Here is a 144,179-nt window from a genome sequence, read left to right on the forward strand (position 1 = left end):
GCCCGTGTAGACTAGCCCTCAGTTAACTTGGCTGATATCTATAAAAAGTACTACAGATATTTTTCTTGTTCTCCACTTAAAATTGCTTTGTTAGATGTGTTCAGAGTGAAAGTGGACAGATAGACTCCATTTCTACTGAGACTTGGGGGTGGACTTTCTTTTCATAAAATAAAACATGCAGACAAAGACGGTCTTACAATGAGACATGTAGCCTGAGAACATAACAGACACAATAGATTTTTGCAGACTTATCCACAGGTACCAAACCAAGGCAAACATGTATTATTTAATGACAGGTTTCAGAGTAACAGCCGTGTTAGTCTGTATTCGCAAAAAGAAAAGGAATACTTGTGGCACCTTAGAGACTAACCAATTTATTTGAGCATGAGCTTTCATGAGTTACAGCTCACTTCATCGGATGCATGCCGTGGACACACATAGCTGGAGTAGTGTATTCACATAGCTGGAGTAGTGTAACTTAGGTCGACTTACCCTAGTAGTGAGGACATGCCCTTAATGGACACCACGGCATGCATCCGATGAAGTGAGCTGTAACTCACGAAAGCTCATGCTTAAATAAATTGGTTAGTCTCTAAGGTGCCACAAGTCCTCCTTTTCTTTTTATGTATTATTTAATGCCTTGTAAAAGAAGCAGAATGCTTTTAGCAACATTAAATGCTGCAGTAGTAATTGAGTCTCTGCCATGTGATTTAGTACAGGATGCCAAATTTCATTACATCTCTCCTTGCTGCCATTAAACTCTGTAAATTAATCTCTCACTTGACAGTTAATTCCAGCTACTCCCAAATGCTCCCTCCAAAAGATCTCCAGAACCATTGAATCTATAAGGACATTACATTAATATGAACATACAGCAACATTACATCTAAAGAGATATCAGTCACTGCTCCACGTACTCCTAAGTTAATAGTTATTAAAACACCTACACAGAAACACTAGGACCCAGATCCACAAAGGTACTTAGCCACCTTGACAATCACTGGAATCTTTAACCTTCCCTGCTGGCATGATGGAGGGTTGGTGGGGCCAAATTTGAGTGAGTGGTGTTGCAACCTGGTGCTTGGGCTCCCTCCCTTTTGGAGTCCTTCCATTGCCCCCGTGTACAGGGTTAGGCAGCAGCTGAGTGGGGGTTTGTGGATTGCAGTAGCACCTAAATATAGGGTTTAGGCACCTTAGTATCTCTTGTCATGCAGTGGGTGTCGATTTAGCAGGTCTAGTGAAGACTTGCTAAATTGATGGCAGAGCGCTCTCCAGTCGACCTGAGTAGTCCACCTCTCCGAGAAGAGTAAGGGAAGTCGACCGGAGAGCATCTCCTCTTGACGCAGCGCAGTGAAGACACCCGGGTAAGTAGACCTAAGCTATGTTGACTCCAGCTATGTTATTCACATAGCTGGAGTAGTGTAACTTAGGTCGACTTACCCTAGTAGTGAGGACACGCCCTTAATGGTATTGAAGCACCTAATTTGCACTGAAATTAATGGGAGTTAGGTTCCTAAATACCATTGAGGATCTGGGTCTTAGTCTTACAAGTACCCACCAGCCTTTTTAACAAAATCTTATATACCAAACTCAGCAAACCACAGCGAGAAAGCAGATCCTTTCCATCCCTTACTGTATCCAGGAACTTACTACCTTCAACGGTCTCCAAAAATCCCTATCAAATTAATGGCTTTTGCAACATACTGAAAGTCATCAAATCTGGGCTATTTCAGTGCATGTTCCATAATCCCAGGGCCCTTACAGAGAGCCTCCTCTTAAGGAGGTTTCAGCTCAAATGCTCTAATTACCCCTGCTGTGGCAGTATATCATGGGGGCGGGAAGGTGATCACTCAAATAGGTAGATTCCAAACTTCATAGGTCACATGCCCTTATGAAGGTGTTGATTATTCCCACAGCCTATGCATGTGTACCTCTCTGATCACCTATCCCCAAGCACTGGTCGTCTAAACCTGCTCTGCATGAATATTTGAACAAACCAAGGTTCCAGTACATGCTGTATATACTCCGAACAGTGATTAGGTGGGTTTTTAAAGCTTTTTACCCATCCTTATCCCCTTCTCATGAAATCTCCAAATGAGATTCATTTCTCAGGCTCTTTGTATGCTATACTTTTTTCTTCCCATGCACATTATTCTTTCAGTTTGCACATAATCCTTCCACCCATGTTTGAAATTTATTATTATTTTGGTCTTACCAACATGGTTTTGCGAAGAGGGTTTGCTAGTTGACTGTTGCAGCAGAGCCAGGTGGTGGTAGCCAAAATTACTGTCTGTCTCTTACAAAGACAGAACTATTATTTAGTTTGTCTTTTTTAATTTTTTTGGCCAGAGTGGTGAATTTTAAAAGACTAACTGTAATATGGCTAATGGAAAATTTCCCCTAAGTCATATGTGCACTGATGTGATATAGCAAATATCAAGTTCCCTGTATAAGTGTTTACAGGGTGTACTTCAGTGGTGCCCATCTTTAGTGTTTTTTAAAAAAAAGTATTTCATGTTAAGAAGTCTGAATTTCAGTATATTTCATTTGGGGAGAGCTGATATTTAAAAGAAAAATCAGATCTCTCAAATGACCCACAGTTATCAAGTTATGCATATACTGTAGTTAATTTCTGTGGTTACACGAGTTACCGTATTTTCCCCCACTTCTTCCCTCCTGTTAGTTGTGGTTTCACATTTAATTAAAAAATCTTCAGAGCAAGGACTATGTCTTCCTGTGACTTTGTCCAGAACTTAGCATGATAGGGTCTCAGTTCTGATTGGGGTGCAACAACAATACTACTAATAAATATATTAATAGGACCATGTGTTGGGGTATTTGTGCTGTGTGCTAACTGGCCATACCTTTGACATGCCCATTATCTCCCTCTCTTCTCTTGTAGAGATCAATCACACAGGTCACAATAATGGGGAGAACTGCGATGCACAATTCCCTTGGTGGTCACTCAAATATTTGATCATCAATGTAGCAGGAACACACAGCATTAATGTAGGCTTTTGACTCTAATCATGACTGGGCCTCTGCTGTATATTTAAAGTTAATGTAACATTTATACAAACAAAAATAGTCCAGTTGCAAGAGTCCCTGCCTTCCACGTGTATGGATCTAAGCATGGTAGTGCTGCGTCTGCTTCAGTGGAACTGTGTTAAAATTTTGTCTATGGGATGATGCCACCTATTGGATATTCTTAGAATTAATAAGCTGAAGCAATTCAAAGAAAAATAATTCTGATATGCATGAGGAGTTCTAATAAATCTGGCCATGTTTACCTCTATTTAATATAAACCAGTTGCTAGAAGAAAGTGTCTGTTGGGACACTCTGAATTTCGGCTACCAAAATGAAAGGATATTGCTAGAAAAAGCAGTTGGAAAAAGAGATCCCTTGGATCCTTTGCCATACAACTGGAAAGAGAAAATGAAGAACAGAAAAAAAGAAAATGAGAACTACAGGCAGGGCTTAAAATAAGAAGTTTTCACTTCGAGGCACTTTAAACTAATCTCTTGAATTGCCCTTAGCAACCTAAACTGAAATGTTAAAAGGTTTCTGCTTTGGAAAATGTACCTTGAGATTCTCCAAGAGCACACTGTTAAAAATGAAATGCCCTTTCAATGGCTTTTCCAGCAGTGAAACACCTTCTATGTTCGATTTGATTTTGGTGAAACTTTAGAAGGAGCAATATAACTACTTGATCATATGGCAAAAACTGAAAATACCACTTTATTTTTTACTTTGATTAAATGTATTCTAGTAATATTTACACACAAAAAACCAGCACAATAACAGTTATGTAATATTTGTGTCATAACACTATGAAGACTTACAAACTTTGGAATTCTGGCATAGAAACACTTCATCAGAATCATAAGTGTAGAGCTGGAACAGAATGGTGACAATTAAAAAAAAAATCCACTAAGGGCCAGGGGTTTGATCCTGCTCCCATTGAGAGTCAATAGCAAAACTCCCATTGACTTTAATGGCACCGGATCAAGCCCTGAATCCTAGACACCTTCCTAACAAATAGTCCCCCTGGCCTGAACAGGACAGCTCATGTGAGTACAGTGAGCAGGATTTGGTCCTTGATCAGTTCAGAGTAACAGGGAAATCATACAGTATAGAAAAGCAGGCAGGATCTTTCCAGATTTTATTTTAAAAATATAAAATATTCAGCACTTCAAAAACTTAATAGTGCCTCTTCATTTGCAAAGGAAACTACTCATTACTTGGGGAATATTTACTAAACATATACAAACAATGGTTCTCCCTCAGCTGCAGTAATTATCATTCTACTTTCTTGTCCCTGAATTAATGTCTACAACATCTGGCAACAGACATCATTTTGTTTATTTTTAACAACCCACTTCCAGATTATTGGACTAAATTTGGACCTGAAGAAAGCAGGTGCAGCTCCAACATGTGTTAACTTGCACCGATTGATCTGTTGAGCTTAAAAGCTAACACTGTATAGAAGGGAAAACAATAAAACACTAACTACTGGTGAGGTTATACAATCATTTTACATTTGCATTGCCATAAATTTAATATAACAATGACAAGTGAATGAGAAACTTTGAATTAGTGATATCTACAGTGATACAAAACTTGAGGGGATTAATCAAAACCTCAAACTGGAAGTCAATTTATCACATCTCTTGCACTGAGAGAACAATCAACTATTTTAAACGTTGTGGAACAGATAGTGTAAAGTAGAGTAGCTTCATGGACTTCAAAGAGACTCTCTTACTCAATTCCAGGTTTCAGAGTAGCAGCCGTTAGTCTGTATTCGCAAAAAGAAAAGGAGGACTAGTGGCACCTTAGAGACTAACACATTTATTTGAGCATAAGATGAAGTGAGCTGTAGCATAAATAAATAAATTGGTTAGTCTCTAAGGTGCCACTAGTACTCCTTTTCTTTTTACTCAATTCCAGTGATGCTATCCTAGTTTATCTCCACTGAAAATCCTGCCGGGTTCTAAATACACCTTTGCTTTGCTAATACTCCTCCAGAAACTTGAAAAAGTAAACTGGCTTGTCTGTTCATAGTTCAAGGTAGACTTTTTTGCATGTTTAACTTTTGTAGCATGCCAGCAATTACAAGACTTTTAGACCCTATTTGCTCTCAGGACACTGATGAAAGTAATATTTAGTTTTATATGTACTGAAGCTGTGAGAAGCAATTAACTTTAATGAGACTTCTTTTTCTTTTAATTTGAGACTGATTAACATTAGCATGATTACTATGAACTGCATGCAGATGTGTTGCACTGTTCTTGCCATTATGTCAACAGTCCTTAAGATTGGTCATATCGGATTTCAAACTCATTCTATCTCTTGGCATATTCTGTATGAAATCTCCTTCATTTGCAACATTTGAAATATGTGCTCCTTCCCGCTCAGTGTCTGAAATATGTTCTCAATTGTTGCTCTATCTGGGCCACCACTCTTAAATGTTTGATTTACATCCTCGACCTCAGCTTGCCGACAACGGGTTTATTAACACAAAATTCTGCCCACCATGATGGTCTCTCCAGCACCTTGCTGCCTTGAAGGACTATTGTCCACAGATTTTTATATAGCTGCAAAAGAAGAAGAATGTAGATTAACATAAGCAGAAAATCATTTAAATTTCACAAAAGTTTAAACAATTTAAATAAAACCAACTGAAATGGAATTGCAATTGCAACTGTATTTCTAGGAATACAGAACAAGCACAAGGAATAAGCACAAAATAAAGTGCATAATTATGTGAAAGCAAGAACAAAACAAATCTGAGATCAGATCTTCAGCTGGGGTAAACTGGACTAACAGTTTGACTTAGCTGAGTGAGGCTGATTTGTGCCACCTAAGGAGCTGGCCTTTTAACGTTCTAACTGCTATGAAACAATCACAAAGCAAAAGAAAAACAGTGAAAACACAGCTCATAGAGGAAAGATTAAATGAAGCCGTTTCATTCTGTTCATGCCTCTGAAAGTTATAGCTGAAAATACTCTGTTTTTACCCTTCTTTCTATATGTTTTTGGCAAGTTACAGAATTTTTCTCCCAGATGTGAACACTTCTGTTTGAGCATCAGAAATTCCTCTCCCATCAGCACATTGTTAATTCATCAGTCTTTCCCAACTTGTTATTTTATACAGCCCAGTTAAAAGCATTAAATGGGAAGTAAATTCTGCAAAAGGCCACTTTAATAGTGTAGATCTGTTGAGCGCTGGTCAGGTTATGTTTTTGGCTATTTGGAAATATTTGACAGTTTCACAATTAATTTAAACTTTTTAATACCATCCTAAAAAAATGGGAGGAGGTGAGGGAGACCAGATCCTCACCTGGTGTCAATCACCATAGCTGCAATGACTTCCATGGTGCGACACCGATTTACACCAGCTGAGGCTTTGGCCCTACATGTTTTAAATAAAAATTTCAAAGAATCTCCAAAATAATTTAATACATTTGAACTTTGATTTTTCTGGACTATGGTTAGCTGAGACACTTGGGTCCATAAAAAAGTTGGTTTGACTTCCAGCATACAAAATGTTCGATTTAGTACTGAAAAGCTAACAAAAACTTTATACACTTAGGCTGAGATTTTCAAAACTGCCTTGGATGGGAACTGGGCATCCAAGTCTTCCAACTTTACTCTTGAATCATTCAGTCCTAAAGCTGCACAGTAAGTTCTAAAGCCTCTTTCCTGCATAGTTTAAGAACTGCAGATTCCTGACCCCACCAACCCCACCTTAACAGAACCTTGATTATCCAAATGAAATTCATTTCCCTGTTACACTCAGATGATCTGGCCTGTACAGTCCTGCAATTTGTACTGTATTTTTTCCATTGCCTTTCTACTCTTCATTCTCTTTATTTTTACCTCTGAAATACAAGCTGTCTGTAATTTATTAACCAGTTAAATCCACTCTCTGTTCAGAATACACATTCTTACTGTCATCAATTTCTTCTGCTTCTTATTGGATATTTTAACATTCACATTTACAGTCATTTGGATACCTTTCTTTCTAATTTTCTGCTTTCAGTTATTTTGTCTTTGGATTCTCTGACTCATAGCTGTGGCCCTAATCTTATTTTAAGAACCATAATTTCCCTTTCCCGCTCTGTAGGTGGTTCATGTTTTAGTCATTTTTTAAAATTATTCCCTCTAAACCACTTCCTCAGAAACATTAATTGGATGTTCAGATTCTGTAGGAAACTTAGCAGGCAATTGGGAGCCTAGGACTGTGACTGTCCATGGGATTTAGGCTTCTAACTGCATAAGGGCCAGATTTTTAAAGGTATTTAGGTGCCTAGAGATGCAGGTAGGCACTTAGTGGGATTTTCACAAAGGGATTTCACTCCTATAGGAGTTAGGCACTGAGGTACTTTTGAAAATTCCATTTTGAATGTGGGACTTAGGCTCCTAAGTCACAGAGACACTTTTGAAAATTTTACCCCTAAACTTTAATAAAGGCAAGAATCTGTATAACTCCACCAAGTACCCTAAACTTATGAGCCACCCAGACAAGTGGCTTTACTTTAAGGACCTGTATGAAAATGAGACCACTGATTTATATGCCCAAATAGGAATTTAAGTACCTAAAAGCAGACATGCAAGTGTGAAATTCTGACCATGCAATTGCTGACACTTAGCCACAGGGTGAGTTTAGCCCTTTCCCCCCATGAATAACCCTCCCATTGATGGGGAGTCCCATTCTTCGGAGGCCACACCCCAAAACCACCACATCTAGAAGAGTCTAACAAAGTCACAGGTAGACTGTGTTCAGTGCCATGAAAATGACCACCTCCTCCTTCTTTCTCCTAATTCTCATGTGTCTGACCCTCTTTGGTAATGACTCCCCTGCAATTGAATAAGTGAATTAGAAGCTGCTGCTTTCATTTTGGGTAGCTGCAACAGCTTGATTAGGAAGAAGGTGGCTCTTTCATTTAGATAATTAATTTTTATGTTCTTGATAGTTCAAACAGTAAACAAGGAAGTGGAACAAAAACTGTGTTCAGCATTTTGATGATGTGTCTAAAATCACATTTTAATTGGTGTCTGCACAAGATAAAGCTGAAAATGCAACTTAGGGTTCCTGGAATGGAGACATCTATTGGAATAACAGGGCAGATGAGTGATCTTTAGTCTCTTTTGTAGAAGGAATGAAATACTTTTTAAAGGAGCTTTGCTACCACATGATACAGGGCTAGATTTTGCCCGGCCCTTACCCAAGTACACAATACGGGTGATAAAGGGAACGATGTCAATATAGCACAGCATGGATCAGACCCAATATTCAAAGAACATTCTTATACCCTAGCATGGCCTGCATACAGGCCAGGCAGAATTGCCATGTGTCTGCTTATGAGCGCAGAGATTGTTCCATTCGTGCTCCCAGGAAGGGGAACACTGGGGCAAGCAGCACCTCATGAAGGGGTGGGTATTGTAGTAGGTGCTCTCTGCTGCATACTAGAGAACTAAGGGGGGCATTCTGAATACTTTTCACTGTTCCTTCAGGGAAAGTGCAGCTCTGCACGACCCTGTTCTGTGAGCTGTGCCTATCAAGTGTATTCACTGTAGCTCTCTGAAAACAGTACATATTGTTTTGTTCAGCCTCAGATGTAAGAGGCTAGTAAGATCCACTAAGAGGAATTTTTAGAACAGAAATCGTACAAGAATCATCCAGCTGTACAGAAAGACACTTTCCAAAGCCCTTCGCTCTTAACTGGACTGAGGAAGAAACTGACATGCATAAAGAGAAGAACAGACTGCCTCTAGGGATACCTGCAAATGAGCAGCACTTCCAGGACCCACGGCACAATGGTATTGCTTAGGTGGTGCTAGAACTGACTGAATGGCACTACGATGAAGGCAGACACTGAAATGCTCTGGCCAAGATTTTCAAATGTGATTTTGGGTGCCCAACCTGAGACACGTTGAAGAGGCCTGATTTTCAGAAAGTGATGAGAATCTATCCCCTTCAAAATCAGGGCCTCTGAAAGGTGCCCCAAGTTGGGTACCCAAACCCCCCAGTCACTTTTGAAAATCTTGACCTATTTTTTTAAACCGAATTGGTTTGAGGCTCCGTTAGTTAATGTTTGTAAAATACTTTGAGATCCTCCCATTAATGGTGTAAAGCACAGTGGTGGTGGTGTTATTATTTCTGGTCTATAAGTGTACCCTGTTACTTTTCAAGCTAAGGGCTGTCTCAATCCAGCCTAGAGAAAGGTGGGGTGAGTTGTGCATCTCTGCCATTTATACAACACACCAATTTCGGCAGCATGTCGTGTATGTGTAGCTACACGCTGCAGTTTAAACGGCTGCAGCCACACTGCGGTGGGTAGCTACATGTGTCAGTGAAAGGCTCTGGCAGGGAGGAGGCGGCAGGGAAAGGATCAGCGTTTTCTCTGCTGCCTCCCCCGCTGCCAGAGACTTTCCCTGCTGGAGTCTTTCCCTCTGGCAGGGAAGGGCTCCAGTGTCAGGGAGTTGCTGGGGCCTTTTCCTGCAGAGGGAAAAGGCTCTGGCACTGGGATGCAGCAAGACTCCACGCTGAGAGTCATGGCATGAGTGAGCAGACAGCATGTAGTCTATGTACTCCGGGTACATTCCTACACCCTTCCGGCATACTTTTACTTGCTTACTCCATGTCTCACGGTCTACACTACTATTAATCTCTGTGCTAGGAGGGCTCTGCATGTACATACACTACACACTGCTGAAAGAATCCTGCAGTGTAGACACACCCTTAGGGAGCAGCCTGCATTGTGTCTCTGTTTTTTGATTCTTGTGTGTTAAGGTTCTGGATTTTAAGAAATAAAGTAGTGGTAAATCTTTTTGGAAGGTTGCAATGTAATTTCTCTGTTTGTAGGCCATGACCATAACACTTCTTAATTGGAACAAGTTTTAATTCCACTTTGCTCTCATATTAGACATTTTCATTAAAAATCAGGAAAAGAGGGTAAATTACATTAACAGATGACACTAAAATGAGGGTGTTGTGAGCACCAATAAGATCAGAGGAATCATTCCTAGAAAAGTTAGAAATATAGGCAAGGAATAAAAACACAAGATTCCAACTGGTAAAATGAAAGCCATTACATCTGATGAGACAATAATTTGAAACAGCAACAGAACTAAACAAAAACAACGACCTAGGATGAAAACCTAGCCCAATTACAATCAATGGGAGTTTTGCTATTGACTTCAAAGGGGCCAGAATTTCACCTTTAGGGTGATACTGGATGGCAAATTAGACTATGCTGGGCAAAGTGATAAAGAAGTAAAAAAGACCAGACCACCTTTGGGGTCTATGTGCATAGGCAGAGCATCACGGAACAAGAAGATAGTAACAGAGAACCCGACTCAATGAGTTTGGGAATCAGAAGGGCTGGCAAAGTTAGAAGGATGTTGGAGGCCCTCCAAATATTTAAATATCTAGAAAAGAGATCTTTCACTGTGGAATTATGGGATGTACAGTAGCTTCTTCAATCCAGGGTATGTACAGATTTCTACCAAAGCAATACATTCTGAACAGTAGCATGTGACTTCCCCATATACTGGAGCATATCCTCAGCTAGTGCAAATTGTCATAGCTCCATTGAAGTCAATGCACCAGCTGAGGGTCTGCCCTTTTCTTCTAGCTGTAAAGCTTCTTAATTTAAAATATTAGTCCGGTTACATAAATGCCTTTTTAATTATTAGCTTTACAAACACAGGAAGGTTTCTCTTTACCTCTCCATCAGCTCTGCCAATAGGTGAGTTCAGAATGAAGTCAGGAGGTGCAATGACATCCACCAAGGCAACTGCATCATCTTTCAACTGTTTAAAAACAAAGAGCATAAATTTGGCAGCTCTTCTAGATTTCTATGGTTACCTACGGACAACAAAGCAGTGCTTCAAGAAACCAGCCAATGGTAACTTAAGTTGTTACACTTTTAAAGATCCACTATCAACACACTGTCTATTCACACTATTTTTGTCTCTCTTCCAGAGCAATAAGAAAAAAAAGACCCAACTCTATTTTAGAAGTTTTCCATGCTTTCCTTAAAAGCATTAAGTTTTATTTTCACCTAGGCAGTACTGTGTATGTTCATACAAACTGATCAACACACAACTCATTCATTAACATACAATTTCCAGATTCTTCTTTACAATTCATATCTTGCCTGGTCAAAATGTGTGCTACTTGAAAAGCTATGTGTTGAGAAAAAAATAACACAGACAATATTTATGAGCTGAGATGATAATGAAATAAATAGAACGGCACTGCTGCTCTCAAGTGTTTTATTGGCCTCCCATTTCATCCAATAAACACAGTACTTCAAATGACAAATGAAATCCAGAGCATCATCTTCCAAAAATTTCCCCTCAAAATATGAAATATTACTTTCTCTGAGCCCTTGTAGAATACTCAGGCTTTGACCCAATGCTACTAACCTTCCCCTTTTTAAACAGGGTATTCAACTGCAAATAGGATAGCATCCTGGTAATCTCTTGAAGTGCAGAGTAAGTGGTATGTCTTTCTTCTGTTACTAGCATGTTGTGTTGCTGTCCATCCACACCAAAATGATATTAGAGACTTACCTTGGAACAAAGCTCCAGAATAGCATGCTGTATGAATCGACCAGGCTGTTCACCTGAAGCATATCCACCTGCAAATATATTTACAATGAAATTAAATGGTGAAGCTAAGATTATGTTGCTATATTCCTTTTACCAATGGCATGGTTTTATAAATCTGTTTGGTATTTATGAAGATGAAACTTGTGAGAGTTGTGATGACTCTCTCACTCAAGAGATAGACTTTAAAAATTCGCTTCCTCAGGCACCTGGAGCCTTTTACATGTGTAAATCACAAGGCTTTTCTACGGCCCCAGGGTGTGTGAATTAGAGCATGCACTAGCGTGCTGCACTGTAACTACCCCATGTGGATGCTGTGGGCATGAACTAAAAGGTACCTAGTTCACAGTAACATAGTCCTGTTTGAAAGAGAACTATGTTAAGGCGAACTAAGTTCCTTTTAGTTTGCACCAGCAAATGTCCACATGGGACAGTTACAGCACAGCATGCTAGTGTGCACTACAGTTCACTCCCCCAGAGTCTGAACTGCAGGGCCGGGTAGACAAAGTATGGCTATATATCATCCCTACCCCCGGGGCTGGATCTCACAGAGGTGTATAAGTTCGCTACAGCCCTTGTGCTAACAGAGCTGAGGCTTTTAGCTTAGCTAATAGAGTCTGACTCTCTTAGATCCAGAGCTGAATCCCTGCTTCTGACAGCCTACCCAGTAATGCTGCATTACACAGGCAATAACTAAATGTTCTATCATATACTCCAGTCAAGATTCACTTTCTCCCTGCCAAAGTGCAATGTACTATATAGACAAAATGAAGGTTACAATTAGGGCTGTTTAAAAAGTGATCCACACTGAAGATAGATATGATCTCACCTTGGTAGAGCACGGCCATGTGTTTACTTAAAGACCACAGTCCATACAGAGCACTAAGATGCTTTAGGACAGGCTGGAGTGTAGATGGTGTGTCGGGATCATGAGTGTATTCGTGATACCTTTGTAAGACTGTTTGCTCGATAAAAGCGATGGCTAATGAACGACAGTAGTATACCTTAAGAAATAGAAAAGGATTAAATAACATGTTGACAAACAAAACACACAAGGGCCAGATCCTCAGCTGCTATAAAATGGCATAGCAACATTGAAGTTAATGGAGTTATGCCGATTTACACCAGTTGACAATCCAGCTCAAGTTTTAACAAATAAACAAGACTCTCTGGGAAGTGTGTGCCTAAGGAAGTGCTTTCAAAATGTGCATTTCAAATGTCTGTTTGGCTAGGGACAATTAGGTTTTTCAGAAACGCAGTGGACATATCTACTGCAACTGGAAATAAGGTTCCTAATTCTCCACCACCTCCCAACTCGTACAGTCACTTGTACCCCTGTCAAATGGCAGGGCAAAACTGATGTATAATATGCTACCGTTCTGATCTGGAAGCATTTCATACCCACTTTGTACAGGTGTAAATGACTAAGGTGGAACACAGTTGAGAATCAGGTCCAAGATCTTGTTAATGCCCATTGAGCCCGAACAGAAAATGCTATAGAAATTAATATGAATGATACCAGTAGGGTTCTATGGAAATGATTATAAAATCTATAGTACTGAATAGAGACTGCTCTCCTTTCAATAAATGTTTTTAAACAATCTTATGGGATTCTGTAGCAGGGATAGAATTTTCTACTAAATTAGAGGAAAAGGAAGGGTCTGATCCTATAAACACTATTGGACATAATGCTTACTAGACCCCATTGACTCTAATGTTGTTTGAAAGAATGACACAACTAACCCTTTGCTCTTACCTTATTAGCAAGGTAAAAAAAAAAAATCACTACCTCTTACAATATTTTTAATACACAGGATAAAAATATAGGGTCTGAGTATTTGCATAGGAAGATTTGGTAGTCTTTACATATCCACTTGAACTGGAATACCATTTAAATTTAAAAGAGGATGTTATATGAATGAATATGTATATGAGAGTGAATCCAGAGCTGAATAGGAAGCTGTTTGTGTTATAACAGTTTGTTACACTGCTCTCAATTGTTTCATACAGGCATTAATTTTGTATTAATCAACTTGTTGGGTTTGTTCTATGTTCAGTAAATCACAGTTGGTTGGGTTTCTTTTAAATCACTGCAAAAGACGGGATATTTAATAAACCAAAGACCTCTTCCAAATAATTCCACTTTCTTTGTATAGTTCTTTGATGGCACCCTTGATCAGTGTCACAACCAGAGATAAGCTTGAACCACAAAAACCACATCTGAACACCCATAAACTTTGGGAGGGCAGAGAGATTTTTTTCACCCTCAATGGCTGGACCTGAATTTAGATCAGAATTTCATGATTAGACCAATTCTCTAGTCGCAATCAAATGTCTCTCACAGTATCCCTGTTGGAGCCCTGAGAATGAGTTCCCTCCTCCCCCCACTTCTTCCTATTTTATAAACCCAGTCTTGTAGTCCTGCATTTTCCCCATTAACCTTGTGGCTGAGAACAAATGAACAGGACTCCCTTCTGAGCCTGTTAATCCTGTTCAACCAGAATGAGACATCACAGATGAGTGATACAAAGCATTCCCTCCCCTGCTACCCTGGGATGTCTTCAGTGAACTCTCAACTCATAACAGCCCAGGTATAGGCCAGGAATCTGTCCCAGATCTCCTGCAGCATGACTGAACACTACATCATTTCTCTGCCAAGGGGTTGACAGAAAAGTGCTTCTTCATGCCTGATGTTTTAAAATCAATTCTGCAAAGGTCTCCAAAGCTCCAGCATGCTAATAATTTTCAGATGTATTTAATGCACATTATTTACAAGAAGAAAAGGAGTACTTGTGGCACCTTAGAGACTAACCAATTTATTTGAGCATAAGCTTTCGTGAGCTACAGCTCACTTCATCGGATGCATACTGTAGCTCACGAAAGCTTATGCTCAAATAAATTGGTTAGTCTCTAAGATGCCACAAGTACTCCTTTTCTTTTTGCAAATACAGACTAACACGGCTGTTACTCTGAAACCTGTCATTATTTATGAGAAAAATCCTCCCCTGTGCTGCACAAGCATTGTAGGAAGGGAAGAGGGCCTAATGAATATAAGGAAGAAGTAGGGCAGGGCACCTCTATATTGCTCAGCTTCTTAACACACTTGGCTATGCACAACATTCCCAAAGGGGCGTAGTCATTGGGTAATGGGCCGTACCAGATGCAATTGTAGTTGTATTTATGCTGCTGTCAGTAGTAAGTGCCAGCCAGGGGACATGTTGTTGCTCTGATACTGACCCAGCAAAGTAGACATTTCTCTCTTATTCTAAGCTATTGCTCTGATGAAGGCTCTGATGGTGGTTACTTTTACCATAGCTTTTGCAAAGTCCAAACCAGCAGAGCTATCCTGGGTGGTGGATGCCTGGGTGAAGCCAGGTCTTCTCTACTTGGATACAGAGTTGAGTGTTTCTTGTTGCAAGTTTTCAATGTACTTTGCAGGTAAGGTTGGTAAGATTGGCCACCTTCAGAGCAGCAGATCCCCCTCAGGAGTGACAAATGCCAAGAATTCTGTGCTTTGGGTTCCAGCCAGTTTTGCTCACTGAGGATAGAGATGGATGGGGAAGTGCTGCAAGCTGTGATTTGGAGCCATGCCCTCCTTGGCTGTTAAAATCTTGTTAGGGGACAGTGGATCCACTCGTAGTATGACTGTCAATGTTTCCTTTTCAGTTTCCAGTACTGTCAATCTGGTATCTTTCATGAGGGCCCTGCATTTGAATTATAGACGTTAGAGACGGAAAAGACCTATTAGGTCATCTAGTCTATCTACCTGCCAGAGCAGGATTCTTTCCTACAGTATGTATTTGGCCACAAGTGCAGCATGATAAGCAGATGTAGATGTACTAATTAGGAATGGTAGTGGATTTAACAGTAGTAGATATAATGTTCAAAAGAGGAGTTTAAAATTAAGATTAATTTGAATTTATTACACAACTATGTCTGCACGGTTCTGAAGGAAACTATTTTCTGAAATATTTTACTGATCATAATTGTCCTCCTTTAATACTGTTTAATACAACGCACATGAATGGGAATGCATTTTTATTAGTTACTATGATTTGCTGCTTTATGAATGACAGAAGGATACAGCAAACAAGATCTGGCAAACCTGGAGGAAAATAGACAGTAAATAAGGTAGGACTCTGAATAAAGTGTTACCTGGCTGTTGTTTCTTGCTTCAAAATCACTACTCCCAGACCGTTTCTCATGGCTCAATTTAAGGACACTTTCTTGGAGCAAGTAACAAACCAGCCATTTATATGCAGCTAACGGAACTGCAAGACAGAAGAAATTTTCCATGTGGGAAAGAGAGGAAAACTGAAATATTGCATGTTGATGCTCCCATTGCTAGTAATCACAAACAGAATCAACTTTATTCTAAACTCACGTTATGTGGGATGGACACTGGATTCCTATAGGAGGCTTACATAAATCAATAAAAATCTCCTGCAGCCATCACATCACAAATATTCAACCAAACAGTGTTGGGCAGTGTTATTCCCTGGACAAGAACCTCTGAGGGCCACCTAAGCACTGCAGCAAATGATTCTCCTTTCTCTGAGCTGACACTTAACCAAGGCACCAGCATGGTCTTAGGGGACACTGTGTTGCTGGAGATGCTGGGGTAGATTCTCCCTTGTGGACAAGTTCTGCTAATTGCAGAGCACAGGGAAGGTTTCAGGGAGTCAGCTGTGACCCCCATTCCTCTGCAACCTGACCCTAGCATAAGGAGCTGCTCTAACTTATCCCTCTGAGGTAAGGTCCCTGAATGACTTATGAGAGTGGAGGGCAGGCATAGCAAAGCTCCACTCTGCCATGACCCTTCCCCTCCAGCATCCTGGAGATGGGTGTGGGCAGCTTTCACAGGAGGAGCTATGCCACCTCCACCAGCTTGTGACCACTGGAGAGTTTCCCTTTGCTAGGGGAATGCTCTGCTGGTAACCCACTGCCACAAAACTGCAACTTTGAAGTGCCTGACTGGGGCAAAAAGAATCCTGACCATTTTCTTTGAAATAAGAATAAACAAGGTCTTGGCCACATGCATTCATTAAATGTCCCATGACACTTTTCACAAGAATGGGTTGTTTCCTGTAACAGAGTCAAATTCTCAGTTTATTATTTATATTCTGCCTCCCTACAGGTTCAATCACGTAAGGTATTTTCTCTTCCTCTTCTAAAGATCAATCCTGAAAGGTACTGTGTATCTCCTTGCATTGAGGATAGCCAACAACTTGTGGGTTGAGCCCTCAAACGTTGTGGAGTGATGGTACATGCCATTAAACTGTTGCCATGTTCCACCCAGATGTGGCTGCATTTAAGTGACAAGTGAAGTAACCACTGCATATCAGATTGTTAAATTTTTTAAGCACTCTGGGATTATTAGGGAAGCAGGTATTACAGAGTACATATGGGCATGTTTAGTGTTGAGAAAAAGAAGGCCGAGGGGGCACTTTATAACCGTCTTCAAATATATTAAGGACTATTATTAAGAGGATGGTGATCAATTGTTCTCCATGTCCAGTGAAGGAAGGTAGGACAAGTAGTAATTGGCTTAATCTGTAGCAAGGGAGATTTAGGTTAGATATCAGGAAACACTTTCTAACTATAAGGATAGTTAAGTACTGGAATAAATTACCAAGGGACATAGTGGAATCCCTGTCATTGGAGGCTTTTAAGAACAGGTTAGAAATACACCTGTTAGGAATGGTGTAGGTACACTTGGTCCTCAGTATGTACACTTGGTACTACTTGGTGTAGGTACACCACCTCAGTATGGTGGGGGGCTGACTAGATAACCTCTCAAGGTCCCTTCCAGCTTCACATCTCTATGATTCTTGGCTAAATCCTGGTGGCCTAAATCCTAGTCAGAGACTTAGTCCAGTGCTATTAAATTACTTCTAATAGAAAATTAATACAGATGAACAGATTTAGTGGGTTTTTTTTCAACTGTGATTTGGCTGCTTCAGTAGGTATTAACTGAGGAGACAAAAATGTGCTTAGTTATTAGTTTGTGCTGTCCAGCATGTCACAAGCTTGAGATTTACCACAAAGACAAAGCAAACATTTATTTCAGCAAGTCTTTCTTCTAAGCCTTTGCATTTTGAAGCTAATCAGATGTTAAGTTTTTGTCATAACTATTGAGGCATTATCTCACTTGGAGCTCTGCATCATTACCGAGACTTCAGTAATCCCAGGATTTGTTCATTCAATTAGCTGAGCCCTGAAGCAGTTATTTGGATTCCAGGAAATAACCAGATTGCCTGTTAATGACATCTATAAATTAAGGTTAAATTTCTACCCACAATAAGTTCTGAGTTTCATAGACTGACTTTTGTCTTAAATCCTCATATAGATCTAATTCCCTCTAATTTCCCCCTAGGAGCCACTCTGGGTAAATAGCAGCAATAAAATCGTGGGAATGGCATGTACTGTCTTTCTTAATTTGATTATAGCAGAGAAAACTAAGACAACTGCTGAAGTTTTTTTCTCACTGTTTCTCCATTTTTTCCAACCAAACTAAAGACGATTACTACATCGTGACATACTTTGTCTGAGCCTATTGTACTATTCAAAATGTTGCCCTGCTCTACACTGTTCTAACTCACACGCATTTTCCTTATAAAGCTATTTCAAGGCCCCAACCTAATTACATCAAATGGAGATCTGGCCCACATAAGAGTCTCTGGCCATGTCTACGCTACACAGTTTTGTCAACAAAAGTCAGGTTTCATAGACAAAACAGCGGAGGTGTACACACAACAATGTTCCTCCAACCGATTTAACTCTCCTGCTACGCCAACAGAATAAAACCACCTCAACGAGAGACAGAGCTTTTTGCGACAAAGTTACAGTGACACGGTGTCAGTGTAGACACTGCACTTGTTTATGTTACCCTCAGTGGGCTCTGGGAGGTGTCCCACAATGCCCATCATGACCACTCTGGTGAGCAGTTTCTACTCTGCAAAGGTACTCAGGCATGCACTCCTCCCACTTTAAAGCCCTGAGTATGTTTGAAATTCCACTTCTTGTTTGCTCGGAGTGGACAGCCCACATCGCATCTTCCCATGCCGGCTTTCCACAGCAAACAGGCTCCCGTGTGGAGTACAATGGAAGTTGCTGGATCTGTTGGGTCTGTGGGGAGAGGAGGATGTGCAGTTGTAGCACCAATCCAGCCATAGGAATGTTGACACCTATGAGCAGACTGCTTGTGGCATGGATGAAAAGGGGCAAAAAAGGGACATGTAGCAGAGCCGTGCGGAGATAAGGCAGGCGTACCAGAAGGCACAGGAGGCCAACCGTTGCTCTGGTGTGGCACCAAAAACACGCTGCTTCTACAAGGAGCTGCACACCATCCTCAGCAGTGACCCCACCTTCCCTGCCAAGAGCCCCATGGATACTTCGGGGGGACTGGAGGCAGCAGCCAGTGGGTCAGCCCTGAGGAGGTTGAGTTGAAGGAGAATGTGGGGCAGGCGACAGGCTCGTCTGGTGGCGTGGCGAGCCAGGATCTCTGACTCCGGAGTGGTCTAGCCTGTTCCAGCAGTCTGGCTCTGGTATGCCTGAAGCAGGAGATGGGAGCTCTGGTGAGTACTCATTTTACTTTGATAGTGCATGGTTGCATAAGGTAGAGGTGTCTTTTAATTTGCTACATGGTGCATGTGGGAGAAGGGATTGAAATTAACAACACTAGGTACTGTTTGCGTCTGCTTCACATTTTCCTGTGCAGCCACGCAGTGGAGGTCTTGCAAAACAGTTTGTTAATGCACACGGGGATCTCCTGGGAATCCTCCATAGAGATAAAACGGTTACCCACCTTCTTGTAACTGTCGTTCTTCAAGATGTGTTGTTCACATCCATTCCAATCAGGTGTGTGCGCGTGCCGTGTGCACAGTCGTTGGAAACTTTTTCCCTTAGCAGCTCCCATCAGGTTGGCTGGGGAGGCCCCTGGGGTGGCGCCTTCATGGTGCTCAATATATGACCCTGCCGACCCAACCCCTCCTTCAGTTCTTTCTTACCATATGTGGCGGCCGTTGGAACTGTCTCACTTGCCTTGCAAGTACTCCCTTAGCTTAGTTATCTAGCTCTCTTTTTTTCAGAATACTGTTACTAGGTGCTTGCAGTGATCCCTTGGGTCAAACCCTCGGGTCAAGCTCACCATGATTAGCGCTCTGGCCATGCTTGCCAAGGAAAAGTGAGAAAGAGGTATGTAACTTTTATGCGTTTATGATTCAAGACTATGAGTCAAATCACAATACTGACTCTGTGTACTGTTTCTTTTGTTTCTGCAGATGTGCTCTTGAGGGCCAGCTCCTACACACTGTCAGATAAGGAGGTGAATGAGGAAAAGTAAGGGCAGCTCTCATTTTGTAGTCCTTGTGTTGTAGGGCAGGATTGAGCTCTGCACAGAGTTGAAGGAAGGTGGCTTTATGCACATGAAAGTTCTGCAGCCACTGCTCCTCATCCCATATCTGCATCACAATCTGATCCCACCACTCAGTGCTTGTTTCCCGTAGCAACAGTCCACCGTGTGCAGCTGTTCCGTGAATACCAACATCAATCTTGAATTGTTTCTTTCCATGGCACACAACAGCTCATGAAATACTGCAGGATCAGCAGTTCATAACACTTATCACTAGACTGGTGAGCAGTGCAGGATCCATGCTTTCAGGCAGAGATGGCAGGTGCAAAGTTTACAGGGGCAGTTGAAAAATGTCCTGAAATGCAGCTGGAAGACCTTGGAATTTTGGGATGGAGAAAACTCCCAGAACTCTTAGCAGGAGAAGGTGATGACTTGCATAGTGGGATAGCTACCCACAGTGCACTGCTCTCTCTGTCAGTGCTAGAACACCAACTGTGGACGCACTCTGCTGACACAAGGAGCATTGTATGAACATGCACAGGCGATGTAATTATAACAGTTTATGATAATCGATGTAACTTAAGTCGACTTAACTCTGTGGTGTAGACATGGCCTCTCCTAAAAACAATACAATAGTGGAGGACAACTACCAACAAATACAACTTTAGAGGAACAATAACAACATTTTACTTGAAGAATACATGCAAGCCAATATTGCATGAAACCATTCTGTCTAGCAATTTCATGCTAGAATTCAATTTGCACATTTTGTGCCAATGAGACATATTAAGAAATGAAAATTTGGTCCCTAGTAAATTGCAGTGTGCATCACACAACATAAATAAATAGTAAAATGCAATTTGATGGAGAATATATTATAAGAAGTGATGGTTGACCTGAAAAAAGCACTGGATCAGGTAAGAATTCAAATGTTCAGCTGTCAGCTTTTCAGATCTAGAGTTGGACGAATAATACAGAAAACTTTGTACATTTTTATAGGATCTTTACATTTTTGAAAAATACCAACTCTATAAGTTGGCTGAAAAATAGCAAATATTTTTGCCAAAAAAAAATCATCAAAAATTTGAAAATTTTAAACCAGCTCTGTCTGATTCCTTTTGCTGTCTAGAAAGCAGGCTGAAACGACATAGCACTTCTCACGGCGACCCAGGTTACAAGTAGCTCAAGAATAGCACCTGTTTTTAGTGTGTCTGTTTTGGAATGAAACCAAAAGATGAAGAGCTGTGCAAAAGTAGGAATAAAAACACCCAACAGATCAAGTTAATTCACATTTTAATCTGAATTAGTTTACCCATTCTAGTTCTCTTGCAGTCAAGGCTCTACACATATCATAATAAATACCAGAGGAAAAACATTGCTTATTAGGGATCATAGAATCATAGGATTAGAAGGGACCACAAGGGCCATCTAGTCTAACCCCCTACCACGATGCAGGATGTTGTGTCTAAAAGGATGTGCCGTAATTTGAGCTCCCTTGAATACTGTGAGTTTGGAAGCATCACTCAGTCTCTAATGCTTATAGATAAGCTGTCTGCTTACAAAAGATGGTGGAAAAATACAGAGCGGACAAAGAGAGAGAAGAAAAATCAGCTGGCTGGGTGGAAGGGACAGAGTGAAAATAACTATTTGTATCGAGAAAATAGAAAATGGCTACCTGAGGAGTCCATGCAGTCTTCAACACTAGAGGCTGTGAATTTCTGGCCAAGAATAAGACTGTAGTCTTCCAAAAAATTTACTGTTCCAAGAGGGGATGCAATAGGAGCTTTATCTGGAATACCAATGATGAATTGATTAGTTACAAAGTCGGTGTCAGACTATTTTGAGGTAAAACACTATCCTAGGGTTAGGTTTACTCTTTCTTGATAGGCCAGGTGCAGAAATGCCAAAATATTTAGCTTATTACTGCCTAGTGGGGATTCAGCCGAATAAGGAGAGGTGAATAAGTGCTGAGGAGCTGACCTGGCTGGTTGCAAGCTCCCAGTGGAGTGGATATTGTAGATTCAATACCCATGAATGGGTTTTCCACACCTGGAAGATCTTGGCCAGAATCTTTGCCAGCAATTTGTCCCGTGATCTTTTATCCAGAAAACAACAAAAGGCTATAATAATAATTATTCAGTTCGGCTCAACATTCTGCAACTTGTACTCTCAGTGCCTAGCACCAGAGTTCATTTGGAATGAATGACACGGATTCAGATGCTATTTAATGCGTATAAGGGTGGTCGGAGATAGATAGCCTTTATATTATTTTTCAAGGACCACAGAGCCCCCCTCTCTGTGCAGAAAGCTTCCAATGACTTCCAGTGGACTTGGGAGTTTGAATCCCTAGCAGATACAGCACCAAGCCCTACATTACTTTTTATCATGTTAATTTTTCAAAACCTACTTACAACATGGAATACAACTAGTTACAACGAGGTCCAGATACTGTGGAGATTGATGCAATAGAAATATATAGAGAGAGATCAAGACACTTGTTTATGAAGGTACCTAGCATGTTATTTATGATCTACAAATAATGATTAAATAAATTCTGTCAGTATGAAATGATCTCCTAATCTTGTTACCAAATCACCACTAAATCTAAAACAAGATATAGTATGACATGCTAACCTTGGTGTTTAGCATTCACCCAGCTCAGTAAGTAGTTGCTGGTTTGCTGAAGCAGAACGTTATTGTCTCCTTCATATGTGCAGTTTGGGTCATTGTCATTTCGAATATCACCTAGACGATTCACTTTTAAAAGAAAAAAGTCACAAATTTTAATTCATAATGTAACTCAATCATTAGAAACATGGGTCAAAAGAACTTGGAAACAATTATGATTAAAAAAATCTGTGATTAAAAAAAATAAGAAATTGGAATCAGTTTCCAATACAATATAATTATTCTTATCAACAGATGACGCTGAAAAGTTACCCTTTGTTTACAAAACTAAATACATGGGAGCAAATTTTCAGAAGCATGACATCCATTTTATGAGGGCAATCTGCATGTGCAAAATCTGCATCTGTATTTCTCCTCCTTCATAGGAATTGCAAGGGCAGTCTGGATAGTTGTAACTGCCTGATGGCCAGTGCAAATATTCCACTTCGCACCTGAAATTCATTTTGTGGGTGCAGATTTTGCATCTGCAAATTGGATCTGTGTGACACTGTACCTCAAAGTAGCACCCTGGAACCCCCATCTTCACCACTGTGATATGATTATGATATGTTTTGTACAAAGAATGCCTTGTGAGCTATCATTTAAGAAGTTTTGATCTGTTGAACATTAACATCCTGTTGAATTGTATGTGCTATCATTATATGTGACGTTACGAAGTACTGCTCTGTATGTGTTACTGAAATATGTTGTGAAGTGGATTGCACAGCTAGCCTTTCAGTAGCAACAAAGGAGCAACTATCACTGGCCAGATAGGCGTTGATGGCCCATCAAGAAGAATCCACTCTTCCAGAGGCTTCTCGGAGAGGGCACGTATGCAATGAGGGCTACCTAACCCCCACCTCACAGCAAGTATCTTTCTAGCAGCTGGAAGAAAGTATAAAAGAGGAACAGTGACATCATCACTTGGCCTCTCTCCTCCCGCATCTCAACACCTGGGAGAGCATCTGGAAGACAAAGAGTTTGAACCAGGGAGATTGGTCCCAGGCTGGGAAGGGAATCTAGCCTGTGTATTAAGGACTGTGAGCTGCCTGTAACACCTATTAGGGTGAGAAGAGCTATTTGATTCAGATCTTGCTTTGGCCATGTCTACACTTACAAACTTACAGTGGCACAGCGGTACTGGTATAGCTGTGTGGCTGAAAGAGCACTTGTGTAGCTGCGTTATGCTGACAGGAGAGAGCTCTCCCGTCGACATAATAAAGCCAGCTCAATGAGCGGCGGCAGCTACGTTGGCAGGAGAGGGTCTCCTGCTGACACAGTGCTGTGCACATGAGCACTTATGCCAGCAACACATATGTCGCTCAAGGGGATATTTTTTTCACACCTCTGAGCGACAAAAGTTTTGCCAACATAAGTGCTAGCGTAGACATGGCCATAGTCTGTTAAAGTTAGAATTTAGACTGCGTTTCTATTTTTATTTCCTATGTAACCAACTTTGATCTCTGTCTGCTACTTATAATCGTTTAATATTTATCATTCTGTAGTTAATAAAACTGTTTTATATTTTATTTAAAACTGTGTGGTTTTGATTAAAGTGCCTGGGAAATCTCAGCAACGGTTTGAAAGGACTGTTGCACGTCCCTTTGTTGGCCTGACAAACTAATTAATGAGCTTGCACTATCCAATGGAGTCTTGAGCAGTGAAAGATGGTATATTTCTGGGGTGCAAGGCTGGGGTGATTGCTGGGTGTGAGTCTCCACATGCTGATGGCTGAGTGATAATAGCACCTGGAGGGGTTGGCGGTTTGTCACTGGCATAGCATTGTGAGAGACCGCCCAGGCTGGAGGGTTAAGGGGGCATAGCGGTCCGACCGCTCCAGGTTGTACCCTGGGGACACCATCACAATATGTAAAAAGGAAGATGGGGCCAAAGCTCTTTTGAAAACTTACTGCCACTGATACATACACCTGTACCCAACAAAAACTGTGACAGAAATGTGTGCAAACAATTTTTGACTTTATCTATTCAGGAATTTGTAACTTACTGGCCAGGTAACCATGTCCTCCACAAGCTTCTCGACATTCCTGTGCCGCTTGCTGGGCAGTCCAGGAGGCCAGTGGTTTACCACCAGTAGACAAGGCATGAATCTCACGTCCAATTTCAGCCTTTGTAAAAAAAAAAAAAAGGTCATGGTAAATAATGTTTTTTAAACAAAACAAGTACAAGAATACACACAAAAAGCTATGGGTGAAATTCATCCATGCGACTGCCAAAGTCTTGACCAAGACCAGGGATTGAACCAAATACTAAAAACATGAATACCTCTTGAACAAAAAAGAGCCAGGCTCTCTAGCTGTGAGCTGTATACAGACCCACATCCTCTATGGACTGGTCACAAAAGGAGACACACTAACCGGGGTGCAAGGCCTACACCATTTAACTTGGCTTGCACAAAGCCTGAGGGTTTAAGTGAGAATGAAGTGATAAACAGTCACTGTGCAGACCTTGACACAGGGGTGAATTCCACCTTAAGTTATTACAAAAATAATTCTACTTACAAAAAGACTATAAAAAACTATATAGTGCACTTATGCTGGTCAGAGTCAGGCTCTGTAAAGTGCAGAGAGATCAAAATATTTCCTTGACAGAGATTGCCAAGAAATTCATTGTACTGCTCATTTAACCCACATTTCATAAATGTTAATATTTTACGTTATTTTCAAATGTATTAACTTGAACTGCAAACTTGAGCCTGACTCTGAAAATATATTGTTCTGGCTTATTACAGAAACTCTCTGACATGTATCTCATGCAGTGTCAACTTCAGTTGACCAAAACTGAATCTTCATTAAGGCAATGCAGAGAGGCAAGGGGGATGAGGTAATATCTTTTATTGGACCAACTTCTGTTGGTGAAAGAGACAAGCTTTTAATCTTACACAGAGCTCTTCTTCAGGTCTGGGGAAGGTATTCTATGTATCACAACTAAATACCAGGTGGAATAGATTATTTAGTATAAGTAGTGCATATTGCAAGAGCCCATTGAAGGTGCAGTGACCAGTAATTACTTAGGCCTCTATTCAAGAAGAAACATCTCTGTTTAGGAAAGAACTCGAACGTATGCTTAAATCCCATTGAAGTCATCAGAACATAAACCCATGATCAAAGTTACCTGCTTTCCTGGCCTTTAACACTAATGTTTCTCACCACTCGTCCCCTCATTTCTGAGCCACTTGTGTATACAGGTCCTTGGTTTAACAATTGGAAGTTTACTGCATTGAAAACCCGAGTTGCAATTAAAAGGATATGTATAAACATTTCACCTGTCTTGGACTCTTATCCTTCATCAGAAGACCTATGTGAAATTCTATGAAGTTCATGAACAAAGACTTGGAGAAATGGTCTAAGGCATATGTAGCTGCCAGATAGGGAAGCAGGCGCCATTGCTGGAATGAAAATTAAATCTGTGTGAGGGAAGGTTGATATATACATATTATTAGGGGCTTTTCCAAGGATACTCAGAACCCCTGTGGTATATTTTTTCAGTTTCTAGAAAACTACCATATTTCAACTTCAATCTTCTAATTATTAAGAATTAATATAGTTATAATACATTAATATTAATATAATTCTATATTATCCAAATATAGACTATATTGTTTGCGTTTATGTTCAATTAGTAATTAGAGGTGGATGGGAAACAATTTTCCGGTCCCACAAAAATCTGAGACTTCAAAAAAAAAATTCCCATCCCAAGTGAGGACAAATCAACTTTTCATAAACCAAAAATCCCCACCCCCCAAAAAGAAGAATTTGGGTCAACTGAAACATTTAAATAATTTTGAAATGTTTTGATTCTGTTTTTGTTTTTTTCCTACCACAAGTAGTTTAAATTTCAAAATGAAAAGTCATTTTGTACCAGAAGGTGGAGTTTTTCATTTCAAAAATAATTCTGACAATTTAAAAACTTCTTTGGATTGAGAAATTTGTTGAAATCAACCCTCTCCAGTGAACAGTTATGGTTTTGACAAATTGGCATTTTTCAATGAAAAATGTTTCATTGAAAAATTCCCAACCAGCTATTTTTGTAATGGCCCTTTAAATCAGTAAAGTAAATAAACCTTCTTCACAGGAATGCTCATGGTGAAACCATCCAAGTTCGTGGTTCCTATTAATTTTTGATAAACATCAGATTAAACCAGCACACTGGTTCAATGAAATTCTTTGGGGGCAGAGATCATCTTTTTATCCTGTGTTTGTACAGTTTCTGACGTGGGCTACAGCAATACAAATAATTATTTCTATATTTTCAAAGGTTAATAAAGAGAAAAGGCTAAAGTAATGCACACAAACATGATAACGAACTGTGCATTGACAAAACCAATGGTAAGGTGGAGGGTATTCTTCTTATTGTTTTCTTTAATACCCACAATGTTGTAGGCAATGTTTACACACAAACACCCTACCCCTAAGAGCTTTCAATTGATGATGACAAGCCAAATCAAAAGATGAGAAAGAGAAATATAATCAAAAGAGGTACAGTTGTTATATAAGTTATGCACTTCTTGGTTTGTTAAATAATTTACACTTCAATGGTATCTGACTGCCCCTAATTTATTTATGATTAGTTTGCCTGTTTCTTGACGGCCGCAAGGAAGAAGTGGGTCTTGAGGATAATATAGAGTACAGCCCTTATGGGTCAGTTGAAGGAAGGTGCTCCATGGATAGGGAACAGCATGGAAGTAGGTGCAACACGGGTTGTGGGAGATGTGGAAAAGAGGGTAGTCAGGGCGAGCATCACCAAGGGACTATGGAAGAAACAAAATGTGAGACAAAAGCAAATAAACAGAGAGGGGCAGAGCTGTGAGGACCTTGAAGGTCAGGATAAGAAATCTTGAATTTGATGCAGTGGAGAAGTAGAAGTCAGGAGAAGGATTCAGCAGATGGGGTTACATGTTCAGAACAATAGATGAGGAAGATGATCTTAGCAGCTACATTTGGAATAGACTGGAAGATGATGTCGATGTAGGGCAGACCAACCCAAAAGAAAGCATGATGAAAGTTGATATGAAACCAGAGTTTCTGAAAAGTAACAAGTTCCCTCCCACCAATGTCAGAAAAGTGCTTCTAAGAGCTCAATAATATATTTGGGTTTCAGTATTCCAGGGTCTGATTCTTATTTACACAAAGCCGATTTACACCTCTCTGGCAGTGAGAGGTGGGTGCTTTAAAGCCTCTTTACATTGCCAGATTGATGTAAAGGGGCCTAAGGGCTTGTCTACACTTACAGTGCTGCAACAGCTAGTGCTTAGTGAAGATTCAACCTGTGCTGACGGAAGAGATTCTCCAGTTGGCCTAGGTACTCCATCTCCCCGAGCGGCAGTAGCTATCTTTGTGGGAGAAGCCCTCCCAATGACATAGTGCTGTCTACAGTGGGGGTTACGTCAGTATAACTATGTGGTCAGGGGTGTGGCTAGAGAAGTTGGTAGTATAAACCAAGTCTTACTGAGAATCAAGCCTTCAGAACTCTATAGGGCCAGACATTCAGCTAGTGTAAACTAGTGTAACTTCATTGCTTTCAATGCAGCTATGCTGATTTACTTAAGCTGAGGATCTGGCTTTATATTTTAATACATTGCCTAGATTTGAATGAAATGCCGTATTGTAGATTTAGTTAGTACCTGCATTTGGTATTCCAGGACTGGTATTTCTTCTTCATCTGTTGGTCCAAACTGACGGCGTGTGGCTGAGAAGCGAATGGCTATTGATAAGGCAAGCTTTAAATTAACCACAGACATGCCTATGATCATAACTCTACCACTGGACAAAGCCCCAAGAGATGCGCCAAAACGCTGCTTGAGATCCTGAGGGAATAAAAGACACACTAAATGGGCAGGTTCAGCCATTCCATAGCTTCATAATTGCACTGCCTGCAACATCAGAATCGTGGTAGTTATGCCAAATGCTATACTTTCAAAGGCTCACTCAAGGAGTTAGCACCCATTGACTTTAATGGCCAATGCATTACTAAAACCCCATTCAGATCTGAAAATAGAAGGGAGCAGTTAATAGGTTTGAAAAAAAAATACAAACAATTCCTTCATAGCATATTTGATAGACTGGATTCATTGCACATACAGTTCATCGCATACCTTAAATGAGCTGACGTATACCCCCTCAGCTGTGACATCTCCAGTCCTGTTCAAAACGTTTTCTTTAGGTATCTTGACATTGTGAAACATAGCAAACCTGTTCAAGTAAATAACTATATTAATAATAAAATAGGAAGATGCTTCACGACATAGCTTGGGTATATGCCCCAACAGATGGCCATGATGCATTAACGGCTGGCTGCATGAAGATTTCATGCACAACAGTGAACTGAAAACAATATCACACCACTTTAGAGTCAGATTCAGCCACAGAGAGGAGGATGCCTGCGAGAATACAGGTCTCCACATAAAAAAGTTCTATGAAACGCAAGCTGGGTACGTTTTCTGTTACTCTTTTTATTTCTTATGTTAAATTTGTTTTGGTTTTTCGAAATAAGTATGACGCCTCCAGGAAAGACCCTCACTGACTGCACCTGTATTTTTTTTCTGCTGAGTTATTTGACCAGCCAACATTTAAAATATCATGTCCTGTGATTATCTTTAAAAGAAAGAGATTTTGCAGAAAGAAGAGCAATGAGAGGAAGGACTGTCTTCTGGTTAAGACACTAGACATGGACTTATGCAAGCTATTTCACTCTGTGTCTCTATATACAAATGGGGACAATGAAACCTTTGTCTATCTTGTCTATTTTGAGTCAGATTCTTACACTCATATTCAGGTCAAATCATGTGTAACTCCACAAATAATACCATTGAACTGAATGCCTCATTCGTGATGTAAAATACTGCTTAATATAAATAAGGAAATCAGAATCTGGTTCTGAGTTTGTAAATTCTTTGGGGCAGGGACTGTCTATTACTATGTGTTTGTACAATCCCTAGCACAACAGGGCCCTGAATTTGATCAAATATCCAACATCAACAAGAACAATATAGAATCAACACAGTGAAAGGGAACTGGAAAAAGGCATTATTGTACAGGACCTCCAGCTATGATTTTTGCTCGCTGATACGATGTAGCATCTTAAAAAGAAATTAATATTGATAGAAGCTACATAAACAGGACACATCTTTTTCAGAAAATCATGTACTAGTCATTTTCAGTCAATTAGACAATAAGGGCTGGCATAGTATCATAACAGCAGCTCCATTTCTGAATATCTCAGCATCTAATATTGCTTGAAAATCTGTATTAATAATCAAAGCAAATTCCTCATACTTGCCAATACAGGCAAATATATTTAATAGCACGCGAGAGAGCCAGGTCTTTTACATCAATAAATTATACAAGCTTTACAATGCTACATGTACTTTAAAAATATGAGTAATTTCCAAGGAAACATATCTGCATATTGTATTTATTCTGCCTCAGAGATACAGGGCATTTTTTGACTGAGCAATATATACTCATACAAATGGCTGAAATGTGCAGACTAACTGAGCATCAGATTCTTGAATCCTTACTCTGCATATAGACTCACTGATTTTGGTGGGACTACTTACAGAGTAAGGTACTACATGGTGAGAGTGAGGGTGGTGGAGTCAAGTACAATATTTACAGAAATCCATCTTGGACAATGGTTTTGGATCCTCTACAAAAAATGTGGGTTTTTTTAAAGATAAAAGATCTTTTGGTTTATATGCAACCCTCTGCTTTCCCCACCCCTGAAATAAACCCATCAAAGCTAAAATAAATCCCCAACAGCCTGTCCCCGCCTAATATTTGATAGTGACAAAATGTACAGGCTAGGTACAACCACAGCATGCCTGTGATACTAGGGTCTCCTCTTGTAAACACTTACTGGGGGGATGTAATGCTTATTACTACTGCGAGCTGTCCTACTGAAGTGAATGACAATACCCCCAGTAGTAATTTCGGTGGAGAAGACTGTAACCTACCTCATGGACCCACACAGGTTCTTAATACCCCTTACGTCCCTATATGAGCTACCTGCATTCCTTGTGCGAGCACAAGAAGGAGGGCAAGTCCTAGAGGCTAACAGCTAGTTTCCACCCACAGAGGTGAGCAGGGACTTGGCAAAACATAAGTGAAACCATCTGAGATAGCTGAGCCAATCTCAGGGATGGACTCATCCAGTCCAGCTTCTTTCTCTCTAAAAAAAAAAAAATGGGGGACAGGGTGAGCAAAAGACCTATCACAGTCATGGCTGTTGATTCTAGAAGGAAGCTCCACCCCTGCTTAAGAGTTGCTTCTGACATCATTACCTGTGGAGAGGTAGGAGCAGGCCTATAGGCAGCAGTTGCTACCTGGAGAAAGATGCCTCAGGCAGCAAGTGATTTAAAAAGTGATGGTCAATAAACTAGTATCTCAAACCATGCTTTGAAGCCAAGGACAATTCCATTGCTTGCATCACTTCTCCATTCATAAATCTGATATACTCTGCTAAATTTCACTACTAGGGAACTTTCTATTAGTTCAATCTTAATTGGAAGCCTGATATGCATTCAGTCACATGACCCTTTTAAAATCCAGCCTCAATATTAAAAGTTTAGTAAACAGAACCAATCTGATTTGTGTAAAATTAGCATATGGGTACAATTCTGCAAATACCTATGCATGCTAATAACTTTACTTATGTGAGTAGCTCTGTTTATTTCAGTATGACTATACACTTGTGTAAAGTTACTCATTTAAACATTCTGAGCCTTTAATACTCAATTTCAAGTCCAGCGAGTCTCTTTTATAACACCATACTGAAGATGTATAGCTATTTATATGAGAATATAAATTACCCAAATATTCTCACCTACTAATTCTAAGAAGCAAAAAAAGAAATAACAAAATAAGTTGCGTGTTGCTGTAGTGAGTGCTCTTAACGGACCAGCTACAAAAGCAAAACGCCAGACATACAGAGTATTGTTTCATTGTTTCTATACTGCATAAAAGATTATCCAGAATGACCTTGATGGAAAAAAAATCCATACCAGCACATTTCTTATAACTAGTGAACCAGAAAATTAAATTACATTCGCTTAACAGTAACTGATCTTCTCGGTATTATACTTTATGGGTTACATATTTACTGCTTTTTCCTCAGCTAATATCTAAATAAATACATATAGCAAATGGTAAAACCGTTAAAAAGCTTGAATAAGTGAGCAGAAAGATAATTTACAAATCCACTGACAACTACCGTGACTGAAGAAGTGAGATTTATTGTTTATGAAGACTAATGATGAAAATAAAAGCAGACGCATCTAGGACTCTGGATTTGGATGGGCTTATGAAACTACAGCCAGTTCTCCAAGAACTGTTATGCTTTTAAAATCTTATTTTTTTTATAGTTAACCATACAAACCAATTGGAAGGTGATGTTGGAACATATTAAAAATAAATAAGATTTCATAAAGTTATAGATCACATTTTGAATGGCTATTCTCTCAGAAAACATAATAAACAGACACAGATCATATCTGTCAACAAGTTTAGGGGAAAATCCATTTAAATGAATGGAAGAGCACACAAGAACCTACGCAATGGGCAAGGTACATGTAGTGGTGACATTGGAATCCACCTTTCCTGTGGCCTCCAGAGCAGTTAGTGTGATCAGGGCTCGACTCATTTTGTGTTCTGACAGATGGCTCTTCTCTGTAAATATACATTATTGGGATAATTCCATCGGGGTCTGCCTCTGGTTATGTGTTCTTCGTCATGGATAAGTTGACAAGTTCACAGATTTTAAGACCAGAAGGGACCACTAGATCGAGTCTGACCTCCTGTATAACACAACAGGCCATCAAATTTTACCCCATTAACTGCCGTAGTGAGCCCAACTTGTGTTTGGCTAATGCAAATCTTCCATAAAGGCATCCCATCTTGATTTAGACTTCCACCCGCACTATTAAAAAATTGTGCCTTACTTCTTGTGTTAAACATTGGACTGCATCCCAACAAAATAATGAATATACTGCTCTCCAAACTTATTTCACCCATCACCATTCAGCAGCCATTATCATTGCATTGCATTCCCACTTGAGAAGGGCAGTCTCATCCCCACAATAGCCTCTATGTCAGGGATCTAGTGTCCCAGTGCTGCTGCATTGCTAATCAGTGTCCCACATACAATATTTTACAAATAATATACACAGGAAATGTTATAAATCTAGTACTCTGAGGTTTTCCACCATTCACCTGCATTCATCACTGATGCATAACTGGGCTACACGTATTCCTGCCTGGATCAGTTAGGCAGGGTGAAGTCACAATCCCACAGCAGCCTCTCTGTCAGGTCTGTGGCCAGTGGTGCGGAGAATATTTCAAGCAAAATTAATCTCTCTTCCCTTAAATCATGCTACAATCATTAATCTGGAGCTCAGTAACATGGATAAAAGTGAGCAGCTGGAAAAGCAGCACGCTCCCTTTGCCAGTACTAAAGTAATAAACTGTTACCTGCAGTGCAGATGGCAAGACTGTGCTTTTAGGGAATTTCAAACCCACTCAGATCTCTTTTGATGGCCAGCTTCTGTTTTTGACTATCTTGAGAATTTTGAAGTGGCAATTCCTTTAATCCTCCTAGCCAGATGTAGCCGGCATGGGGATGGGATTGGAAGATTGGGGATCAGTGATCGTTACAGGGCACAATGATCAAGTAACGTTAGAGGCAGAGTAGACCAAGGGCAGAACAGGGGGCATAGAGGGATGATGAAAGCCTGCAGAAGACAGAAAGACCAGTCACACATTTTTGGAATCTGGAAGCTCACAAAGGGATGAGGTTGAAGAGGGTGCCGGGAAGGGTGCCGGGAAGCTGGGGAAAAGTTTTTAAAGAAGCATTTTAGGCCATATTGCCACAGTCAAAAGTAGAAGCTTGCATCTCTAACAGTAACACACAGTAGCTATGTTAATACACCCACCTCATTTTATAGTAGCTATAACTGTGCCAGGCATTTCATGGAAGAGACAGAAAGACACAGACCCCCACCTCACTGTGCTTACATTAAGGCCCAATCCTGCAATGAGCTCTGTGTGGGTGGACCCTTGCGTCTGCAGAGAGCCACACTGGTTCTGGTGAGACTCTGTGCAGAAAGAGGCTGTGGGAAGCTTATTGCAGGGCAGGGGGCTTAATTTTAGATGTTCCAAAATGAGCGGGAGCGACAAATTGCAGAGACAATCTAGACAAGGGCTACGATCACAGCTTAGGCTGTGCACTCCAGGAAGGTTCTGTTTAAGATTTTTGTTATTTTTTAAGTATAAAATAAGAATTGAGAGAGAAGATGGAGAACATTAATAATTCACATTGCACAGCAACTAGTTCGACTTAAACGGAGACTTTAAAATATACAGGGCACACGCTGTGTGTGATTCAGGGTTATTAGGAGAACGGCAGCTTTGGCACTGCCCGACTTGGGTGTGTTCAAATTTGTAAAACTTCATGTAGACTGTTTTTAAGTTGTTTAACACGTTAAGATATTTCAGTCTGTTTGCTTTACTACTGTTATTACTGTGAGCAGCCAGTCAGAGTCAGTGCAAACTCACGTTGTTTCACAAGACATCAGAGATTTAGATTTTGAGCTTTTTGGTCTGTGTTTGTGCAGTGCCTCGCACAGTAGGGTCTTAGTTCGTGACTGGGGCTCCCAGGTGCTACTGCAATACAACTAATAAATAAATAATAATGGATTTAAAAGGGGCCTACGAAGGATGTGAGCTTGCGTGACAGCTGCCATCTTGGCCGACACACTGGGGGTTGAATGGGCGACTTCCAAAACTAAAAGCATCAGCTACTACAACTTAAATGGAAGAGCAAAGTCTTCCTAGCTGGGGGTATAACAGATTCACAGAGGGGAGCTGTAATATATACAGAACGGGCAAAAAGCAAGAAATGGTGACCTACCCTCCTTTGATAAAAGAAAAGGAGGACTTGTGGCACCTTAGAGACTAACACATTTATTTGAGCATAAGCTTTCATGAGCTACAGCTCACTTCATCGGATGCTGTCAAGTGAGCTGTAGCCCACGAAAGCTTATGCTCAAATAAATTGGTTAGTCTCTAAGGTGCCACAAGTCCTCCTTTTCTTTTTGCGAATACAGACTAACACGGCTGCTACTCTGAAACCTCCTTTGATAGGTTTTTTTTTTTTTTTTATATATTGGGGAGTATCAGGAACATTGTGTCTGCCCTGCCACAATTTTTCTAGAGAACCTCCAGAATATCTCAGAGCATGTCGTATATGGTGAGAGCTCACACCTCAGTGAAGTAGATGCTGACTCATTAACACACTGTATTTTTCCAAAGTTTTAGTCTGTCATTGAAATGAAATAGGTGTTAATAAAACCCTCCTCCCAAAAAAACCCAACCAAACCCATATGTTTCGGAAAGGGTACTAAACATAGTTTGCCCTTGGTTATAGCTGAACCTGCACTGGGTTCAGTCACAATCATTTGCTGACATACATTTTCAGGAATCGGCAATTTTGCTACTGTAGAAAAAGCCATAGAGCCTTCCAAGCAGACAAAATCTCAATTTCTAAGGTGAAAAACCAGCAGAAAAAAAAAGAAATACATGCTGTCCTACTACCCCCACCCCCAAATTCTCTCCTCCCAAACTCCTCCTTTTACACCTTTCTTATATATTACAGAGAAGCAAAAAAAGGTCACAAGCTATGACAATTGGGGAATCTGTCTGTACAATTTATGAATTCTGTTTATCTTGACCTAGCTGCAAACTCCATTTTGAAGCTGCAGCCTTTTGCCTTCTCTATGGTCTGTTAGCCTCCCTGTTGGGTTGAAATTCTAAAGGCTGGTGACAAAAGAACAACAAAAGGTAACGGACTTAAAATGTTTGCCCACTGAAATGTAATAGCTCTGACAGGCTCCCAACTGCAGAATAGACAACAGACTGGCTCCCAACTGCAGAATTAGTCTAGCAGGGGAGAGGTTGCCTTGGCCACAAAGTCACTTGGCAGAGGTTTTTGCTCAGATAGGAAAGTTGGCAAGAACATCTCCTGACAAAGAGGGTTAAGAATTATAGACAGGAGTTGACCTATCTGAGGTGTTTGGCCATTTTGTCTCTGGTTGTGGAGGAGAGAGAAACAACCCAGCATGTAGGGGTTGCATGAGGCAAGAGACCCCCAAGCACAGGGTGAGTTAGCGAGGGGTTTAGGATGTTACATTCTATATGCTCTGAGCTCTCCTGTGATTTATACAGTAAGTAAACAAGAAATAATGTGTCACACTTGTGAAACGTGTCTCTGTGTTAAATGCTTCACAATCAACACAGAGTTAAACTGTAACCCAGGAGCTGAACACCTTTGGGGTGGAGTTCTGAGAGAGGTGTGTGCAAGTATGGGAGAGTATGAAGGGCCACCATTGTGCCCACAGGTTAGGCCGCTGGAGCAGTTCTCAGAAGGGAATGCCAGACAGAAAGTCTGCAGCCCAACAGTGTACCTAGGGCCCCCAGGATGGTGGCAGTTTCTGAACTCTGTTCAGACCCTGGCAGCTTAAAGCATTCAGGGACCCAGAAGTTTGGATTCTCCCCATAGCAGTCTGGTGGGGGACCAGAAAGGAGGCACCTGACTAGATCTATATCACAAGCCCAGTTATTATTTTTTGAACCATCTCCATTTACAGAATGCAGCAAAGCAACACACACTCAGTGCTAGTAACAGGCGGATACTTTTATGCTACTCCAAACATTAAGGCATGACTGAGGCTCTGAAGCAATTACACCCTCTGGTGGCTACATTATGTTACTGAATGAGAAAGATGAATAACTTGGGAGGAAAGAATGTAAAGCCTGCAATGTGCAGAATGTGGTTTTTTTAAATACTGCACAGCAATTTGTATGCACTAAATGTTGTGTAAATGGTAGACAAGAAAAGAGATTAAAAAAATAGGTCCTGATTTTTATTTTTTTTTTAAATGGGTGCCTAAAGTTAGGCTCCTAGGGAGAGGTTTTCAAAAACCATGTGCCCTTAGATCGTGAGGTGTTCATGTACTACAGGGATGGGGGGGGGGGTCTATAAGAGTTTGTTAGATAGACAGACAGAGTAGTCCATTCAATGACTTTCAATGGGACTTCTGCTCCAAAAGCCCTTGGGTGTTTTTGAAAACCCAACCCCTGATAAAAACATCAAGGTCTACTTTACCAGGAAACCAAACCTCGGCCAAGCAACCCAATCGATTCATAGTTTTCAAAACCAGAAGGGACCATTATGTACCTAGTCTGACCTCCTTAACACAGGCCATAAAATTTCACCCTGTAATTTCTGCAATTTCTCCCCGCACACCAGTCCTTAATAGGTAACTAAATATGAATGAGTATTTAGGAGCCTAAATTTAGGCACTTGTTTTTAAAAATCTTGACATTAGCCCCTTCTATTCCAGTAGCAAAACTCAAGAACAGAATGTAAAATTGCTTCATCACTTTCCTTATGGGCCTGCTTCTGGTCTTGCTTCCGACAGTCTTACATCAGTGTAACTCCACTGAATTCCATGGAGGATTTACAGAAATGGGATCAGAATCAGGCCTTGTGTGTGCATTCTTATAGCTGGCAACATCTATTAAACATAGTAAAGTTTTAAGTAACTGCATATTAGGGGTGAAACTTGCCCCATTCTCATCTCCACACACAATGGAAACTACAGCATACAAGAACTTCCCTTAAGTAGTCTTTTGCCTTCTAAGAAGCATATTGTGGAATATAACTATTGTCCTGAGTAGGAGGTGATGTACCACCCTAAGGGGAGTCAGGGAGGGTGTATGCCTCAGGGAGGACTCTCTCCTTATGAAGCCTGGTATGCGGGGACTGCACCATATGTACCCGCATCACTGAGAATACTATAGCCTGCCTGCTCTGCAAGCTGGTATTATGTTGGATCATATTAAAGAAGTTCTGTATTAAAATCACAAATGAGTTTGATTCCCCAGAGTTTAAATTCCAGGGTATTACTAATTAAGAGGTCTCTTGGTTTTTGGTACTGTTTCTCTCCCTCTATGTGTGAAACTTGCAAGCTGCTAATTGTGTTAGTACATTCCAAGACAGAGTCTGTTCTCAAAGCAATTCACAAGAGAGAGAGAGACTCAAAGCAATACTCTAACAACAGAAACAGCACCCAGAGACTCCCCACCCTTTTGTTGTATTAACCATTGTGATTAAAATAGAGATAGAGGATGTATGTGGATGGATGCTTGGTGTGGATAATAACTGAATGATCAGGGAGGTGCCAGCCTAAGAATCCAGTGTCCATCGGCTGAAGAAGGCGTCAAGTGGAAATAACCAGAGGACCCTCCCCCCCCGGAGGGCAGACTGGAATCCACCCAACAGCCTCAAGGATGGGAGAACCAAAGAACAAGATAACATCTTGGAGCCGTCAGGAATGTGCTATCTGCTGATTGATTCAGCAACAGCATGATGAAGCAATTCCCATAGACTGGCATAGGAAGAAATTCCTATAAAAATAGACTCTAAAAAGTGAGAACTTTGGGGTCTGATTCTGCAAACCAACTTCCAGGAGCATCAGATGAGCATCTGACAAGGCCCTGCTCCCTCTTCATGTCCAGGCCACCTGGCCAGTGACTTGGCATGAGCAACTCTAAGGCTGGTAACTATGATAACAACCTTGCAGAACCTGTGTGTGTGTATGTTTGTATGAATGAATGAATGTGAGAATAAATTTGAGATTGAATGGAATGTTATAACTATAACTAACTGCTTACTATGATTCTTTCTGTATTTACAATAAATGTGGTATTTTGCCTTTTCCCTTTAATAAGATCCTGCTGGTTTTTATTTTATTGGTACAACATTTTGGTGGAGAATTGCGAAAGGGGGAATATTGGTAAAAAACCTCAGTTATTGTAAATATTGGTGTGCACACCGCCAGCTCTAGTGAGCTAGGCATTTCTATTAGGTTAACCAGACCTGCTGGCCTCCGAGAAGGTAGCAGGAAAAACAGATTAAACCAGACCTGCTGGCCTCCGAGAAGGTAGCAGGGGACCTGCTGGCCTCCGAGAAGGTAGCAGGAAAAACAGATTAAACCAGACCTGCTGGCCTCCGAGAAGGTAGCAGGTGACCTGCTGGCCTCCGAGAAGGTAGTAGGGAAAACAGATTAAACCAGACCTGCTGGCCTCCGAGAAGGTAGCAGGGGACCTGCTGGCCTCCGAGAAGGTAGCAGGGAAGAACAGGCTAACCGGACCTGCTGGCCTCCGAGAAGGTAGCAGGGAGAAACAGGTTAACCAGACCTGCTGGCCTCCGAGAAGGTAGCAGGGAGAAATAGGTTAACTGGACCTGCTGGCCTCTGGGAGGGTAGCAGGGGACCTGCTGGCCTCCGGGAAGGCAGCAGGGGAAAAACGCATAGATTAAGCTATGATTTCAGAATCTAGGCTGTGTCACTTGCTAAGTAATACCAGCAGTGACAAAGAGATTGAAATATCCATGTTAAGATGTTTAAAAGAAAACAGGGTAAGCCAGTACTAGAGGGAGGAATGGAGTCAGAAGGAACTCCAACCTCACCTTTTGTTAAAGAAATTACACCTTTTAAACAAATCCTTCAAAAATTTGGGCACAGTCCTTGGACTAAACAAGGCCTAGCTGATGTCTGCACTATTTCGGACCTAGAGGATAGATTGGCTCAGTATATCCTCATATACAAACCTTCTAGTGCTGCCAAAAGAGATGCAGCAGCAATTTGGTTGTTGTGGGAGGCATGTAAGGATTCTTCCCTCCGCTTGTCTTCATGTAAAGAGGAAAAGGCACAAATGGAAAAGGGAGCAGACAATTGGAAGGTGCTGGCTACAAATATCCAAAGCCAGCTGAAAATAGTGAAAGAGGCACTCCAGGAATACAAAAAGAGTGAAAAAGTTAACTCTGCAGAGGCTGGAGGGACGCAGGTAAAGGGGGAGAAGGCCCTATGTACGGCACCCCCAGGCATAATTACAAAGAGAAAAGAGAGTAAAAAAAAAAAAAAAAAAGTTAACTCTGCAGAGGCTGGAGGGAATTAAGCAGTTAAACTTTGTATTTCACCTAAACAACTTTTAACCGAAAATGTTAAAAAGGAAAAGTGTTAGAGCATTCTTGGTTTCTTTGCAGCCATTCTGAAAGAAAAATGGGCCCTTTTCCGAAGGAATGTCTGTAAATTAGCCAGGCAAAAATAAACTGATTAAAATCATTTGACTGGACAATTTAGTCAAATTTGCTAAAAGAACATAAGAGGGTTCTATTGGAACTTAACTGCCTCAAATGTATAAAGGGAATGTAAGATGTAAAAAACAGAGCAGTGTGGAAGGGATGTTAAGGAAAAGAAAATGTGTATGTATCTGTCTGTGTGTGTGTAAATATGTAAAGTTCTAAGGACCAGTTAGTTTTGTTTTTGTTAATGCCACTAAAAATCCATTTGACTCTTTAATTCAAAGTTGCAAAACTGACAGACCTTTTTGCTAGACACAGGTAATTAGTGTTGTTTGGCTTTGGGATTTGGCATTTAACCCTTAAAAGGTAACTCAATGCTTTACAAAATTTAAAATGTTTTTAAGTTGTGGCTGCAGCAGGGCAGTCAAAATCAGGAGAATATAAAAAAAAAAATTTGGATTCTTTTTGTTTGTTTTTTGTTTGTTTGTTTTTGTAACAAAATAGCAGATGAGAGTTGTAGTAAAAAAAAAAAAATTAAAAAAGACAGTGCCTCTCTGAAGCAACAGCAGGGGTGACGTGCACAAAACAAAAAGGAGCAATGTTAGAAACACTGAGTCTTAAAATGGCTCTGAGTAATCAGACTGTCACTTTGATAAAGGTACATGAAGACTCTGTAAGCAAAAAAAAAAGAAATAGTGACACCTTATGTAAAAATGGATCTGGATAATGTTATAGAAGTTAAACTATGGAAGGAATGTGCATTTGCCCCAGAACATGTGCAGGGTATATTGTAGAAGGGGCAAAAGAAATGCAAACATACCATGCTACTTAATTAAAATGCTATTAGGGCTCCAAAGGGAGCCACAATAGGTTGGGTTTTCTTTTTCAGATTGCTGTGTGTTTTGGAAGCAGAAGTTAAAAGTAATCAAAACTCTGGTGAAAGTTGATTGTGTCCCTTTTAAGATAGAGTCTCTGAGCTGCTGATGGCTTTAAATCCAAAAGCAGGAAGTTTCTGTGAAAATGCAAATTACCTAAATGATAAAGGAAGGAAAGAACTAGCAGCACAAAGGAGCTGCAGATAAAGGACATACCTGGTCAGCAAACAAATTGTCTAAATAAAAGGCATGGGATAACAAGATAATTTTAATAAATGTAATGATAATAAGTATCCCTGTAACAACGTATAGTGTGTATGATTTTTGGAAAAATCCTTTAAGGTCGTATGGTAATGATGCTTCTCAGTTATTACCTGTAAATAAAACTTAAAGCTTAACACAGCAGGAAAAACATTATAAACTTGGTCTGCTGTATAAGAAGGAAAACTCAGGGATTTAATGACTAAACAGTGGGATAATTTCCCCATAACCCTTAAAAGATAAAAGCCTTTGAAACCTGGCCTGCCTATAGAACAAAAACAGGAAAATATGGGGGCAATTTCTCTGTTTTGCCTGCAATCAGCAAGGGTATTTGTAAAAGAAATATTTTAAGCAATAATCTGCCACCCCAAAAGGGGTAGAAACATGTTCTTTTTGTCTTTCAGAAAATCAGGAAAAGCTGCCAGCTGAAAAGCAACCCAATACCACGAATCTACTGTCACAATAGAAATTGTGTTCTGTGTTCTATGTTTTGTCTTGTTTTGTGTTGTTGCTAGCACTGTTGTGTGTTTAAAAAAAAAAATACTGAAGACCTGCAGGAACTTAAAAATAAATTAAGCTTTCTGTCCCAGCTACAGGACAGCCTGATACAAAAACAAGTACATGCCAAAGTAGACTTGGTCCAAATTGGTCTGGGTAACCTAAAAGGCCAATGGAATCTTTAGTAATGGCTTAATACTACCACATGGCTTATCCATAAGAAAAAAAAAATATTAGAAATAGGAAACTACACAGGCATAGCTATGGGATGCACTGAAATGCAGATACTTGCACTAGCTACTTTGGAACACAAAATGTTCTGGGTCATATTGGGAAATATTAAGGGTTTGATGCATTTGTTAAAAAAGAAAGAGATAATTGTTTGACACTTATCAATATGAATGGATGCAATATGTTTCCAGTATTGTAAACCAGACTTGTTAATGGGAGAAATTGTTGTCAAAATTGCACACCAACAGTCCCTGGAGGCAAAGGTATTGAAGGTTAACCCACTCCCCATATTACACATGGGATCCTTTTGGCTACCCTGGACCTTGAGCCAGTGGGCTGGGGAGGGAGGGAAGCTATTGGACACTAGAGGTTGTACCGAATGGACTCCTCAAAAGTGGGTGTGCCTCACCTTGCCTGTTGCCCCAGAACCTTGTAGTAAAGATACATCACTAGGATCATGTATGTGGCATGAATTGGAATCACAAACTCAAATTGCCTCACAGTACTTTCTCTTGAATAGGCTACATAGAAAGTGACACTGACGATTATAAATCTTAGTGTCAAAAGGGGGATTATGTTGGATCATATTAAAGAAGTTCTGTATTAAAATCACAAATGAGTTTGATTCCCCAGAGTTTAAATTCCAGGGTATTACTAATTAAGAGGTCTCTTGGTTTTTGGTACTGTTTCTCTCCCTCTATGTGTGAAACTTGCAAGCTGCTAATTGTGTTAGTACATTCCAAGACAGAGTCTGTTCTCAAAGCAATTCACAAGAGAGAGAGAGAGACTCAAAGCAATACTCTAACAACAGAAACAGCACCCAGAGACTCCCCACCCTTTTGTTGTATTAACCATTGTGATTAAAATAGAGATAGAGGATGTATGTGGATGGATGCTTGGTGTGGATAATAACTGAATGATCAGGGAGGTGCCAGCCTAAGAATCCAGTGTCCATCGGCTGAAGAAGGCGTCAAGTGGAAATAACCAGAGGACCCTCCCCCCCCGGAGGGCAGACTGGAATCCACCCAACAGCCTCAAGGATGGGAGAACCAAAGAACAAGATAACATCTTGGAGCCGTCAGGAATGTGCTATCTGCTGATTGATTCAGCAACAGCATGATGAAGCAATTCCCATAGACTGGCATAGGAAGAAATTCCTATAAAAATAGACTCTAAAAAGTGAGAACTTTGGGGTCTGATTCTGCAAACCAACTTCCAGGAGCATCAGATGAGCATCTGACAAGGCCCTGCTCCCTCTTCATGTCCAGGCCACCTGGCCAGTGACTTGGCATGAGCAACTCTAAGGCTGGTAACTATGATAACAACCTTGCAGAACCTGTGTGTGTGTGTGTGTATGTTTGTATGAATGAATGAATGTGAGAATAAATTTGAGATTGAATGGAATGTTATAACTATAACTAACTGCTTACTATGATTCTTTCTGTATTTACAATAAATGTGGTATTTTGCCTTTTCCCTTTAATAAGATCCTGCTGGTTTTTATTTTATTGGTACAACAATAGGAAGGCCAGGTCACATCCTCCCCACTCCCTTTGGGGCTTCATGTGCTTCTGGGAAGCAGTTCATCCAGTCCCCTGACTACCCAGGCTGCATTTGTAACAGACCTTTGTGCTAGCTCTGCAAGATGTGTGTGGGCGGGCAGTGGGAAGGATCGGTTCTTGTGAACCCTCATCTCCGATCCCCACACATCCAAATAAAGACAGCCATTACTGATGTGACATGATTTATTCAATTTACAACATTTGGGAGGGTTAGGAATAAATTTACCCTTGTTGCTACCTGGGATGCACACTACAACCCCCGGCAGCAGAGGGGCAGCTTAATCTCCTGGGGACGGTCAGCATTCGCCTTCCTTTGTGGTTTCCACAACTGGAAAGCAATTTTAATTTTTGGTTGAAGCACCAAAGAAACCCATATTCCAGAGGCTGCTCAGCAGATGTAGTGAATCTGCTACCCTGGCCATACCTATTCCCTCAGCTGGATTCTGTGTAGAACCAGCGGCTTCCAGGACTCTAGCAGACTTTGATGTGCTGGTGCCTTACTCTACTATGACCTCCATCCCAGCAGCTTTTCTGCCACTGTGGGTTATGCTGTCAGAAAATGAATGAAATGAAATGAATTTTCAGTTATTTTGTGTTTGAAGGATGTGCTGCCTATCCAGGACGAACTGAATTAGGGGAATATAAAGCAACCAGCTGGAAGAAGCCAGCCTGAATCTAATCAGAGCCCCTGGGGAGAGGGCTGTGGGATCACCTCACCAGGGGAAAGGGTTTGGGCCTGAAGGGCCAACAGAAATGGTATAAAAACTTCATAAATCAGACGCTCCGGGAGGGGAATTGTATTTTATACCTCTGGACTGTGGGTTTTTTTTGGAGGAGCCCTGAAAGAACGAGAAATCGAGGCAGGGTGCCTCAGAGCCCCAAGGAGACACTCGGGAGGCAGCCAACCCCATTACACTCTCCCATTTGTCTGTCTATATCCACCTGTTGTCTCGTTTTATATTTAAGCTTTTCGGGGCAGGGACTGTCTCTTTGTTCTGTGTTTGTACAGCACCTAGCACAATGGAGTTCTAGTCCATCAGTCTGGCTCCTAGAAACTGCCATAATATAAATAACTAATAAAAAATAACTTATACCCATTAGCCTGAGAGAGGGGGGGTTAGGGAAAGCAAATTGAAAGAGTGGTTAGAATATCCACAATTATTTTAAATTAGCAGATGTCCTAACCAAGGTAGGGGACTGTCTCATGACATTTACAAAGCATGGTGTGTGCTATTTCTTTCTTCTAATGTACTGCATGGGCTTCCAATCTAAATGTACTGTATGCATTTTATCTCAAAGTACTGATTACTGCCCATACACTTGAAAATAAACTGTGTAATGAAAAAATGTCTACAGGGCCACAGGATTTTAGAATACAAATATCTATAAAATAATCTACTGTTTCAGCAGTGATGCACACACATCATGGACACACACACGCCAGATTAAATGCTTTCTGTGTTTGTGGATCTGTACTTAAAAACTATTCTGCAGTTCAAATATAAATTTCAGTGTCACTGCATAAATGCGAAGCTGAATTACTCCATTCAGTTTATTTAGACACATACAACAATGCCACCTGCTGGACGGCAGCTTGTGGTACATACGCAACTATGCATTACATTTCAAAAAACAAGTGGAATCATTAGAAAAAAGTATTGTGGAAAGAAAGAAGGAAAACAAGAAAGAGCTCAAAATAACTGACTTCATGTTGTTATTAGAGGGAAATCTACCTGAATTTCCTATTGTATTTCTTCTCCCTGCACCCTGTATTTCTTCAAATGGTCTGCCTTATGGGACTTTCCTGGAGGGCAATGATGCCTGGAGAGAGTCTATTAATGAAGCTGTGAGTACTGGAAAACAGGCTCGGAGAAAATGGAATCATTCATCCATAGCTGCTTAAAATTTCAGATTTTTTTCTCTGAAAAGTTAGCTTGGTTGTCCCAATTTTCGGGCTGTGGCCTCATTCTCTCAAGTAACTTAAAATGAAATATTATTGGTGGTGGGATATTTGCCTGCTTTGTTTTGGACTGATGTGCTGATGTTTCTCATCTTTATTCTCTTGTTTTTAATGCATCTGACTCTCACTTCATTTTATATGGTTAGTTTTGTCCTTGCTTCAGGACCAGATTAACTCTCCTATAGACCCAGGGCTATTAGATTTTGTGAGGCCCCTGTATACAAGTCTTTTTCCTAATTTAAAACAAGATGATCACAATTATGGCATCGAGGCTATTAACGCTATACTAAGCTTGCCTTTTAATTAACATAAACCCATTCTGTGGTTACATTTGCATCTTAAAACATGGAGAATTCAAAATAGCCTACTTCTTACCTTAGAAGAGTTGTTATATTAGTTTCTTTCTGGGAGGGAGTTTGCGTGCAGGAGTGGGCTCCAGGCTGGGGCACAGTATTGGGGTGCAGGAGAAGGTGAGGGGTGCGGGAGTTTGGGTGCAGGAGGAGATTCTGAGGTGTAGGCTCTGGCTGGGAGGCACTTACCACAGGTGGCTCCAGGCTGGCAGTGCAGCAGGACTCAGGCAGGCTGCCTGCTTGCCATAGCCCCACACTGCCCCTGGAAGCAGCTGGCTGCTGGCATGTCTCTGTGTGCCCCTGGGGGTAGGGGGACAGGGTGTTTCTGTGAGCTGCCCACGCCTGCAAGCACTGTCTCCACAGCTTCCATTGGCCGGTTCCTGGCCAATGGGAGCTGCAGGGATGGTGCTGGGGGCGGGGGCAGCGCATGGAACTCCCCCTCCCCTTAGGGCTGCAGAGATGTGCCAGCAGCCGGCTGCTTTCAGGAGCTGCGTGTGGCCATGGCATGCAGGCAGCCTGCCTGAGCCCTGCTGTTCCGCTGGACTTTTAGCGGCCCGGAGAGCACGATCGACTGGCAAAGGCTCCAGGACTGACCAGTGAATTGCAATTGGTGGGCTGGAGACCACTGAATTGTATATAATTATGAATTTATTTTTGCGTGGCCCCCTTAGCCCGAGGCCCTGGGCTACAGCCCCTAAAGTCCCTGCATTAATCCTGCTCTGCCTTGCTTTGGTCGGAGTTAAAATGCCACTGCCACCAGTGGTCTGAGACTACGTAGTCACTTATTTCACACTGAAATAAACATTTTCATATCTAAATGTTATTATGGATAGTCTCTCTAAGGTCTGAAACCTAGATTTCAGCATTACTCTAGTCCTCCTCCACCAAAGGTGCATGCTGTTGTTTCTGAGTGCTCAGTGTGACTGTGTCCACCAATGCGTGTGTTCCTAGTTCTCCCCCCTCAACAGTGTCTACCGCTGAGCCATTAACTCATATCTACTTCAAGCCCAGGAGTGTGCTTTGCTGAATATACATGCTTGGGCTTGTTTTGATTAAGTTTGCTGTGGAAAATCCACATTCTACTTCTGTAGAGCAAGCGGATAATGAGAAAAATATCAGAAGAGCAAAGGAAGGTATCCAAAAAAGTAGGTGAGCTGGTGGCTAAAGGGTGTGTTAAATTGTACGTGCAACACTAGTTGTGGATTTTTTGGTATTTAATTGTAACTTTAGGGGTTAATCACGCCTTTCCCTATTAATTCAATACCTGTGTAAAGTGACACAGCAGATTGCCATAATGGGCCAACTGTTTTCTTTAATCACTAGGCCACTAAGGGAAGGAAAAGCATGAAAACAATGTGAATGGTGTTTTGCTGTAGCCTGGTGAATCTGGCATCCATCCATCTGCTCAATGGAAGCTTCAGCATGTAGATCTGATTTTTCTCATCTTCTGTCCCTAACAATCCAGAAATGTTCATCCCTTCAGATTTGCCATCCCTAAGAATAAGTTTTTTGATATATGGGCCAAGATGGTCTTTCATTACTGCAAGTCTCTTTCTAGCTGTTGTAAATAATGATTAAGATTGTAAGGAAATACAAGGAGCCCACAATTTTTCTGGTTGTCATCCGCACTTAACTCGGATTACATCAGCCTTGGCTCAGTTTCTACAATATGTTCTTTTTGTGTGATGTTGTGTGATAGGGAGTATTGACTCTTTGGACTATATGGAAAGAAATCTATTTGGCCAACAGTCCCCTGCATCAAGCTGATGTTTGGAAGAAAATTTTACCACCTTACCCTCTAATATAGGGGAGTTTATCTAGGAATCAGAGAGGCTAAACAAGATGGTGAATTTGACTGGGAGGCTTGGTTAACCCTATATATTGGCTAACTATAGACTTGCTCACCTTCCTTAGGTGTGCCCTGGGGGCTCAGAAACCAGAAAGACAGTTAAGTAAGGATTCTTGCCCAGAGAGCTGGGGAACATAATTTGCGATTACATGTGACTATTTGTTTCGTTCATTGTAATTGTTGCTGGGTAAGTACAGTGTATATTAATATTATTATTAGAACACTTGGATGTTCACAGAGTATGAATGGTGCTATGTACAAAACAAATCTACTTCTGTAGAAGCTAGAGAATGGAAAAGCAATGGTGGGTATTAAAATAGAGAATACTGAAGGATCTTCAGTTTATATTTTGTAAATAACAAAATATCTTTACAGTAAGTACGTGCCTCAACAGAAACATGGAACAGATTTAGCACTTTTGCACCATTTATTTATAAGTAGCAATATAAGTATAGTGATTTTCTTCATTCAAATGTTATTGACTTACCCATTATCCAAACCATTCTGCCCAAGTTTCTTTCCTATGTCACCCACCATCACCCCTGGCATAGGAAGCAGCGTTTTTGTATCTCGAATCTATGTGCAAATTAAATGAAACATTATTTTAGTCCTGAGAAAACTAAAGCTCTTGATGGAATCCTTTCAAACAGTGAAAAGTACTCCCAATCTATTTTGTTATTAGCATTTTAAAAAAAAACCCTCACTATTTTTCAAAATACAGATAAATAGAATCCAGTCTTGGATATAGTTTCTGCTTAACACACTCTTTCGTCCAGGATACTATAAATTCAATAATGAAAGTGACTTGGAAATCTTTCACTTTCTTTGATAACATGCCACTAATTACACTGTCATGCTCCAAATGTGCATCTATATAGAAGAATCTTCTAATCACAATTAGCATGAAAACCTTCTTTTGGTCTATGTGGACAGGAACAGGAATCAACAAAACTGACTAACTTTATGTACTAATTGTGTCCTGCCTTTCCCAGAGATATATGACGTGTTTCATCTGGTCAGCAACCCAGTTCGTTTAAATACGTGTAGCTTTGCCACTGCTTCTGCAAGTTTTCTACTGAAAATGGCTCTAATCCTGCAAGCTGATCTCTGGGGCTGGAACCCTGCTTCCATGCAGATTGGCTTGTAGGATCAGAACAAATACTGATACCCGAAAGAGAAGGCTTGAAAAATTGGCTCACCCATTTCAAGGAGGAAACTTTCCCATGAGAACGTGATCAATTTCTGCAAAGTCCATGCTTTCATTTAAAAATAAAATTTGGTAGCCCTTAAGATTACATAGATAACTCTCCAAATGTGCCCAGCATGTGAACTAATGCAGAGCCCATAGGATTAGACCATTCATTTGTATTTAGTTTGTTTTTGCAAACAACCTTCTTTACACATTAGGGTTTTTATGTTTACTGATTTTTAAAAAAAATTTCTTCATGTTTAATGCCCAGAAGTTCCTTTACATTGACTTTTCTATGACTAAGCCCCAGGAGGTCTCCCTCTCCCTGCTACAAGTATCATCTCTTCCTGGTTTAGGCTTGCCCTTCTCTCTTCCCTCTGTTGTGGTCACACAAGGACCAAAGGGCACTACTAACTACAGCAGGCTTGCGCTACAAGATGACATCCATGACCAGCCAGTAGGGAAGGTCATCCCACAGTGGATGTTGCAAGACAATGTTTTCTAAAAATATCATGTTTCACAAATATGTCAAAGAACTGTTTTCAATCAGTGCTTACATTCCAAATGCAAGGGTAACCCACTGGTCAGTGTGTGCTAGGCAACCCTTTCTGTGCCCAAATCACAGACAACGTGAGTCTGTTACAGCCCCTGATTCTTTAGCGCGAGTTATAGAAAACTCGCTCTCTGAGCTTTTAGGTCCCTGGTTCAATCCCACTGTCGTCCAAGATGACATAAGCAGCTGGAATTTCAGCAGTTTGTAGCATCCTGCATACACATTTCAGTTGACATTATATGCTCAGGTTCTACCTTGCCATAAACTAGCAGTGGCCTGGCACAGTCTAGTAGTATGTCACAGTTGGAAAGCCAGTGTTTGTCTTTCATTTCACTTGCAATACATGCTGCCACTTGAAACGTCACAACTCACTCCATAAATTCCATTTTTTGCTTCATACATGTAATGTTCAAAAAACAATTGAAAAAAAAATCTATCCCCACTTCATTCATCCCAGAAATCTGATATTTCAAAAAAATGATGCTAGAATTAATTACCATGTTTTTGGCCCCTTTGGGAGATCCACAGAAGTCAATGCAGGTGCAGTGTGCAAGTGATGAGGATCCTCATTAGAAAACAGGACCTGATCTAATGGTCACTGAAAACAATGGAAGTGTTTCTACTGTTTGGCTTTGGACATGCATGACATCCAACATATACCCTCACTTATTCTCATTGTATTTATTATTATATATCTGTCCAGTTTGTGTTAGGCGCTTTCCAAACACTTAGGGACATTTTTTGCTCTGAAGAGCTCCTGATCTAAAGTATTTCACACTTTGTAGGCTCTTTCAAACTGCATGTGTGATGCAATAATATGGAGATTCATTTCTACTTTCTAGTTATAGCAATTTGCTACTATTAATTCGACTGTATTCTTGCCTCAAAAGCACAGTGATCAAATAAATACTGAAGTTTGGTAGAAAATGTTAAAGACATTTTTACAGAAATTGCTTAATGGACATAATACAGTGACATGAAAAAAACATAAAGTAGTACTCTTTTCTCACCTGCACAACAAAGGAATGTAATCCGTGGCACTGCCCATCAGGAGTGTACAGCTGGGCGTAGACGACAGCATGAGTGGCATTTTTCCCCATGTTGCCAACCCAAAACTTGGCAGCTTCAAAATCAGGAGTGTTGATGATAAATTTCTACAAACAGTCAAAAAGGGGGAAGTCTTAAATCATACAAATCAATGTACATCCATCACTTCTTTTTGTTTGCTGCCACTGTAACATTTTGAAAATTGCCAGCATTTCATACTGTACTTCGATCCAACATGCTCACAACAATGAAAGTGAATTTGACAGGAATCTATTGGGCTGAGCTTTATTCTAGAACATGTGTCTAGGGAAAAGTCAGGGCAGAACAAGAGTGCGACTGTCAACCTGAGGCCTAAAATTCAGCCTCTCAACTTTCTTATAACATGAGGAGGGGAGGGAGTGCCATGGAGACACACAATGGTCTCTGGGTTTGTTTTTTTTTGTGAATGCAAAACGCTCCTGACATTTGGGCATAATCAGGCATCTTGATATCAGGCCCTATTCTGCAATGTGCTCCTCACCCCATAGACCTCATTTGCTTCAATGGGACTTTATATGTGAGGACAAGTCTTCCGTCACTGAGCTGATTGCAGGAGAGGAACATGAGGTGTTATATTGCCTAACTGACTTAAACAGAGAAAAATATATCTGCAATCATTTGCTTTCACCAATATGGAGGCCCAGTGAAGGGCAAGCTGGAATTTTTGCCTAGTTAATGGCATATACTGTGCTTATGTTTTCAATCCCTAATTCCCATTGCTTAATATTTTAGAGCCACTTTATGACATACAAGATATGTCTACAGTGAAATCACTGAGTGTGATTGCAGCTTGTATAGACATATGCACAGAAATAAGATGGATTTTATCTGAGACTGTACAACTTGCTGGACAGCTTCTGAGCAGCCTCCCTGGAGGGCTGCCACGGAGCCAGCTGCTTCGGGAGCTGGAAGCAGAAATTAAAAAAAAAAAAAAAAAGTTTTGGTTCTTCCAACACAGAATTTTTCTGAAAATGTCCCTCCCAGGGAAAATTTCACGTATCTGACATTTTGTTCCAATTCAGAATTAATCTTTTTTAAAAGCAAAATTTTTTTGTGGGATGGAAATTCCAGTTTCCACGCATCTTTATTACTACTAAAAAGTGCTAGATATGAGCAAAGTATTAATTATTGTTAATCATAGAATCATTTTGGCCTGATATCTTTATAACAGATGTGATACTCTGTATCTTGGGGGAACTCCCGGACCCCCATGTTCATCCTTGTAACATGATTGTGTGGTATCCAATGCAAAGTTTGTCATGTCGGGTCTTTTCGGAAGGCTCATGATGCACTGAGCATTGCTATTATAGTAATGTTCTAGGTTATAATTTCATGTATATAGTTATGAGGCTGAAAATGCGTCCTCATGGCTTAAAATAAGGCCAGGCAAAACTCTCCAGGAACAGAGGGGCAGTTCACAGCTCATCAGGGCACGTATGGGACAAACTCAGCCCAGCCTCACAGGAACAAAGGACACTGGCCCATGCAGCAACAAAGGATTGGCTGGGCTCTTGACTGAGTCACCCCTCTTCCCTTGGTAAGTTTGGGACTACGATGAGGTAATGCTCACCTGACCCTGAAGTGGGTGGGGGGGGCAAAGTCAAGAGGAAAGAAAGAACATGATAAAAGGAAGAGACGTTTGCCACCTACATCTACAGACACCACCACCAAGTGACTGAAGTGCTGATCAAAGGGGAGAGCCTGGCTGAAGGGCAACCAGCCAGCCTGTGGTGAGAAGCATCTAAGTTTGTAAGGGCACTGAAAGTGTTAAGACCAGCTTAGAATGCGTTTTGCTTTTATTTCATTTGACCAAATCAGACTTGTTGTGCTTTGACTTATAATCACTTAAAATCTATCTTTTGCAGTTAATAAATTTGTTTATTCTACCTTAAGCAGTGCATTTGGTTTGAAATGTGTCAGAGACTCCCCTTGGGATAACAAGCCTGGTACATATCAATTTCTTTTCATACAAGCTTGCAGCGTCCAGTGGGCATAACTGGACATTGCAAGACAGAGGTTCCTAGTGTTGTGTCTGGGACTGGAGATATTGCCATTCGGTTGCACAATCCAAGCAGTGGCTGGTCAAAAGTGCTCACTCATATGCTGGGAGCAGCTTACATGCTAGAGGCTGTGCGTGAACAGCCCAGGAGTGGGGGTTCTCACAGTGGAGCAGGATAAGGCTGGCTCCCAGAGTCGAGGATTGGAGTGACCTAGCAGATCACTGGTTCAGATAATGCCAGAGGAACGTCACAACAGAATGTAAACAATAAAGTACCAAATGTCACTTCTGTAGGTTACAGACTGACCTGTGTGCTGGGGTCGTATCTGGCAGTTGTCCGTATGCCCTTGGTATTGCTGCCATGGCTGACTTCAGTCAGAGCAAAACATCCAAAAATCTAAACCGTGAATCAGGAGGTGCAAATCAACTCAATGTTAACACGGTAACTCAAACATTTTAAAAGTCAAGAGTGTTACTCAATATGGTATTGCTGTAAAAATTAGAGTTAATAAAAATCCAGCTGCTTAGTAGGAGGTTGCATTGGGCCAAATTCATCCCTTTTGTAAGCCAGCACAATTCCTGCAATAGGGTGGCAGTGCTTTTCCACTGAGCCATCTTTCTGGCAGGTGTTGTAATCCTGCAGGGAGCTGCTAACTCATACTGGCAGGTGTAGATTATTAATTACACCCATCATATAATAAAAGTGGGACTGCCTCTTTGAGTAGAAGGAACTGTTGCCTACAAGACAGGAATGGTGGGTCAGTCTCTCTGTAGGGAAGTCATAGGAACAGCCAGTGCTTAATTTATGCCAGGGCTGAGCGTCGGCATCTTTAGGCTTGGCAGTTCATAGCCCTGGCACTTCTGAGCTTCCTGCGTCAGTTATGAATATGAAAAATTGCTTGACCCTCAGCACCTTATTGATTGAGCCCTGGTATCTCTTTCATTACAAATTAAGCACTGGGGACAGCTAGTTTGGAAAAAGATTAGGCTGTCTATGTTTTATTGAAAAATTGTCAATAATGCAAACACTTGGAAGGGGTAAACTCAGACTAAATCCAGAGTGGGTAAATTCTTTTCTTAGCAAGGTGCGAAGTCCACCGGCTCGCAATTCTACTGCATTCAATGAATTGCATTCCCTTACACTAGGGCTATATTTGGCCTGTTATCTTTATTCTTGCGCATCCTAAAAAGGCAGGGTAGTACAATTGGATTGGGGTGTGATTGGAAAGCAAGCCCGCACCGCACTCAGTCCACAGCAGCGGCTTGGCTACTGTCCCACGAAGCTGGGCCCAGCTTCCTGCTCCAAGCATTGGGACCTGGTGTGTGGAGTCAAAGAACCACTCAGGTTTGACCCAGCTGCCCCTCCAGCATGATGGAGGGGTCCCTGGGCCAAATTTCACTGCAACCCTGTGTGCCAGGTCACAACACCACTCAGTTTGAGAGCCCTTTCGAAAAGGTGGAAAGATTAAACTGAAACCTAAGGCAAAACTACTGCAACAGATACAAAGCGCTAAGCTCTATTTGATGCTAAGGGTCTTTAATTGTGTCACTAATTGGATTCATATTGGTTTAACAGTGAGCCCATCTACATAATCAACTACTTGCTACATAACATGAGCTGATCAATAAATAAGCATTTTTTTAAAAAAAAGGAATGAAAGAAAAAGATCACACAGTATTTCAAGTTAGTGGCAGTAAAATTTTGCCAGTATCGATTTCATTATGCTAGTCATCCTAAGGGAAAAAAATGAAATAAAATAAAATGCCTCTGATAAACAGGGAGTGCTCTTTCACAATAATTAATACTGTATCTAGATCTGTCACTAGTGTGATGTTTCTGGACTATGGAATGGAATGGATAATTCAACCTAGGGCTCTGACTGGGTGGCAGAGCCTGCCAATGTAGAGAAAGGTGAATAGAATAGAAGGCCTCCTCTCTCTAACAGTGTAATCTTAAATCTCCTTAAGGACAATGCCAGAGCAAGTAGCGTTAATGGCTCCAGCCCCTCCTTGAGGAGCACCCAAGCCAGTACGACACAGCATAAACAGGATGGGTCAGGCAGATTAACAGAGCCAGACACTAAGGTGGATCTGGGCTGGCTAGGACTCAGAATGTGAGTTGGTTCACTTCTGTTCCTGAAACTTAAGAGAAAGCTTAACTTGTAGTGAAGTGAAGAATAGATGAGAGTAAATATACATGTTGGCTGTCTTAAAATAACCTTTTTCTCTAATGCTTTGTTCTAATGGCTAAATAAAAATACTTTGCTTTAAGAAGTCTGTTGGTCAATATCACGAGTCACAGGTTCTGGCAGGGTGGAAATGCAGGTGCCTGAGATCCAGTCAGACCTGCAGGGTAATAAGTGGTTTGTATCCGGGCCCCAGTTTAATGATATGTCTAGACTCCAATCACAGGGTATGACTGCAGCTCAAGCAAATATTTCTGACCTACTTTTAACATCACTAGCTCAAGGCTAGCACCATGAGTAAATTACCTAGAGTTCTGGGCAGGCTTGTGTCACACTACCGTGGTTTCACTACTCTGGCACTCAAGCTAGGTCTACTCGAGCTGCAGTCACACCCTGTTATTGCAGACTGGACAGACCCTAAGAGTGGAAGAACTGCAAAATTCCACCCCGAGTCAGGTAATGGTGAAGGGCTGAACACCTGCATTCAGAGATCAAAAAGGGCCAAGAGGTGCTGCTAGCCCCTTAACCATGACAATACCCAACCCTGAAGAGTTACCCCAAAATTACCTCCATGTTGCTGGTTTGTTTCATGAATTCCTGATGCCTTTCAGAGCCAGTATTCGCAATTGCACCACTGAACACCTGAAAACAGAAAATGAGAGAGATGACTGTGAAATCTCTGTCAAAATGCTGGAAAGAGTGCTTGAATAAACACAACAATCACTAAGCATGACATTCACCCTTAGTAGGGGGCCAACAGACGCATCCAACACTTACGTCTCACTTAAACGCTATTTTCGGGGCTTAAAGTGGTGATCTGGCTTTGTGCTAGCTCCTCTGCACTGGACTGAATGTCATACGAAGTCAGAACACACTTTGCATTATACAGAAGAGAGGCCAAGGATGGAATGGGTCATGGAGACGTTGCTCCTCATGACAAGCCCAGCTTTAGGCAGCTGTAACGCAACACTCAGTGGGTTCACTGTCCACTGGCGTCTGTAGTTACAGGTGCAAAAGCCCAGTTTAGGGATGCAAAACCTTTGAAAACATACTAGCTCACTGCACGTAGTTTGGTTTTAAATGACTTGGGGTCTGACTCTGAAGTTGGCCAGCAAATCTATCCCAGATCAGCAGTAATTGAAAGCTTTTACAATCTCATGCTGTTCTAATTACAAAACAGTTGGTGGTCGTAATTCAGTTCCTGCTGGACAGCTATCTACGTCACAAAATCACAACCACAGCTGGTACTAAGTAGCAGAGCTGGCCATATAGCCGAAGAAATCATCAGTCAAATAGATCATTTAATGGACATAGAAATAGTCACTAAATAATACATTCAGCCAATGTGATTCAAACATCTCTATTGACTATCCTTACTGGAAGATTCAACTGAAGGACAAAGGATTGAGGGACAGATCCAAGGCCCATTGAAATCAATGGGAATCTTTCCACTAGCTGCAGTGATTTTGGGAGCATGCCCTGAATGAACAAAGCCAATTTCCCCTCTGACACAAAAAAGGGCTGGCCCCTCCACGATGGAGGTGAGGCTCATGTGGGGAAGTTTTCAGTATCAACACCTCTGATGCACCTGTTCTATTATCCAAGAGTGAAGTCCTGGCATTACTAAACTCAATGCAAAGGTGCGTCCCATCGATTTCAGTGGAATCAGAATTTTGCACCAAGCCTGTCCAATTCCTCACTTTTAAACAGTTTAACTCACTTTTCTTATTTAAAAAGAGATAAATAGTTGTATCGTGATATTGTTTTTAGAAAATGTTCCTCAAAGAGGGGGGAAAAAAAAATCTATGAAAATGCAGTGCAACACAGTAACAAGACTTTTCTCTGAACTGAACTTACCTGAGCATTTAACAAATATTTGGTACCTAGAGACCAATCATACATCCCTAGGCAGTTTATAAGAACCATAATTTTCAATGGCTTCTCCATGATATCTTCCAGTTTAAGAAACTCATATTCAAAGAGCCTTTTACAGCGTAGGAATGTCAGCTCACGATAATTCTCAAGGGTCACATCTTCTCCGGGGTAGCGAGCAAAGACAGGATCATTTTCAAAAGCAGAGAAGATTCTATTCTTGAGGGGAGAAGTTGGCAATAGATATTTAATACCAGAAAGTTGGACAAAGTTCAGTATTAAAGAATCAAGTTAATTTTCCTCCCTGGCTGAATTAGGCTTTCTAGCACAGCAGCTGTTTGTTCAGCCAAAATAAAGAAATAAATATCTAAATAAAATTTAAAAACACAAAAGGCTGAATTAAAACAACTGATATATGCAAGAGAAAAATATATTAAAATGTGGTTTTACAGATAACGTGAGTGCCAGATGCATCTTTCAAAGTGAGGCAGCCACACACTTAGCACTGCATGAGTCAGAAATTCCTGTAAATTGCCATTTATTAAAATTAAATCTCCACAGTACTGGATGAGTCAACATATCCCAGGAACAGTGTTAGGCCATAGTTGCCTCACATGGTTGCATTTTAGCTGCATTATTATTTGATTATTGGCAGGAGTCTAATATTGTTTTAGTGCTAGTCCTCCTTTGAGCATCAGTGTAGAGCACTGAGGATCATATTCAGGCTCTTCGCCAACTAGCAGTGGCTGTGTAATGCCATTTCAGTCATTATGTGGCCACCTATGACTGCTCTCTTCCCAGAAGGGAGCAGTTGCACAGTCCATCTAGTCCAACTGCCAACTATTGCCTCCAGGGCTGAGTTCTAGGAAGAGACTGCGCACCTTCTAATGGGCTAACTTGGAGCAGTTCCTTCCCTGGCTGACTGACTGACTGATAATCTGCCCAGGACAATTTTTAAAGGGAGCTTGTATCTGTGAAGATGTCTGTGTCTTCTTAGGCAAACAGCTTCATTCATATAATCTAAGGAGAAACACACAGTGCTTTTGGCAGAAGATGTGCCTTTCCCTGCTCTTCAGAGAGACGGTGACTGGGAGGAAAAAGAGGGAACTCTCTCTCCCCCCATGAAGACTATTGTATTAATTTTGATGAAATAAATGGGCCCAAAGAGTGAAAGGTGTTAACATGACCCTGAAACTGTCGAACATTGAACTGTTTAAACAAGGTTTGGGGTTCGGTATACAGAGATCTTTTATGTTGTCAAAGATCTCTGTATACCACACCCCAAACCTTGTTTAAACAACATAAAAGAGTGGACTGGAATGGACTTCGTGGAGACTCAAACACTGACACACAATCGTCAGGAGACAGTTGGTTGATTGCTCATCAATGATGGTGCCCCAGTGACCAATGCACTTATGGGAGTGATGATGATGATGATGATGATGATACAGAGATCTCAACCTGCTTAGTCCCATGACAAACACACCATGTTTGTCGCCTTTTATCATAACCCAGCTCATAACAATATGCGGTCTTGGTTGGCTAAGTCAGACTCTTATTAGACAGAAGGAGAAAGGAGAGGAATAGGAAAGAGAAGAAATGAAGTAGGGAAGGAAAAGGACTGAGCAAGAGACAGAGACAGTGGGTGAGTCTGTCTGTCAAAGTGTCTCATCCCAAATGGGTGTTTGGAATTCAGCCAGAGCTAGAGGAGGTGATGATGTCATGCCAGTCCCTTTCTTGGCCTGGTCAGGACTTCTCTCAGTAAATGACAAAGACCCAATGGTATTACGGGACATCCAAGGAGATGGTGGGGGTGGCAGCCATGATGGTAAAGCTTGTTGCAGCAGCTGCTGGCAGACAGCTGCTTCTTCTCCTTAATTTTCCCACCCCTAGTGGTTTTTTTTTCTTTTAAAACCCCAAAAGGGAGTGATGGGCTGAATAGCCCATCCCCTCAATATTTTGTTTACTAATTAGGCCAAATTTTTGACACCCCAGTTTTGGTCAAGGTAGATAAAAATCAATACTTTAAAATAAAATAAAAAAAACTCAATTTTTTTCATTTAAATTAAATACAGGTTATTTTAAAAAAAGTAAACCTAGTTAAAATTAGATTTGAAACTGACAATCTATGTTAAGGCCTAAACTTAATATCTATTAAAATAATTTAAATTAAATACAAAAAATAATATAAATTACTACATATTTTTGCCTAGTTTTAATGAAGGTCAAACCACTGAACTGGTAGAAGTGACTTACTAAGCACCTGGAACTAGATTTTGTTCAAGTGCTAAACCAGCTTTTGACAACAGTAGTCTTTTCTGCCGGTGCAGAGAGAATATTTTCTTCATTACAGTTTATTCAACGTGTTCAGTTCAATTACTAGATCATTCAAATTTAAGAAACCAAATGGAAGTTGAAAAAGCAGAAAACACTTGTTTTCTTCTTCCAATCTATGAATAAAAACTAGGTGTGAGAGGATGAAATCTACTAGTTCTAAAATATCGAAAGACATGGTGACCGGAAACAATCAGTTCAATTTACTAACTACAGATAATGCTTCCTCTGTTTCATAAATCAGCTAGTTTTAAATACAAACCATGTTTTGATTATTTTTTTATTAAATAAAATTAGTTTTAATATGCTGAATACATAAAAAAAGTTAAAGTACTGTTGTGCATTTTTAATTAAATATTCCATCCAAATAGTTTCTCAAATCACAGGTTAAAAAAAAAAAATCTTTTAGTAAATAAGAAATGCATCATTCACCTTTTTCTAATAAAATACGTAAACACTAACAATCTGAATAAAGGTTAACTTAAGCTTCATAATTGCTTAAATGTACATAGATATTGTGTATCCTCCTGATTAGTGAAAAGAAGCACCAAATTTAGTGTAAAGACTATATTTAGTTGCAAATCAGCATGTTTTAATGGTTACCAGCCAATGAGAATAAACCTCTCTTTAGGAAAATAACTAAAGTACAAATGCAAAACATGACTAAAATCGATGATTTAAATCAAGATTTTCTGCATGCTGATTTAAAATGATTAAAAGCAGTCATTTAAGTCACTGATTTAAAATCAGTCCACCCTGATTTTGGTCCATCGATTTCTTGTTTTATTTTTTGGTTTACCAGGCATGATCTTAATACAGTTCTTTAATTATGGTAATAGGCTTTTTGTTTAGACTAATTTTGTTTTGTTTTTGTTTCCCCTTTGCAGTTTCTCTCATTTATTGGTACATTTGATAAACTTTTAATTAGTTTTTATTAGTTGAGCTTACAATTAGGGTCAATTTGTAGTCCCAGTTATTGCAACAGTGTTATCTGCCTGTGCAGCTCTGCAACTCCCTGGTACAAAAGAGTATTTTTGTCCTTTAGCTTTTTAGTAGGTCAGCCAGACGCAGAGCAAGGTATTTACGATCCCTCTGATCTTTTAAGGTTTGTGTATCTAAAGCCCAGAGATATTTTTGTGATGCTAGCAGACCAGGTGCCAGCTCAAGCCAAAGTCCCCACATCTCAAGTGAATACTGGCAAATATATAGCTGGTATCAGTCTGGCTTGCCTGTTTGTAAGTATTGTTAAAATTGGTTCTAAGAAAGTGTTTAGACTTCATTGAATGCTTGTGACTTGATTTGTTGCATGTATTAATCTCACTTATAACATCTGTTCCCATATTGTATGGTAATATTTGAGTGGTTGTATTGTGAGCCTCTGTGACTCACCAAACAGGAGAGAGACATTAACTAGGGTGAAGTGCTGATCTTCAATAGAAGACGTTAAGTCCTGTCCAACAGGAAAGGTCTATCAGCACCAGAAGCACTATTGTGGGACATTAAAGAGGACAAAAGACGTTTGTTCTGCCCTCCTCCATGTGAAGATGAGTCATGCAAGTGGATTCCTCCCATCAGGGCAGCTTGCAGCTCAGGACATACAGCAAGAGGGGATAAAAACTCCTAACTATCCCTGCTTGGATTCTGGGGGTTGGGAGGAGGAAAGGGTTTTCTAACATAAGCAAGAAACCCCCAGATGTTTAGTCTGGGTTAGCCCTAAAGGACATATACAACTTTTTTATTATAGCAGCTCTATTATCTTTTGAAACTTAAAATTGTAACTCATTTGTGTATATATGTTTACCTGTTTTAACCTTATAAATAACTCTCTTGTTTCCTTTTCCTATTTAATAAATATTTATTAGCGTTTACTAGAGGATTGGCTACAAGCGCGGTCTTTGGTGTGAGATCTAAAGCGCAACTGACTTGGGGTAAGTGACATGGGGGTAACCTTAATATTGCTGTGATTCTTGGTGAAGGGATAATCTCTCTCAAAAATATGATCACCTGGGGGCTGCGATCGCTCAGAGTACCCAAAGGGACCGACTCTATGTTAATGCTTTTTATAGTGCCTGAAGAGTGTCCACATGATAACAGGTGGTGCAATCTAAGGGCAGGTCTACACTTAAAATGCTGCATCAGGACAGCTGCACCTGTGCTGCTGTCGCGCTAAAGTAAAGATGCTCCTATGCCGACGGGAAAACGTCTCCTGTTGGCGCAGTTAATCCACCTCCCCGAGACGCGGTAGCCATGTGGACAGAAGAAGCTCTTCCGTCGATGTAGTGCTGTCTACACGGCAGGTCAGGTCAGGATAACTATGTCAGTCAGGGGTGTATATAGGGTAGACCTGGCCAAAGTATAGAACTCACCATTTGGGATTTGTGCCCGGTCTCCTAACAGCCTGCCCTGCGGCTGGTACTCCTGCTCTTGAGTCAGCACAGGCAGCACTACAACTGGATAGGCTCTTACGCAAATATAGTAGGCCACTGCTTTGTTAATTGGAAATGGAGACTTTAATTTGGTGTCTGCTGTAATTTAGTATTGCTTCCCTATATTCATCATTAGTAGTTAAATAACAAAAAGTGATATCTGATCAGTGCATTGAAAGAAGTATTATTTAGAAGTCAGTTCTACTCTAAAAAGTGACTACATAAAAATGGTAAACCACTTGAGTGCTGATAGTCCTCCAATGCCTCTCTCCTCAACACTGACCCCTCATTTATTACTTCAACTTATGCCCTCCCCTTCAAAAATACCCTCACTTTCCCCAGACAACATAGCAATCCTTGGAAAAAAAACATGAACAAAACTTACCTTGAATTGGATGAGATCTTCTTCATCTATAAACACTGCCATCTCCTTCCAGCTGAAGGAAGCCCTCTTACGGTACTCACAAAGTGGCCCCTCAGGGAAATCTGGTAGCAACATGTCCCAAGAACTTTGGTGGCAAGTGGCTTCTTTCAGATCACTAGTCGATGCCATCTTGAATTTAAACACTTCTGCATCCAACAAGAACATATCTCCAATGAACTAAAACACTGAAAATGTCTATTTTTTCCCCACAAGTACTTTTATCAGTGGATAAAAAAGGGAATTAAAGAGTGTGTCAGTATGTACCTCAACCTTTGAGGCCCTAGGGCCCTACTACACCCTGCCACAAAAGAAGAGCAGCAAAGGTGGGTCTCAGGTCTTCTTAGAGAGGCCTCATTCGAAGCAGCCAATCAGACCCCAGTAGGCTCTGTTAAAAGGAGCTGCAGGGGCTTAGCAGCTCAATTCCTGGCTAGGGCCAGAGGGACATGGAAGGGTACTCTGCTCTAGCCAAAGGGAGCTGGACAGGCTGCATTAGCTAAATCTGTGAGCAAGAGGAGCTGAGAGCTGTAGCCCTAAAGTAATAGGCAGAGGTAAAAAGGCTTGGTTCAGGAGCAACCAAGTAAAGGAAGCAGCACATTGCTTCTATTTATAGGGTCTCTGGGTTGGGGCCTGGCATAGTGGGTGGGCCCAAGTACCCCCATCAGCTAAAGGGGAAATGGCCCAAGCCCTGAGAAGGGGATAAGGCTTATTTAGAAGCCCAAACAAAGGGCTGGAAGTTAAGGGCTCAGGGACAGGGCTGAAAGACTCTGTTTGGTGGACTCTTGGTTACTGCACCCCTCTTTCCCCCCCCTCAAAATCCCCCAAAAACAGAAACCCCAAACCTTGAGATGACCTGTCTGGAGAGTTGATGCAGAGATAACTGGTGAAGACAAAGAGGCTCCAGGGAGACAACCCTGGGGGCGGTGCTCTCTAACAGGGCAGGGAAGGACTTACAGTTAGCCCAGAAGGATCTGAGAACGGAGCCCAGAAAGGGAGCTGAAGACACAACAAGGGTTCAGCAATAGTTCTTGTTGGGCCTTTGTTACCCCAGAAGGGGTTCATTCATGCCTACTGACTGTGTTTGACTTGACTGGAGGGCTGAGCCACTGAAGATCTACCTAGTGAGGTTGGCTGCCCACAGGGGTGCCTGGAGAAAAAGAAGATGGCGGCCCCACACCCAGCTCACAGAAGTAACTTCTGAGAGGTGAGTGCATCCCATCACAAAATTCTTCATTAAATCCATACATAATCATTCAGAAGGGACAGGGACTACAGACTCAACTGTTAAGACTGGCCTTCTCTTTTTCTAACTTAACTGATTTAGTACAAGTTAAATAACTGTTTTTGATCAGATACAAATGGCTTATACACTCATTAAAATGTGAACTGAGCAATGTGAAAAAAATATAATTTATGCATATTAATAAAACTAGATAAAAGGAAGATTTAGATAAAAGGAGCAGCAGAAGAAAGTGCTGTGATTTAAACATCAGTAAAAAGATTAGCTCGCTCCCAAATGAAACACTGTAATAAAATATCAAAGCATCTCCACACATGCAAAAAAAAACAAAAACAAAGCGTAAAATGCAGGAGATGAAAGCATTTCTTTTCTTCCCTGACTTGCCAGTTAATGTTCAAACGAACTATTCCAAAGGGCATTTGTCAGTCAGCACTTTATAACCAAACATTTTATTCTCGCCGTATCACCAAAGTGACCAATGAGTGCCAGGAAGCCAAGGATCACACTGAAGCCAAACTAGACAGAAGTGATGTTGGCAGGGAGACAGAACTTTGGGGAACTGGCAGGAGCTCTGACCTCCTCTTCCATTGAGGTCATCTGCCCTTGTGTTATCCCGTACACCTATGCAAAATGCATGTAAAAATGACTGTAAAATACTACCAAATCAGCATGGTATCACTCTGTACCTGCAGTACACAGGTATAAATGAGAAGGGCAGAATCACTACCCGGCCCTTTGCATCCACAGGCTATTTAGGGTATGTCTTCACTGCAGAGTTAACTCATGCTCTTACTTGGGTGTTGCTTCTATGGCCCTTCCCATCCACACACATAAGCCCTCATGCAATCCAGACTAGCTGAGTAAAACTTTCACTCCGGGTAGTAACCCACCCACTTTGCAGTGAGACCTCAAGCTAAACCACTTGAGTGCTGATAGTCCTCCAATGCCTTCCCCCCACAATGCAATGGGAAAGTCATAGAGCGTCTCCTCTTACTGCATCACAAAGAACCATGGAAGATGCCCCTAGATATCCTACCAACACATGCTGGGGGGGGCACAGTACCAGTGAGGACACAGTAACTTGGATAGGGCTTTGCAGTGTGGATGTTCACATTGAAGACAGGCTAACCTGGGTGCTGATCACCCAAGCTAACTCTGCAGTGAAGACATATCTTCAGAAACAAACAAACAAACAAAACAAAAAACAAAACAAAAAAAACCCCAAACCATCTGCAACCATTGTATCAAGACACAGTTGCATTGAGAATAGACTAGATTAAGCCCCCCGTGAAAGGGATACCCTCGTGACAGCAGGGACGGCCACTGCATTCTAAACTTGTATTTTCAGCCACTTAAAACTTTCCCCAAAATACTGACTTTTTAGGCTGCAATGACTTAGAAGCCTAACTCCTTTTTGTAATTTCTGAAGACCTCTCCCCACCCAAGGACTAAAATTGATGTGTTCTAACATTGCCCTGGATCCAGCAAACTGTGGGTAGAAGTCTCAATAAATACCTACAAATACAAATTGTTCATCTCACAGGATCCAGACAGCTATGTTAAAATGTTACCTTCTCATCTAAATCATTGCTTTCACTATTTCCATGAAAAACCCTTCTTTTCTACCTGCTTGTAATTTTTCTCAAATATTTTCCTTTAGGCTGAAATACAGAATCATAGATTATTAGGGTTGGGAGGGACCTTAGGAGGTTCATCTAGTCCAACCCCCTGCTCAAAGCAGGACCAATTTTTGCCCCAGATCCCTAAATGGCCCCCTCAAGGATTGAACTCAGAACCCTGGATTTAGCAGGCCAATGCTCAAACCACTGAGCTATCCCTTCCTCCCGACATCACATGCATTAAACAAGTGACTTGGAAGGGGGGAAGCCAGGAAAGCTCCCCTATTCTCCTCTCTAAATTATCTAGTTCCTGGTTCTTGTTACACACTGAAAAACTTCCTAGACAAAGAATGTACCTCTTCCCCTGCACGCTTCTTCAGAGGTTTTGTTACCATGTCTTTCATTTGATAGACTAATATATGTATTCATGTTACTTTAATTGATGCACCTAGATGTGGAGGCAACAGGTGGCGTTGTAAATCCTTAAATAAACAAATAGCTCTCTCCATGGTTTTCAGGTCTTTACTGACTTCTGCTCCCCAGCTAGGAATTTCACAAATAAATCACTCCAAAGGTGTTCATATTATTATCATTTTGTAAGCAAACATGGAATTCACCCTCCCTCTGACCTTACGCTATGCTCATAGTCCACATATAAATTACTCATCGGAGACACTTAATGACAAAATACAGGGTCTAGAATTCAAACTCAGCTTTTGTTTAAAAGTGCACTGTCTAGTCAATGAGAGTTTGTTTTAAAAGGAATAACATTTATACTGCGGCATTTGGAACCCCTCCCAAATATTGCAGAATCCTGCTGATAGAGGTCTCCATCCTGCAGCTGGATCTGTACAGGCAGAAATCTGTGCCTGTGCGGAGTACCACTGAATTTAACAGGACTCCATGGGGGTGTGAAGATTTAGTTGCAGGATCAGGGCCATATAGCTCAATTATGCCCTACAGAGATACCATGGGGTGCACTGGAGAATCTCTGGAAGCATGCACAGAGTGCCTCCGCTGTTACACCTTTCCACAGGGTGCAGGACACTCTCTCCCTGCAACCCACCAGCTGCATCTTATTCTCCACCCCTTTTGAAATAGCTTGTGCCACTAGACCTACACAGTCCTGCTGCTGCAATTGTACTCAGTAGGGGGAACATGGGAGCAAAGGAAGGAAGTGTCATGGTCCAGATTCACTCAAATATTTAGGTACCACTGCGATCCACAAAATTAATCCTGCTTATCTTCCACCTAAAATGTAAGTGCCTAAACAAGTGCCTAAGGGACCTATAGTGTAGACAAAGCCTTATACAGCAAAAATGGAGGCCCTAAGTTTCTGCCCCAGAGAGGCAGCTGGACGTCTCTCATGCCTAAGCCCCAGCATGATTCTCAAACCAAGTGAAAATAGGTGTTGCCTGGCCTACCTTGCCTGCGGGGCCTTATCCAATAGGCATCCTTTGAGCATGCCTAACTGCACACACAATGGTTGGGGGGAGGGAAGGAGGCCACCTTCCTTACTAACTTTAGTCCAGTTATTCGGGTAGTCCCCAAGGATGCGGGAGATCCCAGTTCAGTTCCTCCTCTCCCTAATGAGAAGGGATTTGAACGGGGTTCCCCTGCTCTCAGATAAGAGCCCCTGCAGGGTCTGATCCATTGCTTGGTGATGCAATACCTATGTCTCTGCTGATTTAGGCCCAAGTGCTCTTTCATCCCATTGTACACCCACACAGAGAGGGGGCAGATCCTCAGCTGGTGTAGACTATCATAGCTCCATTGAAGGGAACAGAGCTAATAATCACCAGCTGAGGATCTGCTTCAGGGACTCGACATAATCAGATTTATATGAATTTGAATCCTTTTGGTTTGTGAGATAACGCTACCCTGATCTCTACTCAGAGACCCATGGCCAACTCGTTTATTAACTTGATCTTGGATTAACTCCTTTTGAGTTAACATAAAGCAATCTTGAATTACTGTTACAATGAAAAGAAAAGGAGGACTTGTGGCACCTTAGAGACTAACAAATTTATTTGAGCATAAGCTTTCGTGAGCTACAGCTCACCTCATCGGATGCATTCCTGTAGCTCACGAAAGCTTATGCTCAAATAAATTTGTTAGTCTCTAAGGTGCCACAAGTCCTCCTTTTCTTTTTGCAGATACAGACTAACACAGCTACCACTCTGAAACCTGTTACAATGAAAGTTTGAGTTAATCAAACTGCTGTTAAGTAAACTGTTTAAAAACAAAAGTTACCGCCGGGGCCCACCCCCCTCAAACACACATCAATTTTGGTCTTTGTTCCCCATCTTATGATCTCACCTTCTCTCCTCATCCACCAGCCTACAGGCTGCTGAGGATCTTGTTCTTGCAATCAGCTCTTTTATATTGTGTTTCAAACCTGAACAGTGAGGGAGGACCCTCCCAATGTAATCCCAGATATGAGTAGAAGGAGGGGGGAATTCAAGCCATGATGATTGAGGGGAAGAGATAGATGGGAAAGGCATAAAAATCAGCTTGCAGTGAGCCATAAAAATGCCAGAAATTAATCTGCATGCAAAAATGGGCAGAACCTACTGGGTGAAAATCTGAAAAGCCTGAGTTCCACTAAAATCAGGCCCATGGAGTGCCCACTTGGTGGTGTAGACAGAGGAAGTTCTCTGCTACCTCCTACTGCAACCTACTCACAGCTTACCAGAAGGTTGCATACTTGTTCATGTGGGCTGACATCCTGTGTTATCATGCGGCTGGAGGTGGGGGACTGGTTGGAGTGGAGCGTGGGACCCAGCTGGGAGGGAAGGAGGCAAGGGGGCTGGCTGAGTGTATACCCTGGCCTACGTAAACGACGAATGAGCAAGTGACCCTTTAGTTTACCAATAATGGTTTCACTCTTCTCTTTTCCCACTTCTCTCTCTTCTCTATTTTTAACCCCTTAGCATCTCTTTCCCCACAACCTGATCCTCTTAGAATGATGCCACAGCACAGCTTCGCAGTTGTGGGTGATAATGTTTTGGAAGAGGAGTGGGCGGTAGAATTTCTGGGTGCCATCCTTCAGACACACAGGAGAGTTAGCAGCCTGGCATTGGTGCAGTGAAGATGCTGAGGAGCTGGCTTTAGAAGAGAAACAGAAAGTAACAGGCAATGGAAAAGAGCTTGAGCTGAAGCAGAAAAATAAACAAACTATTTTTCTGACACTCAGGCAATAAAAAAAAGGGCAAGTCCATGGGGTGGTGAACTGGGCAGAAAGTCAGAGCCTCAAACCAAAGGATACAGGTTAGACTGATCTGAAGCAAGGAGGAAAACAAGATCAGAATCCTGCAATGAATGATGCAAGTGTGTAACTTCATGACATGGTAGCTCCATGGAGCTCAATGAGATGATGCATTTGAGTAAATTAATGCTCATATGTAAGCATTTGGAGAACTCGGGCCTTTTGTGTTTTTTAAAAATTCCATGACTTTCTTTACATCTTGGGATTTGTGTGTGGATGTGACTGTAAACAACTGGACCTGTTTCACGGAAAGCTGCCAAGTTAAAAATGGGGCACACGGGGGAACTCTCTTTAGTAGTGAAAATTCATAATTGTGTAATAATAGCTGCTGATAAATCAGTACAGAACCATTTGCAATAAACTGCTGAGAAATAACAAGGCACAAATAATGCAGCCCAGACAGGCGTGAGCGATCGGCGTTCAGGGAATGGCATAAAGTGAAAGAACGGTCACTTATCAATACCACCACAGCAGCCCGACATGCTCCTTGGGAAAGGCCCCTGCAATATAATGCACAACCATCAGCGTGAAATAATTAAAAACGCGGTACAGAAATGACCCTCTGCTGTCCAGCCAGCCAGAAACGCAACAACAAAGAGGGAAGAGTAAACTACACACTGAACAACCTGTCAAGGTTTTATTAGAGAACCCTTTATATATATGGATTACGACCCACGAGGGACCCTTTCAGCGGGGAATGACTATCACACTTCACCGCCCCAGGGCCACCACCTGGCCTGTCTCCCTCCCCGGCTGTGGGTGAGGAGAAGGGGCCCGTGAATGGGACCCTGGGAAGCGAGGGAATCAGACGCTGGCACCAGAGGGCTGGCACAGAGGAGAGCTCGCCATGGCCCTATGCGCGGATCAGCTGCTTCTGCTGTTGCCTTTGGCTTCTCCCCTTCGCTGCCAGGCTGGCTCTGGGGTGAACCCCCCAGGACGCAGCCACCGGGAAGGGGGCAGCCACCGGGCCCCCCACCGGGGCGGAGAGTCCGTCACTCCCTCACTTACCGGCCGCCGCCCCAGCCTGCCTCGCCGCAGGAACTGACGGAACAAGCCTCCGCCTCGCCCGCCTCCGCCCCGCCGCCCGTGACACGCTCGCTCCGCGACGCCGGCCGGCCGGGCTGGGGCCGGGGCCGGGGCCGGGGCCGGGCACATGGGGCTGCTGGCGGGGGCGATCGCGCTGCGGGACAGCGCCGCGCTGCTGCCCCGGGGCTTCTGGGCCGCCGTCAGCGTCTGGCTGGAGAAACCCCAGGTGGTGAACAAGAGACTGAGCGGCTCCCGCATCGAGGCGGAGAGGAGAGTCCCCGCCCCGGCGGTGGCTGGGCGCAGGGCCGGGCCGGGCCGGGGGACGGGGGCAGCGGAGGGGAGGGGGGTGACTGGGGGTGGGGGGAAGGGGCCCGGGGATGGGAGTGGGGGGAGGGGGGTGACTGGGGATGGGGGGAAGGGGCCCAGGGCAGAGGAGGGGAGGGGGGTGACTGGGGGTGGGGGGAAGGGGCCCGCGGATGGGAGTGGGGGGAGGGGGGTGACTGGGGATGGGGGGAAGTGGACAGGGGATGGGAGTGGGGGGAGGGGGGTGACTGGGGATGGGGGGAAGGGGCCCAGGGCAGAGGAGGGGAGGGGGGTGACTGGGGGTGGGGGGAAGTGGACAGGGGATGGGAGTGGGGGGAGGGGGGTGACTGGGGATGGGGGGAAGGGGCCCAGGGCAGAGGAGGGGAGGGGGGTGACTGGGGATGGGGGGAAGGGGCCCGGGGTACAGGAGGGGAGGGGGATGACTAGGGATGGGGGGAAGGGGACAGGGGATGGGAGTGGGGGGAGGGGGATGACTAGGGATGGGGGGAAGGGGACTGGGGCAGAGGAGGGGAGAGGGGTGACTGGGGATGGGAGGAAGGGGACAGGGGATGGGGGGAAGGGGACAGGGGATGGGAGTGGGGGGAGAGGGATGACTGGGGATGGGGGGAAGGGGACCGGGGCAGAGGAGGGGAGAGGGGTGACTGGGGATGGGAGGAAGGGGACAGGGGATGGGGATGGGGGGAGGGGGATGCCTGGGGATGGGGGAAAGGGGACCGGGGCAGAGGAGGGGAGGGGGGTGACTAGGGATTGGGGGAAGGGGACAGGGGACGGGAATGGGGGGAGGGGGATGAATGGGGATGCTGGGAAGGGGACAAAGGCAGAGGATGGGAGGGGAATAACTGGGGACTGGGGGCAAGGGAGGGAAGAGGAGAGGCAAGTGACTGCTGGGGATGGGGCTGTCCCTCCTCACACAATGCTGGAAGCTCTCTGGAGTGATTTCTCTAGCATGATTGCTCAGGAGGATTGGGAAATGCCAGCCTTCATTAAAGAACTTGGGAAAGAGAATCAGCCTGAGACAGATGCTCTCAGCCTCGATGTGGTCCTCAGAACTCTGTTCCCTAAAAGTCACCTTCACCATTGTTCCACTGCACCAAGAAAAGAAATGGTCATAAAAGGTAATTTAACAAAGGGGATGAATGACAACACAGAGCCAGAGTTGTGGAAACTAGCTGGGGCTTTCATATGTGCAAATTTCAGCTGCCTCCTGGACCCATAGCAAGAGGGGATCATAGAATCATAGAAGACTGGGTTGGAAGAGACCTCAGGAGGTCATCCAGTCCCTTGCTCAAAGCAGGACCAACACCAACTAAATCATCCCAGCCAGGGCTTTGAAGCTGGGCCTCAAAAACCTCTAAGGAAGGAGATTCCACCACCTCCCTAGGTAACCCATTCTAGTGCTTCACCACCCTCCTAGTGAAATATCCAACTATCCAACAATACTATCCAACCTAGACCTCCCCCACTGCAACTTGAGACCATTGCTTCTTGTGCTGTCATCTGCCACCACTGAGAACAGCCTAGCTCCATCCTCTTTGGAACCCCAAAGCAAAGGATGATAGCAAAGGAATTAAGTCACCCTGGAAATTCCTGTGATGGTATCAAGGTCAACAGTGTCAGGTGAAAGGTAGTGAAAGGTATTTCCCACAGGTGCTAGCAGAGTGTGTCTGACTGTTTTGTCTTTAAACATATTAGTAAAATACTTCAGACACTACTTTTTTGCGGGGAGGGCAGTAGGAGAATTTGACTTTGAAATGTGAACATCAACCTTTTAGATAAATGGGCTGAGGGGTTGTCTAGTTTCATTGCAATGACACTGTTTTTCCTCTCCAATGCACCTTCCCAATCTTAATTATCTTTCCTCATAATCTCACATTTCTTATGGGAGTGGATAAAGTAGTACCTACAATAAGAATACCTCCGATATCTTCCATTGAAATACTATTTTCAAAATACTGACCATCAATAGGCCTCTGTGAATCAAACGAACACATCCTTCAACCTACAGAAATATAGTAAAGCACTATGTAAATGCTAAAGATGGGATTTTCAAAAACACTTAACAGAGGCAGGCACCCAATTCACATGGAAAGTCAACAGGAGATTTTGAAAATTCCACCCTAAATATTTATTATTGAATTTGGTATGTCTGTTACCCTGATATTGGATCCAAGTGCACTTTTAAAGGACACTGACAGCCTCAAACTAGAATCCAGCCTTTAAAATACCATATTTTTTCAGCTCCTCTTCTAATCTTGAAAAACCTATTACCACCCAAAATGAAGCACTGAGAAAATTCCAGCTTCTACTAGATTTCTTCACAGCCTCATGCTTTATACTATTGCTAAATTTAGCCTGTCTGTTCCATTCTTGTGAACAAGGAGGATATTGAAAGAATGCTTGTCTATTTTAAGAAGAAAGTAGAAGTATGGTGGGGGGACTGGTTGGAGCTCCTACAGAAATAGGCCAAACAAAAACACAGCTGGCAGTGTAGGTGTAATGGTAGATTTACAAAGCTTGACAATAGCCTTTGAAAGTATAGAACTAAAAAAGGACATCTGCAGCTGTAGAACCTGACGTGGCTTGTAAGATTTTTCAAAGCAACTGGGGTCTCTCTGTCTCTTTCAAACTATCTTTTGCTTAATAATCCTGGTATTTAGGGTTGCCAATCCACCAGGATTGGCCAGGAGTCTCCAGGAATTAAAGATGAATCTTTAAAGGATGTCATATGATGAAATCTCCAGAAATACGTCCAACCAAAATTGGCAATCCTGCCTGGCATGGAATTTTAAGCTTTCCTGAACAGACACATATAGTAATGTGTTCTATGTACAGACCATCTTACTTTTTATGACCCTGATCCTGCAGTGTATCCATTCAGAGTGGATCTTTACACCTGTGTGTAATCCCATTGAAGAAATACGCAGGGTGTGGATTGAATTCTGATACTGGTCCTTGGAAAGGAACCTAAATCCAAAAGCGAGTAAAGTAACTGATCTAAGACACCAACACTGATAGCTGCCTTGAAATACTCAAATGTCTTGGAATTCTTACTCAGTACCTTTTCTGAAACCATTTACCGTGTGTATTGTACTTCTGAATAATTTTTTGAGGATGGAAAGAAAAATCACTTATCTCATGTTTTTATTAGTCAACAGCCCTGTGTCTGGTTGTTTTAAAACTTTCCCAGGGGATTCCATCCATACGGAATAGCTTGGTAGACATGTTACAAAAAAAGAAAAGAAAATGATTTCGGAACATTCAGTTTAGAATGGGTTTATATAGTCTCACATCAGATAGGGGACTGGGTAAAGATGGATTTTGTTTATTAAGGTCATGCTTACCAAATCCAGTGCTGTACAAAAGTGCAGTGCTATCTAAATGTGTTCATACTAGTCACATCCTTTTCCTGATCCTCCATTCCTGGTGCCCTGTGACTATGTTGTTGTGTTGGAATGTATGTTTTGATGAAAATAAATAGAAAAGGACAAACACATACTGACTTATTTTGTATTGCTGCCAACTGAAGGGTGTTGGAGAAATTCAACAGCAAAATATTTGCTAGAGGATACTTTTGTGGTTACCTTTATAAATTAATAATGCCAATGTAGACCAATAACAGCAGTGATAATTCTTTTATAGCAATGCCATATGGAACATATTAAGCAATTTAGGGTTATTTTATAGGAGGCTATATGGATATATTGAAGATGTGGGAGGTAAAATCAATAGCATGTGAGGACTAGTTTATGTCATGCTATTTATGGTTTGTGGCCCTCCTCTTTGTTTTTCCTTGATAGGAAGTTTAAATGAAATACTGTTTAAAGTTATGTAGGAGTTAACCTTGGTATGCACACAATTCATGTTAGAAAATGAGACTTGATAGCTAGATGGTGCAGGCATTTCAGGGCCTGATCCTTAGCTGGTGTAAGTCAACATAGGGAGGAGGGACAGCTCAGTGGTTTGAGCATTGGCTGCGGGGGAGGCAAGGCTCAGTGGTTTGAGCATTGGTCTGCTAAACCCAGGGTTGTGAGTTCAATCCTTGAGGGGGCCATTTACAGATCTGGGGCAGAAATTGGGGATTGGTCCTGCTTGGAGCAGGGGGTTGGACTAGATGACCTCCTGAGGTCCCTTCCAACCCTGATATTCTATGATTCTAACATAGCTCCATTGACTCTGTTTTGGGACCGTGTTCTACCTGACATCATTTGAAGATTATAAATGTCATTGGACCACTAAGATGGTGGTTGGGTTTTACTCAGTTTCCTTTTGTTTTAGAAAATAACACTAAGGAACTTGCTTTCTGCTATGCGAAGTCATCCAGAAGTATCATCTGGCTATTTGTGTGCTGTCTGCTTGTACCTAGAAGGTTGTGTTAAGAGCAAGGAGTGAGGTTTAAGAACACTAGGACATACCATTTGATGACAAAAAAGGGAAGTTAATTAAAGCTAGCCTTGTACAGTATATGTTAACAAGATTTCAATCAACAGCCAGATTATTTGACATCTCCCATCCTTGCATTAACAAGGAAAAATGGTGTGTGAAAGTTTTGTCCACCCTCGCCCACAAAAAGTACAGTTTGGGAGCTGTGTGGTTATGCTTCCTCAGTGCTATGTGTGTAATTAAGTGCCCAAGTGCTGCATTGTGCCTTTCAAACCTTTTTTTTTTTTTTTTTTTTTTGGACACTGAGCTGAGTATTTATCTATCCTAAGTACATCTGCTGCTGCTGATTCATTTTACTGGTGAGGTTTTTGACTGCCTACCTTGCAAAGAATCTCAAAGATCGTTGTTTGCAATTAAACACAAGGAGGCAGTTGTGATTGCTACAGATGCAGAATACAGCAGCCCATTATACTGCACTTCGTCAGAAGGAAGTTGTCTTCTGAGAGAAAGAAGAAATGTTAACTTACCAAAAACCAAACAAGGCTCCTGTACCTGAAATGTATGACAGATGCTGTTGGGGTTGGTATTCGAGGGGCAGATGGGAATATCTGGCTTTTACATTAATGTTTTATCATCACAAACAACAAACCAGTTATATATAAAATTGTATGTGATATCTATCCTTCCCCCTCCATTTATATGCCACTTGTCTTCTTAGACCCATATCCTTCAGACACTTGGCACATGCATAAGTTTGCTCATGTTCTCAGTAAGAGTATTGGAGCTAATAGGACTGGTCAGATGTGTCAGTATTTGTAAGATCAGGGCATTAGGTCAGAGGCTAAAAAGTAGATGGAAATGAGAGGAGAGAGCTCTCACTCCACTAGCTGAGAGGGAGTGGTCGTGTAGGGGAGCATTGCTCGCTGAAGTTGTGGAGAAGAGAGAGTGCTCTTCTCTGATTTTTGGTCCCTCGCTCTTACTTTAACCCTTGCCTTGCTCCACAGTCCTGAAAACACAACTTCAGCTGAAACCCTGCACTAGGCCAGCTCAGAGATCCAACGGGTTCCCTTTGGGGCAGGGCCTTGTCTTTATGTGGGGGATCTGGATATTACTACAGTTGAAATATAATAGTAGTATTTTTTCCAGTTTTGAACAGGTTAGTTCACAAAATGGTTGATAGGTATCTTCCTGCTCTTTTGCATTACAACAGCTATGTACCACCCTTGGTAGTTGTATCTCCCTTAATTTGGAATTTACTTTCCAGGCTTCCAATTTTAAAGAGACAGTGAATTGCAATGTTATAGTGGTAAATGACTTTCAGTAATAGATATCTGGCCACATATTGATTATACCACATGGTCCCTTAGAAGTCAACTAACATGTTTTTGAGTTAAGCACACATGCAAGTCTCTGCAGGGTCAGGGCCTTAGAAATGCTGCAAAACTGCAAACTGTATAAAGAATCAACAGTTTTAGATGGCAGAGCTGTTTCTTATACTACACCTCTCCTGAGCATTAGGTTCCTTTCTCTGCATCTAAATACAGCTTGCTTCACTAAGTTGTGCTCTGGTATAAGCAGCAAAATATTAGCTTCTTATTTTGCGTGGCTTAGAATTACCCACGTTTCTACACAACATAATAGTTTGAGCCAGTAATATTCCACAGTTTACAAAACTTTTCAGATACCTTTAATGGGACTGTGACCTTTCTACCATTGGAGGAAAATGATGAAGGAAAATATCAGGTTAAGAAGTGCAACATTTATCAAATTCGACTTACACACGCTAAAGATGATGAATGGTGAGTGCTGGGGAGAGAAAGGGTAAGCAAACCTCTGCATTGGCGTAAGATGACACCCTCCTCTTCTATAATGTGTCTGGATGGCTTGATTTGTGTTATATAAGGCCTGATTCATGTGATAGGGTCCCCTGCTCCTTATTTAAGCTATGATCGTCCTATGGTAGTATGTGCACACCTGCATCCATTCACTTGATCTAAAATTGTTAGCTCACTGTTCTCAGAGACCTGAACTGAGTGCATCATCTTAGGGTATGCCTATACTACCCGCTGGATCGGAAGGCAGCGATCGATCACGTTATTCACGTAGCTGAAGTTAGATAACTTAGATCGATTTCCACCCACCCCCAGTTTAGACCAGGCCTTAGTTAGGGCTTGATCCTGCTCCTTTGAAGGCAATGGGAATTTCACACTGACTTTAATGGGGGAAAGATCGACCCCTCAGATCCTTATTGAATGAATCATTCTGTGGATCACAGTCTCATCTTGCCGTAATAGAAAAGTAACCTTTTCATTTAATCAATTCTGCTTTCTTTTTATAATTGCTAGATGACAGTACTGAAGTGGAATTAGCTAGATATTAAATGTTTCTTGGTTAATTGAAAAATCCCAAATTTGTATCTGTACAACTAAGCCTGTTCCAGTTTTGCATGGATAGGATTATGAATTGTTCCATCTGACTTCCTTAAAAATGTTTATAATTTGGTCACAGTCACTTCTGAAGTCTACTCAGAGTAAAGTTAAGCACTTGTGTGTTTGCAGTATCAGGGTCAAAGTTGGAGATTTCTCCAAGTTGGGACATGGTACTTTAAAATCATGAAAATTAGACTTGGGGAATGCCTGACTGATCACCCAAAGCACAGTCCTGCAAGGTACTGAGCACTCTAGTTCTGATCCCACAAAGCACTTAAACACACACTTAGCATTTAAGTGTGTGAGTAGTCCCGTTGACTACTCACATGTTTAAGTGCTTTGCTGGATCAGGGCCAGAGAGCTGAGTCATCGTGCAGTGTCAAGTTCCTAGTCTACACCTCGGCCAGTGCTGCAGTGTATACCCATGTGTAATGTCTGGTTTAGCTTTAAATGCCTTAAACAATGGGAATTCTATCACATATTCTGGGAGACTCTTCTACTGCCTGACAGAATTCATTGCTGAGATGTTTTTTCTTTTACTCACTCTGTTTTCTGTTATTTTCATGTATTACCTAGTTGTTTCTTATTCTGTCCCTTGCACCTCCCTGAATATCTCATTTTCCTCTTGGATCTTTATACCCTTCACATAGTTGTGTAATGTTATCAAATCTCCTGCATAGGCCCCAACCCGGTTAACAGTTATGTGATTAACATGATGCACATGAATACTCCTGTTGAAGACAATGGGGCAACTGAAGTGAGCAAAGTTATGTGTGTACTTAAGTGTTTGCAGGATTGGCGTCCTAGTCTCCAGATAGCCAAGCTATAAATATCAATTCTTCTGATCTTTCCTAGTATGTCAGTTCCTTTCTTCAATGCACAGAGTGGGATTTTCAAAAGCACTCATCATTGGGAGCCACTAACTACAATGGGAGCAGTTAGGCCAATGCTGAGTGCTTTTGAAAATCCGGCCTTATGATGTATGCAAAAGATAAAAGTAATAAAGCTTGTGTTTAGTGGCTTCTGCTGTTTTTTTCTCTTGACCGAGCCTTTCGTTCAATCATTGACATACACTGTATTTATTCAGATTTCTTATATTTTTAAAGGTCTGTATCTGTTTTAACTTCATCTCCAGAAAACTGGGTCGCAGATGGAATTGTATACCCCAAAACAACGTGGCTTGGAAGTGAACTGTTGTCCAAACTGGCCAAATGGTCCACAGAGAAAAAGCAGAGTGAGTTTAAAAGTACACTCTCGCTCATTTCTGTGGCTAAATACAGCAGGGTTTATCAAGAGCTAAAAGAAAAATACAAAGAAATGGTAAAGGTAAGTGTGGCAATAAAATCTAGAGTCCCATTCTCTCATAGTGTTTTCTGCTTCCTAGTGAGACTGGGGTCTTAGTTAAAAAAGAAGAAATCTATTTGAAAATCATTAAATTAAAATTTGTTCTTGATTTTAAAGTTCCCTGTGTATGTGAAGAGAGTTCAGTGTTATTACATAGTGTTGGTGGTAGTTATGAGTCAAATTGAAATCTGCATTATTAATTCGTAACTGGGAGAAAATGAAGAGCAAGATCGCATCTGAGGTGCAGAGCCTTGGTGTGCTGCCGATAATATTTTCAAAAGCATCTGAGTGACTTAGGAGCCTACGTCCCATTTTTCAAAAGTGACTTATGCACTTAGGAGCCTAAATCTCACTGAAAGCCATTGTTGCTTTAGGTGTTTAAATACCTCTAACAGCCTGGCTCTAAGTGACTTGGGAAAATGGGACTTAAGATCTTAAGTGACTTTGGCACTTTTAAAAATTTTACCCTCAGTGGCTTGCTTTAGGCCTCTGCTGCCAATATTTTACCATCAGGTTTCCTAAAAATTTCCACCCTAGGCTTTGATAAATCCTGTGTGCATTCACATGTGTGGGAATGTTTGCTTGCCAAGCATTTGCTCTTCAAGAATTATTTTTTGAGCTCCAGGGATCCTTCATCTCTATTGAGGGTGAATTCCCCCCAAGCCAGGGAAACCATCTCAATTGCCCCTTCAATCTGGGGGTGGCATTTTAACAAGACTTTCCTTTCTGTGTCAGCCTATTGTTGTGGTTGGTGCATAGTATATATGTAGCTGCCCACTTCATGCTCCTTTCAAGGGAGTCACTGCCTTCAGCCGGCCCAACAATGCTAGGTAGGCTTGACATTGTGTACTGCCATCTCAATATCCTAGACCACCAGTTCCTCGCTGGTTCCCTTGAAGTCAGTGTGGTGAGAATTAACAGGGGCTTGAAACACACTGTCCCTGGCCGACAGCTCTGAAATGGACCTCTGATTGGGACCAGTTGGGTCAGAGAGATTCTCCTATGGCATTTGTGTACGAGAGGAGAGCTTTAGCACCCCATTTCCCATCCAGTTCCCTCGAATGATATGTTTTGTTCTATCCCAAATCCTTTGCTTCCAGTGCTTTTCTCTTCCTTCCCTGGTTCTGCACAGGTGTTAGTCCAGCTCTAGAAAACAGAATACAGGTACAGTAGGGCTGTGATTCACCTTACTTCCTGGCTCCCCAAGTAGCTCTCCTTTGATGAGTGACAGGGCAGACCTAGTTCCCTCTTCTCACTCACTTAGGGCCTGATCCAAAGCCTATTGAAGTCAATGGGAGTCTTTCCATTGACTTCAGTAGACTTTTAATCAGGCTTTAGGCACCGGAGTCTGATTCTGTGAGGTGCAGAGTGCCCTCTATTCCCACTGAAGTTAAATGACTTCACCCAGAACTTTGAAAGATTAAGCTATGAGTCAGTCATCCCAAGGATCAGTCAGCCCAGTACACAACCAGTGGATGCGGTCTTCTGGGCCGTGTCAGCTCCATGAACTGTGGCCAGGATTGGTCACTACGCTGCCAAAGATTCAACAAATCCTTTTATGAACAAGTGGTGTAAAAATGTTACAGGGATATTATCTTCCCCATGGGAGAAATATCAGTATAAATAAGAGGGGGCTGGTCTTGTGGCCAAGACCTCTGACTCATGAGATCTGGCTTTAGTTCACGGCTTTGCAATAAGCAAATCACTTAGTCTTTCTGTGCCTCAGTTCCCCATCAGTAAAGAGGGTATAATGCTTATTTTCTCCTCCCCTTTGTCTGTCTTTTTTATTTAGATTGTAAGCTCAAGATTCCATTATACTAAGTTCATTTCCTGCTGTGACCTATAGGCACCTAAGTTCCCTCTAAGGTGCGTGGCCGTGCAGCAGGCTATCAAGGGCCATGCAGGTAGGGAGAGGCACCTCTCCCCGGCCCCTGGCTGCTGTGGTGAGACAGGGCTGGGGGAGTCCTTTCTCTCCCCACCACAGCGCCGGCAGCCTGCACCCAAACCCCTCATCCTGGCCCCACCCCAGAGCCCACACCTCCAGCCAGAGCTCTCACCCTCCCGTACCCCAATGCTGTGGCCCAGCCCTAAGCCCCCTCCTGCATCCTGAACCCCTCATCCCTAGCCCCACCCCAGAGCCTGTGCCCCCAGCCAGAACTCTCATCCCACCACACCCCAACCCTCTTCCCTAGCCCTGAGCCCCCCTCCTGCACCCCAGACCCTTCATCTCCAGCCCCACAGCCAGAGCCCACATTCCCCTGCACCCCAACCCTCTACCCTAGCCCTGAGCTCCCTCCCACATTCCGAACCCCTCGGCCCCACCCCCGCCACACATCACTTCCATATTGGTGCACGTAACAACATTAATTCCGCACATGGATGTAAAAAATTAGAGGGAACATTGATAGGCACTGCTGTAATACAAATAATAATCTTTCCAGTGGCAGACGTAACCATACCAATGGAGGTGAATTTTCCTGAGTCACATAATAAGCACCTGCAATGTACTAGAGAACATGTGGTGGGCTTTGTTCCATGTGATTTGCACATCTGGAACCATAACTGGTCCTGAAACTTAGCTTGACTGAATGACTGCAGATGTGCTCTATCCTAGTGTGTGTACACAAGTTAGTTTATTGTGTGACTCACAAAAATTTACGCAGTCTTTCATATTCCTTATCATGGGGCAAGATTTTTTTTTAATTAATTGGAAGGTTAGAATTCCATAATGTTCAGTGATAGGTTAAAGATGGGGTGACTATCATAGACTATCAGAGTTGGAAGGGACCTCAGAAGATCATCTAGTCCAACCCCCTGCTCAAAGCAGGCACAATCCCCAATTTTTTTTTGCCCCAGATCCCTAAATGGCCCCCTCAAGGATTGAACTCACAACCCTGCGTTTAGAAGGGCAATGCTCAAACCACTGAGCTATCTCTCCCCAAGGCCAGTCTAGTTGAGCATGTTCTTTAAAGAGGTGTGGTTAAAATGATAACGCAATTGGTAATTTTACTTCTGTTTATCTGAAGGTGTGGCCTGAAGTAACAGATCCCGAAAAATTTGTATATGAAGATGTTGCCATTGCTACTTATCTGCTGGTAAGTGTCTGGTAATAGACTAGCAGAATTTTAAAAAAGACTAGATTACGATATCTGGAGTAGCAAAAATGGAATAGTGGTTAGAGCAATAGACTTGAGAGTAGAAATCTGTATTGTATTTCTGGTTCTAACACTGACTTCCTATCTAATCTGATATGAATTACTTCAGATGAGATTTTCAAAGCAGTCTAGGAGAAGATGTAGGTGCTTTTGAAAAATTCACCCTTAAGTCCCATTTTCAAAAGAAACCCAGGGCCAGATTTTCAAAAGTATTTAGGCATCTAAAAATGCAAATTGGTGTCTACTTGGATTTATCTGGATCTTAAATACCTTTGAAAATCTGGCCTTTTAGGCTCCTTAGTCACTGAGGCATTTACGTTTTCAGAGGAAGTCTAAATGCCTTAGATTGCTCTGAAAATTTCAGTCATAACCTCTGTGATTCAGCTTCTTCATCTGTAAAATAAAATATTAGTGAAGATACTCCCGCATGGACCGTGCTTTATAATGCAATATGATTGCTTACAATTTTATTTTCAAAGGTAACATTTGTAGATGGATACCAATATTAGGATAATACAGTCACATTCTTTAGGGGTAAGATGATCACATCTTGTGGAATATTCTTAACAGTTTTTTGTTTTTGTTTTTAAATGTACTTTGTGACAATGGCTGTAAGTTTAACCTGTTGTGTTCCTTGAGATAATGTATGTCCTATGAAGTGACAGTAATTCTTTTAGTAACAGTTGTTAAAATGATTGTTATTGGTTACAAAAGCTACTCTGACATTACCCAGGGTACAATCTGGACTGTCGAACAGCTGTGTCCTCTCAATTCTCCAACCTGGGGTGCCTTTTACACTGATTTGCTGTGAGAGCCACCACTCCTGGTTTGCTCACAGACAGCTTCCAGCATGTAAATTATTCCCAGCTCTATAGTGGCCATAGCCAGCCACTCCTGAATTATACTGCAGCGTAACACTAGAAAATTCCTCGTCCCAAACTTGTCCCCAGAAATGTGAAAGTTATACTGCCCAGACTGCTCTTTCCTTCTGGACAATATAAGCTCATAGAAAGTCCATAGTCTCATAGAAAGTAAGCTTAGGAGGTTTTCATGTCAAGGTTCCTTCCCCACTCTGAACTCTAGGGTACAGATGTGGGGACCTGCATGAAAACCTCCTAAGCTTACTTTTACCAGCTTAGGTTAAAACTTCCCCAAGGTACAAACTATTTTACCCTTTGCCCTTGGACTTCCACTGCCACCACCAAACTTTATCTGGGTTCCTGAGAAAACGTTGTTCGGAAACGTCTTTCCCCCCAAAAATCCTCCCAACCCTTGCACCCCACTTCCTGGGGAAGGTTTGGTAAAAATCCTCACCAATTTGCATAGGTGACCACAGACCCAAACCCTTGGATCTTAGAACAATGAAAAAGCATTCAGTTTTCTTACAAGAAGACTTTTAATAGAAGAAAAAGTAAAAAGAATCACCTCTGTAAAATCAGGATGGTAAATACCTTACAGGGTAATTAGATTCAAAACATAGAGAATCCCTCTAGGCAAAACCTTAAGTTACAAAAAAGACACACAGACAGGAATATTCATTCTATTCAGCACAGCTATTTTCTCAGCCATTTAAATAAATCATAATCTAACGCATATCTAGCTAGATTACTTACTAAATTCTAAGACTCCATTCCTGTTCTGTCCCCGGCAAAAGCATCACACAGACAGACACAGACCCTTTGTTTTTCTCCCTCCTCCCAGCTTTTGAAAGTATCTTGTCTCCTCATTGGCCATTTTGGTCAGGTGCCAGCGAGGTTACCTTTAGCTTCTTAACCCTTTACAGGTGAAGGGATTTTTCCTCTGGCCAGGAGGGATTTTAAAGGTGATTACCCTTCCCTTTATATTTATGACACCCCCTGTGACTGGAAGGGCCTCCCTAACCTTGTTTGCCACATGACCTTGCTCTCCTCCTTCAGCACTTGTTTCACTCTCCTGATCTGTCAATCTTGTAACCCTTGTCCTCCTTGAGCCACTTTTATTATCCCTAGTCCTGTTATATCTCATTTAGGTAGTTAAGCTGATCGGGGCAGGACGTGTCCCTACTACATTGGCCCAGAAAGAAACATTTATCCTTATGGCATTAGGCAAATAATAAGTAATTTATGTTTATAAATTAATTGCTCTGAGATCATCCAATGAAAAGTGCTTTCTAAGTAAGGTCCCGTGTGCAATATGGCGAATAAAGACCTATGTTATGTGACAAGGCCAGCTCTGACATACGCGACTGAGCTGCACTGTGCTGCAGCAAACTCAGCATCCTGCAGCAACGCTAGGAGACTAGGAATTGTTCGACATATTTCATTTAGTATTATTAAATAATGCTAGCAATGCCCCCACTGTATGAAAATAATATACAAGCAGTGCATATGATTTATTTGCACTGTGGCAGAAGGATTCCACTTCTATGAGGCTTAGGAGCTGCCCAGCAGAGTGCATGGTTGGCAGAGGTGTGCGGTTGCATGAGGGACAGAAGAAGTCAAAGTGTGGTTTGTGTTAAGGGAAGTAGGTAGAGGTTTCCCATTCTCTCTCCTAAGTTGTGCGGGAGTTTTACTCCATTTGCGTAGGGCTTGTGAGTGCCTCATGGTAGCCACTCTCCTCAACTACACAACTTCCAAGATGCACAGAATTCTAGCTGTAGCTCACGAAAGCCTATGCTCAAATAAATTGGTTAGTCTCTAAGGTGCCACAAGTACTCCTTTTCTTTTTGCGAATACTGACTAACACGGCTGTTACTCTGAAACCTGTCAAGACAGTGCTCCATTGAAGGCAGCAGTGGATTAGGCACCATTTGGGTATCACTGGATTCTACCCCCAGCACTGCCACTGGACTGATATGTGACTGTGACCTGGTTATTTTGCCTGATTGTACCCCAGTCTCCACACTCATGAAAGGTAGCATCTTAGAAATCTATAAGTAAAAGCAATAAATTAAGGTCTAAGTAGTAATACTATCATTCAGACTTTTCTGCCCACCACCTATGGGGAAAATGGATCAGTAGGGCAGATTGCTTCTGAATCACAAATGATCTACTTTCACTACTTCCCATTGTGTGCCTTAAAGGGCATCAGGAAAGACACAAACAAAATACCCCTGTGGAAAAGGGAGGCAAAATGGTATATGCACTAGCTGAGGGGTTGGAAGACGGCCATTTTTGTTGATTTATGTGGCACAAACCAAGATTTTTGATCACCTGTCGTGTGATCCCACAATTGTGTTATTTCTGTCTAACGTATTTACATGGGCCCCCTTGCCATAGTATCTCAGCCCCTCACGCTCTTTAATGTATTTATGCTTGCAACAGCCCTGTGAGGTAGGCAAGTGCTGTGATCCGCATTTTAGAGATGGGAAACTGAGGCACTAAGTGACTTGTCCAGTGGTACACAGGAAGTCAGTGGAAGAGCAGGGCACTATTTAGAAAAACTGGACGTGCACAAGTCCATGGGGCCGGATGAGTTGCATCCGAGAGTGCTAAAGGAACTGGCGGCTGTGATTGCAGAGCCATTGGCCATTATCTTTGAAAACTCGTGGCGAACGGGGGAAGTCCTGGATGACTGGAAAAAGGCTAATGTAGTGCCAATCTTTAAAAAAGGGAAGAAGGAGGATCCTGGGAACTACAGGCCAGTCAGCCTCACTTCAGTCCCCGGAAAAATCATGGAGCAGGTCCTCAAAGAATCAATTCTGAAGCACTTACATGAGAGGAAAGTGATCAGGAACAGTCAGCATGGATTCACCAAGGGAAGGTCATGCCTGACTAATCTAATCGCCTTCTATGATGAGATTACTGGTTCTGTGGATGAAGGGAAAGCAGTGGATGTATTGTATCTTGACTTTAGCAAAGCTTTTGACACGGTCTCCCACAGTATTCTTGTCAGCAAGTTAAAGAAGTATGGGCTGGATGAATGCACTATAAGGTGGGTAGCAAGTTGGCTAGATTGTCGGGCTCAACGGGTAGTGATCAATGGCTCCATGTCTCGTTGGCAGCCGGTGTCAAGTGGAGTGCCCCAGGGGTCGGTCCTGGGGCCGATTTTGTTCAATATCTTCATAAATGATCTGGAGGATGGTGTGGATTGCACTCTCGGCAAATTTGAGGATGATACTAAACTGGGAGGAGTGGTAGATACGCTGGAGGGCAGGGATAGGATACAGAGGGACCTAGACAAATTGGAGGATGGGGCCAAAAGAAATCTGATGAGGTTCAATAAGGATAAGTGCAGGGTCCTGCACTTAGGACGGAAGAACCCAATGCACAGCTACAGACTAGGGACCGAATGGCTAGGCAGCAGTTCTGCGGAAAAGGACCTAGGGGTGACAGTGGACGAGAAGCTGGATATGAGCCAGCAGTGTGCCCTTGTTGCCAAGAAGGCCAATGGCATTTTGGGATGTATAAGTAGAGGCATAGCGAGCAGATCGAGGGACGTGATCATCCCCCTCTATTCGACATTGGTGAGGCCTCATCTGGAGTACTGTGTCCAGTTTTGGGCCCCACACTACAAGAAGGATGTGGATAAATTGGAGAGAGTCCAGCGGAGGGCAACAAAAATGATTAGGGGTCTGGAACACATGAGTTATGAGGAGAGGCTGAGGGAATTGGGATTGTTTAGTCTGCAGAAGAGAAGAATGAGGGGGGATTTGATAGCTGCTTTCAACTACCTGAGAGGTAGTTCCAGAGAGGATGGTTCTAGACTATTCTCAGTGGTGGAAGAGGACAGGACAAGGAGTAATGGTCTCAAGTTGCAGTGGGGGAGGTTTAGGTTGGATATTAGGAAAAACTTTTTCACTAGGAGGGTGGTGAAACACTGGAATGCATTGCCTAGGGAGGTGGTGAAATCTCCTTCCTTAGAAGTTTTTAAGGTCAGGCTTGACAAAGCCCTGGCTGGGATGATTTAATTGGGGATGGGTCCTGCTTTTGAGCAGGGGTTGGACTAGATGACCTCCTGAGGTCCCTTCCAACCCTGATATTCTATGATTCTGTGATTCTATGATTCTATTAAACCTAGATCTCCTGAGTCCCAGGCTAGCAGCTTAATCACTTAAAACTATTCTTCCTCTCCATCAGTGCACTTGGGCATGAACTTTTATTGTTAGCTTATGCAACCTCTCATTTAAACTTTTTGCTTGAAAATGTAGTATGTGCTTCCACTTGCAAACCCTTATTCATGTTGAGTAGTCTTTACTCACAGGAGAAGATCCACTGAAGTCCATATCTCTACTCATGTGAATAAGAGTTGCAGGAATGGGCCACAAATATTTTAGTCATTGAGAAAATGCTCTGAGAGATTAAAACTTGTTTTAATTTTTGTCTTTACTTAGATCCTTTGGGAAGAAGAGAGAGCAGAAAAAGGGTTGTCTAAGAAACAGTCTTTTGTAGACCTAGGATGCGGAAATGGTCTGCTGGTTCATATTCTGAGCAATGAAGGGGTAAAAACAATTTTTTTTTTTTTTTTTTTAACAAAAGTGGAGGTGTTCAGTATTCTGGTTCTCCTTTCCTTTATCTGGCATGTTTGATAGCTGGAATGCGCTTCATTAATATCATTAAAGCAAGGGTTTGAATCTCTGCAATTATCAGGAAAAAAAAAAAAGAACTGATTACAAGCTTTTTGTTAGTATAAGTGGTTCTCTGTGAAATGAACTTGTTTCCTGCTCAAGGCTAATGTAGAGGAAAAGAAACAAAATGTAATTATGCAGCCTAATCATGCTATGGGTATAGAAAGATGGGAAATAACTTAAAATCAACAAAATCTTCAGGGTCCTGAAATGAAATCTTTTTTGTAATCTGTTATCTGCTAATCATCAAAGACACAGTGGGCCAGGGCTTTAAAATGGAGTTTGTTTGACTGCATCAAAAAAGGTAACTAGGTAATATAATGTGTACTAAATGTATCGTAGACTGTACTTTATGGCACAGCCTATGGGTTTAGTTGTTGCCTGTACTGCCTTTTTGGATTCTGGGGGAACACTTCTGGACTGACAGCACTCCACACCAACTTGATCCTTGGAAAGAAAACTAACTAGCTCTGGTTCACTGCAGGATTTATCCCTTAACAGTAGTGATTAAGCTGATTTCCTTGGAAGCTGGCCTTGTTACCCTGCCATTTAACCCAGCAGGAAGAAGCATAACAGCTGACATTAAAGCACAAGATATTTTTCCTTACCATGACAAATGGTCATGTAATTGTGAAAAAGACTACCAGTACGTGGTGCTTGTGTGCATGGAGCATAACAAAATGTAGGTCCTCGAGTCTGATTTTTATCAGAAATGTTTGATGGAAACGAAAATGTTAAAGAAGAGTTCTATGTGATACAACAAAATCCCATGACTTTCAGAGTCTGTCTGTTTCATCTCAGAACATTTTCTTCATCGTTTTTAAGAACTTTTTGAAAAGGAACTTAATAGTTATAAAAAATTTTTATAGGACTTTAGGCATTTAATGAAAAACGTTTTTAAATTTCATGGAAATGTTTATTTCATCCATCCAGTGTAACAGACTCAATCTGAAAGTCAAGTTGGTAATTTATTCCTTTTTTCTTAGCTTAGTGTGCAGGCATAGCACCTTATGGTGAGATCCTGTCAGATACATGATAAACAAGCTTGGGCAGAGTCAGTACTTGGATGGCAAAGGAACAGATTTGTGCTGTAGGTAGTGGTGTTTGGGAATGATTCAGTGGATGAGTGAGAGATGAGATAGCTAACCAAGATTCTGACTTGTTTATGCTCAGACAGAGAACCAGGGCATTTCCCAAACAGGCATCAACCATCATAGAATCATAGAATATCAGGGTTGGAAGGGACCTCAGGAGGTCATCTAGCCCAACCCCCTGCTCAAAGCAGGACCAATCCCCAATTAAATCATTAAATCATCATGTCCAGGTCCAGGTCCAAACTGGGTAATTATATTCTGACTACCTACATTTCCCCTGCTCTTTCCATTTGACATGATATTCCGGATCTAACTCCACCTGTCGCGCAGTGCTGCTGTGTTTCACAGAGGTGGCTGCATGTCAGTGTGGATCAAGTTATCCCTGTATTTGGTTTGTGTCTTGATTTGGCAAGTGTGTATGAAGTTTTTGGATGAAATACGTGCTTATAAATATAAGATATTATGTTTTATTTTTTAATCAATTATTAATCCAAATATTTCAGTACCCAGGTAGGGGAATTGATGTCAGAAGAAGAAAAATATGGGACATGTATGGACCACAAACACATTTAGAGGTATTGTAAAAATCAGACCTACAGTATCTTTATTTTTATTTATTCATCAGTCATTGCTTCAAATTATTTAATTTAACTTGAATATATGAGTACTGTTCTGTCAGCTGCAGGGTGATGGTTCAGCATAGTCATGTTTGTAGGTTGTTGACAAGGAAGGTTGGGGTTAGGATGTCTGTTTCTTATTGTATGCATGCATATGCTCAATTTCCCCCCAGTTCTCAGTTACAAGAACCAGCATGGGTAACCTCCCTGCCATCACCCTTCCCCGCCACGCACACAAAATAAATACAATCTTTGATCTTGAAAGATCAGAGCTTATATAGTGGTGGTGCAGCAACACCACATAGTGCTATCCTTAAGAAAATAGAAGTTCAAAAGCGTTTGGCTTATTCTTGAGAAGTTCATAATAGAATCACTCTGGAAATGATTCCAGCCACAATCCTCCTACAGTGCTGTATGCCATTTTGGAGCAGCATTATTGTTCGGTCCTAAAAGGAACAATCACCTGCTATGCTTATTTTGTAATAAGCCATCACAATAATAGCCTGCAGCAAACTGGACAGGAAAATGGGTCTGAAAGAGGGATTATCTTTCAAATTCCACATTAGCATTTTTATGAGAACAGAAACAACTAGAACACAGGAACATTCACTTTCAATCCAGCTGTGCATAGTCTTCTGTGTATCAAATCCTCATGTTGATTGATAGTTGCCTTGTTCCTTAGTTTCCTCGTTTTTTTTTCACTAAACTCCTGAAATTGACTTTTCCTATTTCCACTCTCTCAAAAGTACTCTAAGGTTTCCCCAGATTCAGCTGCTTTAAAAAAAAACAAATTCCCTATATAGTTGTGTTCTAGTTGAGGCTGTTGATTAACATATGTCAGAGTTCAGTATGACTTTTCCCCACACTGCTTAAAAAAACAGGAATTTCAAAGTCATAGAGTTGAAGGGTTGATATTAGCTTCAGTCAGGCCAGCAGAGTTTGTACAAGTCATTGAAGTTTAAGGTACTAATTTATTACATGCAACTCTGCAACTAATTCACTTCAGTGCTGGCATGCATCATCCCTGCTTTTCCAGTCCCCATCCTCAAGTACAGAGACCGCCAATTGCATCAAACTGTTTAGTGGCTCTCAAGTGTGGACAAATAGAGACTGAATGTGACTATCACAGTTGTTTTCCCATGCAGTCCAGAGCCAGAATTTAAGCCAAGGGTTTGGGAAGTAAAAGTCTAGAGTGGCAAGACAATGTACTATTTCAACTCCCATATGCTATATATATCTAGTCACTTCTGAACTAATCAGTCATGTTCTGTTCTCTCCTGTTATATATTAATTCATTTAGGCCCTGCCCCATGAAAGTCATTGGGCGTTTTTCCCATTCACTTTTTTGGGCTCAGGATCAGGCCATAATGCACCATCTGGTGAGGTGCTGAGCACCCTCAACTCTCATGAGCTTTTTTAGGAGCTGAGAGCACTCAACACAGTGCTTTGCACCATTGGACCCTTAATTGTATAACAAGGTGACAAGAAGGAAAAGTATCTTCCTTTTGCCCTTTAATTTTTATTAGTCTTGTGTGTTTTTTTTTAAATTTGCAAGTGCAAGTAATTAGGTTACAGTCGTGGTTAAATGAACATAGAACGGTTACAAATATGAACATAAGCTATGGGAATTATACATAAACGTTTGAAATAAACGCCTTATAAAAGCTGTTTGGTGGAGGAGCAGATTTCGAAACCTTATTTCATCACATGCATTTGTGGCTAAGGGAATTTTAAATTACAGGGTTTGTAAAAGAAGAAACCACCTGCTCATAGCATCTTCGTGTTACCCTGAGAGGTTTTTTAGCTTGGTTTTTTTTTTTTAAAGCACAACTTGTAGTATTTGTGGCACCTTAGCGACTAACCCATTTATTTGAGCCTGAGCTTTCGTGAGCTGCATCCGATGCCGTGAGCCGTCGCTCACGAAAGCTCAGGCTCTAATAAATGGGTTAGTCGCTAAGGTGCCCCAAGTCCTCCTCTTCTCTTTGCGGATACAGCCTAACAGGGCTGCTGCTCTGACACCTGTAGTATGAGTATTGCAATCTGTGGCGTGCAGTGCCAATACTAAAATTATTCATTAAATGTGGAGTATTGCAGCGCCAATCTGCTGTCAGACGCGATGAATACAAATCTGCTTATGGATGATTAGTTAAATGCAGAATACGGCATTGCTAATCCACACGGTTTCAAAAATGAACAATCAAAATTAAAATATAGTGTCGGTGGTAATTTGTTTATCAGAACATAAAGGCATTTACCAAACATTTTGGTTTAGTGTATTTGGATGAACTTACATGGAGCATTTTGAGGAACGTGTGTGTACGTACATGCATGCACACTGTATATAAAATGGAGGCATTGATAGTGACTCCAGAGTTAAGGCTGTATAGCGATTTTCATTTAAAGAAGGATTAAAATCTTTCTGTGTTCAGTTTCCATCTCTGGCCCAGTAACTTCAGGGGACTGTTAATTTTTCCATGGAAATTCTGAGAAAAAATATACTAGCTTTTATGAGGAAACATTTTAAAATGCCTCCTTTTTAAAATTTAGCGCTCTTCCTCACTGTTCTTTGGGTTCCTCTCGCAAAAATAGCCACAAACTCCAATTTTCTCTCTCTCACATGTGCTGATAGCATCTTGGGCATTGGCCACTCTTGAATTTTTAAATTAAACCAATAACAGTTCCTGCTGTTCAGGATACCTTATGGAATGTCCCCAACCGTAGTTATTGCACAGTCTCAATGGCAGTAGCGTGGAGGGAAGGTGTCAGGTGCGAATGCCTCAGTGCGGACATGCTGAGTGCCCACACAGCCCAACCCTCTCTAATTAAAGCCCCCCCCCCATCAAAATCCTTTTCCCCAGTTCCCACGCCCATCCTAGCAACTCCCTGACTTGGTGTGTGTCAGGCGGCAGCTCCGTGATAAGTTGAAGGGGCAAAGAATGGTGGCTGTGTCGAGGTGTGAGAGGGTGTACACAGATGATATCAGGGTGAGTGGCCGTGGGGGAAGAGAGGAGCAGAAGGAGTGGAGAGGGGAAAAAGTGGGATTTAATCTGAGGTGGACCAGGGGATGGGAAGCAGACCAGAGAAGCTGAATTCTGATGAATCACCTGCAATAGATGCTGTGCAAACATATGGAGACACAGTCCCTGTCCCAAAGGGTTTTATGATCTAAGACCCGGATCCTGCAAATTGAAGTCACTCGGGCTCTCTGGGGACACAGGAGTCTGCCCAGGCAGATACAGATTGCAAGATTGTGGTCTAAGAGGACAAGTGGCACAAGAAGAGTAGTGGGGGAGGGATACAATCAAATGTATATAATTTTATATTCATGTTTTTGTTGTTGTTATAGTCTCTCTGTCTAGCTTTACATCTGACTTGTTTTATGTGTTTCTATTATCTTATTTACGCTTTGCACCAATAAGACATTGTTGCATGGCAAAAGGATTTGCTTTTGGTTCAGATCAGAAAAATATTGGTAGTTCACATTCGCTGTTGCTGTTCCCCTCAAATCTATTTTAGGGTTTATACTGCTGCGCTCACTATGTCAAATGCAATAATTCTAAAAAATGTGGGAATGAAATGTATTTTATTTTTTAAGGAATGTGCAATCAGACCAGACGACAGTTATCTCTTTTCAAATGTTGACTGGCTAATAGGAAACCATTCAGATGAGCTAACACCATGGATACCTGTAATTGCAGCTAGGTATGGAAAAAAGTTTTTGCTAAGCTCTATTATATGCATGCCCTGGGATAACTGTATACTTTTGCCTCCAGTGTTCATGAAACAATGTGGTAGTCTGTGATCTCATTGCAGGACTTGGTGGGGTTGGTGTTTAGCAGAGCGATGGCTACTCACAAAACATTTATCTCTGTAGGTATCCCATTAGGAAGCACGAGAATAGGGTTCCTGTGTAGAGGCATTTCTCCATCACAGAAAGCTGCAGTAGCATAGCAGCTCTCCAGTTTTTTTGGCACAAGAAATCGAACTAGATTTTATTCTTAGATTTAAGTCCTAATCCTGCAAGCACTTACTATCCGGTCTAGTGCTTACTGCCTTAGACTGTCCCACTCACTACATCCAGCAGCAAGAGTTGGCAGGACTTGGTCCTTTGGTATTAAATTAAACTGGGATGATAAATCTCTAGAGCAAACCCTCAAAACAACCAGTGGCTGTTTCACTCAGAGGAGCACGAAAGGAGGAACATATTTATATTGCTTGACCTAGAAGCTCTGTCGCGCCATTAAAATGATTGTTTATTGCTTGTATCTGAAGTGGTATTGACTGTTTCATAGAGCCACTTAATAAAATTAGCCTTCTATAACTATTATTCAGTAGCCAATAATCCTTCTTGCAGGTCTTCCTATTCTTGTTGCTACTTTGTACTGCCTTGTTGCTTCTTTGATTTCCATGGAAAATATAACCGAAGGCAAAGCCAGAAGACACAGTACAGAGAATATCTTGATTTTGTTACACAAGTCGGATTGGAATGTGGCTTCACTGTGGAAGAAGATTGCCTTAGAATTCCCTCAACAAAAAGGGTAATTTCTGACGACATTTTAAAATGCTGCTAGCTCTTTATAACACATATATGTTTGTTCATTATGCCTGTATTGGAGAAGCAGGCCACAACAGATTAGTACATAATTGCAGACAATATTTTCCATACAAAGGCTAAAACCATTCATCTGTCTCCTGCATAGTCTGTCACTGCCCACTTAGTGTCACGAAAAGGGGTCTAAAGGAAGCAAAAGGGGCTCTATCATTTTATAGTGCTACATAATCACATGCATGTTAGTGGAATGAAAATCTTATGGTATATCTGCTTTTCCCATATAGTCTCCTACTGCCTTTGTTTGTCCCATAGCATTTAGGTTGTTTGTCCCTTGCTGTATCTCATAAAATTCACACTGTAAGATCCTTAAAGTAGGGACCCATTTTTGGTCCTGATCCTGCCTTTTGGGTAGGGATTGTAAAGATGCTGTAAAGCATCATGAACACCTTTGGTGCAATATAAATAGTAATTTTATTTATTTTTGCTAATATAGGTATGCCTCATTGGGAAGTCCAGAACATATCCACCTATGCAAGAGGATCGAATCAATAAACAGAGAACACAGTATATTAACAACCGTCAGTCCTGCACTGAGGTCACATCAGACAAAACAGTTAGATCTAATCAGTGTGACAACCACCATGTTGTAAACTGTGTCATTGACCAAGCAGCAGTGTTGGAGCGTGCTGCAAATGAGACAAAGACAGATGGTGGCAGAGTCTGGTTATCTGGATTTCAACCCAGAGAAAAAGTAGAACAAGTCAGGAACTGTGCTGCTCTCCCTCGGGATTTTGTAGATGTTGTGGTTTTGACCGTGGCAAGCTTACTGTTAAATGCAACCCAAGAGAAACCATGGGATCATACACTTGACGTACGTTTGAACACCTGGAATAAAGGAGGTAAGATTGTTCTTTACATGCAATGTACATTGCATACAACAGTGCTTGCTATTAAAACTTACAGTTTTCCTGCTGTCAGTACATACCATGAAAAGTACTGTAATGCTATTTCCTATGGCAAATATACAGAATATTCTTAGGAGTCTCTTTACTGCTGTCATCCCTGTAATTGGTACACTAATGTTAATTAGTTGCAAAGTCATTTGTGAAAATTTCTCTGCTAACCTCCTTAGATGCCATACCATTTAGATTTTTATATCATCTATTCACACTCTGTCTTTTTATCATTTGCTAGATTCTTTTTTTCACATTTAAATACTGGGTGATAGTCTGTATTTTTACTTTTAAAAAATTAACTCAATTTACATTTCATTGTTGACAATTTTAAGGCTACTTTTTGAAAGCCTGTCTGCAAATGCTTATATCTATTTCTTAATTTAGTAAGTTTTTTTTTGACACAGTCCTGCATGACATTCTCATACACAAACTGGGGAAATGTGGCTGAGAATAAATTACTATACAGTGGGTGCAAAACTGGTTGAAAGACTCTACTCAAAGAGTAATTATCAATGGTTCACTGTCAAACTGGGGGACTTGGATAGTGGAGTGGAGAGTATGCTTATAAAATTTGTGGATGAAACCAAGGTGGAAGGGGTTAGCACTTGGGATGACAGGATTAGAATTCAAAACCACCTTGACACATTGGAGAATTGGTCTGAAATCAACAAGATGCAATTTAATACAGTACTACCCTTAAGAAGGAAAAATCAAACGCACAATTACAAAATGGGGACTAACTGGCTAGCTAGGTGATATACTGCTGAACAGGTCCTGGTGGTTATAATGGATCAACCAGCAAAATATTTCTGCCACTCTGGAGAGAAACCATACAAAATAACTCCAAAAATATCCTGTAGCTTCCTGTAACTGCAATGCTGGGATACCATGCTCCAGTGTATAGATTTTGCTTGTAATTATGCTGGTCTGGTGAACTGACATTCCTTTTTTAATGGCTATTTTATTGTTTGCTGCAGAAAGTCTTTCCTTGAGGGAAGTAGCAGAACATTTAGACAAAGAGACTTTAAAGAGATTAAAGAATGAATGTGGAGGCCTGCAGACATTGCTCAGGAACAATCATCAAGTGTTTGAAGGTAAAGAATAGAGAGATTTTCATTGATAATCTCTCATTTATATTTTTATGAGTTGATTTATATATAATTGAAAGATCACTGGATTAGAGCTTCAAAATACTGAGTACACTTCCTTGATGAGCAGAATTTTCCTTATATTTACTCCTATTGTATTTCCTAAAATGTCATTTGTAGATCTTTCCTTTGAAGGGTAGGGCAGAATGAGATTGATGCCTTGCTAATTAGTCAGCTGGTAGGGATGAGCTGTGAATCTGGCATGCTTCCCTATACAAACCATTTCCCCCTTATTTACCTGTTACTGTAGCAGGAATTCTCAGCAGGATGCTACACTTGGACTAGATTGGAGAAAACTTTCCCCCCTCCTACAGTGGTGACAGTGTTGAAGGAAGTCAAGTGCAGATTAAGAAAGTCTTCTGGAGCCTCTCATTAAGACTTAGTCTGGACTTAACAAGCACTCCAGAGAAAAATGCTCACACAAAAGACAACTGGTCTAGAGTGGAGCCTCTAATCATGCGAGGCTTGACAGATTTATACAGGCTGCAGTAGCCTGGCAGAACAGGAAGCTAACAACAAAATAATTTTTTTTTTAATGTTCTGTTGATTTTCTTCGGGTTTTCTTTTTGCTGCTGTCATTGTAGGATTTTTGTGGCATTGATGCCTAGCTGCTGAATAATCTCAAAACCAGCACTTTCAAACGTTGGTGCATAGGTTTGTATAATGTGAGTGTGTTTTATAAAGAGTTTTCAGTTCTTGGATCCAATGGTCCCATGTTAGCAGAAATATGGGAGGCAACTGACCCATGACAATTGTCCAGAGTGTCACCAGGTACCAGTGGATGAACTGGTAGGTTACCAGAAAACGTATATTCTTCTTGTTTTATTGAGAGGAAGTAGGTAGAAGCTTCGTGGTAGTTCCAGACTGTAGTAGTCCTGAGGAATAATATAAAAGCCCAGACAATGTTACATCTACACGAGGACTTTCTATGGTATTAGTCCTATCCCTGGGAAGTGTTAGATGCCACGGAGGTTATAAACATGTGTGCCCTCTGTTGCTACCAACCATGGAACTGTGTGACCATCATTAGGAAAAGTGCTGGTTTTGACACGGTCGGATATGGGTCAGAGTTAACACCCACTGAGAAGAGTCAGTTCACACTTGTCCTTCGGGTTCATGCTGCCCCTTCCATGGATGATCATCTTGTGGTGGAACTAGTGAAGTTCCACTACAAAGCAAGGCGGGGCAGGATTTGGGACCCCCAGCAGAAGGCAAGTTCTCCTGTTTTCCTTATGCCAAGCTCCTTGGGGGCTGGCTGCATGCTACCTGAGTAGAGGAGATTTGGATATGGGGCTAATTGAATAAGTGGCACTGAAGTTACTGCACCTGTGAGGCTTCAGTAGAGACGTCACTCTGCTATTGTGACAGGGCTAGGGGGAGAGGGGATTCTTACCACCAGCCACCCTTGGAGCAAGCTTAAAACTGGCCACGCCAAAGAGGGCAAAGAGAAAATGGGGTCATAGCTCCTCTGCCTTCTCCATGCCAGCAGAACTCGGAGCATGCTGCACCTTTCTGTGGGAAGGGGATGTGGGTGCTCTCTCCTTTTATACCAGCGTGTTCTGGAATGAAGTGTCCTTCAAGCCACTCCCAACACCAGTGCACAATCAAGGCCATTAGCAACATTGCTTGAAACAGCATTCACAGAGTTTGTGACGCAAGACTGAGTGATAGTTTGGGACATCTGGTGGCTCGATTTCTTTTTCTGACAAAGAAGATCCAAAAAGGCGGGAGTGCAAAAAGAATAATTAGCCAGGAGCTTAAAATTACAAATCTGTGCTGGCATTTTATAGTCACATATTTGGTCCAGTTTGGGACTAATATCCTGGAATGATTGAACCTGATCTTACATGCTAACATCCCTCTGTTCGATTCTCTTTGAGTTTTGAGAGAGATGGTAACACTAAACTGATTTCGCTTTTAAGAACTGGGATAAAATGCATTTATATATATTAGCCTATCACAAGGCAAAATAATCCTCTATCATTGGTAGGAGCACTTTCTCTCGGGCCTAAAGGAATGATACAGAGATGGGCAAAAAATGCAGATTTGGGTTAACCAAAGCATGTTGTGAATTTGTGACAAATTGTTTTGATTGGGGGGAGGGAAGGGGCAGGGAACAGCTTTTAAAAAAATTCCAGAAAAGCTGAAACATTTAATTTTCACATTTTCTAAACATTTTGAGTTTTCTATTTGAAGTGACTTTTCATTTTAAAATTACCTTTTAATATTTTCTTTTAATTCGAAAAAAGGAAAGAAAAGCTCAGTCAAAATGAAATTGTTTCATTTTGGATCAAACAAAGCAGTTTAGTTTGTTTAGTCCAAAACAATTTTTTTTTTCAACTTTTTTCACCAAAAATTCTGGTTCTGGGTAAACCGAAAATGAATTTTTTTTTTTTTAAATTGCAAGTGAGCTGAAAAATCAGTGGTATTAAGATTATATTGCACTCCATAGGTTTTAAAAGTGATTTTCAGAATACAGAATAATGTGGATAAATTTTTAAAGATACAGGAGCAGTCCATAATTACATGGGCTAAATGGCATAAAGACAATTGCTCCCGGAAACTTGCCAGTAATTGTTTATCTCCCCTTCCTTCCATCCTCTTTTCTTCTTCCTCTCTTGTGTATTAACTTGCTTTCTATATTGTTTCTTTATTCTTATACATATAAAATTCAGTATACAGTCACAGATGTGTATGTACAGTTTCTGGCCCTGATCCTGCTAGTGCAGCAATTCTCAAACTGTGGGTTGTGAAGCTGAAGCCCGAGTCCCACCACCCGGGGCCAAAGCTGATGCCCAAGGGCTTCAGCTGTGGGTGTCGGGGCTCAGGTTACAGGCCCCCTGCCTTGGGCTGAAGCCCTGGGCTTTGGCTTTGCCCTCCCTTCCCTCCCAAGGGCAGTGGGGCTCAGGCTTTGGTCCCCCCCACCCCAATTTTTGTTGTCAGAAGGGGGTCGCGATGCAATGAAGTTTGAGAACCCCTGTGCTAGTGAATATGGCCAAGGCCTTTTGTGCCTGATGCAAAACTCCTTTAATTTCAGTGGCGCTTCATGCAGGCACAAAGATACATTCACATGATCCAATTGGAGGCTCTAAATCTCTTCTCTGTGGCATACTTTGGTGCACCATTCTCATTGCTGAAGATTCTCATTTACAGATCTCAGAAAGAACACCCTGCTTTTTATTGCCAATTAATTTTTAAAATGTGGAGTAATGCAATATCAAAAGAAAGAGAGAACATGTGCAGGATTACAATATATAGTGTTTAGCTCCTAGCAAAAAGAAGGTTTAACCTGCAGAAAAATGTTTAGGGTAAAGCATTAGTAAAGAGGATTACTTGCAAATACCAGGTTTCTCTATATTACTAATACTCATTATATGTACTATCGCACCTTTTTACTTGGGGATCTCAAAACACTGTACAAACCCTTAATTAGACCTTGTGATACCCGAGTGAGGGGGATACGTGACATATACTTTGCAGGTAGATGGTTGAACTGGGGCACAGAAATTTAAATGATGCTTTGCCCATAAAAGAATAAATTAGTATATTTGTAGAGCCCTGCAAATCTGCAGATATCCGCAGATATCTGCAGACAATGTTTGTGGATCGCGGATCAGATGCAGATACAAATTTTGTATCTGTGCAGGGCTCTGTATATTTGCATTCCTTTATTCTGATGTTGATAGTATTGTATTTATTTAAATGTCTCACTCCGTGTGTGTACACGCGCACACGCACTCCTCCATATGCTTTTATATGATTTATTTACAAAAAAATCAAAATTAATTTTAAAAAGATGTTAAATGACTTCCCTAAAATCACATGGTATTAAGGGAACGCGGTGGAAGAATTAACTCCTCATTTCTAGTTTTCTCCTTTATTTGATGGACACTTCCTTCTTTATAGCGGCCCTGATCCAAAACCCAGGTAAGTCAATTGGAGTCTTTCCACTGATGATAGTGGACTTTGAATCAGGCTCCAAAAGGTTAACTTATTTGTTTGAAAATTTCCCTTTCCCTACAAATAAACAAAGTTGTTTTCCTTTTATAAATAGGTGCCCAGTGTTTGAAGCCAAGAGTTTTCATTCCAGGGCTAACTCCACCTCTTGTTTGGGTTGGGCTTTCCCAAAATTTATGTATTATTTATGCCATTTAAAGAGAGGGATGTTACTTTCCAGTATCTGCATCTCTTTGAGGGGTACCTCTATTTCTACACACAGGGTTTTATTTATTATATAGTTATTTATTTGCTATCCCCTGTAGGATAGTTTAGATCCTAATCCTGACCGCTATCTACAAATGAGTCAGCTCAGCACAGACTACATAAGGTGCCCTAAAACTGTCCAATATAACAATGACATCCCCTATAAGTCCTGGTCTACACTAGGAGTTGAGGTCGAATTTAGCAGCGTTAAATTGATTTAACCCTGCACCCGTCCACACGACGAAGCCTTTTTTTCAACTTAAAGGGCTCTTAAAATCGATTTCCTTACTCCACCCCCGACAAGGGGATTAGCGCTGAAATCAGCCTTGCCGGATCGAATTTGGGGTACTGTGGACGCAATTAGACGGTATTGGCCTCCGGGAGCTATCACAGAGTGCTCCATTGTGACCGCTCTGGACAGCACTCTCAACTCAGATGCAGTGGCCAGGTAGACAGGAAAAGGCCCGCGAACTTTTGAATTTCAATTTCCTGTTTGGCCAGCGTGGCAAGCTGCAAGTGAGTGCAGAGCTCATCAGCAGAGGTGACCAGCATGGACCGAATGGGAGGTACGGGATCTGATCGCTGTATGGGGAGAGGAATCTGTGCTATCAGAACTCAGTTCCAGTTTTTGAAATGCCAAAACATTTGTCAAAATCTCCCAGGGCATGAAGGACAGAGACCATAACAGGGACCCGAAGCAGTGCCGCATGAAATTTAAGGAGCTGATGCAAGCCTACCAGAAAACCAGAGAGGCAAACAGCCGCTCCAGGTCAGAGCCCCAAACATGCCGCTTCTATGATGAGCTGCATGCCATTTTAGGGGGTTCAGCCACCACTACCCCAGCCGTGTTGTTTGACTCCTTCAATGGAGATGGAGGCAACACAGAAGCAGGTTTTGGGGACGAGAAAGTTCACAGCAAGCAAGCGGAGAAACCAGTTTTTCCGACAGCCAGGAACTGTTGCTCACCTTGGACCTGGAGACAGTACCCCCCGAACCCACCCAAGGCTGCCTCCCGGACCCGCCAGGCGGAGAAGGAACCACTGGTGAGTGTACCTTTTAAAATACTATACATGGTTTAAAAGCAAGCATGTTTATCATAAAATCATAGAATAACAGAGTTGGAAGGTACCTCTGGAGGCCATCTAGTCCAACCCCCTGTCCAGAGCAGGACCAATCCCAACTAAATCATCCCAGCCAGGGCTTTGTCAAGCCTGACCTTAAAAACTTCTAAGGAAGGGGATTCCACCACCTTCCTAGGTAACACATTCCAGTGTTTCACCACCCTCCTAGTGAAAAAGTTTTTCCTAATATCCAACCTAAACCTCCCCCACTGCAACTTGAGACCATTACTCCTTGTCCTGTCATCTGCTATCACTGAGCATAGTCTAGATCCATCCTCTTTGGATCCACCTTTCAGGTAGTTAAAAGCAGCTATCAAATCCCCCCTCATTCTTCTCTTCTTCTCTTCCGTAGACTAAGCAATCCCAGTTCCCTCAGCCTCTCCTCATAAGTCATGTGTTCAGTTCCCTAATCATTTTTGTTGCTCTTTGCTGGACTCTCTCCAATTTGTCCACATCCTTCTTATAGTGTGGGACCCAAAACTGGACACAGTACTCCAGATGAGTCCTCACCAATGTCGAATAGAGGGGAACGATCATGTCCCTCGATCTGCTGGCAATGCCCCTACTTATACACCCCAAAATGCCATTGGCCTTCTTGGCAACAAGGGCACACTGTTGACTCATATCCAGCTTCTCATCCACTGTCACCCCTAGGTCCTTCTCTGCAGAACTGCTGCCTAGCCATTCGGTCCCTAGTCTGTAGCGGTGCATTGGATTCTTCTGTCCTAAGTGCAGGACTCTGCACTTGTCCTTGTTGAACCTCATCAGATTTCTTTTGGCCCAATCCTCCAATTTGTCTAGGTCCCACTGTATCCTATCCCTACCCTCCAGCGTTTCTACCACTCCTTCCAGTTTAGTGTTATCTGCAAACTTGCTGATTAATTAAATCATTAATTTAATGATTAATTTACCCTGCCATTCGCTGCTCTCCTGGATGTACTCCCAAAGCCTTTGCAAAAGATTTCTGGGGAGGGCAGCCTTATTCCATCCATAGGACACTTTGATTTCTGGGGAGGGCAGCCTTATTCCATTCCATAGGACACTTTACCACTCCAGGCCAGTAGCACGTACTCAGGAATCATTGTAGAACAAAGCATTGCAGTGTATGTTTGCTGGCATTCAAACAACATCCATTCTTTATCTCTCTGTGTTATCCTCAGGAGAGTGATATCATTCATGGTCACCTGGTTGAAATAGGGTGCTTTTCTTAAGGGGACATTCAGAGGTACCCATTCCTGCTGGGCTGTTTGCCTGTGGCTGAACAGAAATGTTCCCCGCTGTTAGCCACGGGGAGGAGGAAGGGGTGAGGGGCTAGCCACACGGTGGGGGGAGGGAAAATGTGGCGTTGTAACGAAAGCACATGTGCTATGTACGTAATGTTAACAGCAAGATTTACCGTGAAAGAGTGTACACATTGTTCTATAAAATGTGTTTTTTTTTTAAATACCACAATCTCTTTTTTTTTCCTCCACCAGTTGCATGTGTTTCAAGGATCACAGGATCTTCTCCTTCCCAGAGGCTAGTGAAGATTAGAAGGCGAAAAAAAACGCCCTCGTGATGAAATGTTCTCTGAGCTCATGCTGTCCTCCCACACTGACAGAGCACAGATGAATGCGTGGAGGCAGACAATGTCAGAGTGCAGGAAAGCACAAAATGACCGGGAGGAGAGTTGGCGGGCTGAAGAGAGTAAGTGGTGGCCTGAAGAGAGGGCTGAAGCTGAAAGGTGGCGGCAGCGTGATGAGAGGAGGCAGAATTCAGTGCTGAGGCTGCTGGAGGATCAAACTAATATGCTCCAGCATATGGTTGAGCTGCAGGAAAGGCAGCTGGAGCACAGACCACACTACAGTCCCTCTGTAACCAACTGCCCTCCTCCCCAAGTTCCATCGCCTCCTCACCCAGACACCCAAGAACGCAGTGGGGGGGCCTCCGGCCACCCAGCCACTCCACCCCAGAGGTTTGCCCAAGCAACAGAAGGCTGGCATTCAATAAGTTTTAAACTTTTAAAGTGCTGTGTGGCCTTGTCCTTTCCTTCTCCACCACCCCTCCCGGTGCTTCTCTCCTCCACCACCCCTCCGGGGCTACCTTGGCTGTTATCCCCCATTTGTGTGATGAATTAATAAAGAACGCATGAATGTGAAGCAACAATGACTTTATTGCCTCTGCAAGCGGTGATCGAAGGGAGGAGGGAAGGGTGGTTAGCTTACAGGGAAGTAGAGTGAACCAAGGGGCAGGGGATTTCATCAAGGAGAAACAAAGAGAACTTTCACACTGTAGCCCGGCCAGTCATGAAACTGGTTTTCAAAACTTCTCTGATGCGTACCGCGCCCTCCTGTGCTCTTCTAACTGCCCTGGTGTCTGCTATGTGTAACCAGCGGCCAAGTGATTTGCCTCAACCTCCCACCCCACCCCCTTACTCTCACAGATATTGTGGAGCGCACAGCAAGCAGTAATAACAATGGGAATATTGGTTTCGCTGAGGTCTAAGCGAGTCAGTAAACTGCGCCAGCGCGCCTTTAAACGTCCAAATGCACATTCTACCACCATTCTGCACTTGCTCAGCCTGTAGTTGAACAGCTCCTGACTACTGTCCAGGCTGCCTGTGTACAGCTTCAGGAGCCATGGCATTAAGGGGTAGGCTGGGTCCCCAAAGATAACTATAAGCATTTCAACATCCCCAATGGTTATTTTCTGGTCTGGGAATAAAGTCCCTTCCTGCAGCTTTTGAAACAGATCAGAGTTCCTTAAGATGCGAGCGTCATGTACCTTTCCCGGCCATCCCACGTTGATGTTGGTGAAACGTCCCTTGTGATCCACCAGAGCTTGCAGCACTATTGAAAAGTACCCCTTGCGGTTTATGTACTCACCGGCTTGGTGCTCCGGTGCCAAGATAGGGATATGGGTTCCGTCTATGGCCCAGCCACAGTTAGGGAATCCCATTGCAGCAAAGCCATCCACTCTGACCTGCACATTTCACAGGGTCACTACCCTTAATATCAGCAGATCTTTGATTGTGTTGGCTACTTGCATCACAGCAGCCCCCACAGTAGGTTTGCCCACTCCAAATTGATTCCCGACTGACGGGTAGCTGTCTGGCGTTGCAAGCTTCCACAGGGCTATCGCCACTCGCTTCTCAACTGTGAGGGCTGCTCTCATCTTGGTATTCATATGCTTCAGGGCAGGGGAAAGCAAGTCACAAAGTTCCATGAAAGTGCCCTTACGCATGCAAAAGTTTTGCAGCCACTGGGTATCATCCCAGACCCGCAACATTATGCGGTCCCACCAATCTGTGCTTGCTTCCCGGGCATGAATAGCCCATTTATAGTCCATATATGTATGCGCAGATGATCAGTGTAATTCCCACTGACCTCTAGTAATGGTTTGTGTGCTTGCTTTTTTTTTTTTAAACCCTCAGTTCTAAATGGAAGAGTTCATATTCGTGACTGGAGAGAAGAGAAACCCTCAAAGCGAACCAAGTCAGAAGTAAAACGAAGATTTTCTGCTGAAGCTTTTAAAACACGTCTCTGTTGGTTTTTCATCCACCATCCTGATGGCTGTTCTCTGACTTCTGAATCTTGTCCATATGCTCATGGGACTGAAGAGCTGAGGCAGTCTCAGATTATGAAAAAGAAAAAGCACCCACAGTAATGAAGTACTGTTGGTTACTCTTAACAGCACAAATAAATGGATTTCTGATTAATTGAATGGACTTCTGAATGCATGAAGAATGTATAAGATTAAGTCTCTCTCTTTATTTATGTGTTCATTGTATTTATCCAGTTTCTTATAAGTCCTTTTCTAATTTTAACTGATTTTTTTTCTTTTTTAGGGATTTTTATGGACATGAAAATGTTGAAATCCAGATGAAAATGTCCATGATTTATTTTTTTATTTTATTTTTGGTAACATCCTTAAAGTATAGGGTTTTACATTTTGAAAACAGTTGTGGTCTGGCTGCTCACTGTTTTTTATTATGTTTTGTTCAAACAGAAAAGTAAAACCAGCTTTTAAAATCTCAGCACAGTCTTCAAGCTCTTTGGCTGATTGGTGAGGCCTCATCTGGAGTACTGTGTCCAGTTTTGGGCCCCACACTACAAGAAGGATGTGAAAAAATTGGAAAACGTCCCGCGGAGGGCAGCAAAAATTAGGGGACTGGAACACATGACTTATGAGGAGAGGCTGAGGGAACTGGGATTGTTTAGTCTGCAGAAGAGAAGAATGGGGGGATTTGATAGCTGCTTTCAACTACCTGAAAGGGAGTTCCAAAGAGGATGGATCTAGACTGTTCTCAGTGGTGGCAGATGACAGAACAAGAAGCAATGGTCTCAAGTTGCAGAGGGGGAGGTGTAGGTTGGATATTAGGAAACAGTATTTCACTAGGAGGGTGGTGAAGCACTGGAATGGGTTACCTGGGGAGGTAGTGGAATCTCCAGCCTTAGAGGTTTTTAAGGCCCGGCTTGACAAAGCCTTGGCTGGGATAATTTAGTTGGTGTTAGTCCTGCTTTGCGCAGGGGATTGGACTAGATGACCTCCTGAGGTCTCTTCCAACCATAATATTCTGTTATTCTAAGGGGTATCGGGGAGTGAGGAAAAGGAGAGCTCCTTGGGCCCTGTGGGGGAACCAATATGGAAGACTCCAAAGCATTTGTTCTGGGACCTTCTAAGTCATGACCGGCCTTCACTCTTCATTAAAGGTTCATTAAAATTGATCGAGTCAGCACAAACTGTTTAATGATAACCTTTCTTAGATTGATAAGACTTACAGTCGTCATACAACAATGGCATGTCTTGCATCTTCCAGTTGGTTAAGCTCCTCCCTGCTGGAACATGTCATTTTCTTTAAAGGACAAAAGTCTCTGTAATAATTGGTGTAATCTTCAGTTAAGTGATCTTAGAGTTGAAGGTTCACTATCCAGTCTCCAGTACAACGAGTCATTTCAGTCCTGGCCTGACAGCATTGTTCCATCCAGGATGTGTTGAGGCACAGACCCTTACATTGTGAAACCATGTGGGAGGAAACTCACTGAGACAGGATTTTGTATGTAACTCCACTGCTAGTTGGAGCAGCAGCATGAAGCAAGGCTGGAGAATGAAGAGAAGAAATGTGTGGCCAGGTGAGCTAAGCAGGTGGTAAAAGCAATGAGGTAAAGCTTGGTTGCAGGAATGGAGGCAGGATCCAGGAGTGAGAGTGGGCAAGTGTGGCTGGTAGAAAGGGGAGTGGAAGGTACAGCAAAACTGAATGCTGGCAGCAGTGCAAAGGAAGTGAGAGTTTGAGAAGGAATGAAGCATGGTGAAGATGGAAGAGAGAATGGAGGAGGAATGTAAGTGGTGACAATTTTTTGCAAAACTGCTCTGAAACCACTCCCAGCTTTGCTTTAATAGTCACGGTCCATTGTAGGCAGAAAAAAGAAGCAAGGCAGCAAGGATTGATTCCTCCGCCTCCATGGCAGAGACAAGCTGGCCTCAAGTCACTTTTCCCTTGCTAACTTCTGTATCACTGGCCATCCCCCTCTGACACACATGCTAGATTGTGCACCTTGGCCTTTTTATAACCAGGTTTAGCCTTGGCTACATACGTGCAGAGCAAAAAGGAAATATAAAGTCCTGTGCTTGGGCTCCCCAACCTGCACTTCTGCCACACCATGGGGGTAGGGTTTGATGGAGAGGGGAATCCTCTAAAACAGTGGTCTCCAAAGTGGGGTGCGCAAGACCATCCCTGGGGGTGCGCAGCAGGAGGAGTGCCACCAGAGTGGCAGGAGAGTCGCTCCTGCACCTTTTGATTCTTTGGCGGCACGCCTGTGGCAGCTTGGCTCTTCCCTCTCTGTCTTCAACCACTGCTCTAAAAGAATGCTTTCATTGCAAGAAAATCCACAGGGGTTTGCATGGATATGGTGGGGCAAAGCCACTCAACCATGCCCCTCAAAGGCACCACTTCAGGAAAGGAATTAATTTTGTGCTTAACTTGAAGCATGTGCTTAAGCCCCTATGCACAGAGCCCCAAAATGTGGTATTCATGCATAAGGGGCTTGTGTAGGGTCAGAGGGGAGGGTTAGAATGCCAATTTTCCACTCTTTTATTTCCTCTCTAGCAAAATAGATAGGGCATGCTGAGGCCCCATCGGCTGGTCTAGTCATGTATATATTTATATCCTCGACCAGTCTCAGCTATTTTTACACATAGCCTTTTCTCCATCTATTGTGGAGTTTTCTTATAATTGGTGTGCCACACAGAATGACTTCCTCTATATAACTCTATTTTCTGCATTCCCCCACATACCATTCCAGCAACCTGTCATCAAGAATGCATGATTGCTTTCCCTCCTTCCCACCTGCCATCACTGCGGGCAACAAACCGGTCAACAACTTGCATCCAATTAAAGAAACTTCCCTGTTGACTTTAAAAGATTGGAAGAAATATCCTCCCTTTTCATGCTCTTTCATCAAAATGTTAGCCTCATAAATAATTTCTAGATGTAGATGCAGGGTTAGATGTGGAGGAGGGTTACTGTATCTAGCCTGTCACTTTGTCTATGGTCTACTACCTCAGAATGGCATTTATACAACACAACTTTAACAAGTGCAGAGGGTGCTCAGGGAAAAGTAATCCCACTTCTAAAAATTAAAGGCAACTGAAAAAAATGAAGCGATACAGAGCCCCGTAAACTGATGGGGTATTTTTTCCATTGTACTTCCTGGTTTTTGAGCATCACCACTTGCTTTGATAACATGACCTTATTTGACTTTTATCATTAGGATGAAAGAACATTTAAAAATAGAGTTGCACACACCCCTCTCCCGGACAGCGCATGATGATGGATGTTTTGACAGAAAAGTGCTAGGTGATTGCTCCTATTCCCAGGCATGCTCTGGGTTGAAGATGCCTGCTAAATAGTTTCCATTTTGACCAGTTTTACAAATATGCATGTAAAGTTGGTATTCTAGGTACAAATAGTGTGTTAAAATGGGTGCCAGTGATTTCTCTATTTTAGGACTCAATCCTGACTTCACTGGGGTTGATCCCAGCTTTGGATCAGGCCCATAAACCAGACGAGAGCAATAAATGGCTGTTTATAGGTATCCTGTGAGTAGCCTACTTAATGAAACATGTTCCAAATCAATGAAAGCTGTGTCATTTTGAAGACCTATGTTTATGGTATCACTATCAGCCAATCGTCTACTGAATGATGTGACACATTATTAGGTACACCAGATTTAGAGGCTGTGCTTCCAGGAATGATTACAGCCAATTTGGCAGCTAGACTGGCTTCAAGGTAGGTTGAATAATGAAAAAATGCCACTGTGATATCTGACTGTGTTTTGCATCAAATTCTCACCGCCTTTCTCCCCCAGCCAAAAACCGTAACTCGGTTTAAGTCTGATCATTAATGAACTTTGAACCATGATTTTGTGGGCTGAATATCATTAAAATGCTACATGGTGGATGATTAACAATTTCAACAAGGACATTATAAAAGGAAGTGTTTCACAATCAACAGAAATTCAGGATAAGAAGAAATCAATGTCAAAGTGGTGTATATGTATCAGGCATTTGTGTCCCACCCCTACAGCTAAGTAAAATGTTATCCGCACATATGATCCTGGTCTATCTAAAGATGGATGTCTGCCTCCTGTAGCAGGCAATGGTTCCTGATAGGTGGTTGTTAGTAATTTACTGTACGCGTGATTTAAGAGGTACTTTCGTACAAAAATTGCAGTTGTTTGTGAATGCCTCAAAAGCAATTCTGTCAGGTCATTAAAAGCGGCACATTTCATGGTCATCTACATATGCTATTCTAGTGTACATAAACTGGGTAGTGCTCTTTAAATAATTTGTTAACCCTCTAGTGGTGCTCACTGTCGTCTGTTTTAGAAACCAGCCAGAGCAGCAGTGTGCGCATATGTAACTAGACCTTGTATACTGTGAACAATTTTAGTGAACAGTGTTATGTGTGTGTGGTTGCTTTATATTATGCTTATTGTATTAAGAGCAAAATATACCATGGCTATAGCGTTCAGTTACCATCTTCCCATCACTATATCACTTTGAGAAATGTCTAACTGACTTGTATAAATACGCTTCAGGATGAAACATGGTAGATAACGGCAGCCTAGATCCACTCCCCCAATCCCCTGAGCTTTATTGTAACTGGTTTCAACAACTTTAAATAGATGAGGCCCAGTTTCAGGGTTCTTTAAGGTGTGTAGCAATATTCTAAAAATTTCTTGAATGGATGGACATGATGCATGGTGCCAATTGTTCAGGAATTAATGGATCCAGGTTAGCTACAATGTCGTTACTTAATGTTTCATACTATGGATTGGGACAGAACAGTATAATGGCTCCAAGCACCAGTCATCTCAATGCGTGCTGTAGGGCTGAGTTGTGGTCTGCTGTATCTGGCTGCAGCCTGGCACCCTTTTTAAGCAAACCCTCATCCAGCTCCTGTTGAATATCGCTGCCTAACAACTAGCTAGATACTTGCTATTGAACAAACAAAAGGCAGATAACCAGAATTTTGAGGACTCTGAGGGGTGCGTTTCTGTTTAAATGGGAAATCTTTCTAATTGCGAACTTGTATCTCCTGAAGCATGTGCAGAAAGACACCACTCTAACCCCAAGAACCGCTGTGAGGTGACAGCCTGACTGCACCCACACTGTATGTGTCAAAATTTTGTTATTCAATGAGCAAACACGGATCTGGGTGACATTTGCTTGCTCTTTTTCCAGGGGCCAAACATCAACAATTCACAAGGTTTTAAAGTTGTCTATTCATTTGAATTTGTGACCCTTCCTATCACAGTGTGTTTTTCCTCACTAAAACCAGGAGAGACAGACTGACATCAACAACAGCAGTCTGAAAAATCCCCTTATTTCTAACACTGTGATTGAAATGCTTATGGAATACCCTGGGCATGAACATTTTGGTCCTGAGCTTTAATTTTTAAGTATAATTTAGCATTTTGGCTCTTGCCAGGACCTCAGATGGTTAAATAAATACCTTGTTTTGAACATCCTAAATGTTAAAATGAACATACAATTTTTAGCATAATTTTATTAGACAGTTTCCCACTCTCCATCCCAAAATTCCCACATGTTGTATTCACATTTTAAAAAGTAACAGATTATTTTCAGCAAGATTGCTTTTCTATTTCTGAAATACTTTATGCATCAAATATGTGCAACCTTGCTCTCAACAGCCTTTTGTCTAGATCTTTTGGGACCGATCCTGACCTTATTCACCCTGGTGTAAAGCTGGAGTAATTCCACTAAAATCAATAAAATTACAGTGGTGTGAGAGAAGAAACATCCCTTTCTCCAAAGAGGTATTTTCACGTTGATGCTGTGCTGTGCTCCAGTATGACCAGCAGGTGGTGCAAGCTAAGATGATGCTGTAATGGGCTTCCCCTCCCTCATTAGCTGGGCTGTAGGTGGATATCATTTGAGCGGGGGAGGGAGCAGGCAGTTGCAGGGACTTTTGGGGAGGCAGGAACAGATACGATAGTTCTGGTTATGTTACAGTTTGTGGCATTTTTAGGCAATGTGGTCTCTCTTCATTCTTTTTGTAGCATCAAAGGTACCTAGAAAATCTGCTATAGCACTTTTTGTTTTCTTACCCACACCCCTCCCTTCCTAAACCACCCCCTTTTAAAAAAAAATCTTCAAGGTGTTGCTGCTAAGTAGAATTTCTGGTAACTGGTATAATTAGCTGCTTTCAGTGTTTTCTGTGCACTGGTGATCAGATCTGGGGGAAATGTAAACTGGCAGCGTAGAGCTTGACATCTGAAAGAATGATACACAAACCATTTCCCCCAAGATGTCACTTTTTTCTCTGAAATGTTCTGCAGACTCATAATGGGACACACTCTAACGGCCAATACAGCCCACGGTGAACATCACATTGACTTAGATTAGTGTCTCCTATGAGTCTAGTGTCTTTATGTGAAATGGAGAGCATGTCTCAGTGGCAGAGGTGGATTAAGGTCTCCTGGGGCCTGAGCAAGTCTTGGGGAGGAGTGCTGGAACTGTGGCCCTGTCCCTTCTGCCTGCAGCCCTGCCTATAGGCCCACCCAGTTCTGCCCCTTCCCCCACAGTCCTGCCCCTGTTCCTCCCATGGTCCCACCCCATTCTGCACACACACACCCTGACTGCGACCCCATTTGCTCCTTATGGCAGCCCCGAGACCGGAGAAGCTCTTATCCCCCCGCCGTCATGGACCACATCCCTGGACCACAGCGGGGAGTGAGAGCTCCTCCAGTTCTGGGGCCACAGCCGGAGTCCAGGTGCTGGGGCTTCCCCTGCCCTCCCAGCGCTTCTGCGGGGGACCGGGGCTTTGGGGCTTCGCCCATGACGCCAGCCCCGCACTTCTGTCGGGGACTCGGATCAGGTCTCTGGGCTTCTGCTGCCCTGCAGTGGATGTCTGCTGCAGGACCCATTTTTCTGGGGGGCCCTGGGCACAGGCTCCATGGGGCCATTGGATAATCTGCCACTGCTTAGTGGAATTATAGAAGCTTCCTCACCTACTCCTTACTACTCCATCTCTTATTCCTTCTATGCAACATCCGAGGGTAAAATGGTCATTTGGGTGGGATTGAGGAAGACTGGTTCAGATAAAGTAAAACCCAACTTAAACCACAGCAAAACTTTAATGGCGATTTTTGACAATTGTTTTTCTTTTTAATTTTTTGTATGATGTTAGTGTTCTTGGACAGTGATGAACTGAAAGCCCTGGCACCTGAAATCCTTTATTTACCACTGAACAGGAATAGTTTGGGTAGCTTCCCTATGCTGCCCTGCCAATATGCCGCATCCCTGACCTGGAGGGACCACTTACAGGGCTGAGAACCTCCAAGGCCTCAGGGGTAACTAGACAATAACTGCAAAACAAACTAAAGGGATGCTGCTGGTGGAAAACAAAATATTCCAGTGAGCAACTTCATTTGAACAGCATACTATTCGATGATGAAAACAAGTTAAATTTTTATATTTCTATAGAAAGGAACTGTTCTCCTTTCTATCTCCAACTCTCTCTTCCCACCTTCTTCTTCTTCCTCTGTACATCTCTCCCCATGTCTTCTCCTTTGTTTTCTTTCTACTCTCATCATTTCACACTCTAGTCTTTCCTCTTTTGCCTTCTGTCAGTGGAGAAGAAAAATTGACCAAGGCCATTCTAAGGCACTCTAGAGTCTGAGTCAATGGGAATCTTTCCACTGATTGAGGTGGGAGTTGGAATGGGCCCCACCCCTGTCTTTCCCCCACACTGAAGACAGCCAGAAGAAGAGGACTGGATAAGACTGCAGTTTCATCTAGAATATTTGAGAGCAAGTATGGCGCAGGAGCATGGCACTAGTCAGTCCCATGTTCAGCTTCTTCTCTTTCAGTAAAAACACCAAAAGGGACAGTGGACCTGCAAATTTCATTAAGGATGGGACACAGATGTTTGGCTACTGTGCAACCACGGTCACCCTGATTAGGTGTGACCCAGTCATGAAATTACCAATTTCTAAACATAAGGGATAGGAGAGTTTGTCATCTTTCTTGCACTTTCCCAAAGGATATTTAACAGTGTTCTGCACTGATACCCTTGCAAAGCTGTTTTGCATGGTGACTCAGTCGTTGAAACATCTCGCTCTGTTTAAACACTGCAAAGCTTTTTTTACAGTAAATATTTATTCTTTGGATTTATATTAAAAATGCTTACTCTGTTTCTGGATCTAAAGATTGATGAGTGCAGGCTGATCTATGTTACATTGCCCTATCAAAGATGATAAATTGGAAATCATCGTTATGCTGAGAGAGAGAGAGAGAGAAAACTGGCTATGGAAATGAAAAAGGTGGACTTCAAACTGGCTACAGTCAGAGAGGCTAACAAGGTAGTAATTCTCAAGGAATATTTACAATATGCTTGTGTTAAACCAAGCTATTTTCCCCAGACACTTCAGTCAAAGGGACACTGCTTTAGATTAAAACATAAAACAAGTTTCTTAACTACAAAAAGATAAATTTTAAGTGATAGTAAACAGATCAAAGCAGATTATCTAGTAAATAAACAAAATCACAAACTAAGCCTAAAATACTAGAAAAATTGGATGTGAATTAGCAATTTCTCACCCTGACTGATGATACAAGCAGGTTTGTAGATTGTCAAGGCAAAAGCTGCACTTGCTTTGCAGCTTGGGATCTCCACCCCCGTTCCAAGTCCTTTTCTTTCGGAGCTTTTCTCAGGTGTTGAGTTCTGGGGGAGTGAAGAACAACAGATGATGTCACTCCCCACGTTATATAGCTTTAGCATATGGCAGGAACCCTTTGTTCCAAAAACAGTTCCCAGCCCAGTTTGTGGAAAAATACAGGTACCCAAAATGGAATCCAGAGTCATGTGGTCTGGTCACATGTCCTTATAGGCTGTCTGGAGCATTCTCAGGAAGGCTCACCAGGTGGGGGATAAGCTTCTCCTAAGGCCTGTTGTTTTCCTAATGGCCAGTTACCCTGAATAGACCCTTCACAACCAGCTGTCTAGGCTGGAAGCATTTTGCCTACTGGGTGTCACCCAGGTATAACCACATTTGAAACACAGATACATAGTCAATATTCATAACTTAGATACAAAAATGATACATGTATACAAATAGGATAATGATATCAGCAAATCATAACTTTTCCACTGACACCTCACATGACCCATCTTGTACAAAAAGCATCACAATTATGCCATAATCATATCATAATAACATTACTAGGATGAATATGGGTTGTAGTGTAACAGTGCCATTTTGCACTTAGCCTCCTCATGAGCATAAGGGGGCAATAACAAAGTGATGCCCCACAGTGGCCCATTTAGTTTTGATAGACCTTCTTGATGGGCAGGAGATGATCCCTCTCACCTCACAGTTTCAGAGCAAACATTTTTTTTTACAATTACAAAGCAAAACTTAACTATTACCTTACAGCAAGGGATAAAGATGTTATAAGTGAGATTAATGTATACAGCAATTTATAAGTATTGCATACAGTCTAAAGACATTGTTATACCTCCAATACCAACCTTAACTATACTAACACACAGGGAAAACAGACTGGTTTCCAGTAATGAATTTGTCAGTGCTCAGCTGAGGCCTAAAGCCTTGGCACGACCTGGCACCTGGTTTGCCAGTGTCCCATCCCCACCACACTAATACTGATTGTCTACATTTAATAAGTTCAATTGGACTTGAGACTATACACCATTTGTATGAAGGGGGGATGGATGCCTTTTATGGAAGGGGAATCCTGTGTCACAACTAGTTCTTTGAAGCACTTTCCCCTGTTGACCAGCACGACTGAGGTCTTACCTAGCCACTCTTCATCCAGGAGCTGATTTCTTATAGATGTTGTGACATGTTTGTGATGGCAATGGTTGCATCTGTGGAGAATGAGATATCTAGTCAGGAGACGTTGGCATATTGTTGACAACAGAGTCTATGGGATATCACTACCTCTCCAAATGATCTCATGTAGATGTTGAAGAGGAAGGGAGATCAGAAGGATCTGAGTCAGAGAGCTGTAATGAGAGCTTTTAGGGATAAGGGAAGTGGTTATCCCTTAACACTGCCTGGGTCTTATTGGAAGAAAATTACTGGAGGCCCCTCCCCCAAAAAAAGTAGCACTAACAATCCTATTCCAGCTTTCGCTCTGGCTAGGGATGGTTAGAAAACCCACTTTTTCTCCTCCATTGAAAATTCTGCCTAAAACTCAGCACTTCATAAAGACAATGAAGTTGAAAGTCTGTCATGCTAAAAAACATCTTTGTGCAAATAAAAGTTTGTATAGATAAAAACCTGGAGTGATTGCAGACTTCTTTGTGTTTATGGACAGCACAGACATCTACGGTGTGGGATTACTGTACCTACACCCACTTGCAAAGGGTTTTACACCTCGGCTTAGGGGAGTTACTTCCTGCAGCTGGCAATATGGAAATCTTTCCCTACTAAAGTCTAGCAGTGAGGTGAAAAATAGAATAATGTTCCTTTAAACTGTCCTTGGGGGAAAAATATACAGAAAAGAAGGGAAAATTACAATTGATTTTGATTTTGATTTTTTCCTAAGGGTATAAATTTAGTTTTATGAGTCATAACCTCCCATTTTCAAAAATGGTCCTGACCTATAAAATGCTAACTGTCGTTAATATCTGTAATGAAGGTTAAAAGTTGCATTTTTAGAACCATTCACCAGTAATTGTGCAAATTAGGTAGTACAGTGTATCCATAGGAATAATCCTGATTGCAGGCAGAACATAGAAAAATGAAATGCTGTACTCTTCATCACTGAATATATCAACTACAGCTCCATTTTTTCGGTGACAGAGGTAAGGTGTGCTGGCACACATGAATGCCCTGTGTGCTTGCATGCTTCTTTGCAAGATTTTTTTTGAGCATAAGGTCAGCATCTGTCTTGGACAATTCCTTTCTATTCATTGAAATGCCTGAAGCAAATATTGACTGGAGATATAAAGCTGAGGTTATTTTATTTAAATAAATAAATAGTGTTGCAATACAGGCTTTCCCATTTCACACACAAATCCATGTTTACATACAAGTAGGCACTGAACTGGTTATTATTCCTCTATGCACTATTGTTGTAGCCATGTTGATCCTAGGACATTAGAGACAAGGTGGGTGATAATATTTTTTATAGGACCAACTTCCATTGGTGAGAGAGAGAAGCTGTCAAGGTTACACAGAGCTCTTCAGGTCTGGGACATTTTGGTTATGTCTATACTACAAATTTGGTATAATTTACATCACTCATGGGTGCAAATAATCCATATCCCTGAGTGACATAAGTTAGGGCTTGTCTACTCTATTGCGCAGAGTGTCGATCTAAGATACGCAACTTCAGCTACGTGAATAGCGTAGCTGAAGTCGACGTACTTAGATCTACTTACCGCGGTGTCTTCACTGCGATAAGTTGACAGCTGATGCTCTCCCGTTGACTCCGCTTGTGCTTCTCATTCTGGCGGAGTACTGGAGTCGATGGGAGAGCACTCAGTGGTTGATTTATCGTGTCTATACTAGATGCAATAAATCGACCCCCACTGGATCGATTGCTACCCGCCAATCTGGTGGGTAGTGTAGACAAGCCCTTATACTGAACTAAATGCCTGGGTGGGCAGCACTATGTCGGCGCAGAGAGCTTCTCCCGCCTCCATAGCTACCGCCTCTTATGAAGGCAGGAGGTATTAAAACAATGGGAGAGCAGCTGTAGGGGATTGTTAGTGGGTTAGAGGTCAGTGTGATTGGGTGTCCACCCCACATGAGGCCTGAAGGGGTAAATTAGGCTATATATTAGGTAACATATAGGCTGCACCTGGAGGAAAACCAGAGCCTGCTAAGGCCTAATTTCTAATGAAGTCCAGCTGGGGCAGGAACAGGCAAGGTTTCTGTAAAGCCTAGGAGTTGAGGCTGAAGGGTGCTGTGGTGAGGAAGCCTACAGTCCTTGATACAAGAGTATAAGATACAGGAAAGGGAAGGTGTGGTAAAGTCTGAAAGGGAGGAACTTGAACTGTTGGTTTGAGGGTTCCTGGATTGGAATGTGGTTTAGTGGGTAGGCCTGAGTTCCCCTCAAGCTACACAAACAGTATTGTATCCTATTCATTACTCTACATAACCTGACGGCATACAGCCCTCCTGTTTCAGCACTGATACGTACAAACTCCTTCAAAGTAAGGCATCTCTAGCAACTCTACTGAGTTGCTAGGACAACATCAGGAAACTTATGAGTTCTTCTTCCCAAGAAAGAGTGTCTCTTGTGGTGTTGCATTAATTTATCTTGCTCTATATTTATCACAGGTAGAGAGAAAAGTGACCATTAAACTATGACCCTTCTCCAGCTGACACAGAGGTTGAATCAGGGATCTCCGTAGGTAAAAAGCATAAGCAGACTTGCATCCTCTGCAGATCGGGCACAGAGAGGGACTTGTAATAACCCACTGCTGAGTGTATGTAATCAGAGCATCTAGGGAGGGAGCAATTCACTGGCCAGCAAAGCTGAGCGGTTGAGTGGGGTACCTTAATTTACTTCTGTTTTGAGCTAGCACAAGACTACTCTTCCCTGGGAGCTGGGAGAAGCGGCAAGGGCATTGTGCCACAGATGGTATCTCCGAAGCTCAGTGCCTCCCAAGGCTACTGGTGTAGCTTATGTGCTCAGGGCTATGCCAAGGGGTGCAAGTTAGCCCTTCATTTGCAAGCGGTACAGCAAATCACGGCTAAATACTTCCAGGGATATTTATGAATTTAAGCCATCCGTTCAATGAAACTGAGTTCAGTCTGATTTGGTAGCCTGTAATAGGAACAACTGTAAAAGTAACTTTAAGTGAAATTGCTGATCTCTCTCAGCTTCAGATCATGTACCCCTCAACCGGCAAAGCCATCCAGGAAAGGGGAGGGGCAACAAAGTCTGGGAGAAGATGGGTATCTTCTAATAAATACTATATCCTAATCTAGTCCTATCCATTTCATACCAGAGAACTTCCCAGATATCCCATTATCATGGTATTCATGTGCACAAGTTCTACTATAATGAGTGGTTTGATCCTAAATCTTACAAGAATTCAATTTAAATTGCATTATGCATTCCCAGTCACTGGACTGACTGCGTGGAAACACCATAACTGAGGAATAGTCCTCAGTTACATTCTGTTGAGAGTAAAGTATAATAAACCATCTCTGAATGGCTGTGAGAAATGAGGTTTTTCTTTTTCTTTTCTTTTCTTTTCTTTTTTTCCCCTCCCACTTCCTGTCTCTTCAGGCTGCACTCATTAAACCAAACTGTGAAGCAGAATAGATGAGGCCTGGTCTACACCAAACAGTTAGGTTGAGCCAGCTACACTGCTCAGGGGTGGGAAAAATCCATACCTATGAGCACTATAGTTAAGCTGACCGAACTGCTGATGTAGACAGCACTAGGCTGATGGAAGAAGTCTTCTGTTGACCTAGCTACCACCTTTCAGAGGTGGATTACCTATGCTGATGGGAGAACTCCTCCTGTTGGTGTAGGTAGTGTTTACACTGAAGTGCTACAGTTCTGCAGCTGTCACATTTTAGGTGAGGACAAGCTCAAAGAACAGCAAAGTCTGATAATCAGCAAACTAAAATGCATCTACTAATTTGGTCTCAGCTGTTTTAGGTTTCCTAAAGGCAATGGTTGTGTTTTGTTCTCAGTTTCAGGTTATGCAATGCAAACCAAAAGGCTTCTAAAGCGTGTCTCAAAACAAATGTGACCTTTGCAGCATATGTTGGTGTGTGGAAAATTATAAACTTTGAAAGAGAACATAACTGCAAGAAATGAGACTGGATCCACTAAGTAAATATGCTTTCAATAGTTACAAAATGTTGGCCCCAAACTCTTTCAACATATGTGCTGATAAATTAATATGCTGCTGTTTAAACGCTTTGAATATCCTTATTTTGTGAAATAATTTGAACAGATGGTTAATATGACCCCAAAACCTCAGAGTGTCAACCAAAGCTTTGCTGTACTAGGCTAAACGGATCCTTGGTGTCATTTTGGCTTTCGTGGAATTTTACCAGGGAAGACTGTGGCCTATACAAGCTCTGTCATTGTATTGTTCTTCTGTTCATGTCTACAACTTATGTGCACTTAGTTTTTCTATACAATACTCTAAAAAAGTAATCTGACATTCACTGCAAATATATTCTATACACTTTGAAATGAAAGATGCTCCCTGCATATATTTGTAACAAATACAAAAACCATAGTATTAGGGAAGCAAGTAAGGAGAACATAACATAAGAGAGAAATAATTCAATAGGAACCTAGAGAGGTTCAAAATATGTACAGAAAATAAGAGAAGATTTGATGTGGACAATAGATACAGTTGTGGAAATGTAAATAATCCAAAGTATAGATAATTCAGTGGAAGGGAGAAACTTAAGGAATAGTGCAAAACAAGATTTAGTTATTTTATTCCTAGACTTTTCTACAGTGCCTTTTGCATTAGTATATGTGCACCTCAGAGGCGTTAGTGAATTTATCCTTGTAACACATGCTGCAAAAGCAGGATAATGGCATTATAATACCCATTTTACAGACGGGGGAAAACTGAGGCACTTCTTTTTTTTTTTTTTAAATCTTCAATCTTGCAAAGAGCTGAACATTCTCAAGAGGAGTAATTTGCTGGTCTTAACCTCCTGAGCATTCCTGAGGGATGTGGCATCTTACAATTTGGCGCATTCCTGCCAGGTGCTGAAGGTTCTCCTCAGAACAGGAACAAGGATATAAAGACACTGGAGGGAAGAGCCAGGAAAAGAACCCAGATTGTCTGCCTCTTAGTCTAGGGCTTTAACCATAAAACCATCCTTCTCTTCTAGGAAAGAGTAGATAGCAAATTATGATCCCTATTCTTTAACCCTTCAAGTCTCTTCAATGGGTTGATTCTCAGGCGCAAGAATCACTTATGTGAATGAGGGTTGCAGGATTGGACTCTATGTGCAGAGCAGTAAGGCAGCATAAAGGCTAACGTACGGTTTGGGGCTGATTATACAGGCCATTAAGACACAGATCATGGAGATATTCCTTTCATTATGGCAAGGATGCTGCAATCATTTCTGGGTGCCTTAATATCACAGAAAGGTAGATAACTTTACTGTAATCCAAGAAAAGTAACAATGCTGAGGGGGCTAGTCAGGAGAGATGAACTATATGGCCAAGATTCCCAAATAAAGGTGCCTAAACTCAGGCTCTTAAATCAGTAGTTAGGCACCTCAGGAAATTACCTGATTTTTTTTCAAAGGCGCTGAGCACCCAGCAGCTCCCGCTGATGTTATAGTATTGAGGGAGCGCGTTGCCCTATTCATGTCTCTCTAGGGACTATTAGTAATAGTGCTCACCATTGCCACACTTGGGACTCGAGTTGAGTAGCAGAGTTGTGCCCTTGTTGGGAACACTGGGGCATGGCCACTAGGTAACTCGAGGGGATGGAAGACCACAAGTGTCGATGAAGCCCCCTCGCACTAGGCCCCTGTGTCCTTGGGCCCCCCCCCCCTCCTGCCTGGAGGCACTCGCAGCAGCTCTGTGTGCTAGGCCCAAGTGTCCTTGGCCCCCCCGCCTGGAGGCACACACAGCAGTTATGCTGAGAATCTGCAACAGTATGTTGCAGAGTCAGACTGCCTGAAACTAAGCAAGGCCAAACAGGGGAGATATGGAAGAACAATGCTGAATAAAGCAGCTTTATGTATAGTTTAACAAATGATACAGAGAATCAGGGAACTAGCTGGGAACTGGATTGGCTGGCTATATGGATACTTGAAGCAGCTTGCTATTGGATAAGTATGCTGGGAAAAAAGGATGTATAAAAGCCTGTGTAACTTCCTGCTCTGTTGTGCAGGATTTGAGATTTTATTCTCCCTGTACCTTTTTGCAGCTGCAAATAAACTTTTCTGCTTCTCCACCCCGTTGTGATTATTGGGTGTAGCACACCGGGTAACAAACCACTCAAGCTGTTGTTCAGCCTCTCGGCACTGGGTGCCGGCAACACCCTTGACGGCAATGCAGCCATGATTTCACCCAGGGTGGTAAGCCCTGAGAAGGCAGCACATTGCATCACCCTACGCTAATCCTTCTGGTAAGTTACAAAGCAGCCATGAAGGATGAAACCCTTCCCCTGCCAGAAGGTTAGGGGCCACAATAATGGAGGAAATCAGATGGCTGTTAATTCTTCAGGCATAAGAGGGGATGATGAGCAACTAACAATGAAAGGCAACTTCTCCTGTTCTTTTCAACGTGCCCTAACACTGATTTGCTCTACTTCAGAGCTATTTACATGGAAGCCCTCCAAAAAGGAGAGGCTAGTCTACACACTGCTTTTTTCCCCCTCCTTCCCTTTCTCTGGAGACCATTTACTAGCTGGGGATTGCCAGAGTGGACCAGCCCCACCCAGTGCCTTGCCTTGCCTTCTAGGTTTTGTTGGTCCTGCCTCAGGGTAGGGGCCCGGACTTGAACTCTCCAAGTACCTTCCTGCCCTATGTTTCTATGATTCCCTGTGCCCAACAGGTCCCTCCCTATCCCAGAAGCTCCACTGGTTCTGTTCCTGGTGGGGCATCCTCTACCCAGGTAGTATCCCCAGAAGAGTAGTTAGGGACAATAGCCCCTCCATATGTACTATCTGAGCAGCGCAAAGTGGCCAATTCATGCATGTTTGCCTTTTGACTCTGGATTTCTGTATCTTTTGTTGCTTAAAGAAAAGCAAATTGACGGGATAAAAATTCTGCCCAGATGGGAACTTCACAGATGAGAAGATGCTGCATCATCTTACACTCAGTTCTGTTAAAAGCTTCCTACTCATCTGCTGCTTCAGCTTCATCTCATTGGCATTTCCTGATGAGCCTGGTTCCCCCATATGTGAATAATCTTTTTCTAGACCATGATAACACCTTCAGGAAACAAAACATCGTTCCCCATGTACTCAGAGGGAAAGGGCTTTGGTTTTGATTATTTATTTTCAGTTGTGATCAGTAACGCTGGCTTTATTAGGCATGCTCCTATGTGGAATTCCTCAGGAGGGTCCTAAACTAGCATAAGGCCATCACACTGGTTCCACTCCTTTTCATTATAATTAAGTGATGGTGCGTCACCGATCCAGGATCTCTTCCTGGCATCCAGAACACACAGTGCCTCTAGCTCACCTCCTACAGAATTTTTATTCTGTTCATGCTGTTGTCCATCAAAGCCAGAACCAGGAGAACCAGTTTGTTCTCAAGTTCCTGAGACACAAATGTCACCAGATTTTGTGCACAAATGTGGATGAGGGGCTTGGATCATTCCAGAGACCATGAATACCTAATCCCAATAATAAACACTAAATCAAGTCATAAAATATGCACTACCAAAATCACTAGTAAAAACTCCAAATAAAACAGCATAAAATCCCTTTACTGAGAATCAGTCCAAAGGGCTAGCGGCTAGCATCACAAATAGACATAGGCATCTAAGCCTAGGGGGCAGGTGCCTAAATCTCATATTTTTAGGCACTGCTGTGATTCGCAAAACCCTTAAGGGGCTGCCACCTAATCCTGCCAATGCCTACATTCTCTTGGCACCTAAGTTTTGCAGTAAAAGTTCCCTAGGTGCCTGTGTTTCTGCCTCTGAGCATGCGCGCTGCTGCCCCGCTCTAGGTACCCAGATGCCTATATCCTGCCTAAGCACCAGAGCAATTCACAAGCCAGGTGAAGACAGGTGGTTTTTTTACCTAACTTTTGTGTGTGGGGCCTGATCCAGGCGGAAGAAGGGTTCCCCGACTACCCTAACCACTGGGCCAGAGCTGGCACTAGGCATAAGCAGACAAAACAATTGCTTAGGGCCTCAAGCAGCTCAAGGGAGCCCCTATTAATTATTAGGGTGTGTGTATGGGGGTGGGGCAAAATAGTCTTGTTTAGGGCCCCCAATGGGCTAGCCCTGGCACTGCACTGGGCTAAAGACTCTCAGCTGGGATGTGGGAGACCCTTGGTTCAAGTCCTCCTCCCACCTCATGAGAAGAGAGACTTTAAACAGGGATTGGGAGACTGCATTAACTGCTGAGCAGGTAGGGGATAGTCTGATTGGGGGAGGGAGTTTCCTCAGTCTCTGCAATTGAAATAATAATTGGGCCAGAAACAGTGAGAATGACTCTACAGCCCAGTGGTTAGGGCACTCTGCTTAGAGGTGGCACATCCCAGTTCAACTCTCTTCTTTTAATCGAGCAGGGATGGGACTTGAACTGGGGCTCTTCCACATCTTCAGTGGGTACCCTAGTCACTGGGCTAAAGGTTATCAAGGTCAGCGTAGCAGCAAGGAATTAGGTTACCTCTGAGCATTGGATCAGGCCCCACATGTAAGTTACACAGAAGAGTGCCTCTTGTTCCCTGGTTCATAAATTGTTAGCAGAGATAGACACCTAAGTCCAGACTGCAGGGAGGCACCTATCTCCAACAAAGGGGTGAGGGTTAACATACCTCCCTCTTTTCAGCATCTCCCATTGGCTAGCCTGCCTACCATGCTGGCTATGTGAATGGTATTCTGAGGTGCCTGCCTCTCACCATTCATTGTAATGTGAGCCTAGGCAGGGCCGGCCCACAACATTTTGGCACCTGAGGTGCGGAGCTCAAATGACTCCCCCACGCCCCCTTGCTTAGGCCAAAACTTTGAAAGGTCTCAATTCTGCCTTCTCCCTGTTCTACTCCTCTCATGGTACTGCTCTGCTACCTACCCCAATAAAGGAGAACTAACAACTTAAAATGCCTTGTTCAAAAATGTGAAGTAACACTTAACTTTCAAACGCCTGAACAGCAAATGTAACTTTTTCTTGTCTGCATAGTAAACACTGGCATTTTTATCTGTTTGAATAATCAAAGTGGTGCTTTCCATGCCTTCTTGGTTGCAAAGATTTGAACTGCTTCCTGCTGAAGGTCCACAGTCTGGGCCAGCTCATGATCTATTGACATGGTTGCAAGGCCATCAGTCTCTCCTGTGTCATTGTGGAGCGTAGATGTGTTTTTATTAACTTCAGCTTGGAGACGCTGCGTTCTCCACTGGCAACTGTTACAGGAAGTGTTAGAAGTATGCGCAGAACAACAAAAGCATTTGGAAAGAGGGTGGTCATCTTATTTGTGCACATATATTCCAGAACAGCCTTTGGAGTTGATCCTGCTGAAATGTATCTTGAAAGGGCTTTCCGTTCTTCACCTAAATCATTTGCATCAATATCGCGCATGCCATCATGTGTCAACACTGTCTCTAGTGCCCCACATTGCTAGTGTAGGTCTTCTTCAGGTATAGTGCGGAGTTTTGGAATATCATACAACATCCCAAATATACTGCTATGTTCCTTGAGCTGGATGAAACGTTCTTCAACTGACTGTATTGCACAATCTAGCACGTGGTTAAAGAATTCAACTTTGAATTGCTGTTTGGGGTCTCTTATGGGATTATCCCATGCCTCATAATCAAAATGTCTTCTTCTTTGGTGACTCTTGTATTCTTGAATGGGTGGGAAAATAGCTTCAGTGTGAAGTTCCTCTGCCAACTTCTGTGCACTCTTTAGAACGTTTTGAAATTCCTCATCTGACTTTGCTTTGTCCAGTTGTTCCATTGCTCCAGATATATCAAGGTCAACACCTTGGAGTCTCTTGCTTACAACATTTATTTCAAACAATATGTCATGCCACAATACTAAGCCACACAGAAATTTGAACAGGTTTCAGAGTGGTAGCCATGTTAGTCTGTATCAGTAAAAATTTGAAGTTATATATGTTTCCGGTAATTCCATTTCCCTCTGCCACTGTTCCCCCCTGAACAGTTCCTATCATAGCATTATCCTCCATAACGGCAACTATGGCATTGTCTGTCTTCCCAATTTCGTGTTTGATAGGCTTTATCGCCTCCACTTGACTTTCCCATTGTGTGGCACTCAGTGGTTTCAGTGTCAGAGAGGATGTTCCCAGACGTTGCTTCAAAATTTGCCATTGATGAGTTTGTTGGGGACACTGGGGCATGGCCACTAGGTAACTCGAGGGGATGGTAGACCACGAGTGTCGATAAAGCCCCCTCGCACTAGGCCCAGGTGTCCTTGGCCCCCCCTCCTGCCTGGAGGCACTCGCAGCAGCTCTGCATACTAGGCCCAAGTGTCCTTGGCCCCCCCGCCTGGAGGCACACACAGCAGTTATGCTGAGAATCTGCAACAGTATGTTGCAGAGTCAGACTGCCTGAAACTAAGCAAGGCCAAACAGGGGAGATATGGAAGAACAATGCTGAATAAAGCAGCTTTATGTATAGTTTAACAAATGATACAGAGAATCAGGGAACTAGCTGGGAACTGGATTGGCTGGCTATATGGATACTTGGGGCAGCTTGCTATTGGATAAGTATGCTGGGAAAAAGGATGTATAAAAGCCTGTGTAACTTCCTGCTCTGTGTGCAGGATTTGAGATTTTATTCTCCCTGTACCTTTTTGCAGCTGCAAATAAACTTTTCTGCTTCTCCACCCCGTTGTGATTATTGGGTGTAGCACACCGGGTAACGAACCAACTCAAGCTGTTGTTCAGCCTCTCGGCACTGGGTGCCGGCAACAAGTTGATGCAGAGAAAAATACATAGATGCTTTGAATTACATTAAAAAATTCAGCAGCCTCACTAAGCTGATGCTGCGTCACTGATCACCAAGTTCAATGAATGAGAACTGCATGGGACAAAAAAAGCTCGAGGGTTTAACTCTTGGATCTGTGTCTGCATTCCTCTGTTCTTTCCTCTCATGTTGACACCATTATCGTAGCCCTGACCTCTCATGTCAGCAATTCCCGTATCTTCCAGCTTTTTAAGAAGCACATTTGTCATACCAGCTCCTGTAGTACCATCAATGTCAATAAATTCTAGAAAATGCTCTCTGACAGTCACCATTGCAGGGACATTTTCACTAGGTTCTGTTGTTGTTACAAAATGCACCATTAAAGTAATTTGTTCCGTATGGCTGATGCGAGGTGTACAGTCCAGAATTACAGAGTAATGTCTTGCTGACTTCAGATCTGCCATAATCTTCTGTTTGACTTTTGTTGCCAGTAACTGTATGATCTCATTTTGAATTGTTTTTCTAAGGTAGCGGTGTACATTTCTTGGGTGGCGACTCTTCTTAGATGCTCCTGGAGTACAGCATCAAACTCAGCCACCATCTCCACAGTTTTAAGGAAGTTTCCATTGTTTGGCACATACAGCTGATCTGAAGTGCCATGCAGTGCTAGATTTTGGGTAGCAAGCATTCTCACAATGGCAATGAGCCTTTTCAGAACATTTTGCCAGTAAAGAGACTCTGATGCAATCTTCTCTTGATGCTGATCATCTATGGTGGCCTTTCACCTTAGTCTCATCTCAAGCTCTTTCCACCTAAGGAATGGTCTCTGGTGATTTGCTGCCTTCCCATGGCATGCCAGATTTCTAGCCAGATTTTTCCAGTCCTTTGTTCCTGTAGAACCCAATGTGGCTGGAACTTTAGCCTGGAAGAGTTTGCAACAAAAACAGTATGCAGCATTCTGGGGTTTTGAGTACATAAGCCATGGCCTCTCCACTTTGTCACCATTGGGGATTTCACGCCAGTAATGTGTTGGATGGAAACTTCTATTTTCATTGTCTTTGGGGAACATGAAGTTTTTCACTTGCTGTGGCCCATCATGCAGTACAAGGAAGTCCCTCAGGCTACTGCTCAAGTGGGTCCACAGTCCTGGATCATCTAGACTTAAGGAACTAAACTCAGCAGCAGCTGTCTCTTGCACCTCCACCACACTCTTCTCTGATCTACACTTTTCTTCAAGAATGTGCATGGTTACATCCATTTGAGATGGAGATATGGATTCTGCAGTAGCTGCCAGGTCACCTGCACTCTGACTAACTGGAAGACCAGGCATCTCCTCACCACTCACATCCTCACTGGGGCCCTGGAAGGCTCACCATGAACATTTGTGTCTATGTATCTTAGGAGAGCGTATTCCTGCTTAGATAGAAAAGCTTCCTTTGCTTTCTTTCTTTCTTCTGAATGCTTCCCCCGGGGGATGTTTTCTTCTTTCACTAAAGACTGCTGTTCTGTGCCAGCCATACTGGCTCTCAACACTTAATTGAAGGGGACAAATAAGCAGGGTGGTAGCAGGGCCTGAGTGAGGGAAGATATCAGTGTCTTAAGGGCCTAACTGGCTCCTACCACTTCAGTTGACTGCCTGTTCTCCTCAAGTGGGTTCAGGGAAGCAGCAGGAAACAGGAAGCTCCTTGGGAAGCTGGTGTTAATCAGTCCAGGCTCCTGGGGGTGCTAAAGAGGTACATAAGAGGCTCCTCCTCTTCTTCTCTCTGCAGCTCCTGCTGCTTTCTGTTATTCCCTCTCACCTTTTCTCCTGCCTGCCTGATATGTCTCTTCTGCCCTCCTTCCTCCAGCACAGCACTCCACCATCTCTGTGCATCTAGAGCAGAGAGAATACATATGCACCAGCAGCAGACACAATTTTTTACACTCTGGGTCCTAGTGGCGCCCCCACCCCGACCCCCCACAGTCTGGCACCTGAGGCGGCTGCCTCAGTTCACCTCATGGTAAGGCCAGCCCTGAGCCTAGGCACCTAACTCAGGCCTTGTGGATTGTGATATTCTAGGTGCCTAAAAGTTGTGTGTTGTGACACTCAGTATCTCAATACCTAAGTCCCTATGTGAATCCAGACCTAGGCGCTTATGGGATTGGAACTTGTAACTGCAACTCCAATAGATGACTTGACAGAGAAGGAGACATGGAAGGAAGAGTTTACTAAGCTAGTATGGGGCATTAAGGAAGACCCATAAACATTGCACATAACGATTCTGAAGGGGACCTGTAAAGTGCAGTGTAGTAAAGTGGGCACGATAGGGTTGGCTGGGTTACTCGGAGTATTATAGGTTGCAGCCATGTTCCATCCCTCTCTTACTTACCATTCAGTCAGTGGGAATTTACCCTCACTCTATTGCGATGCAGTTAAATAAAACAGCAAGTTCCTACCCTGCACACCTGTGAGTAGACATAGTTTTATTGCACTGAGTGGTCCCTTTCCAAAATGCAGGCTGCTGGGATTTCACATGTTAATGTGACTGTGTATCTTCCTCTTAAACTGTTGGGCTCCAACTGAGATCAGGGCCCCTTTCTGCTAAGTGCTGTATAAACACATAGTAAGAGACAGTCCCATCCTGCAAGACTATGGTCTAAATAGACAAGACAAGGGAGAATGGAAGGATTGTCTTCCCCATTTTACTGATCGTGAACTAAGAAAACTAAAGGCTCAAATCCTCAGAGGTATTTAGGCACCTAACTCTTTTATGTGCCTAAATACCTTTCAGGATCTGGGCGTAACCAGCTGATTCTAGGTCACTGAGGACATCTGTGGTAGACCTCCCAAATGACCCTAGGTCTCCCAAAGCCCTGCCCAGTATCTTAACCACAAGATGATCCTTCCTTATTTCACATTATTTGTGTGTGTTCTTCCATCTATATTGTGGAATGGTGGGGAGCATTTGACCTTGTGATGTTCCCCATGAGTAAAAAGAGACCAGACTCTGGTGATTTTTTTTAATGAGGCTGCTGGACTCACACAGACATCAGCTCTCTCTAGCTTATGGGTTGGAGAACACAGTGTCACCACACAGAATCTGTCTAAATCCTGGCGCAGCTCAAACCAACATGCAGTGGATTGCTGGTTCCATTTTCAGGTCTTTACACATTAAGGAATAAGAAAAATAGTTTTTCAAAGAGTCTATCTTTGATGTCATTTGAACGATGCTTTCGGTACTTCCCCCTTCTACTAGGGATTCTACTTAACATGAGGAGATATTCTAATTACTGTATTCATTTATAGTAAAAGTAAATTAATATTGTAGTCTCTTGGGTAGGTTAGATGCATAGGAAGGCCTAGGAATACAATACTCAATAGTAGTACTGGAAATTGTTCAGATTTTCTCAGGATATGAATTTTATGGTGAGGGACTGAGGGTGAAGGTTATATATTAAACAGTTACAGTCTCTTTCATCTAACCAGTTTCATCTCTCTAGCTTTCAACATCAAGGACCAAATTCAGGACTAGTGCAGCTCCATTGACTGCAACTGAGCTGCGCCCTCTTCCACCAGGGCTGACAGTGGCTCTTGTTGTTTGAAGTAGGATGACCAGATGTCTTGTTTTTAAAGGGACAGCCCCTTTTCTTGGGACTTTTTCTTATACAGGCGCCTATTACCCCCCACTCTGTGTCCCATTTTTTCACAGTTGCTATCTGGTAACCCTAGTTTGAAGAGGAAAAATAAAGAACACCAAACTGTGCTTTGCTTGGGTAAAGTACTTTCTACACTTATACCAGTGCTACCAAAAAAAAAATTATAGGATAATGTGATTTTTATATAAAGGGTCTTAAACGTGAAGCAAGCATACAGCAGTGAAAATTTATTGGCTATGTATTTAACTGCTATCCTGACATTCTGGCCAGACCACACTTGAAACTAGAGAGACCAGGAACTTGAATTTATTTTATTTAGAGCACAAAATAAATCAATAAAAGAAATAGGACATCTCTTACAGCTGCAGGCAGCAAGACGGCTGGCTATTGGAAACTCTGCTGCTTGGTTTCTAAGGATCCAGGAGGCCACAGAAGATCTATTGATTTCAGTAGGAGCTTCCTGTCTGAGTAACCATTATGATTTCTTCTCTCTGCCTAAAGTACTTGGGCTCTTGTCATTAATCATATTCATTCAGACTAACAGGGTAGCTGAAAATATGCTTCTCCCATATGCATATACATGGAAATTAGGCCACAGCAATGTTAGGCCACAGATCTGTAAGTCCTTAGGCAGTTAAAATCTCATTAGGGATCCACCCACAGTTCAACACCAAATGGGTTTCACTTTCTCACTGAGAAAAGCTCAGAAAAGATCTGGTTGATCACCTACATGGGGCAGATCTCAATGCTGGGCATATGGAAGCCTTGGAATAGCAGGTTTGACTAGTGTGTGGAGCACAGTGCAACTTCCCTACCCCACAACTCTGAAATACTTTTCTTGCAGCCTATCCCACATTCACTGAGGTATACCTCCTCTCCTAATACACTGTAGCTTCCTTTGCTGTCCTTTCCTCAGCTGCCATCTGTCTCCATCCAAAGGGAAGACATAGCATTTCCTTCTCATTCCCTCACCCTCCCAGGACACTACAGGTTTCCTCATCAGGCACTCGGGTGAAGAAAGGCACAAAGAGAGTAGGTTTAGTTTATTTATTGTTTCTCCTTCATTAGTTGCTTTTCCTCTTACAATCACTCCCTGAGCAAGGTCACCTCATAATGTGGCCAATAATGAACTCTCAAGGTGGTAGAGATCCAGTAACCATAAACATGGATGAAACATTGTCATGGTGCAGCACTCTTCTCAAATGGTGACAAGGGTGTCCCGTAGATTAATGCTTTCTTCTGAGCCAGTGTAAAATATGTCTCTTTTCACCTCCATGTCCAAGTGCCAAGCAGTGGTGTAGAGAGTAGATAACACAAGAGGAAATCCTCACCTTAGATCTGAGATGGTCTTATGCCGTAAGCATCACTGATGCAATGTTGCTGTCCCAGAGGGACTTACCTAAGGTGATGGAGGACTTGGAACATCAAACAGACCGGCACCTGACTACCGTTGAATCTGGCATGCACCCTATTGTGCCAGCCAGACAGATGGGCTTGAATACATGCAGCCATAAAATAATGCATGAGCATCAGAACTGCTTCATGAAAGCAATAAATCTCTCCTATGAAAGGCAAAATTGCAGTCTGTGAGGAAACCACCCATCTGAAGTTGAGGGAATATGCTATTGCTGTTCTAGTTCTTTGCTTGAGGGACTTCAGTAAAGTAAAAAATAGCTTCATAGCCCAATTGAATGACATTTTAGAATGCATGAATAAGGATGGTGAGTGTAGAGAAAAATGTTGTAACTTGTCTACTACAGCTGCCAAACCCTTACAAATTTTGTAGCGCATCAGAGCCAGTTCACACGCCTAGACGTTTGAAAGGGTTCAAGTTAGGACAAGCCTCATTTTCAAAACTTGTTTCAAACCCAATATCAAGGTTTGTGCACCTTGCATGGACTCACACTGGGTTGGTTAGAAGAGGTGACCCAGTAACCGTGATCTTTTCCAGCAAACCCGATTCAGATTTGAAATAGACCCATCGACATCAGCCTCAAAATTGTAAATAGCTGTCATAATATCACAGACCGTCAGCAGGAGGCATTTATTAAAGAAAACTATACACACAAACAAAGAGGCTTTCACACAATCTGAGTTCAGTTGTTATCCTCCTTATTTACCAGGGACCACATCCTGTCTGAAACTCATCACAACAACCAGAGACATCTAGTAGCTGAATGAAATGCACATATAGTCTCTCTAGTTTACAGGTCATGCTTGAATTGGGACGGATTTGGGGTACATTCAGTGTTCAACACTAATGTTAATCCAAACTAGCTAAACAACAATTGCAGAGGATGGCCAGCTTTCTGCTGAACAGCTAGGAGTGGCCCACCTGTGTGTATGCTTGTGAAAAGCCTCATGTGTCCTATTTCTGTTGGATTCATCCTTAGGGGCTAAAGCAATAAAAATATCACTAATGTTATGTAGTCATCAGGATATAACAATAGTCCTCAAAATATGGTCTGTGAAGCACTTACTGGTGGTCAATGCAGAGCAAATGGGTCATATGGCACCGGCTCCTTCTCCTTCTTTCCAGCTGCTAAATAGCATTGAAAGGCAGCTAAATGTATACAAAGTGCTTTGCTAATATTAATTTAACATTAGCAGTCACTGCAGGCTGTGGTTTTCAAAGGAAGCTAACAGAGATAGGTGTTCAATTCCTATTGAATTAAATGACATTTGTGTGCCCAACTCCCTTAGTCTCCTTTGAAAATAACAGCTATTTTGTAAGGCTTTTATAATGCTTCCATCACTGTGATATCTGAGTGCCTCATGCTCTTTGATGTATTTACCCTCAGAATACATAAGAACATAAGAATGGCCATACTAGGTCAGACCAAAGGTCCATCCATGAACAGAACAGGCAATCATCAAGTGATCCATCCCCTGTCACCCATCCCCAGCTTCTGGCAAACAGAGGCCAGGGACACCACCCCTGTCCATCCTGGCTAATAGCCATTGATGGACCTATCCTCCATGAACGTATCTAGTTCTTTTTTGAATCTTGTTATAGTGTTGGCCTCTACAACATCTTCTGGCAAGGGGTTCCACAGGTTGGCTGTGCATTGTGTGAAAAAATACTTCCTTTTGTTTGTTTTAAACCTGCTGCCTATTAATTTCATTTGGTGACCCCTAGTTCTTGTGTTACGAAAAGGAGTAAATAACACTTTCTTATTTAGTTTCTCCACACCAGTCATGATTTTATAGATCTCTGAGTTTTATAGACATCTGTGAGGGCTTGTCTACATTACCTGCTGGATCGACGGGCAGCGATTGATCCAGCAGAAGTCGATTATTGCATCTAGTCTAGTATTGCATCTAGTCTAGCAATTGCATCTAGTCTAGCAATAAAATTGACCACCAAGCGCTCTCCCGTCGACTCCAGTACTCCACCAGGGTGAGAGGCACAGGTGGAGTCGACGGGAGAGCATCAGCCGTCAACTTACCACAGTGAAGACACCATGGTAAGTAGATCTAAGTACATCGACTTCAGCTATGCTATTCACATAGCTGAAGTTGCATAACTTAGATTGATTTCCCCCCCTCCCCCCAGTGTAGACCAGGCCTGAGTTAGAGAAGTATAGCTATTCCCATTTTACAGATGAGGAACTGAGGCACAAAGAAACTAAGGCCATGTCTATACTACCACTTATGTTGTTCAGGGGTAAAAAAAAACCCTGAGTGACATACACTTTTCCAGCATAAGCGCTTGTGTGCACAGCATTATGTCAGCGTGAGACGCTCTCCTGCTGACTTAGCTACTGCCTCTCGTTTAGGTGGTTTTATTATGTTGATGGGAGAGCTTTCTCCTGTTGGCATAGAGTGGCTACATGAACGATCTTAAAGCAGCACAGCTGCATTGATACAGCTGTGCCACTGTAAGTTCGCTAGTGTAGTCATGGACTACGTCTGATTGATTTGCCCAGTGGCACAGAGGAATGCCATAGCAAAGTAGGGAATAAATTCCAGCTCTCCCAAGTCCCAGCGGAGCACCGCAACCACAGGACCATTCTTTCTCTTTAGCAGCTTTTGGTACAGAGATGCTATCTGACCATGGGTGGGAGGGGAAGCTGTCTGCATGACTGGGAAGGGGTAGGGAGGTGGGTCCAAAGACTATATATTATGTTGAGTTAGGTTTTCATAAACCTTGGTATAGAGCAGTGATACTCAGACCTCAGTGGTTCAGGAGCCAAAGTAGTGATCAACATTACCCAAAAGAGCCACAGTAGTGTGAATTCATTGTTTCATTTACTATAGTACTATCTATTCATGTTTAACCAGTATGTCAGGGGAAATAATTTAATGCGTGTGATATATATAATCCTATTCTCACAGCAAAATGACTGACCAAATATTATTATTTTACCAGCTACAATTGGTTAATAACATAGTAGAAGCATCCTGATTGGTTAATAAATTAGATGGTTACTAATTAAAGTGCCACTTGTGGCTCAGGAGCCACAGTCAGGGTGTCACTGGTGTAGAATATATAATAGAGGTTAAGTGAAATCTAGGTAACTGATTAAAATGTTTAGTTTTATCTACATTTGCATCTATTCAAGTAAGTCATGTGTAAATTGACTGCATGTTTTGTTTCCTGGTATGAACATTAATCCCAAAGTTCTGTTTTTACTTAAATATGATTTTAAATCTACTGGCGTATAATTTAGCTCTACATGTGGTAAACATTATATCTCAGGTTATTATAGGATAAGGACCTGTGAGTTTCTCCGACAAGTAATCATCCATATCCACTGTAAAATAAGCTATGAATAAACTGGCGCGCATTCTGAACTCAGAATATATATGGTTAGGAAATCATATATGTGTGTTCAGGCTTCTTCAAATAAATATTTTCCATCTTGATGGGATCATTAGTAACAACTATATTTTTATTTTTTTCTACACAATGCCAAACAAAACCTGATGGATTTCCACCTACCCTTATCAAACACAGAGCATATTAAGCAAATATCCAGCTTTGAAAACTTTTTTTCAGTTTTCTTCTGAGTTGCACAAATATTTCTGTGGCATTTACTGCACTGCTTATTGTAAACCAATATCTATCAACAAACATTAGCTATACAATAATGGAAATCTCATCTCACAGAGAAAAATCTTTAGGAAATGCAATACAAACAGTATATATTTTATAATAACTATTTCCTACACAATATTTTTCTAACCCAATCTGAACACTGGTAACACTTAATTTGTGACAAACCAAACACTTGGACTAAACTTATGCATATTTTCCTTTTAACTGTGTAAATATTTGTATAGCATCAACAAGCCAAGCTTTTATGTGTTTGTTTTTACAAAGTTCTGGAATTAATCTTCAGCACCCCACAAAATGATGAGTGTTATTAACCCTATTTTACAGATGGAGAAAGTGAGGTGTAGAGAGATAAACTGATTTGGTTAAGATTACACAGTAAATTAGTGTCAAAGGCAGCAAAAAGACCCAGATTTCTTGCTGCTCAGACTTCTGCTTTAGCCTCACAGGAGGCCACTTTACCCTATTAGCCGCCTGGGCTATTTGCAAGCAATCACAGGATAATACATAGGAGAAATAGTTGAATTAGGTTTTTTGGCCCTGTGAATAAAAGATTAGACAAATTTACCTGATTTTCTGTTTGTGACTTCCAAAGTTTGGACAACTATTTTTCATCCTAGGACATATATACAAGCCACTTGACCCTATTTGTTATTCACTGCTTGTTATTCATGTTCTGCAAATGGTTACCTAAGACACATGGCCCTGTTTCTGCTCCCCGATTGGATCTTTTTAAAAAAGGAGAAAAAAGAATGTAGATAATGGATACTCTTCATAGAATATCAGGGCTGGAAGGGACCTCAGAAGGTCATCTAGTCCAACCCCCTGCTCAAAGCAGGACCAATCCCCAATTTTTGTCCCAGATCCCCTAAATGGCCCCCTCAAGGACTGAACTCACAAGCCTGGGTTTAGCAGGCCAATGCTCAAACCACTGAGCTATCCCTCCCCCCGTTTGCTCATAAATGGGTTTTCATATGCAGCAGCAGTTTATTAACTGAAGGCTTGTCTGCACTTGAAACACTACAGCAGCACAGCTATGCCCCTGTAGCACTTCAGTGTAGACACTACACCAGCAGGAGAAATCCACCTCCCTGAAAGGTGGATGCCAGGTTGATGGAAAAATTCATCCAATGTTGATCTAGCACTGTCCACACCAGGGATTAGATTGGTTAATCTGCATTCAGGGGTGGCTCTACCAATTTTGCCGCCCCCAAGCAGTCGCTGCTGAATTGCCACCACGGGACACGGACTGCCACCCCATTCTGACGGCCGCCCCAAGCACCTGCTTGGAAAGCTGGTGCCTGGAGCTGGCCCTGTCTGCATTGCTCAGGGGTATGGATTCTTCACATCCATGAATGTCATAAGAGGTCCCTTCCAGCCCTGATATTCTATGATTCTATGAAGAGTATCCATTATCTACATTCTTTTTTCTCCTTTTTTATGCTCAAATAAATACAGTATTTTCCACTGAATGCATCCGAAGAAGTGAGCTGTAGCTCATGAAAGCTTATGTTCAAATAAATTGGTTAGTCTCTATGGTGCCACAAGTCCTCCTTTTCTTTTTGCGAATACAGACTAACACGGCTGTTACTCTGAAACCTAACTTTTTAGTGTAGACCAGGCCTCAGACTCATCAGTTTCACTGCTTCACTCATTCACATTCACACATTAGATAGGTGAATATGGGAGAAACATCTAAACCATGGAACATCTAGTGAGCCACTGCCCTCTAAGGTCCTTCACCAGAGGGATAACCTTGATTCATTCTGTGTCTCCAGAAGCCATAGCGTGGAATGCAAACTTAGATGTCAACCTTTAATGCTGCTTTTCAAGTTGCCCTAGAAAGGACGGAAACTGTTGCATCAGAAGTGGAACTAACCTGAGACTTAAAAGTTTCCCTCAGCTACCACTCCAGAACAGTGGAATTTTTTACTGCAGATGATAGTGATTTTAAGTTGAGAGTATGCTTAAAATCCACGTATTTATCCATTTATCCCTATACTAAAGGGAGTCCATCAGAGAGTTTTCTGGTAAGGTACAGACAGAACCAGGGGTGGCGAGTTATATCTCCATGTGGTGCCTTGGCACCAGTAATATTCAGAGCCCAGGGGCCCAGCTCCAGCAATATTTGGGGCTGGGTGTCCCTCCTGGTCCCACCTGCCACCCCACTGCATCTCTCCCGAGTGTCCCCCGGCCCCCTCTTGCTGCCCCCAGCTCCCCTTGCGCCTCCCTGGGCCCCCGGAGCAGAACGCCCCTGCCTCTGCCTCTTCTGAGCAGCTCCACGCTGCCTCCCTGCAGCAACTGCTGCCGCAGGGTCCTCCAACTCCACTGCCAGAGCAGACTGACTCTGAGCCTGCCCTTCCCCCTCAGACCCTTCCCTTTTCCAGCAGGACCCTCCACCAGCACAGGGGGCCCCTCCACCTGCAGTCACCACTCCTGCCCCATGCTGGGCAAGGGGCAGCCCCATCCCTCACCCCCAGTGAGGCTACAGTCGGGGCAACAGCAGGGGAGGAGGTGCATGTGGCCCGCCCCGGCACCCACCACAGGGGAAGCGAGGGAGATTCCTGGGCCTGAGGGGCCCTAGGAGCACATGCAGTGACAGTGATGGGGGTGAGTGTGCTGCTGGTGGGGCCGGAAAGGGGGGCTCCTCCCCCAGAGCTCGCTGCTGCTGGCAGGGAAAGGGCTGGGGGGAGTCCTCCTCTCTGGCCCCTGTCCCAGAGCAGCCTGTCTGCACCCCAAACTCATCCCCAGCCCTGCCCCACCCCAGAGCCCACACCCCCAGCCAGAGCTTTCACCCCCCCACACCCTCAACCCTCTACCCCAGCCCTGAGCCCCTCCAACACCCCAAACACCTTATCTCCAGTCCCAGCCAGAGCCCTCATCCCCCCACACTCCAACTCTCTGCCCCAGCCCTGAGCCTCTCTAACCCCCAGACCCCTCAGCCCGAGACAGAGCCCTCATCCCCCACACTCCTACTCTCACCCTGAGCCCCTCCCACACCCCAAACCCCTCATTCCCAGCCCCAGACAGAGCCCTCACCCCTACACCCCTACTCTTGCCCTGAGCCCCTCCCATACCCATACTCCCTCCCAGAGCCTGCACCCCAATCCCCTGCCCCAGCCTAGGACCTGCACCCCAGACCTCCTCCCCCATCCAAACTCCCTCCCAGAGCCTTGGGCAGGTGGGGGGCGGAGTTTGGGGGCAGAGTTTGGGTGGGGTCAGGTTCTGGACACCACCAAAATTTCTACAAACCTGCCACCCCTGGACAGAACAGTGAATGCAGTTGCTTCAACTGAAAAGTGTGCGTGTTGACGTGTACTGGGGAGAGGGGTCACAAAACCCTCCAAGTTGGAAGAAAACATAAAACAGACAGAGGAACTGATTGCCCTATGCCCTGCACTTACATCTGTGCAAAGTAGCTGGAAAATGCTACCATTCTGATCTGGAAGTATTTTGCACTGGTGTAAATGACACGTTGTGCATGGGAGGAAACACTCCGTCTCTGAAAGGTAACCTCAGGTTGCATGAGCCACTGCAACTGCCTCATGCTGCAGAAAGTTACCATCCCTCCTATAGGCATGGACAGAAATGGAGAACGTAACATACATTTTGTCAAAGTGGTTTTGACTCTGAAGAAAACCTGGAAAACATAGGTGTTGGAACTAGGGGTGCTGCTGCACCCCCCGGCTTGAAGTGGTCTCCATTATATACAGGGTTTATAGTTTAGTTCAATGGCTCGCAGCACCCCCACTATATAAATTGTTCCAGCTCCTCTGCTGGAAAATATAATCTTTTATCAGCTTTAGGCAGATTTTGGGGACTGAAACAGCAGCAGCCGTGACTGGCAGCCTTGTCTCGTCAAGGAGCTGACAGTTGGAAGCTCTGGGAGTTGCTCTGGTCCCCACAAGTATGGGTAGAAAGTAACTCCTGTTGGTGTAAGTGGGTAGCTACCCTCTGTATTCGCAAGCCTTGGGTATTCATTCCAGTCACATACCAGGCCTGTGGGCCCCTAGAGTGGGTTCTATCACAGCTGTAGAGAAAATGAAGGTTTGCAAATATATGAAGAGAACTCCATTCAGCAGCATTTAAACAAAAAAGCTGTCTGGTGGTGTGATGCTGCCGCTGCTGTGATCAAGTGAGTCTTGACATGTCTTTTAATTTTCATCTCTGCAATCCCACAACACTGAGAAATTCAAGCTGACAGAACAATACAAAGAGTTCTCTGAGACACAGGCTAGCCTAATGTGTTAGTGTCAAATGAAAAAAAAAAAAAACCCAAATAAGCCTTTGGAGGGATTTGCCTGCTACAGAAAAGAACTGAGAGGCTTTTATAGATGTAGCTTTGTTGAACAAGGGTTTGGGGGCAGAGATGGGAAGGTGAGATTAAAATATTGTTGGACGCACTGAATGGATTAAAGGATATTAAAAAATAAACTCATATGTCTGTCTTACATAATTAGTGACCGCTGAAGTAAAAACTAAAGTCTGATGTGAGGCAATGGCTTCAGAGAGGTGTGTGCGCTGGGGCATTTACTCAGTAAACCGTCAGTGGTGAATCATTGACTTCAGAGGTCTGGTGTGCCATGACACAACAAGCAATCTTGTGATGAACAGCTGGTTTCACAGAGCCATATGTGCTTTGGCATTAGCCAAGCAAGCCACCCTGTAGTGAAGCCATGATTCCACCAAACCTTTTGCAACTTGACTCCAGCACATGGAGCTAATCTGTATTGATGTCTTCACACATTCTGGAATGAAGGAAACAAGTCTGTGTTGATGGCAGGTGGGATTTTCATAGGAGATGTAGGAGTGCAAATCCAATTTAGGTACTTCTAAAACTCCCATCTGCTCTACAGAGGCCTGTGTGCATGACAACAGCCCAACAAACAGACCTGTGACGAGGCAATGAAGGCACATGGGTGTGTGTGCCTTGATGTCTGTCCTGCAAGCTGGGATGTGATGAGTACATGACTTCAGAGGCTTGAATTCAATCTTGTCAACTAGCCTGTGCTGAGCAAAGTTCGGCACAGAGACCCACCCATCCAACAAACAAATGAGTGAGTGGTGAAGCCATGATTCTACTCAAAACCTTGGTGTCAGCATAGGAGGGTAGCCTGTAGCGAGATGGTGACTTTGCCAAGGCTTCTGGGCCTTGTCATAAGATCAGCAAGTTAGCCTGTGAGGAAGGTCTGATTCATAGAGGCCTTGCTGTTCTGACATGAACTCAGGACACTAGTCTTTGGCTCTCCCAAAATAATTAGCTATCCAAATAAAGAATGGGTTCTTTTGTTGCATTGGTTTTCGCAAATAAAGAAAAACATGTTACCTACCTCATGCTTTTACTAGGCCTTGTCTACACTACAAATGCTTTGCTGGTATAGCTCTGCTGGCAGAGCCACCTAGTGTAGATACAGCATATGTCAATAGAAGGAGGTTTTCTGTCAAAATAGTAACACCTCCATCCCAAACAATGTTAGCTATGTGAATGGAATCACTCTTCTGTTGGCACATCTGCATCCACACTGGGAGTTTTGCTGGCATAGCTAAACTGGCTAGAGGATGTGGCTTTTTCGCACCCCTGACTGACATACTTATGTTGTCAAAACTTTGAAGTGTAGACCTGACCTAAAGTTGGGGAAGATTTTCAGTTCATTTCAGAGAGTTGGTTCATTTTTTGTATTTCTGTGGTAGAACTTCTGAACAGGGACACTTATTGTAAAGGCTGTCATTCTGAGTATGTAGTTAAAAGAAGATATTTAAAAACTGTACAAAACCTTAAACTGGAAAAATAGTAATGAGTCAAGATAACTCTCCGTGCACTTCATTTTTATTTGAGATTTTTTCTTCCTTTAACCTTCATTTATCCACTTACACATTAAAAAAACTGGAGTTCAGAGTTTCACAGGTAGTTAACACTTGATTGAACATCACTCAACCACTAGTAATTAACAGCATATGTTTCCAAATAGTTTCTCTGTTTCTGTATTCACTGGCAAACAATTTAAAGAGACAAGGTAGATGAGGTAATATCTTTTACTGGACCAACTTCAGTTGGTGTAAGGGACAAGCTTTTGAGCTACACAGAGCTCTTCCTCAGGTCTGGAGAAGATAACCAGAGTGTCTGAGATAAATACAAGGTGAGACAGATTGTTTAGCATAAGGGGTTCACACGTGCTGTAAGAAACTACTTAAAATGAAGTAGGCAATTAAGGGTTAGCAGGATGTATGGTGTGTTACAAATTGTTGTAATGAGCCATAAAAACCATTGTCTCTTTTAAATCCATGATTTTTTGTACCCAGCAGAGTATGAATTAAAGTTCCCAGGCTTGTCTTTTCAAGATGTTATGCAGATTTCCTTTGAGGACAAGGTCTGAGAGGTCAGATATGAAGTGATTACTTTGTGAAAAAAGTGTTCACCCACAGGCGATACGGTGTTTTTGTCTTATTGTTTTTCTGTGTGTGTTCATTTGAGAACATAGTGATTGTCTGTCTGTTTTCATCCATGTTGTTGTTGGAACATTTGATGCACTGGATGAGGTACACCACATGTAGTAATAGGCATGTGTAGGACCCACTGATCTTGGTGTGTTGTTTGGGATATTGATCATCATAGCAGTGGAGGTATATCTGAATATTTTGCATACGTTGTTCTGGCAGGGTCTGGTGCTGCTGTGAGTTAGTGTGTCCTTGTCTTTGGGGAGTTGCTTCTGATGATGAGGGTAGAATGGCTGGGAGGTTGGTTGAAGGCCAGAAGAGGGGGTTCAGAAAAAGATTTCTTTCAAGATGTGATCCGCATCAAGTCTGGGTTTAAAATATTTGATGACACCTTGTATGGGTGCTAATGTGGGATGGTAGGTGTCAACTAGGGGAGTATGGTCAGTGGGTTGGGGTTTTTTTGTATTGAAGTGGGTTCTGCTGGGGTATTTGGTTGGCCCATTGCATGATGCAATCTTCTTCTCTGGTGGAGTGCCTTGTTTAATGAAAAAAGAAAAGGAGTACTTGTGGCACCTTAGAGACTAACCAATTTATTTGAGCATCATCCGATGAAGTGAGCTGTAGCTCACGAAAGCTCATGCTCAAATAAATTGGTTAGTCTCTAAGGTGCCACAAGTACTCCTTTTCTTTTTACGAATACAGACTAACACGGCTGTTACTCTGAAACTTGTTTAATGAAGGTTGTTTTAAGTGTGTACCCGAGACTTTCTCTTCAGAGCATATTCTGTGATGTCTGAGTGCCTGGCTGTAAAGAACAGGTTTCTTTGGGTATGTCTACACTACGAAATTAGGTCGAATTTATAGAAGTCGGTTTTTTTGAAATCGGTTTTATATATTCGAGTGTGTGTGTCCCCACAGAAAATGCTCTAAGTGCATTAAGTGCATTAACTCGGCGGAGCGCTTCCACAGTACCGAGGCAAGCGTCGACTTCTGGAGCGTTGCACTGTGGGTAGCTATCCCACAGTTCCCGCAGTCTCCGCTGCCCATTGGAATTCTGGGTTGATATCCCAATGCCTGATGGGGCTAAAACATTGTCGCGGGTGGTTCTGGGTACATATCGTCAGGACCCCGTTCCCACCCTCCCTCCCCCCGTGAAAGCAAGGGCAGACAATCATTTCGCGCCTTTTTTGTCTGCTGCCAGCCAAAGATGTAAAGGATCGATGGAGTGGGTCAGAACAAGAAATAGACCAGATTTGTTTTGGACTCATTTTCCTCCTCCCCTGTCTAGATCACACTGCAGTCAGTCACAGAGAAGGCGCAGCGAGGTTAATCTAGCCATGTATCAATCAGAGGCCAGGCTAACCTCCTTGTTCCAATAACAACGATAACTTTGGTGCACCATTTCTTATTGGAACCCTCCGTGCAGTCCTGCCTGAAATACTCCTTGATGTACAGGCACACCCTTTGTTGATTTTAGCTCCCTGAAGCCAACCCTGTAAGCCGTGTCGTCAGTCGCCCCTCCCTCCGTCAGAGCAACGGCAGACAATCGTTCCGCGCCTTCTTTCTGTGCGGACGCCATACCAAGGCAAGCATGGAGGCCGCTGAGCTCATTTTGGCAATTAGGAGCACATCAACCACCACACGCATTATCCAGCAGTATATGCAGCACCAGAACATGGCAACGCGATACCGGGCGAGGAGGCGACGTCAGCGCGGTCCTGTGAGTGATCAGGACATGGACACAGATTTCTCTGAAAGCATGGGCCCTGCCAATGCATGCATCATGGTGCTAATGGGGCAGGTTCATGCTGTGGAACGCCGATTCTGGGCTCGGGAAACAAGCACAGACTGGTGGGACCGCATAGTGTTGCAGGTCTGGGACGATTCCCAGTGGCTGCGAAACTTTCGCATGAGTAAGGGCACTTTCATGGAACTTTGTGACTTGCTTTCCCCTGCCCTGAAGCGCATGAATACCAGGATGAGAGCAGCCCTCACAGTTGAGAAGCGAGTGGCGATAGCCCTGTGGAAGCTTGCAACGCCAGACAGCTACCGGTCAGTTGGGAATCAATTTGGAGTGGGCAAATCTACTGTGGGGGCTGCTGTGATGCAAGTAGCTCACGCAATCAAAGATCTGCTGATATCAAGGGTAGTGACCCTGGGAAATGTGCAGGTCATAGTGGATGGCTTTGCTGCAATGGGATTCCCTAACTGTGGTGGGGCTATAGACGGAACCCATATCCCTATCTTGGCACCGGAGCACCAAGCCGGCGAGTACATAAACCGCAAGGGGTACTTTTCGATAGTGCTGCAAGCTCTGGTGGATCACAAGGGACGTTTCACCAACATCAACGTGGGATGGCCGGGAAAGGTGCATGATGCTCGCATCTTCAGGAACTCTGGTCTGTTTCAAAAGCTGCAGGAAGGGACTTTCTTCCCAGACCAGAAAATAACTGTTGGGGATGTTGAAATGCCTATATGTATCCTTGGGGACCCAGCCTACCCCTTAATGCCATGGCTCATGAAGCCGTACACAGGCAGCCTGGACAGTAGTCAGGAGCTGTTCAACTACAGGCTGAGCAAGTGCAGAATGGTGGTAGAATGTGCATTTGGACGTTTAAAGGTGCGCTGGCGCAGTTTACTGACTCGCTTAGACCTCAGCGAAACCAATATTCCCACTGTTATTACTGCTTGCTGTGTGGTCCACAATATCTGTGAGAGTAAGGGGGAGACGTTTATGGCGGGGTGGGACATTGAGGCAAATCGCCTGGCTGCTGGTTACGCGCAGCCAGACACCAGGGCGGTTAGAAGAGCTCAGGAGGGCGCGGTACGCATCAGAGAAGCTTTGAAAACCAGTTTCATGACTGGCCAGGCTACAGTGTGAAAGTTCTCTTTGTTTCTCCTTGATGAAACCCCCCGCCCCTTGGTTCACTCTACTTCCCTGTAAGCTAACCACCGTCCCCTCCTCCCTTTAATCACCGCTTGCAGAGGCAATAAAGTCATTGCTGCTTCACAGTCATGCATTCGTTATTCATTCATCACACAAATAGGGGGATGACTACCAAGGTATCCCAGGAAGGGTGGTGGAGGAGGGAAGGAAAATTCCACACAGCACTTTAAGCACAGCACTTTAAAAGTTTACAACTTTAAAATTTATTGAATGACAGCCTTCTTTTTTTTGGGCAATCCTCTGTTGTGGAGTCGCTGGTTGGCCGGAGGCCCCCCCACCGCATTCTTGGGCGTCTGGGTGTGGAGGCTATGGAACTTGGGGAGGAGGGCGGTTGGTTACAGAGGGGCAGCAGTGGCAGTCTGTGCTCCAGCTGCCTTTGCTGCAGCTCAACCATACACTGGAGCATTCTGGTTTGGTCCTGCAGCAGCCTCAGCATTGAATCCTGCCTCCTCTCATCACGCTGCCGCCACATTTGAGCTTCAGCCCTGTCTTCAGCCCGCCACTTACTCTCTTCAGCCCGCCACTTACTCTCTTCAGCCCTCCACCTCTCCTCCCGGTCATTTTGTGCTTTCCTGCACTCTGACATTATTTGCCTCCACGCATTCGTCTGTGCTCTGTCAGTGTGGGAGGACAGCATTAGCTCGGAGAACATTTCATCTCGAGTGCGTTTTTTTTTCTTTCTAAGCTTCACTAGCCTCTGGGAAGGAGAAGATCCTGTGATCATTGAAACACATCCAGCTGGTGGAGAAAAAAAAAGGGACAGCTGTATTTAAAAAGACACATTTTATAAAACAGTCGCTACACTCTTTCAGGGTAAACCTTGCTGTTAACATTACATACATAGCACATGTGCTTTCGTTACAAGGTCGCATTTTGCCTCCTCCCACTGCGTGACTACCCCCTCAACCCTCCCCCCTCCCCGTGGCTAACAGCGGGGAACATTTCTGTTCAGCCACAGGCAAACAGCACAGCAGGAATGGGCTATACTGAGTGTCCCTGAAGAAAAGCACCCTATTTCAACCAGGTGACCATGAATTATATCTCACTCTCCTGAGGATAACACAGAGAGAGAAAGAACGGATTTTGGTTGAATGCCAGCAAACATACACTGCAATGCTTTGTTCTACAGTGATTCCCGAGTATGTGTTACTGGCCTGGAGTGATAAAAGTGTCCTACCATGAAGGACAAAATAAGGCTGCCCTCCCCAGAAACCTTTTGCAAAGGCTTTAGGACTACATCTAGGAGAACCGCAAATGCCAGGGCAAAGTAATCCTTTCACATGCTTGCTTTTAAACCATGTATAGCATTTTAAAAGGTACACTCACCAGAGGTCCCTTCTCCGCCTGCTGGGTCCAGGAGGCAGCCTTGGGTGGGTTCGGGGGGTACTGGCTCCAGGTCTAGGGTGAGAAACAGTTCCTGGCTGTCGGGAAAACTGGTTTCTCAGCTCACAACAAGCAAGCGATCTACAACCTCCTCCTCCTCCTCATCTTCTTCGTCCCCAAAACCTGCTTCCGTATTGCCTCCATCTCCATTGAAGGAGTCAAACAACACGGCTGGGGTAGTGGTGGCTGAACCCCCTAAAATGGCATGCAGCTCATCATAGAAGCGGCATGTTTGGGGCTCTGACCCAGAGCGGCTGTTCGCCTCTCTGGTTTTCTGGTAGGCTTGCCTCAGCTCCTTCAGTTTCACGCGGCACTGCTTCGGGTCCCTGTTATGGCCTCTGTCCTTCATGCCCTGGGAGATTTTCACAAAGGTTTTGGCATTTCGAAAACTGGAACGGAGTTCTGATAGCACGGATTCCTCTCCCCAAACAGCGATCAGATCCCGTACCTCCCGTTCGGTCCATGCTGGAGCTCTTTTGCGATTCTGGGACTCCATCATGGTCACCTGTGCTGATGAGCTCTGCATGGTCACCTGCAGCTTGCCACGCTGGCCAAACAGGAAATGAGATTCAAAAGTTCGCGGTTCTTTTCCTGTCTACCTGGCCAGTGCATCTGAGTTGAGAGTGCTGTCCAGAGCGGTCAGAATGGAGCACTCTGGGATAGCTCCCGGAGGCCAATACCATCGAATTGTGTCCACAGTACCCCAAATTCGAGCTGGGAACGTCGATTTAAGCGCTAATCCACTTGTCAGGGGTGGAGTAAGGAAATCGATTTAAAGAGCCCTTTAAGTCGAAATAAAGGGCTTCACTGTGTGGACGGGTGCAGGTTTAAATCGATTTAACGCTGCTAAATTCGACCTAAAGTCCTAGTGTAGACCAGGGCTTTGTGTGTCTGGGGTTGTGGCTGGATCTGTGAAGGTAGGTGTGGTGATCCTTGAGGTTTCTTGAATATAGTAATTTGTAGAGTTCCATTGTTGAAGCTGATAGTGGTGTCCATTAAGTTGATGTTCGTATGAGAGTGTTCCAGAAAGAGTTTGATGGATGGGTAGTGGTTGCAGAGGTGAAAGTAAGCCGGTGCGCCCCGGTACGGCGTACCGGTAAGAGCCAGTGCGCCATACCAGGACCGGCTTTCAGAGAGGGCAATTTAAAGCCCAGGGGTAGCGGCGG

At 42.7% G+C, this 144,179-nt stretch overlaps 2 protein-coding genes across 7 annotated transcripts; one reads left to right on the forward strand and one right to left on the reverse strand.

Moving 5' to 3' along the window:
- Positions 1 to 4,766: 4,766 nt before the first annotated feature.
- On the reverse strand, positions 4,767 to 68,833 carry ACOX3 (acyl-CoA oxidase 3, pristanoyl). 3 transcript variants are annotated; one of them, XM_084627291.1, is made up of 18 exons: positions 68,584 to 68,833; positions 61,413 to 61,597; positions 56,253 to 56,486; positions 54,963 to 55,037; positions 52,517 to 52,606; positions 50,135 to 50,278; positions 47,870 to 47,958; positions 28,752 to 28,848; positions 28,281 to 28,463; positions 25,923 to 26,045; positions 24,645 to 24,765; positions 22,607 to 22,729; positions 21,648 to 21,761; positions 15,775 to 15,890; positions 12,449 to 12,623; positions 11,584 to 11,651; positions 10,732 to 10,818; positions 4,767 to 5,595 (listed from the first exon to the last, which is right to left on the reverse strand). In XM_084627291.1, exons 2-18 carry the CDS (start codon positions 61,578 to 61,580, stop codon positions 5,476 to 5,478), a joined length of 2,127 nt encoding a protein of 708 aa, XP_084483417.1. In that variant the 5' UTR covers positions 61,581 to 61,597; positions 68,584 to 68,833; the 3' UTR covers positions 4,767 to 5,475. The 3 variants fall into 3 exon arrangements, with proteins under 3 accessions (XP_084483417.1, XP_084483415.1, XP_084483416.1); XM_084627289.1 differs by lacking the exon at positions 68,584 to 68,833 and adding an exon at positions 68,039 to 68,073; XM_084627290.1 differs by lacking the exon at positions 68,584 to 68,833 and having other exon boundaries at positions 56,253 to 56,481; positions 61,413 to 61,544.
- A 941-nt stretch (positions 68,834 to 69,774) lies between these two features.
- Positions 69,775 to 103,171, forward strand: TRMT44 (tRNA methyltransferase 44 homolog). 4 transcript variants are annotated; one of them, XM_084627292.1, is made up of 11 exons: positions 69,776 to 70,040; positions 74,987 to 75,104; positions 76,841 to 77,060; positions 80,105 to 80,173; positions 85,545 to 85,652; positions 87,376 to 87,447; positions 91,085 to 91,191; positions 91,844 to 92,027; positions 92,535 to 92,940; positions 93,975 to 94,091; positions 102,882 to 103,171. In XM_084627292.1, the coding sequence occupies exons 1-11, from the start codon at positions 69,839 to 69,841 to the stop codon at positions 103,112 to 103,114; spliced, it is 1,836 nt and encodes a 611-aa protein (XP_084483418.1). In that variant the 5' UTR covers positions 69,776 to 69,838; the 3' UTR covers positions 103,115 to 103,171. The 4 variants fall into 4 exon arrangements, with proteins under 4 accessions (XP_084483419.1, XP_084483420.1, XP_084483418.1 ...); XM_084627295.1 differs by having other exon boundaries at positions 69,900 to 70,040; positions 76,870 to 77,060; XM_084627293.1 differs by lacking the exon at positions 85,545 to 85,652 and having other exon boundaries at positions 69,775 to 70,040.
- The last annotated feature ends 41,008 nt before the right edge of the window (positions 103,172 to 144,179 follow it).

The sequence above is a fragment of the Lepidochelys olivacea genome (genome assembly GCF_965140295.1).
Source record: "Lepidochelys olivacea isolate rLepOli2 genome assembly, chromosome: 4".
Classification (NCBI taxonomy): Eukaryota; Metazoa; Chordata; order Testudines; family Cheloniidae; genus Lepidochelys; species Lepidochelys olivacea.

What these genes read in the sequence shown, in the direction of transcription:
- ACOX3 (XM_084627289.1), bottom strand. An exon ending in CAGAATGGTTTGGATAATGG is followed by an intron (nt 28,849 to 47,869) that starts GTAAGTCAATAA and finishes TTACTTGAACAG; the next exon opens with GTTTGCTATGTTTCACAATG. An exon ending in AAGCAAGAAACAACAGCCAG is followed by an intron (nt 12,624 to 15,774) that starts GTAACACTTTAT and finishes CTATTTCTTAAG; the next exon opens with GTATACTACTGTCGTTCATT.
- TRMT44 (XM_084627292.1), top strand. Translation starts at nt 69,839, where the DNA reads ATGCTGGAAGCTCTCTGGAGTGATTTCTCTAGCATGATTGCTCAGGAG. An exon ending in GAATTCCCTCAACAAAAAGG is followed by an intron (nt 92,028 to 92,534) that starts GTAATTTCTGAC and finishes TTGCTAATATAG; the next exon opens with GTATGCCTCATTGGGAAGTC. An exon ending in GAACACCTGGAATAAAGGAG is followed by an intron (nt 92,941 to 93,974) that starts GTAAGATTGTTC and finishes TGTTTGCTGCAG; the next exon opens with AAAGTCTTTCCTTGAGGGAA.